General features: G+C 46.4%; 4 protein-coding genes across 8 annotated transcripts; all 4 read left to right on the top strand.

The window, feature by feature from the left end:
- The first annotated feature begins 55,855 nt into the window (after positions 1-55,855).
- Positions 55,856-56,206, top strand: LOC147967232 (uncharacterized). The gene has a single exon (XM_087531074.1). The coding sequence runs from the start codon at positions 55,856-55,858 to the stop codon at positions 56,204-56,206; it is 351 nt and encodes a 116-aa protein (XP_087387200.1).
- A 5,412-nt stretch (positions 56,207-61,618) lies between these two features.
- On the top strand, positions 61,619-67,340 carry LOC125513156 (protein SAWADEE HOMEODOMAIN HOMOLOG 2). Of its 4 annotated transcripts, none has more exons than XM_048678188.2 (8): positions 61,619-61,720; positions 61,802-62,008; positions 62,117-62,225; positions 62,969-63,032; positions 63,214-63,265; positions 65,188-65,316; positions 66,182-66,301; positions 66,864-67,340. In XM_048678188.2, the coding sequence occupies exons 2-8, from the start codon at positions 61,826-61,828 to the stop codon at positions 67,146-67,148; spliced, it is 942 nt and encodes a 313-aa protein (XP_048534145.2). In that variant the 5' UTR covers positions 61,619-61,720; positions 61,802-61,825; the 3' UTR covers positions 67,149-67,340. The 4 variants fall into 4 exon arrangements, with proteins under 4 accessions (XP_048534145.2, XP_048534146.2, XP_087385484.1 ...); XM_048678189.2 differs by having other exon boundaries at positions 61,622-61,720; positions 61,806-62,008; XM_087529358.1 differs by having other exon boundaries at positions 61,663-61,715.
- Positions 67,341-71,172: 3,832 nt separating this feature from the next.
- On the top strand, positions 71,173-75,376 carry LOC125529088 (protein SAWADEE HOMEODOMAIN HOMOLOG 2-like). Of its 2 annotated transcripts, none has more exons than XM_048693501.2 (8): positions 71,173-71,287; positions 71,408-71,604; positions 71,681-71,837; positions 71,995-72,058; positions 72,258-72,309; positions 72,802-72,945; positions 74,151-74,270; positions 74,837-75,376. In XM_048693501.2, the coding sequence occupies exons 2-8, from the start codon at positions 71,437-71,439 to the stop codon at positions 75,155-75,157; spliced, it is 1,026 nt and encodes a 341-aa protein (XP_048549458.2). In that variant the 5' UTR covers positions 71,173-71,287; positions 71,408-71,436; the 3' UTR covers positions 75,158-75,376. The 2 variants fall into 2 exon arrangements, with proteins under 2 accessions (XP_048549458.2, XP_087383654.1); XM_087527528.1 differs by having other exon boundaries at positions 71,173-71,292.
- A 3,071-nt stretch (positions 75,377-78,447) lies between these two features.
- LOC125528296 (protein SAWADEE HOMEODOMAIN HOMOLOG 2-like) lies at positions 78,448-103,467 on the top strand. The gene is made up of 6 exons (XM_087527527.1): positions 78,448-78,520; positions 99,828-99,891; positions 100,058-100,109; positions 101,215-101,343; positions 102,391-102,510; positions 103,111-103,467. Exons 1-6 carry the CDS (start codon positions 78,463-78,465, stop codon positions 103,465-103,467), a joined length of 780 nt encoding a protein of 259 aa, XP_087383653.1. The 5' UTR covers positions 78,448-78,462.
- The last annotated feature ends 32,715 nt before the right edge of the window (positions 103,468-136,182 follow it).

Genomic DNA, 136,182 nt, shown 5'->3' with positions numbered 1-136,182 from the left:
GCCGCTACACTGATCGCCCTGTAACATCGCTGCTTGCAGCTCGCAGGCCAAGTGGCCCTTATTGGCGAAATATTGACATATGTCCGAGTCTTCACTGTTGCTGGTAGCGCATGCTAGCTCGCCATGCCATTGGGCCTATCCTAATTTCTACGCATGGTTTCCGCTGCCTCCGCGCCTGCGTTCATGGCCACCGCCGCCACACGGCTGCCTCTTCTTCGTCGCCCGGTCCTTTTGACTGAGAATGAGACGTCCGCCGCTAGGGCTTTCCCTACTATCGTCCCGTTGGTCCTCGACCACCCAGTGCCCCCCCTCCCCCCAGTAATCTACTTGATGGAGAGCATGCACACATCAAGCAGAGTCTCGATGAAGATAAATTTTTGGACTATGTTGGTCGTCTAGGGAGCTAAGTGAGGTGGAGATGATGGACCCGGTCTCGCGCGTGTGACCGCTGCCAAGGTGCTTGGTTTCTATCGAAGCGCATGCCTCCTTGGCACTAACCTTCCACGCGATCATGTTGCGCGTCTCCGCGGGGAGAGGGGATGGGGATTGCAACCAACCAGCGCTGCCAGTGCCTGCCTGTCATGTCTCTATGCAAGACAGTGTCATCCTTAATGACATCCCATAGGCATGATCCTCCCAGATTCACTTCGATCACTAGCACCCAGTCACTATAGGTGGTGCAGGTGAGCATTGCGAAGGAGAGGTTGGTGCCGCTACCACCACTGGTCTCACACACGACCTCCCTTACCATGATCTCAATGCCTGCCGTGCGATGTGTACTAATGCACCTGTGGCTCTACAAGCAATGTCGCTACTGTCCAGGAGGCATCTCGCTGCCACTAGATGCGAACGTTGCCGTGGTGGCATCTTGGAGCCACCTGAGGCTAATAGCTGGTGTGCTCCTCCGCTCGACATTGTCACCTAAATAAGGCTTTGATGCCAATTGTTAGCTACAACTACTATGCCAATTTTCAGTAGCTGGCTCAACGTGTAGTACCACTACCACTTGAAGCTCTATGGATTGAAGTTGAATGTTTTCTCTCCTGAATTGGCTTGCTTATGATGAAGGAATACAAGTCCTTTAATAGGAAAAATAAACCAACTCAACGAGACTGATGACTTCATTGCTTATGTCATGTTCTAGATGATATCACTAACGACCTCATGTCTTAGAATGACATCACGGCTGACCTCACTATTTTAGACATGGTTTAATCATACACTAATCATTCACCTATCAATGGTCTCCCCTATTAATGGCAAAGACAATAGTCACATGGTCAACAACCGATCCATCCACAAAGCGTACCTTTTCAGAGATAAATCGCTCCAGGTCGACGAACACATCAGCCGATCCAGTCAGGTGCTTGATCGCGCCTGTGTCAAGGAACCAGACCTCGCCTTGGTTACCGCCATCTCCTCGTTATGGCAGACGTGGCCAACTGTTTGCACCGATAGTTGGCCGTGCTCGCTGTTTTGACCCAGCTCAGGATCATGACCTTGGATCTAGTACTAAGAGACATCAAGTTCTTCTAGAAAGACTCGGCGCAGGACAAGATTTTCCACAATAGCAACTGCCCCGTAATGTTGCTTCTTCCAGTACTCGCAGGCTCAATGGCCCTTATTCCAACAATATTGAAATATGTCCTGGTAGTCATTCTTGCTTGGAGAAGGTGCTGGCCTGCGTTGTTGCCGGTTCTGTCCTGGCTTTTGCGAGCGGTTGTTGCTGCCACCACACCTGCGGTCACAGCCACTGCCGCTACCCGAGGCTTCGTCGCCATGCGGCTATCTCTTCTTTGCCAACCACTCACCCCGAGTGACATGAAGACGTTTGCCACCGAGGCTTTCTCGGCTGTCGTCCAACCAGTCATCGACCAGCCGGAGCCGCCCCGTAAGCGCCTAAATGGAGAGCGTGAGTAGGTCAAGTAGAGTCTTTATGGAGATTGCCACTTGTGCAAAACAGGACGGGGCAATGCAAAAAACATTTTAAGCAATCTTGGTCATCGACGATGTCATCGAGGGTGCTGTGCGAGGTTCCGAGGCTGGTGATTCTCATGGAGAAGTCATCGACTAGCTCAGTATCCGTAAAGTCCATGGACTCACAGTCCACCCGCAACAGCTACGCATTTGCTTTGCATACGCAATCGCTGCTAAGGTGTTAGGTTTTGTTCGAACCCCATGCCTCCTTGGTGCTCCCCCTTCCCTATGATCTTGTTGTGCATCTCCGGCGATGGGGGACTGGTGTGTATCAGTGACACCAGTACCTAGTTGTCGTCTGTCCGCAAGATGTTGTCGTCCTTGATGGGGTCCTATAGGCATGCCAACTGAAGGTTCAACTCAATCACTAGCACCCGGTTATTATAGGTGGTGCAGCTGAGCATCAGGAGGTAGATGCTAGTGCCACTATCACCACCGGTCTCGTGCACGACTTCCCTAACCATGATATCATCTCTAGCGCCGCAACGTGTCATAATGCGCCCACGGCTCTGCAAGCGATGTCGTTATTTCCACAATGGCCTCATGGAAATGTCAGAGGCTAACTGTTGCCGTGGTGGCGTCTTAGAGGCCCCAGAGGCTGACCGCTTCTATGCTCCTCTGCCCACACTATGAGTTGTTAGGAGCACTCTCAGTAGCTAGCTCATCGTGTGCCACTACTGAAACTCAACTGATTGAAGCGGGATGAAGAAATACATGTCCTTCAAGACCATCCACATCCGGGCACCCCAAACCATCCCCAAACGCCCGGGTGGATGCCTCGGTCATCGATTGGTTGAAAAAAAGCCGACCCAGACGAGCGCCTTAAGCTAGCCTCAAACGCCCGCGCTGTGTGGCGCCCCTCATATCCAGCCCAAATATAAAGCGTATATGGGGTGGCCCAGGCGCATCCGTCACGCTAGCTTGGCCTAGCCTGGCCCACCCGTGCCCCGCAAATATACCCATCCAAAAAACCCTAGACAGTAGTCAATCCGCAGTTCACTTCACTCCCCTCTTCGTCCACTACACTTACAATCCCCTTTCTATCCAAATTTATGGCCGGCAACGGAAACAATACCGGCTCTGGTCTAAAATTCGATAGCTTCGACGACCGGGCAAGCCTGCTGCGCGAAGCAGGGCCCGACAATGTGGAGGAGGTTACCCTCCGCATCATGTTTGAGGCGGTCACGCCTCAACCAAGGCGGCTGTTATGACCGGCATCACTTATAGCCGGAGGAGGCCCAATAGAGCGTCTAGTTAGGGGCTTAGCCCAACTTATCTTTATTTTTATTAGCACCTCGAGGATTATATAAACACTTGTAAGGCCACGTTTTGGAATTAAGCAATAAGTCATAACTATTGCCCAGCTCCCCTTAGGAGCCAGCACCCTAACCCCAACTGCCTCCTGCGCCATCTCCTCCTCCTCCGCCGCGCCACCACGGTGCCGTCGCTCCGCCGCTCGCGCCCAGCTCCTCGCCACACTCCCTTCCACCCCTAAACCTAAGAGCTAGGCCTGGTAGGATCCAAGCTCCTATCAATCTGGTATCAACTGTCTCGGGATCGGTCATGTCTACACCTCTTCCCACCGCCACCCTTCGCCGCCGACAACCGCCACGCCGCCGGCTACCTCTGCGGCTGGGGCGCCGTCCTTGTCAGGCCCGATGTCCTCCGCCGCCTGGATGCTGCAGATCGCCACTCCCGTCGTCTTCACCCCGGAGGAGATGACGGCTTCCCTCCAGGACCTCACCCAAGAGGTCGCAGGCATCCGCACCTTCCTCGCGAGCCCCTATGGGTCATAGCCGCCTTGGCCCTTCACCACCGTGCCGCCGCCGCAGGTGCCTCTATGGCAGCCGCCCCCTCGGCGACCCCCTTCGCCTCCGCCATGGCAGTCGCCGCCCACGGCGCACATTGGCGCCTCCACCATGCTGTAGGAGCAGCGGCCCTCCGTCGCTCTCACCATGGCCCTGCTGCACCAGCAGCTGCAGCCGCTGCCGCCGGCTACCTCAAGCCAGGGCGCCCCAACGACGGCTCAGGAGGTGCCCATCCACCAGGTCTGGTTCCCTCCATCGGCATCATCGCTACCGGCCTGGCTCGCCGGGTCCCTCGAGTCGGTCTATACGACGGCCTCTGGACAGGCGCACGTGCAGCCCGGATACGTCTCCAACGTATCTACTTTTCCAAACACTTTTGCCCTTGTTTGGAACTCTAACTTGCATGATTTGAATGGAACTAACCCGGACTGACGTTGTTTTCAGCAGAATTGCCATGGTGTTATTTTTGTACAGAAATAAAAGTTCTCGGAATGACCTGAAAATCAACGGAAAATATTTTTGGAATATATAAAAAATACTGGCGAAAAATCAAGGCCAGGGGCCCACACCCTGTCCATGAGGGTGGGGGCGTGCCTACCTCCCCTGGGCACGCCCCCTGCCTCGTGGGCCCCCTGACGCTCCACCGACCTCAACTCCAACTCCATATATTCACGTTCACTAGTAGAAAACAGGGCTTTGGTCTAGGCCGGGTCAGCCCATTAGTCCCGGTTCAGTCTAGAACCGGGACCAATGTGGGCATTGGTCCCGGTTCGTGAGCCCAGGGGGCCGGCCGGGCCACGTGGGCCATTGGTCTCGGTTCATCTGGACCTTTTGGTCCCGGTTGGTGGGATGAACCGGGACCAATGAGCCTCGCTCCTGGCCCACCACCATTGGTCCCGGTTGGTGGCTTGAACCGGGACCAAAGTCTCCGCTTTAGTCCCGGCTCATGTCACCAACCGGGACCAATGAGGTGCCTATATATACCCCCTCGCGCAAGAGCAGAGCATAGTGCTATGTTTTTTCTGGCCGAGGGGGAGAGGGCTTTGTGGTGCTCTAGCTCACCTCCTATGCACATGAGGTGTTCGATGGAATGCCCGAGCCACACTACTTAAGCTTTCTCCTCTCGTAGCTCGACCTCCAAGCTCCATTTTCCTCGAGATTTGTCTAGATTTAGCGGTCCGTCACGTCCCGTCCCCGTCTTCACCGCCGTCGATCACCCGCGCCGATCTCATCACCGACACCACCGTGGTGAGCCTCTTGTTCTTATCTTCTTTCTGAAAGGAAAAATATTCTTACTTGTATGTTTAGATAGATACTTGTATCATTTTCTTACATTTATTATTGCATCTTATATAGTGCGATGGTTTTGGTATCCGCCCCCGTCGGCCCTCGTCCTGTCTATGATTCGGATGTGGTATGTATATTATCTTTATAACTATTGGTTCATTTATTGTTTATGAAAATTATGCCGACCGACGTGACATAGATTTTATTTATCTAGGATGTATGTGAATCGGAAATGCCAACCGACCCTATTGTCGAGAGGTTAAATTTAGTTGAAGAAGAAAACAATTTGTTGAAGGAAAAAATAAAAAAAATTGAGGAGGAGAAGATGATATTGGAGTTGCATGTTGCGGATGTCGTCGATGATCACAAGATCAAGATGGATGCAATGCGCTTGAAGAATAGAGCTCACCCCTATAATATTTGTTATGACTAACTAAAATTACCAAATTGAGTATAATGATAAAACACAGTAATATTAAATAGCAGGAAAAAGATTGACTCAAAAATCAATTTTTATAGTAAAGTTATTCATAAACTAGTGATTCACACAAATTTTAAAAAAATCAAATTTAAACTATTCAAATTTTAAAAGTAATGGCACTAATAGAAAGTTTATAATTTTTGTGACCTAAAATAAAAAAGAAATCACTACAAAACTATAAGTTTTTAGTTCTAAGTAGAAACAAAAAAACAAAAAAATAAAAAAGTGCCACCTACTGGGCCCCCACGGCCTGAATACGACTAGAAACCCTACCATGGGCCAGGATTCAGGCCCGCGGGAGGCCCAGTAGGCCCACAGGCACAGATTGCAGTGTTAGGCCCGAAAGCCTGCTTTAGAGAGTAGCTCGAGAGGGAAGGCGCACCGCACCTTATAAATAGGTGCGCCTCCCTCTCAACTAGCGAGGTGGGACTAAAATATTTGGGTTCGGGGCAGCACAGGCCTTTGGTCCCGGTTGGTGGCACCAACTGGGACTAAAGGGGGGCATTGGTCACGGTTCGTGGCACCAACCGTGACCAATGCCAATGCCCCCCTTTAGTCCCGGTTGGTGCCACCAACCGGGACCAAAGGCCGCCGCTTCCCGCCCTTTGGGCTGCTGAAAATTGGCCTTTGGTCCCGGTTGGTGGCACCAACCGGGACTAAAGGGGGGCATTAGTCCCGGTTTGTGCCACGAACCGGGACCAATGCTGTCAGTATATAAGCTGGACTTGTGAAAATTTCACAACTTCACCGTCAGTTCGTGCCCGACGCCCCAGCGCTGCTCCTCGTCGCCGTCGCCATCATCGCCCCTGCCTCCGACGCCGTCGTCGCGCCGCCCCTGCCCCCGACGCCGTCGCCGTGCCGCCCCTACCTCTGACGCCGTCGCCGTGCCGCCCCTGCCTCCGGTGCCGTCTTCGCGCCGCCCCTGCCGCCGACCACGTCGTCGCCATGCCGGCCCCTGCCCGGCGCCCTAGCCCCTTCCCGCGGCCCGCCCCCGCCCTTGCCTCCCCCGCCGTCGCCATCGCCAGACGCCCCCGCTGTGAGCCGCCGCGCCGGTCCGGCTCTGTTTTGATTTTGTATTAGATTAATTTTTTGTTCATATATATATAATGTATATTTGTATGTATGTGGCTATATGTAAGTTCAGAGCATGTTTTTTATTAGATTAATTTCTTATTAGATTTATTACATTAATATTTTTTTCATAGCATGTTTTTTTCATATATGTATTTTTTTGTTCATATGTTTATTAATGTTTTTGTTGCATATATGTAATTTTTTTCAATGTATATATGTATGTGGTAGCTATATATGCATGATGAGGGGGGTGGGGGTCGATATACCCCCTCCCCAATAATTTCAACATGAGCGGAGGTCGATATACCCCCTCCCCGACAACATGAGAGAGGGACGAGGGGTCGAGAGAACTAAATAAGAAGAAGAAGAGGAGAGGAAGAAGAGGAGAAATAAATAAGAAGAAGAAAAAAGAAGAAAAAGAAGAGGAGAAGAAGAAAGGAATAGTGGAGAAGAAGAGAAAATAGAATATATTCTATTTTCTCTTCTTCTCCACTATTCCTTTCTTCTTCTCCTCTTTTTTTTCTTCTTTTTTTTCTTCGATCTTCTCCTCTAGCTATTCCTTTCTTCTTCTCCTCTTTCTTCTTCTTCTTCTTCTTCTTCTTCTTCTTCTTCTTCTTCTTCTTCTTCTTCTTCTTCTTCTTCTTCTTCTTCTTCTTCTTCTTCTTCTTCTTCTTCTTCTTCTTCTTCTTAATTTTTATCGGGAACGAGGGTGTCGAGGATCGCCGAGGGGTCGAGGGTCGGGAACTAGGGTAGAGGGTCGAGGGTCGTTAAGGGGTCAAGGGTCGAGGGTTTCAGGGTCGAGGGTTCAAGGGTTCTATAGGGTCGAGGGTCGAGGGTTCCAGGGTCGTCTAGGGGTCGAGGGTTCCAGGGTCATCGAGGGTTCGAGGGGTCGAGGATCGCCGAGGGGTCGAGAGAGGTTTCCTAGTGTCAAAGTATTGAAGAAATCCATGCCTTCATCATTAGCTGGAAGTAACCAGGGCATGTTGGTACGAAGTTCTGCAAAGTTGTTCTGGAATGGAGTCCCGGATAGGATAATCGGCCTTTTGGTACGAATTCAGCAAAGGCCTTCCAAATAGCAATATTCGGAAGGCTCTTGCTAAACTTTGTACCAAAAAGCGAATTATCCTATCTGGGACTCCGTTCCAGAACAACTTTGAAGAGCTTCGTACCATCATGCACATGTTACTTTTGCCTAATGATGAAGACATGGTTTTGTTGAATCCTTTGACACTACGCAACCTCCCGACCCCTCGGCGATGCTCTCGAACATGAGAGGAAGAAGAGGATCGCCGAGGGGTCGAGGGTTCCAGGGTCGTCGAGGGTTCAAGGGGTCGAGGATCGCCAAGGGGTCGAGAGAGGTTTCCTAGTGTCAAAGTATTGAAGAAATCCATGCCTTCATCATTAGCCGGAAGTAACCAGGGCATGTTGGTACGAAGTTCTGCAAAGTTGTTCTGGAATGGAGTCCCGGATAGGATAATCGGCCTTTTGGTACGAATTCAGCAAAGGCCTTCCAAATAGCAATATTCGGAAGGCTCTTGCTAAACTTTGTACCATTATGAACCTATTATGTTTTCATGAATATATGTGAGTTCATGATCCTATCTTGCAACTCCACAGTCACCTTGTGTTATGATCCGTTAACCCCGAAGTGACAATAATCGGGATACTTACCGGTGATGACCGCAGTTTAAGGAGTTCATGTATTCACTAAGTGTTAATGCTTTGGTCCGGTAATCAATTAAAAGGAGGCCTTGATATCCCTTAGTTTCCAATAGTACCCCGCTGCCACGGGAGGGTAGGACAAAAGATGTCATGCAAGTTCTTTTCCATAGGCACGTATGACTATATTCGGAATACATGCCTACATTACATTGATGAACTGGAGCTAGTTCCGTGTCACCCTATGTTATAACTATTGCATGAGGGATCGCATTTGACATAATTATCCATCCCTGATCCATTGCCTACGAGATTTTCACATATTGTTCTTCGCTTATTTACTTTTCTATTGCTACTATTAATTATAATCACTATAAAACCAAAACTATTACTTTTTCTACCGTTACCGCTACTATCATATTACGTTGCTACTAAATACTTTGCTGCAGATATTAAGTTTCCAGGTGTGGTTGAATTGACAACTCAGCTGCTAATACTTGAGAATATTCTTTGGCTCCCCTTGTGTCGAATCAATAAATTTGGGTTGAATATTCTACCCTCGAAAACTATTGCGATCCCCTATACTTGTGGGCTATCAGGCCCCTGCTGGTTCCGCCTGATGACCCTCAAGTATAGGGCATCAATTATAGCTCTTTTCGATAAGTAAGAGTGTCGAACCCAACGAGGAGCAGAAGGAAATGACAAGTGGTTTTCAGTAAGGTAATGTCTGCAAGTGCTGGAATTGTAAGTAGTAGAGTAGTTTGATAGCAAGGCAATTTGTAACGGGCAAGAAACGGTAGTAGTAACAAAAGTGCAGCAAGGTAGCCCAATCCTTTTGAGGCAAAGGACATGCCAAAACGGTCTCTTATGATAAGCAAAGCGTTCTTGAGGGTATGATGCGTCTCCAACGTATCTATAATTTTTGATTGCTCCATGCTATTATATTATCTGTTTTGGATGTTAATGGGTTTTATTTTACACTTTTATATCATTTTTCGGACTAACCTGTTAACCGGAGGCCCATCCCATATTGCTGTTTTTTTTGCCTATTTTAGTGTTTCGCAGAAAAGGAATATCAGACGGAGTCCAAACGGAATGAAACCTTTGGGAACGTGATTTTCTCAACAAACGTGATCCAGGAGACTTGGAGTGGGAGTCAAGAAACAATCAAGGAGGCCACGAGGCAGGGGGCGCGCCTACCCCCCTGGCGCGCCCTCCACCCTCGTGGGCCCCTCGTTGCTCCACCGACCTACTTCTTCCTCCTATATATATCCACGTACCCCCCAAACATCCAGGAGCACCACGAAAACCTAATTCCACCACCGCAACCTTCTGTACCCGAGAGATCCCATCTTGGGGCATTTTCCGGAGCTCCGCCGGAAGGGGGCATTGATCACGGAGGCCCTCTACATGAACTCCATGGCCTCTCCGGTGATGTGTGAGTAGTTTACTTCAGACCTACGGGTCCATAGTTATTATCTAGATGGCTTCTTCTCTCTCTTTGGATCTCAGTACAAAGTTCTCCTCGATCTTCTTGGAGATCTATTTGATGTAATCTTCTTTTGCGGTGTGTTTGTCGAGGTCCGATGAATTGTGGGTTTATGATCAAGTTTATCTATGAACATTATTTGAATCTCCTCTGAATTCTTTTATGTATGATTGGTTTATCTTTGCAAGTCTCTTTGAATTATCAGTTTGGTTTGGCCTACTAGATTGACCTTTCTTGCAATGGGAGAAGTGCTTAGCTTTCGGTTCAATCTTGCGGTGTCCTTTACCAGTGACGGCAGGGGCAGCAAGGCACGTATGTATTATTGCCATCGACGATAAAAAGATAGGGTTTATATCATGTTGCATGAGTTTATCCCTCTACATGATGTCATCTTACTTAAAGCATTACTCTGTTGTTATGAACTTAATATGTAGATGCATGCTGGATAGCGGTCGATGTGTGGAGTAATAGTAGTAGATGCAGAATCGTTTCGGTCTACTTGTCACGGACGTGATGCCTATATACATGATCATACCTAGATATTCTCATAATTATGCTCAATTCTATCAATTGCTCGACAGTAATTCGTTTACCCACCGTAATACTTATGATCTTGACAGAAGCCACTAGTGAAACCTATGGCCCCCGGGTCTATCTTCCATCATATTAATCTTCCAACACTTAGTTATTTCTATTGCCGTTTATTTTACTTTGCATCTTTATTTCTCTTTATCATAAAAATACCAAAAATATTATCTTATCATACCAGATCTCACTCTCGTAAGTGACCGTGAAGGGATTGACAACCCCTTTATCGCATTGGTTGCGAGGTTCTTATTTGTTTGTGTAGGTGCATGGGACACGAGCGTGATCTCCTACTGGGTTGATACCTTGGTTCTCAAAAACTGAGGGAAATACTTATGCTACTTTACTGCATCACCCTTTCCTCTTCGAGGGAAAACCAACGCAGTGCTCAAGAGGTAGCAGGGTACACGGGAATTTCATCTAGTCACTTTCATCATGTTGGTTTGATTTGTGTTCGCTACTTTGATAATTTGATATGTGGGTGGACCAGTGCTTAGGTGCTATTCTTACTTGAAAAAACCTCCTACTTATGATTGACCCTCCCGCAAGCATTCACAACTACGAGAAAAGTGTTAAGAATAAATTCTAACCATAGCATTAATTTTTTGGATCCAATCGGTCCCTTACGAAATCGCGCATAAACTGGGGTTTAAGCTTCTGTGACTCTTGCAACCCATAATCTTATTGCTACTCCACAATGCATTCCCTTAGGCCCAAATATGGTGAAGTGTCATGTAGTCGACGTTCACGTGACACCACTGACACCACTGATACGTCTCAACCCATAATCTGTTTTTGATGTTTAATGAGCTTTAATATGCACTTTTATATTATTTTTGGGACTAACCTACTAACCGGAGGCCCAGTGCTAGTTGTTGTTTTTCCCTATTTTAGTGTTTCGCAGAAAAGGAATATCAAATGGAATCCAAACAGAATGAAACCTTCGCGAGGATCTTTTTTTTGGAACAAACGCAATCCAGGAGACTTGGAGTAGAGGTTAAGCAGGCAACGAGGCGACCACGATGTAGGAGGGCGCGCCCAGGTGGGTAGCCGCGCCCCCACCCTCATGGGCCCCTCGCAGCTCCACCGACCAACTTCTTTCGCCTATATATACCCTCGTACCCTGAAAACATCGAGGAGAGGCACAAAACACTTTTTCCACCGCCGCAACCTTTTGTACCCGTGAGATCCCATCTGGGGCCTTTTTTGGCGATCTGCCAGAGGGCGATTCGATCACGGAGGGCTTTTACATCAACACCATAGGCTCTCCGATGATGTGTGAGTAGTTTACCACAGACCTTCAGCTCCATAGTTATTAGCTAGATGGCTTCTTCTCTCTCTTTGGATCTCAATACAAAGTTCTCCTCGATTCTCTTGGAGATCTATTTGATGTAATTCTTTTGCGGTGTGTTTGTCGAGATCCGATGAATTGTGAGTTTATGATCAAGATTATCTATGAACAATATTTGATTCTTCTCGGAATTCTTATATGCATGATTTGATATCTTTGCAAGTCTCTTTGAATTATCAGTTTGGTTTGGCCAACTAGATTGATCTTTCTTGCAATGGGAGAAGTGCTTAGCTTTTGGTTCAATCTTGCGGTATCCTTTCCCAGTGACAGCAGGGGCATCAAGGCACGTATTGTATTTTTGCCATCGAGGATAAAAAGATTGGGTTTATATCATATTGCTTGAGTTTATCCCTCTACATCATGTTATCTTGCCTAATGTGTTACTCTGTTCTTATGAACTTAATACTCTAGATGCATGCTGGATAGCGGTCAATGTGTCGAGTAATATTAGTAGATGTAGAATCGTTTCGGTCTACTTGACACAGATGTGATGCCTATGTTCATGATCGTGCCTAGATATTCTCATAACTAAGCGCTTTTCTATCAATTGCTCGGCAGTAATTTGGTCTACTTTACATCATATTATTTTCCCGTCAACTAGCTATTTCTGTCGCCGTTTATTTTGCAATCTTTACTTTTCAATCTATACAACAAAAATACCAAAAATATTTATCTTATTATCTCTATCAGATGTCACTTTCGTAAGTGATCATGAAGGGATTGACAACCCCTTTATCGCGTTGGTTGTGAGGTTCTTGTTTGTTTATGCAGGTACTAGGTGACTTGCGTGTAGTCTCCTACTGGATTGATACCTTGGTTATCAAAAACTGAGGGAAATACTTAGGCTACTTTGCTGCATCACCCTTTCCTCTTCAAGTGAAAACCAATGCATGCTCAAGAGGTAGCAACCACTAAGGGAATCACAACATACATACTATAAAAATATCGAGCACATATCAAATTCACATGATTACTTCCAACATGATTTCTCCCGTGACCTCAAGAACAGAAGTAACTACTCAAAAATGGTAAACATGCTCATGACCAGAGGAGTATTAAATAGCATAATGGATCTGAACATATAATCTTCCACCAAATAAACCATATAGTAATCAACTACAAGATGTAATCAACACTACAAGTCACCCACAAGTACCAATCTATAGTTCCGGTAACAAGATTGAACACAAGAGATGAACTAGGGTTTGAGAGGAGATGATGCTGTTGAAGATGTTGATGGAGATTGCCCTCCCCAAGATGGGAGAGTTGTTGGTGATGATGATGACGATGATTTCCCCCTCCGGGAGGAAAGTTCCCTTGGTGGAATCGCTCCGCCCGCCAGAGGGCAAAAGTGCTCCTGCCAAAGTTCTGCCTCGAGGCGGCGGCGCTCCGTCCCAAAAGTCCTCTCCTTATTTTTTTCTAGGTCAAAACGACCTATATACCAGAAGGTGGGCCTGGGTGAGCACAACCCACCAGGGCATGCCTGGGCTCCCTGGCGCGCACAGGTGGGTTGTGCCCCCCTGGTGGGCCCCCTCTAGTAGTTCCTCTAGTAGTTATTTGCTCCAATTATTATTATATATTACATAAAAAATCCTTGTGAAGTTTCAGCTCAATTGAAGTTGTGTAGAATAGGTAGCCTGACCTAGCTTTTTCAGGTCCAGATTTCCTGCTGCCGGAATTCTCCCTCTTTGTGTACACCTTGCATATTATGAGAGAAAAGACATTAGAATCACTCCAAAAAGGATTATTATGGATAAAAACATTATAAATAACAGTAAGAAAACATGATGCAAAATGGACGTATCACCGCCCTCGGCCCTCCAGTTCGGCGGGCCCTCGGGCTTCGCAGACCCCTACGCCGCCATCGACAGGCCCCTGTTCCAGGGTGGCCCTCTGATGCCCACCTGCTCGGCGCCATCGTCCTCGCTGCTTCGCACTGATGAGGGCTACCCCTCCGTCGTCCACGACCATACGGCACCATGGACCCCCTGAACTGGCTCAATAAGTGCGACCAATTTTTCAAGGGGCAACGCACCTGCATCGCCTCCTATAACCTCCGAGGCGCCGCACGGACATGGCATTACGCCCTCAAGCAGGACGAGGGTGGCATGCCGCCATGGGAATGTTTCTGCGAGCTTTGTCTCTTACGCTTCGGGCTGCTGATATGCGGGAGCCGGCTGGCGAAGCTTGGGCGCATACCCTTCACCTCTACGGTGCAGGACTTCGCCGACCACTTTCAATCCCTGGCATGCCACGCGCCCGGTGTAACGGCTCGACAGCGGGCCAAGCTCTTCATTGGCGGCCTGCCAAATCATATCCGCGTGGACGTGGAGATGCGGGTACCACAGCACCTCCAGATGGCCATGTACTATGCCCGCGCCTTCGAGCGTCGCGCGATGGCCGTGCAACAGGCTTCACCATCCCGGGGCGCCCGACTACCCGCCCAGCCGCCACCAACACCACAAGTGCCGGGGCGGCTGGCCTAGGCCCCCCGCATCGCCCAACACGCCCCTTCCGTCGGCTCACCCCAGCCGAGCAGCTTGAGCGCCCCCGTCAGGGGATGTGCTACAACTGCGACGAGCCCTACATCCCGGGCCACGTTTGCCCTCGCATGTTCTACTTGGAGGCCATGGACTACATTGAGGAGCACGCCGCCGCTGCCGGGCTGGGCGAACTGGCCCCTCCATTGGCCGATGCGATTCCGCCAAGGCCGGCCCAGGCAAACGCCCTCGTCGTCTCTCTCCATGCACTCACGGGCATCCGGGCAGAGAAGACTATGCTGCTGCCGTTAATGATCAATGGCGAGCAGTTCCTCACACTCCTGGACATGGGCTCCACCCACAACTTACTGGCAGGGGCCACCATGCGACGCCTGGTGCTGCAGCTGACGGAGGGAGAGCAGTTACGCATTACCATGGCCAACGGTGACCGTCTCCAGTGCCAGGGCATTACTAGGCATGTCCCCATCTTCATCGGCGCCGAGCACTTGATAACCCACAAGTATAGGGGATCGTAACAGTTTTCGAGGGTAGAGTATTCAACCCAAATTTATTGATTCGACACAAGGGGAGCCAAAAGAATATTCTCAAGTATTAGCAGCTGGGTTGTCAATTTAACCACACCTGGAAACTTAATATCTGCAGCAAGGTATTTAGTAGCAAAGTAATATGATAGTAGTGGTAACGGTAGTAAACGGTAACGGTAGCAAAAGTAATATTTTTGGTGTTTTGTAGTGATGATAATAATAGCAACGGAAAAGTAAATAAGTGAAGAACAATATATGGAAAGCTCGTAGGCATTGGATCGGTGATGGAGAATTATGCCGGATGCGGTTCATCATGTAACAGTCATAACCTAGGGTGAGACAGAACTAGCTCCAGTTCATCAATGTAATGTAGGCATGTATTCCGAATATAGCCATACATGCTTATGGAAAAGAACTTGCATGGCATCTTTTGTCCTACCCTCCCGTGGCAGCGGGGTCCTATTGGAAACTAAGGTACATTAAGGCCTCCTTTTAATAGAGTACCGTACCAAAGCATTAACACATAGTGAATACGTGACCTCCTAAAACTACGGTCATCACTGGTAAGTATCCCGATTATTGTCACTTCGGGGTTAACGGATCATAACACATAATAGGTGACTATAGACTTGCAATATAGAATCAAGAACTCTCATATATTGATGAAAACATAATAGGTTCAGATCTGAAATCATGGCACTCGAGCCCTAGTGACAAGCATTAAGCATAGCAAAGTCATAGAAACATCAATCTCAGAACATAGTGGATACTAGGGATCAAACCCTAACAAAACAAAGTCGATTACATGATAAATCTCATCCAACCTATCACCGTCCAGCAAGCCTATGATGGAATTACTCACCCACGGAGGTGAGCATCATGAAATTGGTGATGGAGGAAGGTTGATGATGACGATGGTGACGTATTACCATCTCCGGAGCCCCGAACGGATTCCAGATCAGCTCTCCCGAGAGAGTTTAGGGCTTGGCGGCGGTTCCGTGTCGTAAAACGCGATGGATCCTTCTCCTTGGTTTTTTCTCCCCGAAAGTGAATATATGGAGTCCAGATTGAGGTCGGTGGAGCGTCAGGGGGGCCACGAGGCAAGGGGGGCGCCCAGGGGTGTAGGGCGCGCCCCCACCCTCATGGACAGGTGGAGGCCCCCCTGACGTGGATCTTCCTTCCAGTATTTATTATATATTCCAAAATAATGCTCCGTTAATTTTCAGGTCATTCCAAGAACTTTTATTTCTACACAAACATAACACCATGGCAATTCTGCTGAAAACAGCGTCAGTCCGGGTTAGTTCCATTCAAATCATGCAAGTTAGAGTCCAAAACAAGGGCAGAAGTGTTTGGAAAAGTATATATGACGGAGACGTATCAACTCCCCCAAGCTTCAACCTTTGCTTGTCCTCAAGCAATTCAGTTGATAAACTGGAAGTGATAAAGAAAAACTTTTACAAACTCTGTTTGCTCTTGTTGTTGTAAATATGTAAAGCCAGCATTCAAGTTTTCAGCAAAGATTATGAACTAACCATATTCACAATAACATTTAGGTCTCATATTTACTCAATTAATGGCATAATCAACTAGCTAGCAATAATAATAAATCTCGGATGACAACACTTTCTCAAAATAATCATGATATGATATAACAAGATGGTATCTCGCTAGCCCTTTCTGAGACCGCAAAACATAAATGCAGAGCACTTTTAAAGATCAAGGACTGACTAGACATTGTAATTAATTTTAAAAGAGATCCAGTCAAGTCATACTCAACGTAAACTAACAGTAATGGGTGCAAATGACAGCGGTGCTCTCCAACTGTGGCTTTTTAATAAGAGGATGTTGAATCAACATAAATGTAAATAGATAGGCCCTTTGCAGAGGGAAGTAGGGATTTTTAGAGGTGCTAGAGCTCGGTTTTGAAATAGATAAGAATAACATTTTGAGAGGTATACTTTCATTGTCAACATAACAACCAAGAGATGGCGATATCTTCCATGCTACACACATTATAGGCGGTTCCCAAACAGAATGGTAAAGTTTATACTCCCCCTCCACCAACAAGCATCAATCCATGGCTTGCTCGAAACAACGAGTGCCTCCAACTAACAAGAGTCCCGGGGGAGTTTTGTTTGCAGTTATTTTGATTTGATTTGCATAAAGCATGGGACTGGGCATCCCGGTGACCAGCCATTTTCTCGTGAGTGAGGAGCAGAGTCCACTCCTCTTGAGAATAACGCGCCTAACATGGAAGATACGGACAGCCCTAGTTGATACATGAGCTATTCGAGCATACAAAACAGGATATTTATTTGAAGGTTTAGAGTTTGGCACATACAAATTTACTTGGAACGGCAGGTAGATACCGTATATAGGTAGGTATGGTGGACTCATATGGAACAATGATGACCCACAAGTATAGGGGATATATCGTAGTCCTTTCGATAAGTAAGAGTGTCGAACCCACCAAGGAGCAGAAGGAAATTATAAGCGGTTTCCAGCAAGGTATTCTCTGCAAGTACTGAAATAAGTGGTAACTGATAGTTTTTTGATAGGATAATTTGTAACGAGCAACAAGTAACAAAAGTAAATAAATTGCAGCAAGGTGGCCCAATCCTTTTTGTAGCAAAGGACAAGCCTGGACAAACTCTTATGTAGAGAAAAGCGCTCCCGAGGACACATGGGAATATCGTCAAGCTAGTTTTCATCACGTTCGTATGATTCGTGTTCGGTACGTTGATAATTTGGTACGTGGGTGGACCGGTGCTTGGGTACTGTCCTTACTTGGACAAGCATCCCACTTATGATTAACCTCTATTGCAAGCATCCACAACTTCAACAAAAGTATAGAGGTAAACCTAAGCATAGCATGAAACATATGGATCCAAATCAGCCCCTTATGAAGCAACGCATAAACTAGGTGAGGGAGTCCTGGATTAGGGGGTGTCCGGATGGCCGGACTATACCTTCAGCCGGACTCCTGGACTATGAAGATGCAAGATAGAAGACTTCGTCCTGTGTCCGGAAGGGACTTTCCTTGGCGTGAAAGGCAAGCTTGGCGATACGGATATGTAGATCTCCTACCATTGTAACCGACTTTGTGTAACCCTAACCCTCTCCGGTGTCTATATAAACCGGAGGGTTTTAGTCCGTAGGACAACATACAGAACAACAATCATACCATAGGCTAGCTTCTAGGGTTTAGCCTCTCCGATCTCGTGGTAGATCTACTCTTGTACTACCCATATCATCAATATTAATCAAGCAGGACGTAGGGTTTTACCTCCATCAAGAGGGCCCAAACCTGGGTAAAACATCGTGTCGCTTGCCTCCTGTTACCATCCGGCCTAGACGCACAGTTTGGGACACCCTACCCGAGATCCGCCGGTTTTGACACCGACATTGGTGCTTTCATTGAGAGTTCCTCTGTGTCGTCGCCATCAGGAAGGATGCCTCGCCCCGTCTTTAAAGACGGCACCGTTGCTAAGGGAGCTTTGGCTGTCGGCCAAACCCTCCGGCTAGGTGGTTTTCTTATGACCGCCTGTTCGGCTTCTGCGCTGATGATGACCTCTGGAGCCATCGAAAACAATCTTCATGTCAGCTCGGAACTCGCCGAGCAGTTAGATCCAATGGAGCTCTCCTCCATAAACGAGCTCTTGGAGTCGCTACGGATTACGACCAGATTGGGCCTAAACCCGATCTGAGAGAGATTAACTCTCCCCAAGTCACCCATCACATTGCCGTGGTAGAGGGACAGTGCGGCAACCCTTCATCTATCTTAAGGACTAGCTACGTCTGGATTCCCGATCCCTCCAAGCTGGATACCCACGGAGGGGAGGATATCAGTCAAGACCTGAACTTAGAGTCAGGCGACGGGCTGGATTCATTGGACAAAATCCAGGAATCCAATTTTTCGAGTTCGGAAATTCCTCGGCCTCTGAGCCTCAGATTGGGTGAGGCTTCGGCCACGGCCACGGCTGGACTCGACGAAATAAAAGCCATATTGGCAAGAGACCCAGTCCTGGCCGCGCCAAACATTGGCGAACCAATGCTATTGTACATTGCAGCAACACATCAGGTTGTAAGCGCAGTGCTCGTCGTCGAACGAGAAACGGATGGACACAAATTCCCCCTTCAAAAGCCGGTCTATTATGTGTCCACTGTCCTCACTCTGTGCAAATCACGGTACCCGCATTATCAAAAGATTGCTTACACCGTATTCATGGCATCCCGGAAGCTACGACACTACTTTCAAAAGTGTTCAATAACAGTAGCCTCAGAAGTACCACTTAACGATATTATAAACAACCGTGACGCAACGGGCCGGATTGCAAAATGGGCCATTGAGCTCCTCCCGTTCGACATAACTTATAAGCCACGGCGAGCCATCAAGTCGCAAGTTTTGGCCGACTTTGTCGCAGAATGGACGGAGGCCGAACTCCCTAAAGAGTATGGCACATATTCAAATTGGATCATGCATTTCGACGGCTCCAAGATGTTGGCCGGACTAGGGGCTGGCGTCGTTTTGATGTCCCCCACAGGAGACACAGTTCAATACGTACTCCAGATTATGTACACAGACTCCAACAATGCAGCCGAATATGAGGCCCTTTTACATGGTCTCCGGATGGTAGTATCCATGGGCATTCAACGCCTACAGGTGCGCAGGGAATCGAACCTCGCAATATCCCAAATAAATGGAGACTTCGATGCCAAGGATCCAAAAATGGCAGCTTACCGCAATGCCGTCCTAAAAATGTCAGCTCGGTTCGAAGGGCTTGAATTTCACCATATAGCCCGGGAAAATAATCAGGCGGCAGATGTCCTGGCACGCATCGGCGCAAAACGCGATGTAGTCCCCCCCAACATCTTCTTGGAAAGGCTGTTCAAGCCATCCATAGTATGGGAAGGGGAGCCGAACAATAACAGCCCGGACCCAACCGCACTGCCCGACACCGAACATTCTGACACAACCGGAGGCTCTGCCAATGAAATAACACCTTCAGCCCATGTAATAATGGCCGTCATCGCCCCGTGGACAGAACCATTCCTCGCCTACCTTACTAGGCAGGAACTCACCGAGGACCAAAATGAGGCACGCTCCATAGTGCGGCGATCCAAAGCCTACAAAGTCCACGAGGGAGAGCTTTATAAGAAAAGCACTACCGGAGTCCTTCAAAGGTGCATCTCCGAAGAGGAAGGGCGGAACCTCCTTGCTGAAATTCATGCTGGACTCGGCGGTCATCACGCTGCAGCTCGGTCCCTTGTAAGCAAGGCCTTCCGTACAGGATTTTATTGGCCGACGGCCCGGGCAGACGCCCAGGACTTAGTCCAACAATGCGTCGGTTACCAGCTCTTTGCAAACCAAAGCCATATGCCACCCATTGCCCTCCAAACTATCCCCATCACTTGGCCCTTCGCGGTCTGGGGGCTTGACGTGGTTGGACCCCTTAAAGGCGGAACCCACAAGCAAAATGCTTACTGGTCATGGTGGATAAGTTCACCAAATGGATAGAAGCCAAGCCTGTTAAGACGGATGAATCCGGACCGGTGATAGACTTTATATCCGGGGTTGTACACCGTTACGGCGTCCCCCACAGCATCATCACTGATAACGGCACGAACTTTACGACCGACGAGGTAAAACTCTGGTGCAAAAACATGGGCATCAAGCTCGATTATGCTTCCGTCTATCACCCACAAACTAACGGCCAAGTCGAACGTGCAAATGGTCTTATCATGAGCGGCATCAAACCCAAATTAGTGCGGTCCCTCAAGGAATCTAACACGCACTGGGTAGAGGAGCTCGACTCCATACTCTGGGGGCTGCGGACCACGCCGAATCGCACCACCGGGTACACACCATTCTTTATGGTGTACGGCGCAGAGGCAGTTTTGCCTTGCGACATAATTCATGACTCACCCCGAGTGCGCATGTACGAAGAAAGAGAAGCCGAGCTCGATCGGCAGGACAGTTTGGACGCATTGGAGGAGGAGCGTGACGTGGCAAAAGCCCGTTCCGCATTCTATCAACAGCAGGCTCAAAGATAACAAAGCAGAGAAGTACGAGCCAAAAATTACAATGTTGGCGAATTAGTTCTACGCCTGCCGGACAAAAAAAAAGGACAAACTCAAGCCCAACTGGGAAGGTCCCTTCATAATTGACCAAGTCCTGACTGGTGGAGCGTACCGCCTGCGAGATGCATCGGATAACCGACTCGAGCCGAACCCATGGAACGCAGCCCGTCTCCGAAGATTCTATGCCTAGCGCCGGACTTTGTGTTCGTCTCCTTCCTTTGTCCATTTTTTATATACTGTCTGTCTTACATTTCTCTCCTTCTTCCCTTCCTTTCTCTTATAGCCTTTGAAGGCTCATCAAATGACGTGCTATTCGCACTCATTAAACCTGGGGGCTTCTTTTAACAGAAGCTTATTTATACGGGCTTCATGCCCAACACATGTGTTACACTTCCGCATGTACCTTTTATTTCACCATGATATGCATCGATATGACTTAAGTTTTGGCCAAGCTGGGTTGCCTGGCTCCTGTGCTTACCCCTACGTTCCCGATTATTCGGCTAGGCGGTAAAGGGAGCACCTCTACGATTGTTACTGCCGGATCAGCCGGATGTGTACCTCAGACTGGGTGAAGCCGAAAGCTAGCGTTCTTAAGGGAATATTCGGCCGGTGACCTAAAAGATGATCTTTTCACTTATTTATTTATGCGCCCCCAGATGCTTTTTCCCGCGTCTTTTTTCGCAGAATGGGCATGCACTTTAGGGCATGCCTCCCAGGGAAAGGAACCCCTAACGGAACTATTCTCCCTGGAAGATGTTTCTTACTAACCATGTAATATAACATAACTAGTCGGGCACTTGTCTGTTCACGCACTAATGACCCCTACGCCTGGTCTCCATGCATTCCCCGGTTCTTATATAACCGCATGGGAATTCAGACACATTCCGGACCGTCAGGTCCCGAGGCTGAAGCAAAAAGGTCGGCCATGACAAACGATCTACAATCCGGCTAGAAGGCATTATAAATGTCAATTAAATTACATAGTCATTCTGACTGATTGTATTCCTCTTCAATACCATCTAACAGGCTGTCTAATTTACAGTCCTGCTGGGAATACTTTGCGGCCAATTCTACTTGGCCGTATACTAAGCTTACAGGGATCTCCTTCCCATCAGGCCCCACAGGACCGACCTCGGCCATGTGGTTGGGGTCAGCCTTTGTGTACCGCGTCTTCACCATGGCCCAGGCCTCCCTAGCGCCTTGACGGCAGGCAGATATCTTCCACAATCGGAAGCGCCGCCGTGCTCCCTTTAGCTTCTCCACAAGCTCTCCAAGACCATCGGGCATGGAGATGGATGGCCACAAGGCCTGGGCGACGCCTTGCATGGCCTGCCGAACTCGCTCGAGCAGTTGCGAGAGCTCGGGAAGAAGGTCACCCGTAGAACCGGGTATCTCCTCTGCAGGAGGACCTGTTAGCACACCTACAGACATTACTCTGTTAGTCGACTTCCCCGCCGAACTTTTTTTCAAAGGTTCGTTCAAGCACTTACTAAATATGCCACGCCGAAGCCGCTGATTCTCCTTAACGGAGTCTGACAGCTGGGCACGAACATCTTTCAGGTCGACGCCCAGCTTGGTGTTGGCATCTTGGAGATCGTTCTTCTCCCGCCTCACCTTTGTCAACACCTTCTCACCAGCCTTCAGCTGGCGTAGGAGTTGTTGCCTTTCCGGACTCAATCCGGCGCCATCTGCAATTTCATTTGTCAGATTTGCACCCATCCCGTGCTTCACAAAATACTTATCTTTCGAAGTGTATATTACCAGAGGGGGTCTCCTTGGGCTCCCCTGCCGCGGCTAGTGCGGCCTCAAGTTGGGCTTTGCACTCTTCCAGCTCCTGGGATAGTAGGGAATTCTTTTCTGTAAGAACCTGCATAACAAATGATCCTTAAATCAGTTATTCTAACTGTTTCAAGTCTCGGGGGCTACTGGTATATATATATATAAAATTACCAAAATTTTCTTACCCGTATGTCTTTTACATATTGCTCCATGGCTCCGGCTAGACCATTTTGAGCGGCACGGAGGTACGCATCTCCCGAATTGAAGGCATCTAAGGCCTCTCGGGAGAAACGAGCGTCGTGAAGAATTGTCCGGTGACGCCTGTGGTTCATGGCACTCTCCACCTCAGAGTTGGTGGCAGACAACCTGTCCACATCCTCCGTCGGAGGAGCGTCCGATGCGCGCCTTGTGTTCGCCTCCGCCTCCGGACCAGGCTTTGGAGCCTGGCTGGTGGAGGCGCGATTGGCAGCCTCTTCGGATATAGTCCGGCGAGGTCTCTTTGTCCTGAAGAGAGCACGAGTGTTAATATGCCTTGAAGGTATAACACCTGGGATAAGGGTGCGTGCCATACCTTTGCGTTGATGCCTCTGTCCGGACTGCACCTCTTTTCTGCCCACGGGGCCCTGCGGCCCCTCATTGGCTTGTCGCCGCAGGTTCGGCCTCCCGTCTCAAAAACCTCCCCTGCAAAGCTCGGTTGTAATCAGGAAACTGAAAACACGAGAGGGCGGACCCCTATTCGGGGTACCGGGACTTCGATCTCAGTTACCTGGGAGGCCGGGATTAGCCCTGGGTAATCGACCGTAATGGCCACCAAGGCGTTGTCCTTGCTCAATTGATGGAACACTCCATCAATCAGCTCCACAGATAAGTCCCGATCCTCTTGAGAGGCCGGGTCGAGGGACCGTCCTGGGTCCTCGGGTTGTGGAGGAGGGATGTTTATTTCTTTAACAGCCTGGCGCAGTTCCTGCGTTGAAGTCGTTAGACTGAATATTTAACAATGGGAATATAAAACGGATGGGCAAGTAAATGTGACTACTTACCCAGCTTGGGGGATTGTACATAGAAAATCCACCTTGTGGGTTGACACGGAGAAATTCCTCCTCTTCTCCCTTGTACAAAGCGGACAAGGTCTTTGTTAGGGCCGCAGCCGAATCCGGTCCCTTACGGCCATAGCGGGTGGCGTCGTCCTCCCCGTTGAAATCCCACATGGGGTGGCCTCTATACTGTAGCGGCTGCACCCCTCGCATGATGCATGCGGCCATGACCCCTATCATGGTCAGTCCGGAATGAGCTAACAATCTTATCCGGCCCATCAGGTAAAGGACGTCCTTGTCACTTTCCCTCTGAGGGCTCCGTGGACGCCAACTTAGGCGCTTCTTTAGTGGAGCACTGTCGAACTCAGGGAGGCCGATCCGGACAGGATCCGGCAGCGGGACGTCCTCTATGTAAAACCATTCCGAAGGCCAGTCCTCGGACGCCTTCTTTGGGGTTCCGGATAGATATCCGGTCCCGGCGATGCGCCACACTTCGGCTCCGCTCACTTGATATATTGACCCCTTCTGAGAACGGGGCACAAGGCAGAATAGCTCTTTCCATAGCCCGAAATGAGCCTCAACACCCAAAAACAGCTCGCAGAGGGCTACGAAGCCCACGATATGCAATACGGAGGCAGGCGTAAGATTGTGTAGCTGGAGGCCATAGAACTCTAGGAGCCCCCGAAGAAACGGATGGATTGGAAATCCGAGCCCTCTTATTAAATAAGGGACGAGGCATACCTGCTCTCCTTTGGAGGGATTAGGGGCACTCTCCGCTTGCTCTCCGCCATTATAGATGGCAAGACCGGCTCGAACCAGGACCATATAGGCCGGGGGGAGAAATCCCTTGGTCTGGAGCATCACTAGCTCGCTATGCGGGATGGAGCATCTCTCCCAATATCCAGGCTGAGGGCTAGAAGGGCGAAAGGAGGAGTTGCGACGGCTGGCCATGGTGGTATGGACCTTTCTCGGACGCGCTCTGATGAACACTCGCGAGGGGGAGAAGGTGTGGTTTGGATCTAAATCCTCATCCCCTTAAATGGGCGGCTCATTTACGCGGCTAGGGGTGTCGATGTAAAAACACTCAGACTTTTCATATTCGTTTGACACGTGGGAGACAGCCATTATTGGGCGTAGAAGCCAAGGAGCGCAACATTTACAAGAAGCCGGACTTTATTCAACAGGTACATGGAATTTGGAGGAGAACCGGCCTTGCAATGCCGAAGACAATCTGCGCGCCGGACTCATCGTCATTGAAGCCTTGTTCGAGGGCTACTGAGGGAGTCCTGGATTAGGGGGTGTCCGGATGGCCGGACTATACCTTCAGCCGGACTCCTGGACTATGAAGATACAAGATTGAAGACTTCGTCCCGTGTCCGGAAGGGACTTTCCTTGGCGCGGAAGGCAAGCTTGGCGATACGGATATGTAGATCTCCTACCATTGTAACCGACATTGTGTAACCCTAACCCTCTCCGGTGTCTATATAAACCGGAGGGTTTTAGTCCGTAGGACAACATACAGAACAACAATCATACCATAGGCTAGCTTCTAGGGTTTAGCCTCTCCGATCTCGTGGTGGATCTACTCTTGTACTACCCATATCATCAATATTAATCAAGCAGGACGTAGGGTTTTACCTCCATCAAGAGGGCCCGAACTTGGGTAAAACTTTGTGTCCCTTGCCTCCTGTTACCATCCGGCCTAGACGCACAGTTCGGGACCCCCTACCCGAGATCCGCCGGTTTTGACACCGACACTAGGGTTTAAGCTTCTGTCACTCTAGCAACCCATCATAAACTAGAGTTTTCTACTTTTAGTTTTGTGTTGTGAAGTTTTCAAGTTTTGGGTGAATTCTTTTGATGGATTTTGGAACAAGGAGTGGCAAGAGCCTAAGCTTGGGGATGCCCATGGCACCCCCAAGATAATCCAAGGACACCAAAAAGTCAAAGCTTGGGGATGCCCCAGAAGGTATCCCGTCTTTCGTCCACTTCCATCGGTAATTTACTTGGAGCTATATTTTTATTCACCAACATGATATGTGTTTTGCTTGGAGCATCTTGTATTATTTGTGTCTTTGTGTTAGTGTGCCACAATCATCCTTGCTGTACACACCTTTTTGAGAGAGCCATACATGAATTAAAATTTGGTAGAATACTCTATGTGCTTCACTAATATCTTTTGAGCGTTATAATTTTGCTCTATGTGCTTCACTTAGATTATTTAGAGCACGGTGGTGGATTTGTTCTAAAGAAACTATTGATCTCTCATGCTTCACTTAAATTATTTTGAGAGTCTTAATAGCATGGTAATTTTCTTAACAATAACATGCTTGGTAGTCAAGATTTGTGAAACTTTCTTTTGAGTGTGTTGAATACTAAGAAAAGTGGGATGCTTGATAATTATTTTGAGATACGGAGGTAGTAACATCAAATTCATGCTAGTAGAGTAATTGTGAATTTGAGAAGTGCTTGAGTTAAAGTTTGCAAGTCCCGTAGCATGCACGTATGGTAAACGTTATGCAACAAATTTGAAACATGAGGTGTTATTTGATTGTCCTCCTTATGAGTGGCGGTCGGGGACGAGCGATGGTCTTTTCCTACCAATCTATCCCCCTAGGAGCATGCGTATAATACTTTGGTTTTTGATGGCTTGTAGATTTTTGCAATAAGTATATGAGTTCTTTATGACTAATGTTGAGTCCATGGATTATACGCACTCTCAGCCTTCCATCATTGCTAGTCTCTACGGTACCGTGCATTGCCCTTTCTCACATCGAGAGTTGGTGCAAACTTCGCCGGTGCATCCAAACCCCGTGATATGATACGCTCTTTCACACATAAACCTCCTGATATCTTCCTCAAAACAGCCACCATACCTACCTATTATGGCATTTCCATAGCCATTCCGAGATATATTGCCATGCAACTTTCCACCATCCAGTTTATCATGACACATTCATCGTTGTCACATTGCTTAGCATGATCATGTAGTTGACATAGTATTTGTGGCAAAGCCACCGTTCATAATATTTTCATACTTGTCACTCTTGATTCATTGCATATCCCGGTACACCGCCGGAGGCATCCATATAGAGTCATACTTTGTTCCAGTATCGAGTTGTAATCATTGAGTTGTAAATAAATAGAAGTGTGATGATCATCATTCAATAGAGCATTGTCCCAAAAAAAGAAAAAAAAGAAGAGAAAGGCCAAAGAAAAAAAAAGAAGGCCCCCCAAAAAATAAAAAATAAAAATAAAAAGGGGCAATGCTACTATTCCTTTTTCCACACTTGTGCTTCAAAGTAGCACCATGTTCTTCATATAGAGAGTCTCTTGAGTTATCACTTTCATATACTAGTGGGAATTTTCATTATAGAACTTGGCTTGTATATTCCAACAATGGGCCTTCTCAAGTGCCCTAGGTCTTCGTGAGAAAGCAAGTTGGATGCACACCCACTTAGTTTCTTTTGTTGAGCTTTCATACATTTATAGCTCTGGTGCATCCATTGCATGGCAATCCCTACTCCTTGCATTAACATCAATCGATGGGCATCTCCATAGACCATTGATTAGCCTCGTTGATGTGAGACTTTCTCCTTTTTGTCTTCTCCACATAACCCCCATCATTATATTCTATTCCACCCATAGTGCTATGTCCATGGCTCACGCTCATGTATTGCGTGAAAGTTTATGAGTTTGAAATTATGAAGGTATGAAACAATTGCTTGTCTTGTCATCGGGTTGTGCATGATGAGAGCATTCTTCTGTGAAGAAAATGGAGCATGACTAAACTATATGATTTTGTAGGGATGAACTTCCTTTGGCCATGTTACTTTAAGAAAACATAAATGCTTTGTTGGTTTGCTTTAAGTATTATTATTCTCTATGTCAATATGAACTTTTGTCTTGAATCTTCCTAATCTGAATATTCATACCACAATTAAGAAGATTTGCATTGAAATTATGCCAAGTAGCACTCCGCATCAAAAATTCTCTTTTTATCATTTACCTACTCGAGGACGAGCAGGAATTAAGCTTGGGGATGCCTGATACATCTCCAACGTATCTATAATTTTTGATTGCTCCATGCTATATTATCTACTGTTTTGGACTATATTGGGCTTTATTTTCCACTTTTATATTATTTTTGGGACTAACCTATTAACCGGAGGCCCAGCCCAGAATTGCTGTTTTTTGCCTATTTCAGTATTTTGGAGAAACAGAATATCAAACGGAGTCCAAACGGAATAAAACCTTCGGGAACGTGATTTTCTCACCGAACGTGATCCAGGAGACTTGGACCCTACTCCAAGGAGTCAAAGAGGCGGTCGCGAGGGAGGGGGCGCGCCCCCCTGCCTCGTGGGCCCCTCGGTGCTCCAACGACGTACTCCTTCCTCCTATATATACCTACGTACCCCCAAACGATCAGAACAGGAGCCAAAACCTAATTCCACCGCCGCAACTTTCTGTATCCATGAGATCCCATCTTGGGGCCTGTTCCGGAGCTCCGCCAGAGAGGGCCGTCATAACGGAGGGCTTCTACATCATCATAGCCCCTCCGATGAAGTGTGAGTAGTTTACGTCAGACCTTCGGGTCCATAGTTAGTAGCTAGATGGCTTCTTCTCTTTTTGGATCTCAATACAAAGTTCTCCCCCTCTCTCGTGGAGATCTAGTCGATGTAATCTTATTTTTGTGGTGTGTTTGTTGAGATCGATGAATTGTGGGTTTATGATCAAGTCTATCTATGAATAATATTTGAATCTTCTCTCTGAATTCTTTTATGTATGATTAGTTATCTTTGAAAGTCTCTTCGAATTATCAGTTTGGTTTGGCCTACTAGATTGGTTTTTCTTGCCATGGGAGAAGTGCTTAGCTTTGGGTTCGTTCTTGCGGTGTCCTTTCCCAGTGACAGAAGGGGCAGCAAGGAACGTATTGCATCGTTGCCATCGAGGATAACAAGATGGGGTTTATTTCATATTGCATGAATTTATCTCTCTACATCATGTCATCTTGCTTAAAGCGTTACTTTCTTTTTAACTTAATACTCTGGATGCATGCTGGATAGCCGTCGATGAGTGGAGTAATAGTAGTAGATGTAGAATCGTTTCGGTCTACTTGTCACGGACGTGATGCCTATATACATGATCATGCCTAGATATTCTCATAACTATGCTCAATTCTGTCAATTGCTCAACAGTAATTTGTTCACCCACCGTAGAATACTTATGCTCTTGAGAGAAGCCACTAGTGAAACCTATGTCCCCCGGGCCTATTCTCATCATATCAATCTCCATCACTTTAATCTTGCTTTGTTTTTTACATTGCCTTTTACTTTTCACTTTGCATCTCTATACCAAAAATACCAAAAACATTATATTTATCAGATCTCACTCTCGTAAGTGACCGTGAAGGGATTGACAACCCCTAATCGCGTTGGTTGCGAGTAGCTATCGTTTTGTGCAGGTACGAGGGACTTGAGCGTGGCCTCCTACTGGATTGATACCTTGGTTCTCAAAAACTGAGGGAAATACTTACGCTACTCTGCTGCATCATCCTTTCCTCTTCGGGGAAATCCAACGCAAGCTCAAGAGGTAGCAAGACAACATACATCTCATCAAAATATCGAACGAATACCAAATTCACATGACTACTAATAGCAAGACTTCTCCCATGTCCTCAGGAACAAACGCAACTACTCACAAAGCATATTCATGTTCATAATCAGAGGGGTATTAATATGCATATAGGATCTGAACATATGATCTTCCACCAAATAAACCAACTAGCATCAACTACAAGGAGTAATTAACACTACTAGTACCAATCCCGGACTTGGAGACAAGAATTGGATACAAGAGATGAACTACGGTTTTGAGAGGAGATGGTGTTGATGAAGATGTTGATGGAGATTGCCCTCTCCCGATGAGAGGAGCGTTAGTGATGACGATGATTTCCCCCTCCCGGAGGGAAGTTTCCCTGTCAGAACAGCTCCGCCAGAGCCCTAGATTGGTTCCGCCAAGGTTCCGGCTCGTGGTGGCGGAGTTTCATCCGAGAAGATGGTTATGGTTTTTTTCTCATCGAAAGATTTCATATAGCAGAAGATGGCCACTGGAGGGCCACCAGGGGGCCCACAAGGTAGGGGGGCGCGCCCAGGGGGGTAGGGCGCGCCCCCACCCTCATGGGCAGGGTGTGGCCCCCTGGTGAACTTCTTCTACTGAGTATTTTTTATATATTCTGAAAACGTCTTCCGTGAAGTTTCAGGACTTTTGGAGCTGTGCAGAATAGGTCTCTAATATTGGCTCATTTTCCAGCCCAGAATCCCAGCTACCGGCATTCTCCCTCTTTATGTAAACCTTGTAAAATAAGAGAGAACATGCATAAGTATTGTGACATAATGTGTAATAATAGCCCATAATGCAATAAATATCGATATAAAAGCATGATGCAAAATGGAGGTATCAACTCCCCCAAGCTTAGATCTCGCTTGTCCTCAAGCGAAAGCCTAACTTGAAAAATATGTCCACATGTTTAGAGATAGAGGTGTCGATAAAAAATAAAATACGGACATCAGGGCATCATGATCATTCTTAGAACATCAACTTATATAATTCTTGTCATATGATTTCTTATGCTAGAGTAATAATTCAATCACAATTTCAAGTATGAATCGTAAACTTCATTGAAAACTAACAAACTATAATCTCAGACATTGGAGCAATTGCAATTTATCATAACATAGGAAAGAGTCAATGTATAAGAGCTTTTCAGCAAGTCCACATACTCAACTATCATATAGTCCTTCACAATTGCTGACACTCACGCAATACTTATGGGTATGGAGTTTTAATCGGACACAGAGAAAGATAGGGGCTTATAGTTTTGCCTCCCAACGTTTTACCTCAAGGGTAATGTCAACAATAATAGTTCATGAAAACTCACATCGAATTAGCCATATATACCAGGATCGTTCTAACATACTGTGCTTGCCAAAGGATAAAATTTTAAAAGGAAGGGTGAAGATCACCATGACTCTTATGCAAGGTATAGGAGATAAAAGTAAAAGATAGGCCCTTCGCAGAGGGAATCAGAGGTTGTCATGTGCTTTTATGGTTAGATGCACAAAATCTTAATGGAAAAGAACGTCACTTTATATTGCCACTTGTGATATGGACCATTATTATGCAGTCTATCGCTTTTATTTCTTCCATATCACAGATCGTATAAAGCTTATTTTCTCCCACACTAATAAGTCATACATATATAGAGAGCAATTTTTATTGCTTGCACCGATGAAAACTTACTTGGAGGATCTTACTCAATCCATAGGTAGGTATGGTGGACTCTCATGGCAAAACTGGTTTAAGGGTATTTGGAAGCACAAGTAGTATCTCTACATGGTGCGATGAATTTGGCTAGCATGAGGGGGAAAGGCAAGCTCAACCATGTTGGATGATCCATGACAATATAATTTATCTCAGATGTAAGAAAACATAACCCATTATGTTGTCTTCCTAGTCCAACATTAACTCTTTAGCATGTCATATTTTAATGAGTGCTCACAATCATAAAGGATGTCCAAGATAGTATACTTATATGTGAAGACCTCTCTTTCTTTATTACTTCCTATTAATTGCAACGATGACCAAAACTATGTTTGTCAACTCTCAACAACTTTTATTCATCATACTTTTTCTTTGTGAGCTCATTACTCTCCGCAAGATCCACATGATCTCTTTGTTTCTTTTTATTTCTTTCTCTTTTCTTTTATTCCCTTAGGACCATGGCAAAATAATCAAGCCCTTGACTTAACACTAATCTTTATTATATAGCTCATGGACTCGATTACATAGAGGGATTATAAAGCAAAACTCACGACTAGATCATACTAAGAACTTTTATTCTACTAGATCAAAATATTACCAAAAGGATCGAACTAAGAAACATAGTAAAGATAAAAGTGGTGGTGATACGATACCGGGGCACTCCCCCAAGCTTGGCAGTTGCCAAGGGCAGTGCCCATACCAGATACTCAATTCTTCTTTGTTGGTGGAGAAGGTGATGGTTTTGTTGATGGCGTAGGCTTGTCGTCCTTCTTCCACGGCATGGGCTCACCATCATAGAAGGATGATCGAGTCTCCTAAAACCTCAAATCTGCAGCCAAACTCATCCTCTTGAATCTATATTCATACTCATAGTTTTGATTTTGCAGATCATAGATCTGGGCTTGGAGGTGCTTGTTTTTCTCATGAAGCTTGAAGATGGCCTCCCCAATGTCCTTGACGTCCAGCTTGTGGTTGTTGGTGAACTCCGTGATCATAATGTGATTGGAATCGAGTCCACGCTCCACCATCTCCTGACACTTGAAAACTTCTTGCTCCAATGCCTCGAGCCTTGCCTCCGTGCTTCTGGTCTTCCTTGGTCCCTCAGCATCGCGGACGTGCAACAACCCCTCACGCATCTCAATGGTTTGAGGGTGTTGCAGCACTTCTGCGAGGTAGGGGTTGATGACCTTCTCGAAGAACTGGTCCTTGGGGGCGCTTGAAGACGACATGACGACCTGGATCTGTTAGAAAAACAGCTCGAAACAAAAACAGGAGATTTTTGCGCGATACGGGAGTCAAAACCCCCGGGAGATTATATAATGAAATTTGGCCGACCAAAATACGTGTCGTGTATGAAAACGGAGTCCGGAGAGCACACGAGGTGCCCACGAGGTAGGGGGGCGCGCACAGTAGGGTAGGGCACGCCCTCCACCCTCGTGGAGGCCTCGTGTCCTTCCCGGACTGCTTCTTATTTTTCTATTTTTCTAAATATTCCAAAACGGAGAAATATTGCCATAAAAAGTGTTTTGGAGTCGGTTTACTTACCATACCACATACCTATTCCTTTTTGGAGTCTGAAACGTTTCGGAAAGTGTCCCTTATGTATTCCTCCGGGGTTACGGTTTCAATAACATTGGTTTCAATATTTATGGGATTACCTGAGATATAGTTTTTGATTCTTTGATCGTTCACCACCTTCGGATTTGTGCCTTTGAAGTTGTTGATTTTTATGGCACCGGAACGATATACCTCCTCGATAATGTAAGGACCTTCCCATTTAGAGAGAAGTTTTCCTGCAAAAAATCTTAAACGAGAGTTGTATAGCAATACATAATCACCTACATTAAACTCACGTTTTGTATCCTTTTATCATGCCATCTTTTAACTTTTTCTTTAAACAACTTAGCATTTTCGTAGGCTTGGGTTCTCCACTCATCGAGTGAGCTAATATCAAATAACCTCTTCTCACCGCAAGTTTAAAATCATAGTTGAGCTCTTTAATAGCCCAATATGCCTTGTGTTCTATTTCGAGAGGTAAGTGACATGCTTTTCCATAAACCATTTTATACGGAGACATACCCATAGGATTTTTATATGCAGTTCTATAGGCCCATAATGCATCATCAAGTTTCTTGGACCAATTCTTTCTAGATCTATTAACAGTCATTTGCAAAATTAATTTGAGCTCCCTATTACTCAATTCTACTTGACCACTAGATTGAGGGTGATAAGGGGATGCAATTCTATGATTAACATCATACTTAGCAAGCATTTTACGGAAAGCACCATGAATAAAATGTGAACCACCATCAGTCATTAAATATCTAGGGACTCCAAATCTTGGAAAAATAACTTCTTTAAGCATTTTAATAGAAGTGTTATGATCAGCACTACTAGTTGGAATAGCTTCTACCCACTTAGTAATGTAATCAACAACAACTAAAATATGTGTATAACCATTAGAGGAAGGAAACGGTCCCATATAGTCAAAGCCCCAAACATCAAATGGTTCAATAACGAGTGAATAGTTCATAGGCATTTCTTGACGTCTACTAATATTACCAATTATTTGACATTCATCACAAGATAAGACAAACTTACAGGCATCCTTGAAGAGAGTAGGGCCAATAAAAACCAGATTGCAATACCTTATGCGCAGTTCTATCTCCAGCATGGTGTCCTCCACAAGCTTCGGAGTGACACTTGTGTAGGATCTATTCCTGTTCATGCTCAGGCACACAACGTCTAATAACACCATCTACTCCTTCTTTATAAAGATGTGGGTCATCCCAAAAGTAATGCCTCAAATCATAGAAGAATTTTTTTTCTTTTGCTGGTATGTGATACTAGGTGGTATGAATTTGGCAACAATGTAATTAGCATAATCAGCATACCATGGAGCAGTATGAGAAGCATTTATGACATTTAATTGCTCATCAGGAAAGATATCATCAATAGGTAGTGGGTCATCAAGTACATTTTCTAACCTAGACAAGTTGTCTGCAACGGGGTTCTCAGCTCCCTTTCTATCAACAATATGTAAATCAAATTCTTGTAGCAAGAGAACCCATCTAATAAGTCTAGGTTTAGCATCTTTCTTTTCCATAAGATATTTAATAGCAGCATGATCAGTGTGAATAGTTACTTTAGAATCAACAATATAAGGTCTGAACTTATCACAAGAAAATACAACTACTAAGAATTATTTTTCAGTAGTAGCATAATTTCTTTGAGCATTGTCTAGGGTTTTACTAACATATTGAATAACATTTAATTTCTTATCAACTCTTTGCCCTAGAACAGTACCTACAGCATAATCACTAACATCACACATAATTTCAAAGGGTAAATTCCAATCAGATGGCTGAACAATAGGTGCAGAGATTAATGCTTTCTTAAGTATTTCAAATGCTTCTACACAATCATCATCAAATACAAATGGTATTTCTTTTTTTAATAAATTAGTCAAAGGTCGAGAAATTTTTGAGAAGTCCTTAATGAACCTCCTATAAAATACGGCGTGACAAGGAAACTTCTTATACCTTTGATGTCCTTGGGACATGGCATCTTCTCAATAGCATCAACCTTGGCTTTATCAACTTCAATACCTCTTTCGGAAACTTTATGCCCCAAGACAATACCTTCATTAACCATAAAGTGGCACTTTTCCCAATTCAAGACAAGATTAGTTTCTTTTCATCTCTGCAAAACTCGATCAAGATTGCTCAAGCAATCATCAAAAGATGATCCATAGACGGAGAAATCGTCCATGAAAACCTCACAAATATTTTCACAAAAGTCAGAGAATATAGCCATCATGCATCTTTGAAAGGTAGCAGGTGCATTACATAAACCAAAAGGCATACGTCTATAAGCAAAAGTACCAAAAGGGCAAGTAAAAGTAGTCTTTCATTGATCTTTGGCTGACACAGGTATTTGAGAGAAACCAGAATAACCATCTAGAAAGCAAAAATATGTATGTTTGGATAATCTTTCTAGCACTTGATCGATAAAAGCTAAGGGCTAATGATCCTTTTTAGTGGACTTATTTAATTTGCGGAAATCAATTACCATCCTATAACCTGTAATAATTCTTTGAGGAATCCATTCATCTTTATCATTAGGAACAATAGTAATACCTCCCTTCTTAGGGACACAATGGACAGGACTTACCCACTGACTATCAGCAATGGGATAGATTATACCTGCCTCAAGGAGCTTTAGTATTTCCTTTCTTACCACTTCTTTCATTTTAGGATTCAGCCGTCGTTGATGATCACGAACTGGTTTAGCATCTTCTTCCAAATTTATTTTATGTTGACATAGAGTGGGACTAATGCCCTTAAGATCATCAAGAGTATACCCAATAGCAGCACGATGCTTCTTCAGAGTTTTCAATAATCTTTTTCTCATCAAGATAAGCATATTTAAGAGTGTCAGGCAACGGTTTAAGCTCAAACACGGGATCACCCTTGGGTGGGGGAGGATCCCCTAGGATTTCAACAGGAAAATTGTGTTTTAGAATAGGTTCCTGCTTAAAGAATACTTCATCTATTTCCCTTCTTTCATTCATAAACATATCATTTTCATGGTCTAGAAAATATTGTTCTAAAGGATCACTAGGAGGCATGGCAAAAGAAGCAAGACCAATAATTTCATCCTTACTAGGTAATTCTTCTTCACGGTGTTGTCTACTAAATTTAGAGAAATTAAATTCATGAGACATATCATCTAAACCGATAGTAACAACATCCCTTTTGCAATCTATCCTAGCATTAACAGTGTTCAAGATGGGTCTACCAAATATAATGGGACAAAAGCTATCTTGTGGGGAACCAAGAACAAGAAAATCAGCAAGATATTTAGTTTTCCCACACAAGACTTCAACATCTCTAACAATTCCCATTGGTGAAATAGTATCTCTATTGGCAAGTTTAATTATGACATCAATATCTTCTATCTCAGCAGGTGCAATATCATGCATAATTTCTTTGTATAAGGCATAAGGTATTGCACTAGCACTAGCACCCATATCACGTAAGCCATGATAACAATGATCTCCTATTTTAACAAAAATAACAGGCATGCCTACCGCAGGTCTGTTTTTATCTTTAGCACAAGGTTTAGCAATTCTAGCAGTCTCATCAAGGAAATGAATAACATGCCCATAAATATTATCAGACAAGAGATCTTTAACAATAGCAATATCACAGAAGGTGTATAAATTTTAATATTGCTTTTACGAACCACAGTTGAAGCTTTAGCATGATCCTTTATCCTAACAGGGAAAGGTGGTTTCTCAACATAAGATGTAGGAACAATAGGGTCATTATAAGTGATAGTCTTTTCTTCAACTTTAATAGGTGCCGCTACTTTTACTTCTATTGGAGGATGATATTTAAACCACTTCTCCTTGGGGAGGTCAACATAAGTAGCAAAAGATTCACAGAAAGAAGCTACTATTTCAGAGTCAAGTCCATATTTAGTGCTAAACTTACGGAAAACATCGGTATCCATAAAAGATTTAACACAATCAAACCTAGGTGTCATACCTGACTCCTTACCTTTGTCGAGGTCCCAATCCTCAGAGTTGCGTTTAATTCTTTCCAATAAATCCCATTTGAATTCAATAGTCTTCATCATAAAAGAGCCAACACAAGAAGTATCAAGCATGGTGCGATTGCTATCAGAAAGCCGAGCATAAATTTTTTGAATAATCATTTCTCTTGAGAGCTCATGATTGGGGCATCAATATAACACTGATTTAAGCCTCCCCCAAGCTTGAGCGATGCTTTCTCCTTCGTGAGGCCAAAATTTATATATATAATTGCGATCACGATGAACAAGATGCATAGGATAAAACTTCTGATAAAAATCCAATTTCAGTCATTTGTAATTCTACAAAAGGATTAGCCTATACCATGTCGATGCATCTCCCTTCAAAGATAAAGGGAAGACCTTCTTCTTAACAACATCTCCGAGTACACCTGCAAGCTTGAATAATCCACCAACTTCATCCGCATATATTAAATGCTCATCAGGATGCTTTGTTCCATCTCCTACAAAAGGATTAGTTAGCAGTTTTTCTATCATACCCGAAGGAATTTCAAACCAGACATTTTCATTTTTAGTAGGTTCAGTAGGTTGAGGAGCAACTCTTTGCTCTACTGGTCGGGGCGAAGATACCCCAAACAAGCCCCTCAGAGGATTACTTTCCATAGTAATAAGTGACAGTAAATTTCAGCACACTATATAAATTTTTCCTTACCAAATTCCACCTACTAAAGGCGCTTCACTCCCCGGCAATGGTGCCAGAAAAGAGTCTTGATGACCCACAAGTATAGGGGATCTATCGTAGTACTTTCGATAAGTAAGAGTGTCGAACCCAACGAGAAGCAGAAGGAAATGATAAGCAGTTTCCAGCAAGGTATTCTCTACAAGTACTAAAATAAGTGGTAACAGATAGTTTTGTGATAGGATAATTTGTAATGAGAAACAAGTAACAAAAGTAAATAAAGTGCAGCAAGGTGGCCCAAAACTTTTTCTAGTAAAGGACAAGCCTGGACAAACTCTTATATAGATAAAAGCGCTCCCGAGGACACATGGGAATATCGTCAAGCTAGTTTTCATCACGTTCGTATGATTTGTGTTCGGTACTTTGATAATTTGGTATGTGGGTGGACCGGTGCTTGGGTACTGTCCTTACTTGGACAAGCATCCCACTTATGATTAACTTCTATTGCAAGTATCCACAACTACAACAAAAGTATTAAGGTAAACCTAACCATAGCATGAAACATATGGATCCAAATCAGCCCCTTACGAAGCAACACATAAACTAGGGTTTAAGCTTCTGTCACTCTAGCAACCCATCATCTACTTATTACTTCCCAATGCCTTCCTCTAGGCCCAAATAATGGTGAAGTGTTATGTAGTCGACGTTCACATAACACCACTAGAGGAGAGACAACATACATCTCATCAAAATATCGAACGAATACCAAATTCACATGACTACTAATAGCAAGACTTCTCCCATGTCCTCAGGAACAAACGTAACTACTCATAAAGCATATTCATGTTCATAATTAGAGGGGTATTAATATGCATATATGATCTGAACATATGATCTTCCACCAAATAAACCAACTAGCATCAACTACAAGGAGTAATTAACACTACTAGCAACCTACTAGTACCAATCCCGGACATGGAGACAAGAATTGGATACAAGAGATGAACTAGGGTTTTGAGAGGAGATGGTGCTGATGAAGATCTTGATGGAGATTGCCCTCTCCCGATGAGAGGAGCATTGGTGATGACGATGGCGATGATTTCCCCCTCCCGGCAGAACAGCTCCGCCAGATCCCTAGAATGGTTCCACCAAGGTTCCGCCTCGTGGCGGTGGAGTTTCGTCTGAGAAGATGGCTTATGGTTTTTTTCTCATCGAAAGACTTCATATAGCAGAAGATGGCCACCGGAGGGCCACCAGGGGGCCCACGAGGTAGGGGGCGCGCCTAGGGGGTAGGGCGCGCCCCCCTCCCTCATGGGCAGGGTGTGGCGCCCCTGGTGAACTTCTTCCGCTGAGTATTTTTTTATATATTCTAAAAACGTCTTCCATGAAGTTTCATGACTTTTGGAGCTGTGCAGAATAGGTCTCTAATATTTGCTCCTTTTCCATCCTAGAATCCCAGCTGCCGGCATTCTCCCTCTTTATGTAAACCTTGTAAAATAAGAGAGAATAGGCATAAGTATTGTGACATAATGTGTAATAACATCCCATAATGCAATAAATATCGATATAAAAGCATGATGCAAATGGACGTATCAAACAACTTTGGGGTTTATGGAATTGGATGCACAAGCAGTATTCCCGCTTATTACAAGTGAAGGCTAGCAAAAGACTGGGAAGCGACCAGGTAGAGAGCGACAACAGTCATCAACATGCATTAAAATTAATCAACACCAAATGCAAGCATGAGTAGGATATAATACACCATGAACATAAATATAGTAGAGGCTATGTTGATTTTGTTTCAACTACATGCGTGAACATGTGCCAAGTCAAGCCACTCGAAACGTTCAAAAGGGCATACCACCCTGTCATACCACATCACAACCATTTTAATAGCATGTTGGCATGCAAGGTAAACCATTATAAGCTCCTAGCTAATTAAGCATGGCATAAGCAACTATAACCTCTAATTGTCATGGCAAACATGTTTATTCAGAATAGGCTAAATCAGGAACGATGAACTAATCATATTTACAAAAACAAGAGAGGTCGATTTCATACCAGCTTTTCTCATCTCAATAAGTTCATCATATAATCATCATTATTGCCTTTCACTTGCACGACCGAATAGTGTGGATAATAATAACAGTGCACGTGCATTGCACTAAGCTGGAATTTGCAAGCATTCAATTTAAGAGAGAAGACAAGGTAATACGGGCTCTTTGTCAGATCATCGATAATGCATATAAGAGTGACTTAACATTTTCATTATGGTCTTCTCTTATCGACCCCAAAGGAAAGAAAAGAAATAAAACTATTTACACGGGAAAGCTCCCAACAAGCAAAAGTAGAACGAGAAATCTTTTTGGGTTTTCTTTTTAATTACTACTACAAGCATGGAAAGTAAACTAATTAAAAACTACAACTATTTTTTGTTTTTATTAAGGTTTATTAAACACACAAGAAGAAAGCATAAAAAAAGAAAAATAAACTAGCATGGATGATACAATGAAAAAGCATGAGCACCGACAACTAGGAATGAGTGTGTGAACATGAATGTAATGTCGGTGAGAAATACGTACTCCCCCAAGCTTAGGCTTTTGGCCTAAGTTGGTCTATGGCCACGGCTGGCCTGGCGGATATCCAAGGTACTTGCCTGCAGATAAATCAAACAAGGAACGAGCAGGCAGGGTAATAGTCTCAGGATGATTTTTACCAAATATTAATTTGTACTTAAGCGCCTTTTCCCTATTCTTAACAATAAAATCATGTGCTACCATACTCTTATAATCTAGATAAACAAGAGGCAACAACTTCTCTTCCTTCTCATAATGCCTAATAGGTATGTTGAAGTGTGCAGCGAGGCGCGAGGCGAAGATGCATCCAAGGAAGGGGCCCTTAGTACGGTTAAGATTTAACCGCTTTGCAATAATAGCGCCCATACTGAATGTGTCATCATGAAATAAGGCATGGCACAAAATAACAATATCAGGGGCACTCAGGTTTCCACAGTTTCCACGCCCAGTTAAGCATCTACTAGCAATATAGCAAAGTAACATAGAATAGGAAAGTGTATGCTAGTAATTCGTGCGTCGGAAACCTTCCTCGTTTCCCCTACGGTAATGGTATCAATACACCCATCCACATCGTCACGATGTGGTTCCTCTATGCTGCCCTCGAAAGGGATCAAACAAACCCGACAAATAACTTGAAGTGACATCTCCTTATGCTCATCATATAAGTAAAATTCCACTGTAGGTGGTGAGCTCCTAGCATGAAAATGAAAGTTTTGCACAAAGATATTGGTGAGTAAGAGATACTGTTCGCATTGGTTGTGGAGGAAGGTGGTGAGGCCTGCATTCTCAGCCAATTCATAGAAATCATCATAAATCCCGGCTGCTCTCAAGAAATTATCACAAGGCCATTCACAAGGCCGAACTTCCGCGGTACGAGGGAGATTATATTTGGGCCTCTTATCCTCCTCACTTTGCTTATCCTTCGAGCTTCAGCTTGATGAGCCCCTCAAAAATCTCTTCATCTTTTTCTGAAAATTTCTGAAACTTTTAGTAACTTCAAAATAAAAGTGAACCAAACTCAACAAAATTGATAGCTACTACTCCTACAAGTGCCTAGAGGCAATATCATTCATCAAAACTACTTTTGACCATATAAATTTGACATGCAAGCTCAAGAATAGGGTCACCTAAGTAGCAAAAATATGCAATGAATAAAGCACTAGAACAAAAACTAATTGGACCATTGGAGGAGTCACATACCAAGGAGCAATCCCCCAAGGCAGTTTTGTGAGAGGTGCTTTGAGCAAGGAGATCCAAAATGGCTGCAAAATGAGCTTGGGCTCGGGTTTGAGCTTGTTAGTGATGTTTGTGGGAGGAAGGAGTGTGTGGTAGCTGGAATAAGTGGAGGGGAGCCATCGTGGGCCCACGAGGTAGGGGGCGTGCCCTCCACCCTCGTGGCCAGGTGCTTGCTCCCCCTGCTGTGTTCTCAGTGCCAGATATTCTCAAATATTCTAGAAAAAATCATATTTAAATTTCAGAGCATTTGGCGAACTTTTATTTTCGGGGTATTTTTTATTACATGGATAATTCAGAAAACAGACAAAAAACTATTTTTGCTTTATTTAAACTAAATAACACAAAGTAAAAAGAGGGTATAGAGAGTTGTGTTTTCTAAATTCATCCATCTCATGCTCATCAAAAGGAATCCACTAACAAGGTTGATCAGGTCTTGTTAACAAACTCATTCCGAATAACATGAGACCGGAGAATTTTCGAATAACACTAGGTTACCTCAATGGGGATATGCACATCCCCAACAATAAGAATATCATATTTCTTCTTGACAGTAGGAAGAGGAAATTCAAAACCTCCAAAAATAATCAATGGAATTTTTGCAATAGAGTTTATACTATGAACTTGAGGTTGTTTCCTCGGAAAGTGTACTGTATGCTCATTGCCATTAACATGAAAAGTGACATTGCCTTTGGTGCAATCAATAACAGCCCCTGCAGTATTCAAAAAGGTTCTTCCAAGAATAATAGACATACTATCGTCCTCGGGAATATCAAGAATAACAAAGTCCGTTAAAATAGTAACGTTTGCAACCACAACAGGCACATCCTCACAAATACCGACAGGTATAGCAGTTGATTTATCAGCCATTTGCAAAGATATTTCAGTAGGTGTCAACTTATTCAAATCAAGTCTACGATATAAAGTGAGTGGCATAACACTAACACCGGCTCCAAGATCACATAAAGAAGTTTTAACATAGTTTCTTTTAATGGAGCATGGTAGAGTTGGTACTCCAGGATGTCCTAGTTTCTTAGGTATTTCACCTTTAAAAGTATAATTAGCAAGCATGGTGGGAATTTCAGCTTCCGATATCTTTCTTTTATTTGTAACAATTTCTTTCATATACTTACCATCAGGATTCATTTTGAGCATATCAGTCACATGCATACGCAAGAAGATAGGTCTAATCATTTCAGCAAAGCGCTCAAAATCCTCATCATCCTTTTTCTTGGATGGATTAGGGGGAAAGGCATGGGTTTCTGAACCCATGGTTCTCTTTCCTTACCGTGCTTCCTAGCAACAAAGTCTCTCTTATCATAACGTTGATTCTTTGATTATGGGTTATCAAGATCAAGAACATGTTCAATCTCTACATCATTATCATTGCTAGGTTGAGCATCAACAGTAACATCATCATTAACATTATTACTAGGCTCATGTTCATTACCATATTGTGTTTTAGCATCAGAAATAGAAATATCATTGGGATTCTCAGGTGTGTCTACAAATGGTTCACTAGAAGCATGCAAAGTCCTATCATTTTTCTTTTTCTTCCTCTTAGAAGGACTAGGTGCATCAATATTATTTCTCTGAGAATCTTGCTCAATTCTCTTAGGATGGCCCTCAGGATACAAAGGTTCCTGAGTCATTTTACCACCTCTAGTCATAACTCTAACAGCATTATCATTTTTCTTACTATTTAATTCATTGAGCAAATCATTCTGAGCTTTCAGTACTTGTTCTACTTGAGTGGTAACCATAGAAGCATGTTTACTAATAAGTTTAAGTTCACCTTTAACAGTAGCCATATAATCACCCAAGTGTTCAAGCATATCAGCACTGCGTTTTAATTCTCTACCAAAATAAGCATTGAAGTTTTCTTGTTTAACCATAAAGTCATCAAACTCATCCAAGCATGGGCTAGCAAACTTAGTAAATGGGATTTCAGCTTTATCATATCTATAGAGAGAATTTTACTTTACAACCTATGTCGGGTTATCAAGACAATGTATTTCTTCAACAGGCGGTAAATTAAGACCATGTATTTCTTCAATAGGAGGTAAATTCTTAACATCTTCAGCTTTAATACCTTTTTCCTTCATAGATTTCTTTGCCTCTTGCATATCTTCAGGACTGAGAAATAGAATACCCCTTTTCTTAGGAGTTGGTTCAAGAATTGGATCAGGAATTGGATCAGGAAGTGTCCAATTATTTTCATTATTCAACATATTATTCAATAAAATTTCAGCTTCATTTGGTGTTCTTTCCCTGAAAACACAACCAGCACAACTATTCAGGTGGTCTCTGGAAACATCGGTTAGTCCATTATAAAATATATCAAGTATTTCATTTTTCTTAAGAGGATGATTAGGCAAAGCATTAAGTAATTGGAGAAGCCTCCCCCAAGCTTGTGGGAGACTCTCTTCTTAAATTTGCACAAAATTATATATTTCCCTTAAAGCAGCTTGTTTCTTATGAGCGGGCAAATATTTAGAAGAGAAGTAATAAATCATATCCTGGGGACTACGCACACTGCCCGGATCAAGAGAATTAAACCATATCTTAGCATCACCATTTAATGATAACGGAAATATCTTAAGGATATAATAATAGCGATTTTTCTCATCATTAGTGAACAGGGTGGCTATATCATTTAATTTAGTAAGATGTGCCACAACAATTTCAGATTCATAGCCATAGAAAGGATCAGATCCAACTAAAGTAATTATTTCAGGATCAACAGAGAAATCATAATCCTTATTAGTTCCAAAAATAGGTGAATTAGCATAAGCAGGATCATATTTCATTCTAGCATTCAAAGTTTTTTGTTTCAGCTTAGCTAATAATTTCTTAAGATCACTCCTATCATTGCAAGCAGGAAAATCTCTAGCAGTTTCTTCATCCATAACATAGCCCTCAAGCACAACAGGTAATTCATATCTAGGGGGAGAGTCTTCATCATCACTTTCATCAATATTATCAGTTTCAATACTTTCATTCTCCCTAGCCCTAGCAAGTTGTTCATCAAGAAATTCACCAAGTGGCACAGTAGTATCAAGCATAGAAGTAGTTTCATCATAAGTATCATGCATAGCAGAAGTGGCATCATTAATAACATACAACATATCAGAATTAATAGCTGAAGCAGCTTTAGGTGTCGCAAGCTTACTCAAAACAGAAGGTGAATCGAGTGCAGAGCTAGATGGCAGTTCCTTACCTCCCCTCATAGTTAAGGGATAAATTTTTGTTTTTGCGTCTTTCAAGTTCTTCATAATGATAAGCAGATATAAGTCCCAAGTGACTCAAAGAATAGAGGTATGTTCCCCGGCAACGGCGCCAGAAAATAGTCTTGATAACCCACAAGTATAGGGGATCGCAACAGTTTTCGAGGGTAGAGTATTCAACCCAAATTTATTGATTCGACACAAGGGGAGCCAAAGAATATTCTCAAGTATTAGCAGCTGAGTTGTTAATTCAACCACACCTGGAAACTTTATATCTGCAGCAAGGTATTTAGTAGCAAAGTAATATGATAGTAGTGGTAACGGTAGCAAAAGTAATATTTTTGGTGTTTTGTAGTGATGATTAAAATAGCAACGGAAAAGTAAATAAGCGAAGAACAATATATGGAAAGCTCGTAGGCACTAGATCGGTGATGGAGAATTATGCCGGATGCCGTTCATCATGTAACAGTCATAACCTAGGTGACACAGAACTAGCTCCAGTACATCAATGTATTGTAGGCATGTATTCCGAATATAGTCATACGTGCTTATGGAAAAGAACTTGCATGACACCTTTTGTCCCACCCTCCCGTGGCAGCGGGGTCCTATTGGAAAGTAAGGGATATTAAGGCCTCCTTTAATAGAGTACCGGACCAGAGTATTAACACATAGTGAATACATGAACTCCTCAAACTACGGTCATTACCGGTAAGTATCCCGATTATTGTCACTTCGGTGTTAACGGATCATAACACATAATAGGTGACTATAGACTTGCAAGATAGGATCAAGAACTCACATATATTGATGAAAATATAATAGGTTCATATCTGAAATCATGGCACTCGGGCCCTAGTGAGAAGCATTAAGCATAGCAAAGTCATAGCAACATCAATCTCAGAACATAGTGGATACTAGGGATCAAACCCTAACAAAACTAACTCGATTACATGATAAATCTCATCCAACCCATCACCATCCAGCAAGCCTACGATGGAATTACTCACGCACGGAGGTGAGCATCATGAAATTGGTGCTGGAGGAAGGTTGATGATGACAATGGCGACGGATTCCCCTCTCCGGAGCCCCGAACGAACTCTAGATCTGCTCTCCCAAGAGAGTTTAAGGCTTGGCGGCGGCTATGTATCGTAAAATGCGATGAATCCTTCTCCTTGGGTTTTTTCTCCCCGAAAGTGAATATATGGAGTCCAGATTGAGGTCGGTGAAGCGTCAGGGGGCCCACGAGGCAGGGGGCGCGCCCAGGGGGTAGGGCGCACCCCCACCCTCGTGGACAGGTGGAGGCCCCCCTGACGTGGATCTTCCTTCCAGTATTTATTATATATTCCAAAATAATGCTCTGTTGATTTTCAGGTCATTTCGAGAACTTCTATTTCTGCACATAAATAACACCATGGCAATTCTACTGAAAACAGCGCCAGTCCGGGTTAGTTCCATTCAAATCATGCAAGTTAGAGTCCAAAACAAGGGAAAAGTGTTTGGAAAAGTAGATATGGCGGAGACATATCAGCACTCCACCGTCACTTGTGTCGACATCGACTTCAGCTGCTGCGACTTCATCCTCTGCGTCGATTTCTTGCGGACTCTGGATCTCATTCTCTGGGACTTCGACGCCATGACGATTTTTTTTCTGGCGCCCGGGTCACAGCGTTCGGTGGAAGGGCGTCGGTTGCGCCTCGCCGGCAGCCCATCAGCCCTAGTGGATGGCAGCTGCCATCGACGCTAACCATCCCCTGTTGGCTAGCATGTTGCAACAACACAGTGACCTCTTCGACGAGCCGTAGGGCCTGCCACCGGTCCGGCCCTACGACCACCGTATCCACTTGCTGTAGGACACTGCTCCCGTCCTGGTGCAGCTGTACTACTACCTCCAGCTGCAGAAGGACGAGTTAGAGTGGCAGTGTGCGGTCATGCTCGCCCAGGGCATCATCCACATGTTGACGTCATCTTTTTCCACACTGGTGTGTTGGGGAACGTAGCAGAAATTCAAAATTTTCTACGCATCACCAAGATCAATCTATGGAGTAGTCTAGCAACGAGGGGAAGGAGAGTGCATCTACATACCCTTGTAGATCGCTAAGCGGAAGCGTTCAAGTGAACGAGTTTGATGGAGTCGTACTCGTCGTGATCCAAATCACCGATGATCCTAGTGCCGAACGGACGGCACCTCCGCGTTCAACACACGTACAGGCCGGTGACGTCTCCTACGCCTTGATCCAACAAGGGGAGAAGGAGAGGTTGGGGAAGACTCCATCCAGCAGCAGCATGACGGCGTGGTGGTGGTGGAGGAGCGCGGTACTCCAGCAGGGCTTCGCCAAGCACCATGCGAGACGAGGAGGGAGAGAGGTAGGGTTGCGCCAGGGAGAGGTCAAAACTCATGTGTAGGCAGCCCTAAAGACCTCAACTATATATAGGGGAGAGGGAGGGGGGTGCGCCCCCTTTAGGGTTTCCACCCCAAGGGGTGCGGCGGCCCCAAACCCATCTAGGGTGGCGGCCAAGGGGGGGGAGAGGGGGAAACTTGCCCCCCAAGCTAGGTGGAGGCACCCCCTCCCCAAACCCTAGGCGCCTTGGGCCCTTGTGGGGGGGCGCATCAGCCCACCTGGGGCTGGTCCCCTCCCACACTTGGCCCATGCAGCCCTCCAGGGCTGGTGGCCCCACTTGGTGGACCCCCGGGACCCTCCCGGTGGTCCCGGTACATTACCGATAGCAACCGAAACCTATCCGGTGACCAAAACAGGACTTCCCATATATATATCTTTACCTCCGGACCATTCCGGAACTCCTCGTGATGTCCGGGATCTCATCCGGGACTCCGAACAACATTCGGTAACCGCGTACATACTTTCCCTATAACCCTAGCGTCATCGAACCTTAAGTGTGTAGACCCTACGGGTTTGGGAACCATGCAGACATGACCGAGACAACTCTTCGGCCAATAACCAACATCGGGATCTGGATACCCATGTTGGCTCCCACATGTTCCACGATGATCTCATCGGATGAACCACGATGTCAAGGACTTAATCAATTCCGTATACAATTCCCTTTGTCTACCGGTACGATACTTTCCCGAGATTCGATCGTTGGTATCCCGATACCTTGTTCAATCTCGTTACCGGCAAGTCTCTTTACTCGTTCCGTAACACATAATCCCGTGATCAACTCCTTGATCACATTGTGCACATTATGATGATGTCCTACCAAGTGGGCCCAGAGATACCTCTCCGTTTACACGGAGTGACAAATCCCAGTCTCGATTTGTGCCAACCCAACAGACACTTTTGGAGATACCTGTAGTGTACCTTTATAGCCACCCAGTTACGTTGTGATGTTTGGCACACCCAAAGCACTCCTACGGTATCCGGGAGTTGCACAATCTCATGGTCTAAGGAAATGATACTTGACACTAGAAAAGCTTTAGCATACGAACTACATGATCTTGTGCTAGGCTTAGGATTGGGTCTTGTCCATCACATCATTCTCCTAATGATGTGATCCCGTTATCAACGACATCCAATGTCCATGGTCAGGAAACCGTAACCATCTATTGATCAACGAGCTAGTCAACTAGAGGCTTACTAGGGACATGGTGTTGTCTATGTATCCACACATGTATCTGAGTTTCCTATCAATACAATTCTAGCATGGATAATAAACGATTATCATGAACAAGGAAATATAATAATAACCAATTTATTATTGCCTCTAGGGCATATTTCCAACAGTCTCCCACTTGCACTAGAGTCAATAATCCAGTTCACATCGATATGTGATTAACACTCAAGGTCACATCCCCATGTGACTAATACCCAAAGAGTTCTGGGTTTGATCATGTTATGCTTGTGAGAGAGGTTTCAGTCAACGGGTCTGCAACATTCAGATCTGTATGTACTTCGCAAATTTCTATGTCATCTTGTAGATGCAACTACTACGCTACATTTGGAGACATTTCAAATAACTGTTCTACTTGGAGCTATTCTAAATTGTTGCTCCATTATACGTATCCGGTATCTCTACTCAGAGCTATCCGGATAGGTGTTAAGCTTGCATCGACGTAACTCTTTATGTCGAACTATTTATCACCTCCATAACCGAGAAACATATCCTTATTCCTCTAAGGATAATTTAGACCGCCATCTGGTGATCTACTCCTAGAATACCTTTGTACCCTCTTGCCAGATATGTGGCAAGGCACACATCAGGTGCGGTACTCAACATGGCATACCGTATAGAGCTTATGACAAAAGCATAGGGGACGACCTTCGTGCTTCCTCTTTCTTCTGCCGTGGTCGAGCTTTAAGTCTTAACTTCATACCTTAAAAATCAGGCAAGAACTCCTTCTTTGACTGATCCATCTTGAACACCTTCAAGATCATGTCAAGGTATGTGCTCATTTGAAAGTACCATTAAGCGTTTTGATCTATCCTTATAGATCTTGATGCTCAATGTTCAAGTAGCTTAATCGAGGCTTTCCATTGAAAAACACTTTCCAAATAACCCTATATGCTTTCCAGAAATTCTACGTCATTTCTGATCAACAATATTTCAACAACATATACTCATCAGAAATTCTATAGTGCTCCCACTCACTTCTTTGGAAATACAAGTTTCTCATAAACTTTGTATACACCCAAAATCTTTGATCATCTCATCAAAGCATACATTCCAACTCCGAGATGCTTACTCTAGTCCTTAGAAGGATTGTTGGAGCTTTGCATACTTGTTAGCATCTTTCAGGATTGACAAAACCTTCCGGTTGTATCACATACAACCTTTCCTCAAGAAAATCGTCGAGGAAACAATGTTTTGACATCCTATCTGCAAGATTTCATAAATAATGCAGTAATCGCTAATATAATTCCAACAGACTCTTAGCATCGCAACGAGTGAGAAAGTCTCATCGTAGTCAACTCCTTGAACTTGTCGGAAAACATCTTAACGACAAGTCGAGCTTTCTTAATGGTGATACTTACCATCATTGTCCGTCTTCCTTTTAAAATCCATATGTACCTAATAGCCTTACGACCATCAAGTAGTTCTTCCAAAGTCTACACTTTGTTTTCATATATGGATCCTCTCTCGGATTATATGGCCTCGAGCCATTTTGGAAGCCAAGCCCACCATCGCTTCTCCATAGCTCGTAGGTTCATTGTTGGCTAGCAACATGACTTCCAAGACAGGATTACATACCATTCTGAGGTAGTACGCATCCTTCTCATCCCACGAGGTTTGGTAGTGACTTGATCTGAAGTTTCATGATCACTATCATAAGCTTCCACTTCAATTGGTGTAGGTTCCATAGGAACAACTCCCTGTGCCCTGCCACACACTAGTTGAAGAGACAGTTCAATAACCTCATCAAGTCTCCACCATCCTCCCACTCAATTCTTTCAAGAGAAACTTTTCCTCGAGAAAGGACCTGATTCTAGAAACAATCCCTTATTTCTTTCGGATCTGAGACAGGAGGTATACCCAACTGTTTTGGGTGTCCTATGAAGATGCATTTATCCGCTTTGGGTTCGAGCTTATCAGCCTGAAACTTTTTCACATAAGCGTCGCAGCCCCAAACTTTTAAGAAATGACAGCTTAGGTTTCTCTAAACCATAGTTCATACGGTGTCATCTCATCGGAATTACGTGGTGCCCTATTTAAAGTGAATGTGGTTGTCTCTAATGCCTAACCCATAAACTATCGTGGTAATTCGATAAGAGACATCATGGTATGCATCATATCCAATAGGGTGCAGTTATGATGTTCGGACACACAATCACACTATGGTGTTCCAGGCTGTATTAGTTGTGAAACAATTTCCACAATGTCTTAATTCTGTGCCAAACTCGTAATTCAGATATTCATCTCTATGATCATATCATAGATATTTTATCCTCTTGTCACGACGATCTTTCAACTTCACCCTGAAATTACTTGAACCTTTCAATAATTCAGACTCGTGCTTCATCAAGTAAATATACTCAACATCTACTTAAATCATCTGTGAAGTAAGAACATAACGATATCCACTACACGCCTCAGCACTCATTGGACTGCACACATCAAAATGTATTACTTCCAACAAGTTACTTTCTAGTTCCATTTTACTGAAAAACGAGGCTATCAGTCATCTTGCCCATGTGGTATGATTTGCATGTCTCAAGTGATTCAAAATCAAGTGAGTCCAAACGGTCCATTTGCATGGAGTTTCTTCATGCACATACACCAATAGACATGGTTCGCATGTCTCAAACTTTTCAAAAACGAGTGAGCCCAAAGATCCATCAACATGGAGCTTCTTCATGCATTTTGTACCGATATGACTTACGTGGCAGTGCCACAAATAGGTGGTACTATCATTACTATCTTATATCTTTTGGCATGAACATGTGTATCACTATGATCGAGATTCAATAAACCATTCATTTTAGGTGCAAGACCATTGAAGGTATTATTCAAATAAACAGAGTAACCATTATTCTCCTTAAAAGAATAACCGTATTGCGATAGACATAATCCAATCATGTCTATGCTCAACGCAAACACCAATCTCGATGGTAGAGGGAGCGTGCGGTGCTTGATCACATCAAGCTTGGAAAAACTTCCAACACATATCGCCAGCTCACCTTTAGCTAGTCTCTGTTTACTCCGCAGCCTTTTATTTCGAGTTTACTAACACTTAGCAACCGAACCGGTATCTAATACCATGGTGCTACTAGGAGTACTAGTAAAGTACACATTAACACAATGTATATCCAATATGCTTCTATCGACCTTGCCAGCCTTCTCATCTACCAAGTATCTAGGGTAATTCTGCTCCAGTGGCTGTTCCTCTTATTACAGAAGCACTTAGTCTCGGGTTTGGGATTAACCTTGGGTTTCTTCACTAGAGCAGCAGCTGAATTGCCATTTCATGAAGTATCCCTTCTTGCCCTTGCCCTTGCCCTTCTTGAAACTAGTGGTTTCACCAACCATCAACAATTGATGCTCCTTCTTGATTTCTACTTTTGTGGTGTCAAACATCGCGAATATCTCAAGGATCATCATATATGTCCCTGATATATTATAGTTCATCACGAAGCTCTAGCAGCTTGGTGGTAATGACTTCGGAGAAACATCACTATCTCATCTGGAAGATCAACTCCCACTCGATTCAAAGGATTGTTGTACTCAGACAATCTGAGCACAAGCTCAACAATTGAGCTTTTCTCCCTTAGTTTGCAGGCTAAGAAAATCGCCGGAGTTCTTATACCTCTTGAAGTGGGCACGAGCCTGAAATCCCAATTTCAGCCCTCGAAACATCTCATATGTTTCGCGACGTTTCAAAACGTCTTCGGTACCTCAACTCTAAACCGTTTAACTGAACTATCACGTAGTTATCAAAATGTGTATGTCAGATGTTCGCAACATCCACAGACGACATTCGAGGTTCAGCACACTGAGCGGTGCATTAAGGACATAAGCCTTCTATGAAGCGATGAGGACAATCCTCAGTTTACGGACCTAGCCCGCATAATTGCTACTATCAACTTTCAACTAAATTTTCTCTAGGAACATATCTAAACAGTAGAACTGAAGCGCGAGCTACGACATCTTATGAACTCCCACTCAGATAGACATCCCTCTAGTCATCTAAGTGATTACATGATCCGAGTCAACTAGGCCGTGTCCGATCATCACGTGAGACGGACTAGTCATCATCGGTGAACATCTTCATGTTGATTGTATCTTCTATATGACTCATGTTCGACCTTTCGGTCTTCCGTGTTCCGAGGCCATGTCTGTACATGCTAGGCTCGTCAAGTCAACCTAAGTGTTTCACATGTGTCCCGAGGCCATGTCTGTACATGCTAGGCTCGTCAACACCCGTTGTATTCGAATGTTAGAATCTATCACACCCGATCATCACGTGGTGCTTCGAAACAACGAACCTTCGCAACGGTGCACAGTTAGGGGGAACACCTTTCTTGAAATTTTAGTGAGGGATCATCTTATTTAAGCTACCTTCGTTCTAAGCAAATAAGATGTAAAACATGATAAACATCACATGCAATCAAATAGTGACATGATATGGCCAATATCATTTTGCTCCTCTTGATCTCCATCTTCGGGGCTCCATGATCATCGTTGTCACCGGCATGACACCATGATCTCCATCATCGTGTCTTCTTGAAGTTGTCTCGTCATCTATTACTTCTACTACTATGGCTAACGCTTTAGCAATAAAGTAAAGTAATTACATGACGTTTATGTTGACACGCAGGTCATAAATAAATTAAGACAACTCCTATGGCTCCTGCCGGTTGTCATACTCATCGACATGCAAGTCGTGATTCCTATCACAAGAACATGATCAATCTCATACATCACATATATCATTCATCACATCCTTTTGGCCATATCACATCACGAGGCATATGCTGCAAAAACAAGTTAGACGTCCTCTAATTGTTGTTGCAAGTTTTTACGTGGCTGCTATAGGTTGCTAGCAAGAACGTTTCTTACCTATGCCAAAACCACAACGTGAATTGCCAATTTCTATTTACCCTTCATAAGGACCCTGTTCATCGAATCCGATCCGACTAAAGTGGGAGAGACAGACACCCGCCAGCCACCTTATGCAACTAGTGCATGTCAGTCGGTGGAACCGGTCTCGCAAGCGTACGTGTAAGGTCGGTCCGGGCCACTTCATCCCACGATGCCGCCGAATCAAGATAAGACTAGTAACGGCAAGATAATTGACAATATCGACGCCCACAACTACTTTGTGTTCTACTCGTGCATAGTAGCTACCCATAGACCTACCTCTGATGCCACTGTTGGGGAACATAACAGAAATTCAAAATTTTCTACGCATCACCAAGATCAATCTATGGAGTAATCTAGCAACGAGGGGAAGGAGAGTGCATCTACATACCCTTGTAGATCGCTAAGCGGAAGCGTTCAAGTGAACGGGGTTGATGGAGTCGTACTCGTCGTGATCCAAATCACCGATGATCCTAGTGCCGAACGGACGGCACCTCCGCGTTCAACACACGTACACGTACAGCCCGGTGACGTCTCCTACACCTAGATCCAGCAAGGGGAGACGGAGAGGTTGGGGAAGACTCCATCCAGCAGCAGCACGACGGCGTGGTGGTGGTGGAGGAGCGCGGTACTCCAGCAGGGCTTCGCCAAGCACCACGAGAGACGAGGAGGGAGAGAGGTAGGGCTGCGCCAGGGAGAGGTCAAAACTCATGTCTAGGCAGCCCCAAAGACCTCAACTATATATAGGGGAGAGCGAGGGGGTGTGCCCCCTTTAGGGTTTCCACCCCAAGGGGTGCGGCGGCCCCAAACCCATCTAGGGTGGCGGCCAAGGGGGGGGAGAGGGGGAAACTTGCCCCCAAGCTAGGTGGAGGCGCCCCCTCCCCAATCCCTAGGTGCCTTGGGCCCTTGTGGGGGGGGCGCACCAGCCCACCTGGGGCTGGTACCCTCCCACACTTGGCCCATGCAGCCCTCCAGGGCTGGTGGCCCCACTTGGTGGACCCCCGGGACCCTCCCGGTGGTCCCGGTACATTACCGATAGCAACCGAAACCTTTCCGGTGACCAAAACAGGACTTCCCATATATAAATCTTTACCTCCGGACCATTCCGGAACTCCTCCTGATGTCCGGGATCTCATCCGGGACTCCGAACAACATTCGGTAACTGCGTACATACTTTCCCTATAACCCTAGCGTCATCGAACCTTAAGTGTGTAGACCCTACGGGTTTGGGAACCATGCAGACATGACCGAGACAACTCTCCGGCCAATAACCAACATCGGGATCTGGATACCCATGTTGGCTCCCACATGTTCCACGATGATCTCATCGGATGAACCACGATGTCATGGACTTAATCAATTCCGTATACAATTCCCTTTGTCTAGCGGTACGATACTTGCCCGAGATTCGATCGTCGGTATCCCGATACCTTGTTCAATCTCGTTACCGGCAAGTCTCTTTACTCGTTCCGTAACACATCATCCCGTGATCAACTCCTTGATCACATTGTGCACATTATGATGATGTCCTACCGAGTGGGCCCAGAGATACCTCTCCGTTTACACGGAGTGACAAATCCCAGTCTCGATTCGTGCCAACCCAACAAACACTTTCGGAGATACCTGTAGTGTACCTTTATAGCCACCCAGTTACGTTGTGACGTTTGGCACACCTAAAGCACTCCTACGGTATCCGGGAGTTGCACAATCTCATGGTCTAAGGAAATGATACTTGACACTAGAAAAGCTTTAGCATACGAACTACATGATCTTGTGCTAGGCTTAGGATTGGGTCTTGTCCATCACATCATTTTCCTAATGATGTGATCCCGTTATCAACGACATCCAATGTCCATGGTCAGGAAACCATAACCATCTATTGATCAACGAGCTAGTCAACTAGAGGCTTACTAGGGACTTGGTGTTGTCTATGTATCCACACATGTATCTGAGTTTCCTATCAATATAATTCTAGCATGGATAATAAACGATTATCATGAACAAGGAAATATAATAATAACCAATTTATTATTGCCTCTAGGGCATATTTCCAACACGGTGCTCCTCGTGTGCAAGGCGGACGGTTCATGGAGTTTCTGCATCGACTACCGTCCTCTCAACGCCAAGACGTCCTAGGACAAATTTCCTATCCCCGTCGTGGATGAACTACTGGACAAGCTACATGGGGCACGCTTCTTCACCAAGCTCGACCTCCGTTCGGGATATCGCCAGGTATGGATGCACTCGGACGATGTCGCGAAGACGACCTTCCACACTCATCATGGTCACTTCGAGTTCTTGGTGATGCCCTATGGCCTCTCCAATGCCCCGATGACATTCCAGGCGTTGATGAACGACGTGCTCCGCCCCTACTTGCGCCGGTTTGTGCTTGTTTTCTTTGATAACATTCTTATCTACAGCTCATCATGGGTGGAGCACCTGCAGCACGTGGCCATCGTCTTCAACGAGCTTGGAGCACATCATCTGCACCTCAAGTGCTCGAAGTTTTCATTCGGCACGACATCATTGGCCTATATCGGCCACTTCTTTTTGGTGGAGGTCGTCGCTATGGATGCCGACAAGGTCGCGTCGGTCGCGGCTTGGCCAACGCCGCACTCGCGGCGGGCCCTCCACTGCTTATTGGGCCTCGCTGGATATTACCGAAAATTCATCCAGGAATTCAGCCTCATCACGGCCCCACTTACGCACCTGCTGCGCCGAGGTGGTGAAGTAAATCGCCTCGGCAAATGCTTCCGGAACCAAGGAAAACCCGCCAGAGGTCGAGAAAAGGAAACCTGTGATGATGAGAACAATGGAGGGGATGAAGAGGAAACTAGTGAGTAGGAGTTTCAGAAGGCCACTCACGCCCTGTGCATTGACAGGGGTGCATCTTTGCACACCTCTCATCGCCAGCTCAAACGGTGTGCACGGGAAGTCAATGCTATGGAACCAGTACCAAAGGCCCGAAAGCTGCTCAAATGGTCACGCACGCCGATCATCTTTGACGAAGAGGATCATCCTAACCGTACCACTGCGGTAGGGTGTTTGCCATTGTTGGTCTCTCCAACATTTCACAACCTCAAGGTCACAAAAATGTTGGTGGATGGAGAGGCCGGGTTGAATCTGATCTCCCCGGCAGTCATCAGCAAACTTCAGATAGCAGAGGATGAGTTGAAGGTCACTGACACGTTTCAAGGACTTAATCCCGGCAGGAGTCATCCTAAGGGAAAGATCATGCTGCCGGCATTTGGGGGAGAGCTAAACTACCGGACTGAGAAGGTTGTGGTTGATGTGGTTGAGCTCCCCCTGCCGTACAATGGGATTCTTGGATGCCCAGCCCTGGCTAAATTCATGGCATCCCACTATGCCTACAACACCTTGAAGATGCCTGGGCCAATGGGAGTCCTTACCATCCCATCCGATGAGAAGGATGCAATAGTGTAGACAAGATGTACCGGGACGCAGTCGCAGCAGAGGCCGCAACAGCAGCAGTTCCCGCCAAGGAGGACAGAGGGGAGAAGAAGGGTAGCAAGGACGCTAGCAAGGAATCCGGGAAGTGTACCTCCTCGAAGCGTGCTACGCCTATTGATGACTTGCCAGAGTGCTCCAACAATAAGAAATCCAAGGTCGCTGCACCCCAAGTGAAGAAGGTTCTGGCAGGGCTGGCTGGTGTTGATGGTACTTTCACTATTAGCGCCACCCTCGATGACAAATAGGAAAGCTCACTCATTGCCTTCCTACGGGCGGATATCGATGTGTTTGCTTGGAAATCATCTGAAATCCCCGGTGTTCCCAGGGAGGTAATCAAGCACCACCTTGCTGCCTCCCCACACGCCTGACCCATCAAGCAAAAAGTTCGGAAGCCGGCCTTGAAGAAGTAGCAGTTTATTGCGGAAGAGATCAAGAAACTTGAAGCAGTTGGTTTGGTCAGAGGAGTGTTACAACCCACATGGTTGGAAAATCCAGTGGTAGTCCGGAAGGCTAACGGGAAGTGGAGGCTTTGCATAGATTTCGTAGATCTCAACAAAGCTTGCCCGAAGGACCCGTTCCCCTTGTCGCGTATCGGTCAGATTGTGGATTCCACTTCAGGCTGTGATTTGCTCTCCTTTCTGGACGCATATTTTGGGTATCACAAAATCTTCATGTCCAAGGAAGACGGAGAGAAGACGTCGTTCATCACTCCATGTGGTGCGTACTGTTTTGTTCGCATGCCGTTCGGATTAAAGATTTTTGGGTCCACTTTCGCAAGGGAAGTCCAGATTGGTTTCGAGCCACAGTTGCATAGAAACATTGAAGCTTATATGGATGATATTGTGGTCAAGACCAAGGATAGAGCCACCCTTATTATGGATTTGGAGGAAACCTTTGCTAATTTGTCCAAGATCAACCTGAAGCTCAACCCAGAGAAGTGTGTGTTTGGCGTTCCCTCCGACAAGCTGCTTGGGTTCTTTGTATCCCATTGGGGGATCGAAGCCAACCCTGACAAGATTAAAGCTATCGAACAGATCCAATCACCAAGGACAGTCAAGGAAGTCAGGCGTCTGACGGGGTGCGTTGCCACGCTAAGTAGATTCAATGCCAAGACGTCCAAGGACAAATTTCCTATCCCCGTCGTGGATGAACTCATGGACAAGCTACATGGGGCATGCTTGTTCACCAAGCTCGACCTCCGTTCAGGATATCAACAGGTGCGGATGCACCCAGACGATGTCGCGAAGACGACCTTCCGCACTCATCATGGCCACTTCGAGTTCTTGGTGATGCCCTTTGGCCTCTCCAATGCCCAGACGACATTCCAGGCGTTGATGAATGACATGCTCCGCCCCTACTTGCGCCGGTTTGTGCTTGTTTGATTTGATAACATTCTTATCTACAACTCATCATGGGTGGAGCACCTGCAGCACGTGGCCATCGTCTTCAACGAGCTTCGAGCACACCATCTGCACCTCAAGTGCTCGAAGTGCTCATTCGACACGACATCAGTGGCCTATCTCGACCACTTCATCTTGGCGGATGTCATCGCTATGGATGCCGGCAAGGTCGCGGTGGTCGCGGCTTGGCCAACGCCGCACTCGCCGCGGGCCCTCCACGGCTTCTTGGACCTCGCTGGATATTACAGAAATTCATCCGGGAATTTAGCCTCATCATGGCCCCACTTACGCACCTGCTACGCCTTGACGCCTTCCCCTGGGATACGGAGGCGACTGAGGCATTTCGGACCCTCAAGTAGGCTCTCACGACGGGGCCGGTCCTCCAGATGCCTGACTTCGACAAGTTGTTCATGGTGGATTGCGACGCCTTGGGCATGGGGTTTGGCGCCATCCACCATCAGGGCGATGAGCCACTTGCATTCTTCAATAGTCCCTTCACCGCGCACCATCACTAACTTGCAGCCTACGAGAGGGAGCTTATCGGCTTGGTGCAGGTTGTGCGTCAATGGCGGCCGTATCTTTGGGGGCAGCCGTTCTGTATTCTCACGGATCACTACACCCTCAAGTTCTTGTTGGACCAGCACCTCTCCACCGTGCCGCAGCATCAGTGGATCAGCAAGCTCTTTGGCTTCGACTTCACTGTCGAGTACCGTCCGGGACGCCTCAACACCGTTGCCGTCGAACTATCCCGCAGCGATGATGACAACGACACCGACACCATCGACCCCGCGGGGGCGGCCCTCTGCATCCGCTCGGGGCCCTCCTTCGCCCTCATCGACGACATCCGCCGGGCCACCACGAGCGCTCTAGATGCACAGCTCCTTCGGCAACGCCTCGACGCTGGCGACCTGGAGGAGCGATGGCGCATGGTTGATGGCCTGCTCCTGCATGGGCGCCGACTCTTCGTTCTGGATCACGACGACATCTGTCACCAGGCCCAGCAGCCTGCCCACTCGGCCTGTCACGAGGTCGTGTAGAAGACCCTCCACCATCTTCGAGCAGATTTCTACATCCCCGGCGACTGGTCGCTGGTGCAAGACTGGGTGCGGTCTTGCATGGCGTGCCGGTGCAACAAGACAGAGACACTGCGGCCGACATGGCTGTTATAGCCCCTTGAGGTGCCCTCTCAGGTCTGGGGCGACATCTCCACAGACTTCATCAAGGGACTCCCCAAGGTGGGTGGCAAGTCCTTCATCCTTACGGCGGTCGACCACTTCTCCAAGTATGCACACTTCATTGCACTCGGCCACCCCTACACCGCCGCCTCCGTGGCGCATGCCTTCTTCGACGGCATCGTCCGCCTCCACGGGTTCCCCTCTTCCATCGTCAGCAACCGTGACTCGGTGTTCACTGGTCATGTCTGGCGTGATCTCTTCTGGATGGCGGGCATGAAACTGCGCCTGAGTACGGCATTCCACCCGCAGACGGACGGCCAATTTGAGGGTGTCAACAAGGTGATTGCTATATATTTGCGTTGTGTTACAGGTGATCGTCCCCGGGTTTGGGTGGACTGGCTCGCTTGGGCGGAGTACTGCTACAACACCTACCACTCCGCCCTGCGCGCCACACCTTTTGAGGTGGTCTATGGCCATCCTCCACCACCCATCCTGCTGGTAGACCCCGGAACGGCCCGAACGAAGGTGGCTGGCGACCTTCTCCGCAACAGGGATGAGATCCTTGCCGAGGTGCGCCAGTGTCTTCTCCAGGCCCAGCAGCTATCCAAGAAGCACTACGACGGCCACCACCATGAGGCGGAGTTTGTGGTGGGCGACTAGGTGTGTGGTTGCGGCTCCTTCACCGCTCCACGCAGTCACTGGATCCGTGTGCTAAGCGCAAGCTGGGCCCTCGCTACGTGGGACCATTTTTCGTGGTGGAACGCATCGGCAAGGTCGCATACCGCCTTTAGCTTCTGCTCGACGCTCGCATCCAGGACGTCTTCCATGTGGGCTTGCTGAAGCCTTTCCGCGGTGATTCGCCGGCGGCCGCGCCGACGCTTCCTCCAATCTCCGATGGACGTCTTCTTCTGGGCCCAGCGAAGGTGTTGAAGGCCCAGCAACGCCGCGGCGTGTGGCATTTGTTGATCCTGTGGCAAGGCCTTTTAGAGGACGACGCCACTTGGGAACCGCTCCAGGAGTTCCGCCAACATTTTCTAGACTTCCATCTCGAGAATGAGAAGTTTGCGTAGGCGGGGAGAGATGTTATGATCGGCGTCACTTATAGCCGGAGGAGGCCCAATGGCGCGCCTAGTTAGGGACTTAGCCCAACTTATATTTATTTTTATTAGCACCTCGAGGATGATATAAACACTTGTAAGGAGTAACCCTAGCCACCTCCTGCGCCATCTCCTCCTCCTCTACTGCGCGACCACGGTGCTGTCGCGCCGCCGCTCGCGCCCAGCTCCTCGCCACCCTCTCTTCCACCCCTATAACCTAAGAGCTAGGCCTGGTAGGATCCTAGATCCTATCAGTGGCACTAGAAGCGATGGCTCATCTTCCTCAGTGCCCCGCGCCCGTTAACGCAGCGCCGCCGACTCCACCGGCCCATCCCGCGGTTCCGGCCACTCCGCTCCCGACATCCATCATGTACGCAGCCCACCACCACCAAATGCGGGTTTCCTCTGCTCCGAATGTGGTACCCATGCACCGCTGGGTCCTCGTACCCACACCGGCACTCGCCAGCGGGCGAGGATGAGGGCGGGCAGGGGGGGCTGACCACATGCCGGTCACGTGCGAGCACGAAGGTAATCCTGAGGCCATGCTCGTCGTGTCGGCCCTCCGCCACTCTCTCACGACGGCGAAAACAGATGCGAGGCACCTCGACCGCAAGAATGCCAAGGTGCTTTGTCTCGGCATCTAGTTGTCGGAGTGCGAGGCGAACAAGGAGGCGGCGCCCAAGGCAAAGGCGGCTCGCCATGCGAAGGAGAATGACCGCCTCATCCGGAGGCTCTTGGGGCAAGTGTGCTCCAAGGACCGCGACATGACGGACGGCTCCACCTCCACCTCCAATGACGACGCACCGCCGCACGCCAACACCTAAATGGAGGGTAGGCACAGCCGCGCCGACAACCGGAAGGGAAGGGTTCGTCGAGGAAATAGTGATTTCCTCCACCCTTCCCCGGATTATTTATGGTTTACCTATGTTTTATGTAGTTGTATATTATGTATTCGCACTGTCCGCTGAGCTACTCTGATGAACTATGGTCATTTGGTCCGGCGATAAAATGGTGATCCGATGAACTACATGTTGATCGTGTTTATATGTAGTTTTGCATTGGTTGCATGGGTTTGGGGTTTCGCATATGAGGGACATGGCTGTGGAAGCTAACATATGAGGCGTGACCGGTCGAGCGCATCCGCCGGCGTTTGAAGGCCAGAATTAGCTGTCCATGGCTGTAAGTGCTTATGTCAATTACTAGATGACATCACTGCTGATCACATGTCCTAGGATGACATCATGGCTGACCTCACTATTTTAGACATGGTTTAATCCTACACTAACTATACATCTAACAATGGCGAAGGGATGGGACGTCTATCAGCGAGGTTCATGCACATGGAGGAGGGGCGGGTCGATTACTGTTCGCGCATGGCTCATGGTTGGGCATAACAGCAACCTAGTGTCTCGGCTCTACACAACCAGGCACACTGAACCTACCCGACCCTACCACATTGGACCCCAAAACACCTGGCAGGAACTTGCACAAATTCTGGCCGGAATTGGCACCCCTTGTTTTATCCGGGAGAATTAATGGAGTGAATTGCACTACATTAATTGAAAAAGTAGGTTGCGTGTGTGTGAGGACTGAGGAGTGCCAAAAGAGGGTGCGTCGGCCGCATGATCGAGCTTGTACACACTACCGCAGATCGAGCGGCTGGTTGCGTATTTGTATTTATCCGGAGGAATTAATGGAATGAATTGCACTACATTGATTGCAAAAGTAGGTCGCGTGCGTGTGAGTAGAAGTGCCGAAACTCCATCTCCATCTCCACAAATTGTACACAGCCGCTGGTGACACACAACTGGTAACGTAAGCTTCTCCTCCCTCCCACCCCTCTCCATCTCCATCTCCATCTCCATCTCCAACGACTCTGCTCATCTCATCGCGTAGGCAGGTACGGCAGCCAGAGGAACTATGACGGGGCAGCCGCCGAGGCTCGTGTTCCGGTTCACCCAGGCGGAGGTCGCCAAGATGGAGGAGGTCCTCCGTGAGCTCGACGCCATGCCCAAGCGTCCTGTCATCCACGGCCTAATCGATCACTTCAACGCCTCCCCGGACCGCTCAGGCGACGGCAAGGTCCCCGTCCAGTACAATCAGGTACTACTAGGTTTTCCCTCCCCGTACGTTGCCCAAGATCCGCCGCGTCCGCCCTAGCTATTTCCGTACTTGGATCTATACGTGTGGATTTGTATTGGGTGGTCGCAGGTGAGGAATTGGTTCCATAACCAGAGGTCCGCGCAATCCCAGCGGTCCAGGAAGATGATGCTACCCCCTGTTAACGAGGAACACCACCCAGTGGCCGGATCCTACTCAGGTGCTGCTGAAATATATCCCCATCTTAACTCTCTTTATTTCCTTATTATCATGTACTTAATTGCTACGATGACTGATCTTAAGTTGCTACGATGATACATGATGGTCTATTGGTAAAGCTTTCGTGGTGCAGAAGTTATGCATAGCCTCCCCGTTGGCATGTTGTTACAAGGTTTTGCATGTCATGAAGCTTGTCGCCGTGCTGTCTCACCTATTGACACCTAACTCGGCAATTGCACGACACGTGGTTCGTGTGCCCATTACATTTATGCACAACTGCAGGCAAAAATGGCAACCAAGTTAATTTTGGCGAGTTAGCCTATCCTGTACATTTTGTGGGCACATCAAAATATGCCGGCCATTGCCTCTGTCCTTGAAGCCCCTTAATTTGGGATTTTCCAGGACACGCGGTTGTTTCTGCGCCCATTACTTTTATTCACAACAGCAGGCAAAATTTTCGACTAAAGTTCTCGTTGGCAGGTTCTGGGACTTTATAGCCTAGAATGTAATCCTTTGTATTTGTGGGCCCTTGAAAGTTTGTTGTCGCGCTGTCTCAGCTGTTGACACTCAGTTTGGCAATTGCAGGACACGTGGTTTGTGCGCCCTTTACTTTTATTCATAACTCTAGGTCACATGGCACAATTTTCATGTTTGTTGTTTAGAAGATTTTAGTTTTGTAACTGACCAAACACATATAGTGTATCATGTTGATTATGGTTTATTGATACTGCCATTACCAATCAGGGAATATTTCTTCGGATGGTGGTCATGTCCAGTTTGAAGCAAAGTCGGCTAGAAATGGAGCATGGTATGAAGATATATACATATTTCATCATTTCCTCTTTCATGTCATTTCATGTCACATGTGATCTGTTTTTGTGTATGTGATTTAATATTCCACGTGAGTGTGGGTGGGACTGTCTGATGTGGGAGGGATAGTTGAATGAACCTTTCAGTTTTACATGCTTGACCAATTCTTGTTGTTACAGGTACGATGTTGCTGCCTTTCTGTCCCACAGGTTCATTGACACGAGGGACCCGGTAATGACCATAGAACTTTTTGTTAAATAGGATTGATGTTAGTAAATTCATTTCTGCCATTCTTTATTCAAGCACTTAGCTAGCACTAAAGGTAGAGATGATTCCGGTTCTTGTCTTTTTATAGTTGGTGACAGTATTGATGTTAGAACATTTTGAACACCTGACTCATCTAACTTTGTGTTGGGGAGTCTTTAACAACACAAGATAGTACTAATAAAGTACTGAACAGTTAAGAAGACATTAACAACCTTGTGTATTTGTACTTTAGGCTTATATGGAAAGCTAATTGGTGGTATAGAAATTGCTTTCACAATCTCTCTGTTTTCTCATGTAAAACAAAATATAAATTGAATGTTTCTTTCAATGATTATATAGCTCGATCTGCAAAATGTCTGAGTTTCAAAAAGGAAAAAGTTAGTTCACCCCCTTCAATTATCGTCCTTGAGCTGTAGAAATTGAAGCGAATCAAACTGCAATGATGGTTTCATGCCAGCTTGGAAATGTACCGAGCGCATTCAACTGCATTGCCACCATGGAACCCCACTTACCCATTCTACCAATCTCATGATCTAGTTAGCATAGGAAAAAATATTTAATTTTTTATATGGCGTGAACGTGCAATAACATGCAACGCGTGACACAATCTGCACCACCCGACCATGCATTGCTTGTCATAATCATGATGTCATCGCACAGTCATCGCACAGTAGTCTCCTCCAAAATGGATTATTAAGTTAACTTCTGGTCTTCCCAGCGCCGCAGGACTTTGTGATCATAATCACTCCTGGCTGCTCCTCTTCCGCACAGCCAGCCACGAGGAGGGGAATCTCTGAGACAAAGTGCCTATCTAGGTTCTTGTATAGTACATTTCCTTAATGAAAGGAAGAGGCAAGAGAAATAGTACAGCTCATTTGCTAGGTCACAGTTTGGGTATTTTAATCTATGCGTTTTGATACAGTAGATTGCTGGATTTCTGTTTTATTTTCTACTGATATTTCATCCTAGATGAAGAAGGGCGTTTATTGTTAGAGATGTCGTGACATTACTATTCAGTTAATATTATGGATATATGGTCATTTTCAAAAACATAATATCACTAGTGAGGGTTGCTTGTATTTACTCTTCTATGGGGAAAATGAAACCCAAAGAAGTGAATGGGTATCTTGTTTCATCGACCCTTTCTTCATAAGGGAAGAAAGGGTTTTCAAAATTTGCAGCAAAGCTAGCAACATCATATGTAGTACAACAATTGTGCAGCAAGCTAGCAATAACATTCAGTACCAATATAATTGCATAAGAGTTTCTTTTTCAATGAATAGCCAGGCGCAAATTGCAGAGCCGGACTTGTACATATTCAAACTGTAAAGCATATGCATCTGTGCTGTGTTAGTTTGCAAATTAACTAACATCCATGCTGTGTTAATTTCCAAATTAACAAACTGATCATTCTAACTCTGTGCTTACTAGCTGTCATTCACATGATGCCAAAACTTTGTTTCGTGATGTGTCTGCCTAAGTTGGATGATTTGCCATAATTCAAGTATTTCTTTCTTCCAGTTATCTATGGAGAATCGCAACAGCAGTAGTAGTCCTATTTTAGACTCTTAGTTGCCTCCACACACACAAAAGGAAGAAGTCACAGCCATAGTACGGAAAGAACTTTGCATCATGTAGCAAAAGCGGAAGGCAAACGTGTTTGACGGACACCAATGGGCTGGTGCGGAGTTACACAAACCTTCCAGTCCTAAGTGATACATGTGGTTAGGAGTGATTTGCGCTTCTTTTCATAGTCAAGGGTGAAAACTAGCCTCGATCATTTTCGAGAAATATTCAATACCCATGTTCCTCTAGTGTTTAATCACTCTCCACAGCGGGTTCATTATACCAACTGTGCTTGCACTTATTTATTTATTTTGTTTCAGGAAGTACTAGTTCGATTTTGTTGGCTTGGACCTGAGGAGGATGAATGGATTGATGTTTGTAAAGGTGTGAGACTGCGTTCTCTTCAATGTGTTGCTGTGCTTCCTGGGGATCTCATTCTTTGTTTTAAGGTAGCCATCTTAAACGACTTCTTTTCACCTGACTTGGCAAGCTAGCATCTCACAACTTGATAATTCATGTCTTCATGAAACATTAAGTTACCCTTCGGAATACTAAGCCAGTTTATTTTAGCCACACAATATGTATCCAATGCCTGACAGCTCTCCATTTTCCTTTTGTTATGCACTTGAAAATTCCACAGTTACTTTCTATGGCGTATGATAGAGTAGTGATGGGTATGTCTTTTGGATTTCACCTGCCAAGAGTCATTAAAAGTTTCTGCTTTGACGTTTGACTGTTCCTTGTTGATACTCAACTTGTATAGGCTCTATTTCTTGTTTTTATATACTTATAAAAGATGTGATTCCAGTTTGAGAGTTTTCAAACTATTGTGGTTGACAACACTTACTAAACGACCATAAAAGCAGTGCATTTTATTATGTCATACTTTTGAGTACTAAAACTGTTTTTATTCTAAAATTGGGTGTAAATTTATCCAATAAATTTTATTATTACTTTATTATTAAATTGAGCACTGAAAGATTTTTTTTCAAAATGAATGCTGTAGCCTATCTCTGGTCATTTATAATGTGGATAAACCAACTTTCATCAAATAAGCTTTTCCAATAAATCCTCATGTTGGTAATTGCGCACAAACACCGGTATGCCGATAAATTAGAGCATTGAGAGGAAATGTGCATGACTTTACTGCTCTTTCAAGAAGTATTATATACTCAAAGTAGGGTATGGTTGAGGGTCTGACTAAGGATTTCTTGTCGCTGGATGTAAATAACACAGTAAGGGAATGTTGTTTTAGCTGTCTCATCATGTAGTATTATCATTTACTCAAGTTGATTTCTGTGCCGAATTGAACAGGAAGGCAAAGAGCAGGCCTGCTATTTTGATGCGCATGTTCTTCAAGTTCAAAGACGCAGGCATGACATAAGGGGGTGCTGCTGCAGGTTTCTTGTTTGTTATGATCATGATCACTCTGAGGTAATTCTGCTTCTGTCTACAGTGTTGAGTGTTCACGCATTTACTCTGGTTCCATTGTTACGCCATGGTAGGATATCAGAATTAATTGACGCTTGGGTCCTGGAGCTTCAGTTCTGTTATAGGGCTGTTGGCCTGACAATAGAAATGGATTTTCGACTTCATCCACGAAAGTTATTATTACAACTACGACCCGAATTGCCAAATCAGACATTCATCCCTATGATTTATAACGTACCTGGACATTTATAAATGAGTAGCTCGCCATGATCGTTTCTCTAACCATTAAAACCCATCCTAGTTTCTGTAGGCAACCAAACTTACTTCAAAGTTTCCATGTGATTTCATTTCCAATCTGCAAATTTTTTTTATCACAGAACAAAAGAAATCTGAATGTTCAAGTAAAATTGATGGGGAAGAATAGTGTAAGACACTATTTTTTTTTTGTTCTAGGCTAGTTATATTACTATATGTAGTCAAATAAAACGGAAAGCATAATGAGTTTAGTTTGTTTTATGATGTTTATACCAAATAATTTATTTTGGCATTTCTTTTCACATGACAGGAGTTTGTTCCACTGAGCAAGGTATGCCGTCGACCAATGCACCAGACAACCCAAAAGCCACACAAAATGATGAGTATCAACACTGACAAGGTGACCGGGGGCGCGGTTCCCATTCCACCAGATCAAGGAGGGCCATCTGACAAGGCGGTTGCTCCCTTACTAGACACACCTACTAGCACCCGCAGCTATTCAGTGGCAGATGTTGAGATGGGGGATGCGGAGGCTGCCCCAAACAGTGAAGCTGCAAATGAAGCACATGACGACAAGATGAATCTGGGAGTGTAGTTCTTTGGCTTCCCAGTGCATTTCGTTGTGAATTTTCTAATCGAATAATGTTTGCCTCAGAACTTCCAAAAGAGGAAGGATGGTTACCCAGTAACTGTAATGTGCCCATGTTGACTGGATTGCTTGTGTGGTGCAAAAATTGTTGGATTGGTTATCTATATCTATGTAGCTATGTCGTCGGAGAAGATATTATTTTGTGGTGGTATTGTCTTTTGGGGTTAGGGTTCAGGGTTATCCTTCAGTACACCCCCTTAGATGAAAATATTGGCAGTAGTGTCATTTCCTGTAACTGGAATTACCAAGGGGTAATATTATCACACGGAAGGCCCTCCAATTAGAGGATCTGTCTATACATCTCGTGGAATAAGGGATCTATATATAGATCGCCCTTTGTCCTCTTCTTCTACCTGGACATCTAACTCTCTCCTTTCATCTGCCAATTAACGGCTCCTTGTTTTCCTTCTTTTTATCTGTTCTCATTTGATCGATTTGCCACCAGCGGCTGACTCCTCGCATTTCCGAAGCTGATGGAGAAGCTAATATTGCCCTTCCAATTGACAACTAACGACATATTTGAATGCATCACCATGCACAGGCACCATCGAGGAAGCAGATCCATAGAGGAAGCAGATGGTATATTGAGGATGTTCTCCAAAACCTAAATTCTATGATATTGCAACATTGCTAGATTAGATGGGCGTTCCTTCATCGGGATAATGGTGGCGTTGGAATGTATGACCGCTTTTTATGAATCAGATTTGCCATTGTTGCACACAAACACGTTTTTTTGTGGATAAAAGACAAACACAAGAAAAACTTATTTAGTATAACCTGATTTTGATTTTCTTTAACAAGGTGATTTTCATTAGCATTCCCCACCTAATTTCAGAAAAGAAGAGATACAGAAATCGGAAGTACAATCATATGTGCAACTGTGTTTAGTATATTAGAACTAAGTTTTGCTCACCCGGAAAAAAAGTACTAAGTTTCTGCTCAAGTCTCATGGGTCGCTCCTGTGACTCTAGGCGGCCCGTGGTGGCGGCGAGGCACCTCATCCACCTCCTTCACTTCCCCTGCTACCCAGGCATGCTCACTCTCTCTTACGCGGCAACAAGGTACTGATCTCACCCTGGTGGACTCCTCATGTCTGGCCAGTCGTGGCCTGCTTGGTGGAGGTGCGGCCCATGTCGTGCGTGTTTGTGAGGCGGGCTACTATCACAGCGTCATGTTGGCGCTGCTACCCGTGGGTGGGTGGTGGTCGTGGAGTGGGCTCCCGACCACCACTGTAGGCTAGATCCACCCGATCCAATAGGCTCCTGATCTGATTTGATAGCTTCCTTGGGCATGGCCTCCCCTTTTTGGTGGCACTTGTGGCTACTTTTGGGCACTAGGGTTCATCTTCTGTGCAGGTGCAAGCTGCTATGTTTGGGGTGCAGTGGGTGGCGAGGTTGCTCTAGTGCGGCTGTAGGGGCGGCGGATGCGTGCTTGCAATCCACCACACAGTGGTTGGTGGCTGAAGATGGATCCCCTTGGTCGCCGGAGTGACGGATCCAAACGATGGGCACGGCGACACCATTTTGGCGGGTCTTGTGTTCCAATTTTTTGGTCACAAAGATGGGATCTTCTGTTCCAATCTTTTAATGTACCTTTAGGTGTTCTGGCGAAAGTAATATAAAAAATCAAACACACAAATCTTTGGATTTTTGTTTTGGACATAGAAAATGTTATTGCATTGGTAGTTAGCAGCATGCACCCTATATGTCGCACTGCTATATCATCCACTAGCCATGTTCCCTCCTTGGCTTCACGTCTCTACTAGTAAATTGCCATTCTAGGATTTTAAGCACAATTTTAAAATGATGTAAACGATGTATAAAAAATTGAAAGTTTGCATGGTGTCATCATGTGATTATTCAAATATGTGGTTAAAAATTCAAAGTGTTACACAAAAGTTATGTGATATGTTGCTTACAAACCGAATAGATTGAGATATCCATTGGGAGATTTGTATTTTGAAGGGGGGAAGTGTCCGGTTTGAGAGGGAAATTTTGGGTTCTTGTGTTCTATTTTTTCTCAATGTACTTTTAGGTTTTCTTTATCAAAGTAATATAAATAATGAAATACACCAGCTCGTTGAAGTTTTGTTTTGAATTTTAAAATGTTTAAATCATTGTTTATTAGCAGCATCCAGTCCGCATGGAATGCTGCTAGTATACTTTTGGCATTGCAGGATTTAAAACAAAATTTTGGGGCACTGTGTTCCAATTTCTTCAACCCCCTTCTCTTTTGCTTATTCGCCTTGACCTGCCATCGCTTGTTTGGAGGGTTGCTCTCCGTACCTTGCTGGAAGAGTATCTTAAAATATGTGTACACAATCAAGGCCTACAATGTCCGGAATGTTGGAATGGGGATCAAGATCTGCAAAGGTCCAATCATCGTGAGCAGCTGAGGCAAGCTAATAATCATCATGCGTCAGCGATAGCAGGCGTGTTGACGCTCAAAAGTGGCATGATCCTATGAGTGGCTTGAATCTATAGAAAGATGAAGTCAAATTTATGGCATTGGATGGCCCCTCACTGTGAAGATCAATATAAATATGGGGATGGTCGAAAATGGAGTCTAAATATGAAATTTATGACCATTTCAGATATGCATGTGTTGACACGAGATTATGGCATGGAAGAAAACAGAATTAATATGACTTCAAATGGAAAATGTTTTGAAGATATTTTTTTTCTTATGAACAACTTTCAAGTTTGGATCATCTCAATCCGATGTCGTATACGAATTGTACCGCCAAAATTGTACATTGCTAAAGGAAAATCTCGAGATGGTCGGAAATTCCAGAAGTTTTGACCAGACGGTTCGTTCCAGGCCACAAAATTTGGACGTCAAGTCTACATTTCTCAATGGAGATCCAGAGGAGGAGGTGTATGTTAAGCAGCCTACTGGGTTTGGACAAACGGCGAAGCCAGCAACAATACACGACGAGGAAACAGCATGCGCTGAGACCAACGACGGACCACGCTTTAGGGTAGGAGCACTACCGACACAAGTTATACCCGGTAAATGGCTCACATCGGCTTGACAAGATGGACAGGTGCAATGTTCATGCACAACGGTCCCAGACTTAAATTGGTTATCCATTGTATCCGGCTATCTGCACTATTGGCAAGTTCACCATTTTGACTCGTAGGCGACGCTAAAACTGCTGGCATGAAGGCCACGAGAGCGACTGGCGGCTTGAGCCTTGGCCGCAGGAGGGACCCCTTCCTAGGAGGGGCCCGCATAGCGTCTCCCGCAGGTTGGCCAGCAAAGGCCCGGCATCGACACGCTCTGGCGATCAAGTGCGTCCTCAACATGATCTGTCATAGTCAACTGAACCTTAACTTACCCTACTGGAAGATGACATCGGAGGCACCGTAACACGAAGGCACCAAAGGGAGGCCAATGTCCTCCCATAATTCTTGCACTAGTTCCTCGTTAGTCTTCATCTTTCTCGGCTGCACCGTAGATGAGGGGCCATCATCCTCAGCATGCTCGTCGCCGGAGAGGACTACATTTGCGGCGTGCACAACTGCTCTGTCCTGAACAACATGCACCTTATCCCCATCACAGACGGCCAACGTTTTGAACCTGGAATTAGATCCTCGTAATCTCGTGGCTGGTGCGGTGGCCTACACGCACATTGCAATCCACGAGCACTATCGTGTCGCCGGCCATGATCCTCTCTCCGTGCCGCAGATGGTGACCATCCTCGATCTTGCGGTCGCCATTCCAAGGGAAGAAAAAGTGAAAGGGAGATCGTGGTACAGGGTGCCGGGACGACATGGCAAACTGCCATCACCACTTCAGCGGCGGGGAGAGTGGGAGAGCGTCCGAGCCTTGTGGTCACAGCAGTGTTTCTTGTCTTTGTCTTTGGCAATATTTGTCCTGAAACATGCGCAACTACACCAGTAGGACGTAGTACATCCAAAAGGTGGGCCTACCGTCCACGTTGGCCACGATTGCGCGTGAGGAGCACCAAAAGGGGGGGTGTCGGCCGCGTGAGTTTGGATCTCAACAAGGAAGAAAAGGCCGACAGAGATCGATTCGAGAGGCATACTGTCACAGACACAGGAGTAGCACACACAGATCTGGTAAGGTACTCCTCCCTTCCTCCGGTCCAATCTGTTCTCCATCTCCAGTCTTGTAATGCTTCCTCAAATCGAATCTGCTGTGGTGTGCTGATCTCACCTCACCGGCGGGGGTACACGCAGGCGCGGCAGCGAGGGGCGGAGAAGTTAGGATGATGGGGAGAATCCGGTTCACCCACGCGGAGGTCGCCAAGATGTTGGAGGTCCTCCGTGACCTCAACGCCATGCCCAAGCGTCCCATCATCCAGGGACTCACCGACGACTTCAACGCCTCCCCGGACCGCTCCGGCGACGGCCAGGTCCCCGTCCAGTACAGTCAGGTACGTTGCCCAAGATACAGTACAAGCAAGTCAGCCCTATTTTCAAATTCTGATCTGATGATCTGCGTCGGCGCAGGTGCACACCTGGTTCCAGAACCGGAGGTACACGCAGAAACGGAGGGGTGAGCGGCCGCCGGCACAAGGGAAGATGCTGCCCACGGGGGCTGAGGCACAGCACCCAGCTTCCTACAGGGTTCAGTCCTCTTGCCCTTCCAACTCCGAATCACAGTCAGGTGCTGCACTGTTCATTCCCTTTTATTGAGAATTGCAGGCTACATGGCACAATTTTATTGTTTCTTGTTTCCAAGACTTCTAACTTGTTGTAACCGACCGAACACATACCATGTATCATGTCGATTATGGATTATTGATACTGTCGTTGCCAATCAGGGAATGCCTCTTCGGATTGTGGCCTGGTCCAGCTTGAAGCAAAGTCACCAACAAATGGTGCATGGTATGCAGCAGATATACATATTTCTTGCTTTCTTTCTTCTTTTGTGCCGATCGATGTCACATTTGGTCCATTTTTGGGTAGGTCATTTAATTTTTATCATGAGTGTGGGTGGGTCTGTTAGGTGTGTCGGTGTGCGGTGGGCGGTTTACTTGCATCAACCATTCTATTTTACATGCATGACCAATCTTTGTTGTTACAGGTTCGATGTTGCTGCCATCCTGTCCTACAGATTTTCTGAAACCGGGGACCAGGTAAATTCATTTCCTAGATCTGAATTCTAGAAACAGGGGAACTTTTTTATAAAACAAGTAATAGTAGCATTGTTTCAGAAATCACTTTGCATCCTTGTAGATGTAGTCTTTAGTGTATGTAGCAACCATGGAAGGCAAACATGTTTGACGGGCACAAACCCGTCGGTTCCTAAGTGAACATGTGATTCTTGTTGTGCAAGTGGACGTGGCCTTGTGATTCGACTTGAGTATGGGTTGACAAGAGATGTACGTAGAGAAATAAAGAGAAGCAGATAGGTTGATCTTGCTGCCGACATGCCAAAGATTACTGCCAAGACAAGTTTAGGGTGATTTGCGCCTCTTTTCGCAGTTGAGAGTGAAAACTAGGCTCGCTCATTTTCTGAGAATTATATAATGCTCATGTGCTGTATTGTTTAATCTCTCTCCACCGCGGGTTCACTACCTGTGCATTATGCCAACTGTGCTTACACTAATTTATTTTTTCTGTTTCAGGAAATACAAGTTTGGTTTTCTGGATTTGGGGCTGAGGAGGAAGAATGGATTAATGTTTGTAAATCTGTGAGACTGCGTTCTCTCCCATGTATAGACACAGAATGTGTTGGTGTGCTTCCTGGGGATCTTATTCTTTGTTATCAGGTAGTCATCTTAAACGACTTCTCTTAACCTGACTTAGCAAGTTTGCATGGCACAACTGATAATTCATGTCTTCATGAAACTTTAATTTATCCTTCTGGATTACTAAGCCGGTGTATTTTAGCCACAGAATATTTATGTAATTCCTGGCAGGCGGTTACAGTCGGGCTTTTTATGCGCTTGAAAAATATGTACATAAACTTACGATTCAACCATTATTTTATTTTTGTTACTTGTTCGCCTGTGAAAGCGTGTTGGGTATGTTGGTCGGTTCTCACCTGCGAAAAGTGCGGAGCCTTCTGAACTGTGGTGCACATGACCAACAGAATTTTGTTGCTTACTTAGCCAAATCATTTATTTGGTCCGTTTTGAAGAGATGTAATTGAATTTATATTTCAACTCTGTTGACACTCAAGGTTCTTCAATTCATAGGCTCTATTCCTTGTTTGTCTAGACTTTAAAAGTAGTGCTTAAGAATTGTGCTTGCCAATAATTATTAAATCCCGTTTTTAATCCTCATGAATTGTATATTCCGCTTCAGCATGCATCTTATATGCTATATACAGCATGGTAGTTGAAGTAAATAGGACATTTAATTAAGTACAACATATGTTTCCTGTCACTATCCATATCTTGGTAATCATATTTCATATAATAGAATTTTACTGTGATGCCACTTGGTCAAACTGGCAGCACTGATTTGACCATTTATTAGTCGTGTCCATGACCAAATGACTGTAAAATCACCACATTTTATTAAAATATCATACTTTTGAGTACTAGAATTAATTTTTAATCTAAAATTGGGTGTGAATTTATTCTATGAATATTATTGTTACTTTATCATTAAAGTGAGCGCTGAAAAGCTTTTTTTTCCTTTTTATTGATAAAATGGATAGTCCAACTTTCATCAAATAAGGCTGCCTAATAAATACTAATGTTGGAGTGTAGAGATTAATTTTGCATGAATTTACTTCTAGTTCAAGACAATATCATACTCAAATTGGAGGATTATACAGAGCCGGAGTAAGGAGTTTTGGTCACTGGGTGTAAGTAACATTGTGAACTAAAGTCCCGTAAAAGAAAATTGTGAAGGAAAGTTGAACAAAGGGCCAAACTATGTGAGTTAGTTGTCTTGTAATGTGATGTTATTACTTATTTTAGTTGATTTCTCACAAGAATAAACATTTCTGTGCTGAATTGAACAGGAAAGAAAAGAGCAGGCCCTCTATTTTGATGCTCATGTTCTTGAAGTAGAAAGGCGCACACATGATTTAAGGGGTTGCCGCTGCAGTTTTCTTGTTCGTTATGATCATGATCACTCCGAGGTAACTCTCCTTGTCTCTAACACTGTTGAGTGTGCATGCATTTATTCTGGTTACCGTGTTACACCATTGTTGGATGTCATAATTGGGGCTAGGGTTGTTTGCCTGCACATAGAGTTATATTTTGGGACTTCATCCTGGACTCGAGAAAGAACTTGATGACAACTACTACCCGAGCTGCCAAATCAGAGCTGGTTTTCTTCTTCATAACATGCATGGACATCCATACATGAGTAGCTCACCATGGTCCTTTGTAGACCCATTAAACCCATCCTAGTTTTTGAAGGAAACCAAACTTACTTTGGCATTTCCTTGAGATTTCATTTCCAATCTGCAATTTCTTTGGAAACCATACAATATAAATCTGAATGTTCAAGGAAGATAGATGGGGAAGAATAACAGTGCAGAATACTACGATTTTTTGTTCTCAGCCAATTATCTTACCATGTAGTCAAGTAAAATGGAAAGCGCAGAGTGATGAGTTTAGCTTGTTTCTATGATGTTTACCATGATTAAATATATTTTTGGAAAAGTCGTCCCTTGATTTTTCATTTATTTTCACGTGACAGGAGATGGTTCCACTGAGGAAAGTATGTCGTCGACCATCTGCTGATGTTAAGATTGATATTGTAATTGATGATAGCCTAGCTGAGCCGAAAGCTCAAAAGTCGCACAAGAGGATGGATACGAACCCTGATGAGGTCACCGTGGTTCCTGGCCCACCAAATCAAGGAGGGCGATCCGACAAGCTGGCTGCTCCCTTACTTATCACGCCTGATAGCACCCACAGAGATTCAGTAGGAGATGAGCAGATGGGGGATATCGAGGCTGCTTCAAAAGGTGAAGCTACAAGCAAAGCACATGGTGACAAGATGAACGTCGGAGCATAGTTGTTTCGCTTCCCTGTGCATTTCTTTCTGAACTTTTAGTACAAAAATGTTGGTCTATGAACCTCCAATGAGGAAGGATGGTTGCCCGGTAACTACAGTGTGCTGATGTTGACTTGATTGGTGTTGTGGTGTACTTCCAAAATCTGTTGGCTTTGGTATCTATATCTATATAACTATGTCATGTGACAACATGTTGTTTTGTGGTCGTGGTGTATTTTATCTGTCCGTTAAGGTCTAGACAGGCACAATTTGTAAAACAAAGAACGCGCACACACACCAGAAGATTTCTTGCAGATTGTGTTCACGCATCTTCATTTATGGTACATAACTCTTTTTTCAGAACATTTACAGTACATAAATTAAACACCAAAGGTTGACCTACATAAAGCGATATGTTGCGTTGACCTTATGACCAATACATGACATCTAGGGAAAGACAAGTCATGGTCGCTCGGGCTAGGCTGTTGAGACTATTCGTGGGCTAGGTGCAGTTAAGTCGACCATGATGTGACCCCTTTCGGTAAATCGTCAATCCCAATATGGTAAATCACTTGCTACAAACAGGGTGAATCGGTGCAAGTAAGCTCGGCACCATAGTATACGCCACAACCACCTAATGACTCGGCTGGTGAATGACCCAGTGATGAGGCACACTTGATGGCCTGAGTGAAATGAAAGTGTGTATAGGTGAATTCGGTGCATGTGTTACTTTGAAGAGGAGTTGTTTGAGCTGATGGCGCACAGTGAGCACGTCACGGTGATTGGTAATATCATACCAATTCTCGTCTAGCTGGCTGAGCCCGAGAACGCTGATCTGTAGAACCACGATGAAGAATGCATCCATGTGTCGGGTTTTCTCCCCTATCGATGGCAAAGACGACAGTCCCACGGCTGTGGATCTCGACAAGTGATCCGTCTGTGAACCGTAGCTTGAAGAACGCGTCGGCCGATCTAGTCATGTGGTTTGTCGCGCTTTTGTCGAGGAAGTACACCTCGCATCGGTTTTCGCCATTATGTGTGGGCATGATCATCACCTTCTCCAGATTGAGGAAAACGTGGCCACCCGTGTGCGTCAGTGGTCGGACCGTGCTCACGGTTTCGACTGAGCTCGAGTTCGCGACCTAGGAGCTAGTACAAAAAGACGTTGAGTCCTCCTTGACTAACTCGATGCTGGCCATCACCAAACCTAGTCCCTCATCTTCCTCGGTCTTTATGAGACCGCCTCGTAACGTTGCTTCTTGCAACACTCACAGGCCTAGTGGTCCTTATTGTCGAAATACTAACATATGTTCCGGTCTTCACTGTTTTCGGGAGCGGTGCTAGTCCACCCTATTGTTGGGTTTGTCCTAGCTTTTGCACACGGTTTCCACTGTCTCGGCGCCTGCGGCCACGACCACCACCTTTGCTTGAGGCTCGGCCGCCATGCAACTGCCTCTTCTTCGCCTTCCACTCCTTCTGAGTGCGAATTAGACATCCGCCACTAGGGCTTTCCCTACTGTCATCCATACGGTCCTCAACTACCCGGAGCTTCCCGTAAGCTCCTCGGTGGAGATCAAGCACAAATCAACCAGAGTCTCAATGAAGATTGCCACTTGCACAAAACTAGAAGAGACAATGTAAAGAAATTTTTGGACTATCTTGGTCGTCGACGTCGTTGTCGAGGGAGCCGAGCGAGGTGGCGAGGCTGGTGATCCTCATAACGATAGCCATCGACTCGCTCGGCGTCCTTGATCTCCGCCCACAACATACACGCAATCGCTGCCAAGGCGCTGGGTTTTTAAGAAAGTGCATGCCTCCTTGATGTTGACCATCCACGCGAGCATGTTGTGCATCTCCGCGGGAAGCACGGGGGCGAGGGGCGAGGGGTGAGGGGGAGGGGGCGAGGCGGCGAGGGGGGTGGAGCGGAACAGCACGGCCCATGCATGTCTATCTTTTCTCTATGGAAGACGGTGTTATTCTTAATGGGGTTCCGTAGACATGGCCCCTGCAGGTTCACTTTGATCACCAGTGCCCAACCACAATAGTTGGTGCGGGTGAGCATCGGGAAGGAGAGGTTGGTGCCGCTACCAGCACCGGTCTCGTGCACGATCTCCCTTACTATGATCTGAGCACCCGAAGCGCGGCATGTCCTAATGCGCCCGCGGCTCCGAGAGCAATGTTGCTCGTACCCTGGCGGCATCTTGGAAACGCCAAATATTAACGCTTCCGTGGTGGTATCTTGGAGCCACCGGAGGCTAACCGTTGTTGTCCTCCTCCGCTCGACATGGTCGCTTGAATAAGGCTTTGATGCCAATTGTTAAACGCAACTACTACTCTCAGGTCCCAAACTATGAGGGCTCAGGAGCACTTTCAATAGTTGGCTCGGCGTGTGCTACTACTCGAAGCTCAACTGATCGAAGCCGAATGCTTTCTCTCATGTATTTGTTTGGGTAAGATGAATAAATATTAGTCCTTTACAAGCACAAATAAACCGCTCAATGAGGCCGATGACCACATTGCTTATGTGATGTTCTATATGATATCATAGCTGACCTCATGCCCTAGGATAACATCATGGATGACCTCACTATTTTAGACATGGTTTAATCCTACACTAACCATATGCCTAACAATGGAGAAGGGATGGGACATCAATCGGCAAGGTTCACGAGGAAGGGCGGTTCGATTTGAGTCGGTGCATTGCCCATGGTCGCTGGGGCTGGGCAGCTCCAACTACCCGCGGGCTAGGTGCGGTGATGGCGACCATGATGTGACCCCTTTCGCCAAATAGTAAATCCCAATATGCTGAATCGCTTGGCAGGGACGGGGTGAACCGATGCAAGTAAGCTCAGCGCACCTAGTGACTCGGCTTCACACCACCTGGCGTTCAATGTGCACACTGAACCTACCTGTACGTACCACGTTGGACGGCCAAAACACCTAGCACAAATTCTGACCGGAGTTAGCACCCCTTAATTAATTGCTTCGTTTACCCCAGGTAATTAATAATAAGATTAATTGCAGAACATTAATTGCAGAAGATTGCCTTCTCTTACATCAGAGGCTGGTAACACAACCTGCTCAACTAGTAACATATGCTTCTCCCTCCCACCCCTCTCCATCTCCATATCCATCTCCGACGAATCTGCTCAGTCATCTCACTGCTCCGGCGACGACAACGTCCCCATCCAGTACAATCAGGTACTAGTACATTTTCCAACCCCGTTGCCCAAGATCAGCTCCGTCTTATATATTCGGATCTATACATATTGATTTGTGTTGGGTGGTCGCAGGTGAGGAATTGGTTCCAGAACCGTAGTTCCAGGATGATGATGATGCCTCCGGTGGCCGAGGAACACCACCTAGTGGCCATATCCTACTCAGGTGCTGCTGAAATCCCCATCTTAACTTAATAAGCTGGGTTTTTTTCACATACTCAGATGTAGTAATTCGTGTGATAGTTCAGTTGCTAGGATGTCTATTTCTAAAGCTCTGGCGGTGGAGAATTTATGCATATCACACTACTAGAAAAAAGGCTATAGATGGGATTGACACTAATGACGCACCAGACAAGCGGTGCGCCATTAGTATATACTAATGGCGCACCATCTTCTGATACGCCATTAGAGCTGAAACTACTAATGGCGCACCTGGCCCAGGGTGCGCCATTAGTATCAATTTTTTTTTTGAACTAGTGCACCTGTTCAAACATACTAATGGCGCATCCAGACACAGTGCGCCATTACTAGTTGTAACTAGTAATGGCGCACCTGTCAGAAAGTGCGCCACTAATGTTGTTTTTTTTATTATATTTTTATTCCTTTTTTTGCAAAACTACTAATGGCGCACTGTTCGACCGTGCGCCATTAGTATATTTTTTTTTTGCAAAACTACTAATGGCGCACCACCAGAAGGTGCGCCATTAGTAATCTGGATTACTAATGGCGCATTTAGTGTTGGTGCGCTATTAGTAAGTGAGCAGCAACAAGATATTTTGGACAGCCTCTCCTACCCACACTCACTTTCTCCCCACTTCATTCTCTCCACCTCCTCCTTGTCTCGGGTGCCTCCTCTTTTTCACCTCATTTCCACCATAGATTCATTCAATTTAAGTGGTTAAATTACCTTGTTTTGATAGGTAAGTAAGGGGGAAGCTATATTTATGTTGTTCTCCCTACAACAATGTGCACATGCACTTTTTATGGCCTAGCTAGATCTATGTATGTTTGTGGTGTTGCATATGTTTGTGGTGATGCATATGTGTTTGTGTTTGGAGGTATACCGGTATTTGAAATGCGATAGTTGCCAATATTTTGCCGGAATGTTGATTCATTTCCGTTTCGGCGAGAATTTTGGCATTAAGCATTCTTTTTGGTCCTATTTTTAGGGAAAGTCATGCCAAATTTTTTTCTTGGTTCTAAAATATCGTTTTGCTCTACCCCGCAGGCGACCATGGTCCGCACGATGACCGAAGGCATCGTGAATAGGTTTTTGAGGTCCGCGAAGGCCGAGATGCTTCAAAAGAACGAGACGGAGATAAGATGTCCGTGTCGAAGATGCAAGCTGAAGAGCCTTATTGCGGACCCGGAATCCGGGTAGGTGCGGGACCACCTGCTCTTGCGTGGTTTCATGGATGGCTATCGGTGGCAAGGTGATGAAGATGACTACGAAGTCGTCCATGGGGGCCGGGCAAGAAATGAGGAAGGGCAGCAGGACAACCACCGCGGCTCGGGCGGGCGAGAAGACGAAGAATCCCCAGGAGATGATCACGACGGTGATGCTGTACACAGTCATCATGTAGAAGATGCAGGACATGATGATGAGGAAGATGCCGGAGCAGACGACGGGCATGGTCATGAAGATGATGATGCCGGCGGAGCAGACGACGCTGGACCATCGATGGGCTGGGTGCAGGACCCTCATATTCAAGAGCTGCTTCTCAAGTAGATGGATAACGCAAGAGATGCCGCCCGAGAGAAAGCCAAGATGGATCAACTTGAGTTAGACGCGGTTACTCCATTGTATGAAGGATGCAGGCCCGAGGATACCCGCCTGAAAGTAACGCTCATGGCTCTGGAGATGAAGGTAAAACACAAAATGACCGACGCATGCTTCGACGGGAACATGTCATTCTGGCACGGACGTCTTCCCAAGGGGAACAAGTGCCCGACCAGTTTGGAGGAGGCGAAGAAAATCGTGTGTCCTCTGGATTTACCGCACGTGAAATACCATGTGTGCATGAACAATTGCATCATTTATCGGGACGAGCACGCGGAGTCTACCATATGTCCGGTGTGCGGCGTCACTCGATACAAGAAGAGGAAGAAAGCTCCTCGAAAAGTGGTGTGGTACTTTCCGATCACTCCTCGTCTACAGCGGTATTTCGCGTACCCTAAGGTAGCAAAGCTCCTGCGTTGGCACGCGGATAGGGAGGAGAAGAAGCGAGAAGATGACGCAAATGATCCGGAGATAGATAAAAAAGACAAGATGCTGAGTCACCCTAAGGATGCGAGCCAGTGGCAAGCGTTGAACTTCGAAGACCCAGAATTTGGGAACGATCCAAGGAACATCGTGCTGGGCGCGAGCACCGATGGAGTCAATCCGTTTGGCAGCCAGAGAAGCACACATAGCACCTGGCCTGTGTTTGTGTGGATGTACAACCTTCCCCCCTGGTTGTGCATGAAGAGGAAGTACATTCACATGAGTATGCTAATTGAAGGACCAAAACAACCAGGGAACGACATCAATCTGTATCTGGGGCTGCTGAAAGAGGAGCTTGACACGCTGTGGAAAACGCCAGCCAATACGTGGGACGCCGCAGAGAAAGAATATTTCCCTATGAGAGACGCGCTGCTCACGACGGTGCACGACTATCTCGGTTACGGATATGTCGCGGGGCAGGTGGTCCACGGATGTTCTGGATGCGTCAGGTGCATGGATGACACAACGTATCGCCAACTAGATAGAGATCCCGGGTCTTCGAAAACCATGTTCATGGGACATCGAAGGTGGCTTCGCGACGATGACCCGTGGAGAAAACGCAAGGATCTGTTCGACGGTGAAACCGAACCCCGAGGATGCCCGCGTACGAGGAGCGGCGAGGAAATAGACGAGCTGTTGAAAAATTGGAAAGACTGCCCACTGCCGGGAAAGAAGCAAAAGGCGCCAGAGCCGGGAAAGAAGCGAAAGGCGCCAGAGCCGCTGCTGAAGGTATGGAAAACGAGGTCTGTTTTCTGGGACTTGCCGTACTGGAAGATCCACCGTGTGCCTCACAGCCTTGATGTCATGCATATCACGAAGAATGTGTGCGAGAGTCTGCTTGGTACCCTGCTCAACATGCCAGAGAGGACCAAAGATGGGCCGAAAGCAAGGGCAGACTTGAAATCAATGGGCATCAGGCAGGAGCTTCACGCTATATATGATGATGATGATGATGATGAGGCGAAGCAGGACACGGAAAGTCGTCGCAAAGGCAAAAAGGCCAAGAAGACCGGAAATGACTACCCTCCCGCGTGCTTCACTCTAAGTCAGGAGGAGATCGAGCAGTTTTTCACCTGCCTCGTAGGAGTAAAACTTCCTTACGGTTACGCGGGGAAGATAAGCAGATACCTAGACCCAGCGAAGCTGAAGTTCAGCAGGATGAAGTCTCACGACTGTCACGTGCTGATGACGCAGATACTTCCAGTTGAAATCCGTGGGATCATGGACGCGCACGTCCGTGAAACCCTATTTAGCCTATGCAACTTTTTCGACGTCATCTCTCGGAAGTCTGTTGGCGTGAGGCAACTCAGAAGGCTACAGGAAGAGATCGTGGTGATACTATGCGAGCTTGAGATGTACTTCCCGCCCGCATTCTTCGACGTTATGGTGCATCTGCTGGTCCATATCGTGGACGATATCATCCAACTCGGGCCGACGTTCCTGCACAGCATGATGCCGTTCGAAAGGATGAATGGTGTCATCAAAGGATACGTTCGCAACATGTCACGTCCAGAGGGAAGCATAGCCTGGGGCTTTTTGACCGAAGAGTGCATCTCCTACTGCACGAATTATTTAGGCATCGAGAACCCCGTTGGTCTGCCCGTCAACAGGCACCTCGGCAGGCTCGCTGGATGGGGTCACCGTGAGGGTCGCCGCGAAATGCATGTCGACTTCGAGGGTCGACTCGCCGACTTTGAAAGAGCAAACCTAGTCGCGCTACAACACATAGACGTGGTCGATCCTTGGGTGGTAGAGCACAAAACCTTTATTAAGAAGACGTACAATGACCGAGGCCAACAGAGGACGGACGGAGATATACTCAAAGAGCACAACTCATGTTTCACACGTTGGTTCAAGCAGAAGCTTCTGTCGTACCCTTTACATGAGGATTCTTTCGCGGAAGAACAACTCATATTCGCCTTGTCACAGGGCGCCGAGCACAACCTGATGACCTATGAGGCGTACGATATCAACGGCTACACATTCTACACCGAGGCCAAGGACATGAAGAGTGATGGTTATCAGAACTCCGGGGTAACGATGGAATCCTACACCGGCAACGACAAGCACAGATACTACGGAAGGATCGAGGAGATCTGGGAGCTGAGCTACGCTGGAGAGAAGGTCCCGATGTTCCGTGTCAGATGGGCCAAGAGCGTCCTAAAAGAAGACCGGTATTTCACCACCATGGTTATACCCGAAGCCAAATCCAAGACCGCGGGCGCAAACGTCACCGCGAAAAATGAGCCATGGGTACTGGCTTCCCAAGTGGACCAATGCTTCTTCATTACCGACCCATCAAAGCCCAGTCGTGTTGTCGTGAGGAGAGGCAAAAGGAAGATCATCGGAATGGATGGAGTAGCCAATGAGCAAGACTTCGACAAGTACGGCGACCTGAGGATCGAACATGACGACGATGATGAAGTAGCAGCATACACCACAAGAAGAAGCAGGACCACCCTACCTAAAGGACGTCCGTTCCACAGAAAAACTCCATTTGCGAAAAAGAAGGGCAAGAAGATTGTGAACAGATAGCTAGCTAAGATCGATTGTATTTAAATCGTAGCCTTCATTTCTCGATTGTATTTCATGGGCACTTTTTGAACTATCATGAATATTTTTAAATTTCATGGACACTCGATCTCGATCCCCCTCCATCTCGATCGCTATCCCACCTCGCCAGATCCGGTCCCCCTCGCCGCCGAGCACCCCCCGGTCCACCGGCCGCCGCCGCCGACCCCCCGCACCCTTGATTCCCCTACTCAACCGCCGCCGCCGACCCCCCGCACCCTCCCCTACTCAACCGCCGCCGCCGACCCCCCGCACCCCGCGCACCCTCCCCCGCTCCACCGGCATTACTGTTTGATAATATTTTTTAAAAAATTATTACTGTCTTATAAAAAAATATTACTGTTATGATTTAAACAAGTTTGAACATATTTAAACACAAATAAGTATCAAACAGCATTTTAAATGCATAAAAAAAATTTGTGGAGCCTGGGAATCGAACCCAGGACCTCCTGGTGTGAGAACTGGCTGCTGACCAGTCAAGCTAGTAGAGGGAACTTCATGTTGATTAGGTCAGGTGGAAGATAACCTGTCGGCTCGAGCAGAAATCAAAAAAAATACTAATGGCGCACCAGGGTGAGGTGCGCCATTAGTATGGATGTACTTATGGCGCACCAAGGGGTGGTGCGCCATTAGTATTGTGCCGCCCCCATCCATATTTCCATCCCGGCCCAAACCTATCCCCTCTCTCTCCCTCGCCCTCGCCCTCGATCCCCTTCCCCTCTCCTCTCCCGACGCTGCTGCCCCGCCGCCTCGACGATTCCCCACCGCCTCGACGCTGCCCCGACGCCCCCTCGACCCTGCCGCGACGTCTCCAACCACCGCCGCCTCAGGCCCCGACGTCGGCGCCGCTCTCCCCGTCGCCCCACCTCGTTGGACGCCATCGCCCCGCCGCCCTCGTCGCCGGCGGCCCGGACGCCACCCCGTCCACACCACTGTGGCCGGAGCACCACCACCACCCGGACCTCGTCGCCTCCTCCCCTGCGTCGTCGTCGTCCCCGACATCCTCCCCGCGCCCCACTGCCCTATCCCTATGCCCCCCGTGAGCTCCCCCTCCTCCTCTCCCCCTCTCCCCCTCCCGCGCACGCGCTTATGTCGTTTAGCACATTCTCGGTCATGTCCCGGATTCATGAGTGGTTGCTCGGCTGTGTCCGTTGACGCGGTGTAGCTCTTATGTTCGTCTAGATTTGGGGGGATCTTTGCGCACTGGACCTACTTTCATGCGTTCATCAAACTGGATGGTTGCTCCGGTGTGAATTTTTAGGCGGTTTGCTATTTGGGGGTTGATTTGAGCAAGTGCAAGTTATACTAGTATGCACTGGCAACAATCGCTGAATGCTGGCCTTTTGTGATTATTATGTGAATCTTCTGATGCAGGTAGTTGCTTAGTTATGCCCATTGACATGATAGCTGTTCTGCTTGTGTAGTGGGGGAATTGGGGATGTCTGCAAACCTGCCTCTCAACTGATTATATTTGCTCATCATGCTTCTATTTTTTTTCTTTCTATTGGAGCTTTGGTTGGATGGTTGCTGTGATATGGGGCTTTTAGTTTGTGTGGAATTGGGCATTGGTTTTGGGTCATACATATAGGATTGCAAATAATATCAGTAGGCACTGGAAAAAATGTGTCAGTGTTGGCCTTCTGTGATCATGTGAACCTTCTGATGTAGGTTGTTTCCTAAGTTATGCCTACCGACACAATAGTTGTTCTAATGGCGTAGTGGGTGATTTGGGGATCTTTGCAAACCTGCCTCTGAACTGATTTTATTTGTTCATCATGCTTTTGTACTATATGTTGGCATGAATGTTTTTATTAGGCAGGATAGTGCAGTAGTTGATGTATCTTGGGTTAATATTAACCTAACTATTCTTTTTTCCTTAGGTTAATATTAAAATGTTGAGTGTATATATATTTGAAAATGATTGCTGCTAGATGTTAATTTGCTGGTACTAGCTAGAATTTGGCACTGAAAAGCAAAAGCAAAAGCTAATTAACTGCTGGGTAATAGCACTGGTACTAGGTAGCTAAAATATGTGTTCTGAAACACTGAGAGCAGAAACACTTACTACATACATATGCTCAAGAAACACTTACGTACTAACCAGAAAAGGTTTTGACTTGAAATGTTAATAGCACAGAGAGCACCACAAGTTAAACACCTCAATCTGTTAGTATTTGTCTGCATTTTCTCACATTCTTCTTGTATCTGATCCAGTATTGCTTGTAGTGGTTTGTCCAAAATGTTAAATGATACTGCTTGGAGATGCATATATTGTTTCACCTCTTCACATGCCAATGTATTTTCCATGTTGTGATGGAGGCCTTTTTTGCCTTGTCCACCCGAGAGGCCCTTGAGTTTGCTGGAATGTCGATTAACTTCCGTTCCGGTAAATTCGGGTACTCCATATGTCCTATTTTCAGCAAAGGTCATGCTGAAATTTTCCTTGAATTTTAGCATGACTTTGCTAAAAATAGGACATATGGGGTACTTGTGACTAATGCATGGGCCAGGGTATCTTAGTAGTTAATTAAGTAGGATCAAGTGCCCCGGCGTACTTGTGACTAATGCATGGCTTTTAGGGTGCCTCGGTGTCGATAAAAACCAAAATGATGAAAGCTTAGGCTTTTAGGGTGCCTCGGCGTCGAAAAACCCTCAATGATAAAAGCTTAGCTTTTAGGATGCCTCGGTGTCGACAAACCCTAAATGATGAGACCATGATCTTGTTCCTTGACAATAACCAACTTTTTGACCAAACTTTGTTCCTATTTAGAGAGAAACATGGCCAACAACGATGAGGCCGGGGGTTCGGGCGGCAAGGCATTCTGGAAGTTGTCCCAGGAGATGGAGGAACAACCTCACTTGTATGAGGACGCCGCCTTCCCCACCGATCCTGAGACCACTGATGGTACCGCCGAGGATGACCCCACTGATGCCACCACTGATGGTGCCGCCGAGGATGCCACCACTGATGATGGCGGCGCACGCACAGATGGCAGCCAACCGAAGAGGCAACGGAAGGACCGGCGCCCGATCGTGCTCCGCACCCTCAAGGAGGAAGTTACTGAAGTGGACTCCGATGGGAATCCAACGGCGCCCGAATGAATAGTCAAGGGGTACTCGCTTCAGCTCGGGTGCATTCTCCGGACCACCGTCTCGATCAACACCGAGAACCTGAGGCATCCTGACCGAGGGAATTTGCGCAACCTCCTCTTCACGAAGCTGCACGAACGATACAAGTTCCCTGCTGAATTTGAAAACACAAGCCTCAAAGGGAATAAAGTGAACAATGCTGCCCTCACGAAGATGAGCAAGGCCCTGTCTACTTGGAAAAGCAATGTGAAGAGAATGATCGAGAAAGGTGAGAGTTATGAGAAGATCAAGGAGAAAAATCCTTTGATCACCGAAGATGACTACAACGACTTCAAGATCAATTGCTCGAGCACCGCAAACTCTGAATCAAGTAAGTGGGGGAAAGAAATGCGGGAGATGAACTTAGGGGAACACACACTCGGTCCCGGCGGTTACAGAGTGGCGGAGCCTATATGGGACAAGGAGGAGGCGGACCGTGCCGAGCAAGGCTTACCGCCCCTCTTCGATAAATATGGTGACAAGCAGACCAGGAACTTTGTCAGGGCCCGGTACAAGAAGGACCCGAAAACAAAGGAGCTTACCACGGATCCGAAGACCAGGGCGCTTGAGCTTGTTCTGGTAAGGAATACACCCCCGTGTAATTAGCTCCATATGGTTGCATTCTAATTAATGAAGCCAAATTTCTAAATGGTTCACATTCCTTCCACAGGCGACTGAAAGCAGTAGCGCGGGGTCGACTAAGAACAACCCTTGGGACACCACTCTAAATAGGGCATTGAATGTAATGAAGAACAAGGATAAGCTCAGTAAGCCGACGTGAGCTGGTCGTGTGGCCGGCAAAGGCTTGTCGACAAAATGGTCGTCATACTATAACACTAGTGGGCGAAAGGAGAAAAAGACCAGCTCGGAAAGCCAGGCGCGCGAGGTTCAAGAACTCAGGGCAGAGGTGGCGCGGATTCCGGAGATTGTCCAAGAGCAAGTGGAACAACAACTCGGAAGGACGATCACCGCCATTGTGCCTACCTTGATCCAGGGGATTAGTGCGTGGATTGCGGGCGGCCAACAGGGGCCGCCCTCGATTCCTAGCTTCACGGCCAGCAACTCACAGAACGCGATGGCGGGGCCATTGGTGTCTCCGACGCCGGCACGGGAGCTTAATGCACCCGGGCGCCGGCCGGCACCTCTGCAGCAAGCGGCCCCTCTGTCAACTGCACGCCCGCCGTTGGCGGTGCCTCGACATTAGCCGAGCTCGACGCCATCATCACGGTAACTAATTAAGCCTCTCTCGGCCGAGGACTTCATCTCCTTGCCTTTGACTGGGCATCCCTGACGCCCTACATCGCAGGGCGCCGCCGACGTTCCGTGCACTCTCCTGCACTTCGTGAACAACCAGTTGGTCGATGTCGCCAAGGGCAAAATCGTTCAACCGGGCAACCCCTTGTTCCACGGTACCCAGATGCCACCCAACTTGTTTAGGGTTCAACTGGTTCGGGTGCTGCCATGCTGCGACGAGTTGTTACCTCCAATTCGACCCGTCGGGGCCGACGATGATGACGTGATGACCCTCAGCGCCTGCCTGAGCTGGCCCCTGCTTTGGCCGAAGAGCCAGATTCGTTTGGGGGCGGGGGACACCACCCCAAAGACAACACCGCCAGTCGTGTTGGCGCCAAGTCGGCCCCATGGCAAGACCGCCGCAACGGTGCCGGACATCCCTATGCCACTGGATCCAAACATGCATATGGCACAGGATCAGAACGACAACGACGACGATACATTTGCCAACGTTGATCAGTACTTTGCCGATCATGGGTACGGTGGCGACTTCATGGGGCCTCCTTCTCAAGAACCCAACCCAACAAAAGACGTGCGCGATCTAGCTGGTACCACGGAGAAGCCAAGTTGCAACAAGCGTCGTCTGCAGTTCAGCTCTCAGGAGACGCCTCCAGCTGCCGACTTCACCGAGCCTCAGATAGGCGAGGTGCGAAATATTATCAGCCCCAACACACTCAAGAAGGTGGTCTGTGAGCAGAACTCGGTCCCATTACAGGAGAAGAAGGCACGCAAAAGAAAGACTAACAAGGGTGCGGGCCAGCCGGCACCGAGTACGATCCGTGCTCAGGACGGGCCACCTTCACCTGAGGATTTAATGAGGAGGCTGCATGTGGCGGGTAGGCCGATGCTACCGAGAAATATTCTCGATGCTGCAACCGGTGCTATGCGGAGTCTGCATGACAGTGTTCTTTCTTCGGAGAAGCGGCGTCTCAAAGAGAAGGATGTGGCATACCCGGTTTTCCGGCCAAGGTGCCAGAGGGCAAGGGCTTTGTGGATAACTCCATCGGGGGTACGATCGTCCTGCGGTTTGATGACATCCACACTATGTTGAACCTTCATCCGCTGCACTACACCTTCGTTCGGCTATTTTCGCTGAGTATGGAGATGCGGATCATTCACGACAAGACTGTTGGAAATATGCCCTAGAGGCAATAATAAAAGCATTATTATTATATTTCTTTGTTCATGATAATTGTCTTTATTCATGCTATAACTGTATCATCCGGAAATCGTAATACACGTGTGAATACATAGACCATAATATGTCCCTAGTAAGCCTCTAGTTGACTAGCTCGTTGATCAACAGATAGTCATGGTTTCCTGGCTATGGACATTGGATGTCATTGATAACGGGATCACATCATTAGGAGAATGATGTGATGGACAAGACCTAATCCTAAGCATAGCACAAGATCGTGTAGTTCGTTTGCTAGAGCTTTTCCAATGTCAAGTATCTTTTCCTTTGACCATGAGATCGTGTAACTCCCGGATACCGTAGGAGTGCTTTGGGTGTATCAAACGTCACAACGTAACTGGGTGACTATAAAGGTGCATTACAGGTATCTCCGAAAGTGTCTGTTGGGTTGACACAGATCGAGACTGGGATTTGTCACTCTGGATAACGGAGAGGTATCACTGGGCCCACTCGGTAATGCATCATCATTATGAACTCAAGGTGACCAAGTGGTTGATCACGGTATCATGCATTACGGTACGAGTAAAGTGACTTGCCGGTAACGAGATTGAACAAGGTATTGGGATACCAACGATCGAGTCTCGGGCAAGTAACATACCGATTGACAAAGGGAATTGTATACGGGGTTGATTAATCCTCGACATCGTGGTTCATCCGATGAGATCATCGTGGAGCATGTGGGAGCCATCATGGGTATCCAGATCCCGCTGTTGGTTATTGACCGGAGAGTCGTCTCGGTCATGTCTGCTTGTCTCCCGAACCCGTAGGGTCTACACACTTAAGGTTCGGTGACGCTAGGGTTATGAAGATATGTGTATGCAGTAACCCGAATGTTGTTCGGAGTCCCGGATGAGATCCCGGACGTCACGAGGAGTTCCGGAATGGTCCGGAGGTAAAGAATTATATATAGGAAGTGCTGTTTCGGCCATCGGGACAAGTTTCGGGGTTATCGGTATTGTACCGGGACCACCGGAGGGGTCTCGGGGGCCCACCGGGTGGGGCCACCTATCCCGGGGGGCCACATGGGCTGTAGGGGGTGCGCCTTGGCCTATATGGGCCAAGGGCACCAGCCCCTATAGGCCCATGCGCCGAGGGTTTCCATGGGGGAGGAGTCCCACTAGTGGAAGGCACCCCTGAGTGCCTTGGGGGGGAGGGAAACCTCCCCTGGCCGCCGCACCTAGGAGATTGGATCTCCTAGGCTGGTGCACCCCCCCCTTGGCCCTCCTATATATAGTTGAGGAGAGGGAGGACTTCATACCTCAGCCTTTGGTGCTTCCCTCTCTCCCCGTTACGTCTCTCTCTCGTAGTATAGGCGAAGCCCTGCTACTGTGACGCCCTGCATCCACCACCACGCCGTCGTGCTGCTGGATCTTCATCAACCTCTCCTTCCCCCTTGCTGGATCAAGAAAGGAGGAGACGTCATCCGTTCCGTACGTGTGTTGAGCGCGGAGGCACCATCCGTTCGGTGCTTGATCATCGGTGATTTGAATCACGTCGTGTTCGACTACATCATCCCCGTTCTTTGAACACTTCCGCTCGCCATCTACAAGGTACGTAGATGCATCTAATCACTCGTTGCTAGATGAACTCCTAGATGGATCTTGGTGAAACCGTAGGAAAATTTTTGTTTTCTGCTACGTTCCCCAACAGTGGCATCATGAGCTAGGTCTATGCGTAGTTCTCTTGCACGAGTAGAACACAAAGTAGTTGTGGGCGTTGTTGTTCAATATGCTTGCCGTTACTACTCCTATCTTGATTCGGCGGCATCGTGGGATGAAGCGGCCCGGACCGACCTTACACGTACTCTTACGTGAGACAGGTTCCACCGACTGACATGCACTAGTTGCATAAGGTGGCTAGCGGGTGTCTGTCTCTCCTACTTTAGTCGGATCAGATTCGATGAAAAGGGTCCTTATGAAGGGTAAATAGCAATTGGCATATCACGTTGTGGTCTTTGCGTAGGTAAGAAACGTTCTTGCTAGAAACCCATAGCAGCCACGTAAAACATGCAAACAACAATTAGAGGACGTCTAACTTGTTTTTGCAGGGTATGCTATGTGATGTGATATGGCCAAAGTTGTGATGAATGATGAATGATCCATATGTGATGTATGAGATGTTCATACTATTGTAATAGGAATCACAACTTACATGTCGATGAGTATGACGGTGACAGGATGATCATGGAGCCCCAAGATGGAGATCAAAGGAGCTATGTGATATTGGCCATATCATGTCACTATTATTATTTGATTACATGTGATGTTTATCATGTTTTGCATCTTGTTTACTTAGAACGACGGTAGTGAATAAGATGATCCCTTACAACAATTTCAAGAAGTGTTCTCCCCTAACTGTGCACCGTTGCTACAGTTCGTCGTTTCAAAGCACCACGTGTTAATCGGGTGCGATAGATCCTTACGTTCACATACAACGGGTGTAAGAAGTTTTACACATGCAAAAACACTTAGGGTTAACTTGACGAGCCTAGCATGTGAAGACATGGCCTCGGAACACAGAGACCGAAAGGTCGAACACGAGTCGTATGGAAGATACGATCAACATGAAGATGTTCACCGGCGATGACTAGTCCGTCTCACGTGTTAATCGGACACGGCCTAGTCGACTCGGATCGTGTAACACTTAGATGACTAGAGAGATGTCTAATCTGAGTGGGAGTTCATTGATAATTTGATTAGATGAACTTAATTATCATGAACTTAGTCTAAAATCTTTACAATATGTCCTGTAGATCAAATGGCCAACGTTGTATTCAATTTCAACGCGTTCCTAGAGAAAACCAAGCTGAAAGACGATGGCAGCAACTATACGGACTGGGTCCGGAACCTGAGGATCATCCTCATAGCTGCCAAGAAAGATTATGTCCTACAAGCACCGCTAGGTGATCCACCCGTCCCACAGAACCAAGACGCTATGAACGCTTGGCAGACACGTACTGATGACTACTCCCTCGTTCAGTGCGGCATGCTTTACAGCTTAGAGCCGGGGCTCCAAAAGCGTTTTGAGAGACATGGAGCATATGAGATGTTCGAAGAGCTAAAAATGGTTTTTCAAGCTCATGCCCGGATCGAGAGATATGAAGTCTCCGATAAGTTCTTCAGCTGTAAGATGGAGGAAAATAGTTCTGTCAGTGAGCACATACTCACTATGTCTGGGTTACATAACCGCTTGACTCAGCTGGGAGTTAATCTCCCGGATGACGCGGTCATTGACAGAATCCTCCAGTCGCTTCCACCAACCTACAAGAGCTTTGTGATGAACTTTAATATGCAGGGGATGGTAAAGACCATTCCTGAAGTATTTGCTATGCTGAAATCAGCAGAGGTAGAAGTCAAGAAGGAACATCAAGTGTTGATGATGAATAAAACCACTAAGTTCAAGAAGGGCAAGGGTAAAAAGAACTTCAAGAAAGACGACAAGGAAGTTGCTGCGCCCGGCAAGCAAGCTGTCGGGAAGAAGTCAAAGCATGGACCCAAGCCTAAGATAGAGTGCAAAGGGAAGGGCCACTGGAAGCGGAACTGCCCCAAATACTTAGCGGATAAGAAGGCCGGCAACACCAAAGGTATATTTGATATACATGTAATTGATGTGTACCTTACCAGTACTCGTAGTAACTCCTGGGTATTTGATACCGGTGCCGTTGCTCATATTTGTAACTCACCACAGGAGCTGCGGAATAAACGGAAACTGGAGAAGGACGAGGTGACGATGCGCGTCGGGAATGGTTCCAAGGTCGATGTGATCGCCGTCGGCACGCTACCTCTACATTTACCTACGAGATTAGTTATAAACCTCAATAATTGTTATTTAGTGCCATGTTTGAGCATGAACATTGTATTGGGATCTCGTTTAATACGAGATGGCTACTCATTTAAATCCGAGAATAATGGGTGTTCTATTTATATGAGAGATATGTTTTATGGTCATGCTCCGATAGTCAATGGTTTATTCTTAATGAATCTCGAGCGTATTACTACACATGTTCATAGTGTGAGTACCAAAAGATGTAAGGTTGATAATGATAGTCCCACATACTTGTGGCACTGCCGCCTTGGTCACATAGGTGTCAAACGCATGAAGAAGCTCCATGCAGATGGACTTTTAGAGTCTCTTGATTATGAATCATTTGACACGTGCGAACCATGCCTCATGGGAAAAATGACCAAGACTCCGTTCTCAGGAACAATGGAGCGAGCAACCAACTTATTGGAAATCATACATACTGATCTGTGCGATCCAATGAGTGTTGAGGCTCGCGGTGGCTATCGTTATGTTCTCACCCTCACTGATGACTTGAGTAGATATGGATATGTCTACTTAATGAAACACAAGTCTGAAACCTTTGAAAAGTTCAAGGAATTTCAGAGTGAGGTTGAAAATCAACGTGACAGGAAAATCAAGTTTCTACGATCAGATCGTGGAGGAGAATACTTGAGTCACGAATTTGGCACACACTTAAGAAAATGTGGAATAGTTTCACAACTCACGCCGCCTGGAACACCTCAGCGTAATGGTGTGTCCGAACGTCGTAATCGCACTCTATTAGATATGGTGCGATCTATGATGTCTCTTACCGATTTACCGTTATCTTTTTGGGGCTATGCTTTAGAGACTGCCGCATTCACTTTAAATAGGGCTTCGTCGAAATCCGTTGAGACGACACCGTATGAATTATGGTTTGGGAAGAAACCTAAGCTGTCGTTTCTAAAAGTTTGGGGATGCGATGCTTATGTCAAGAAACTTCAACCTGAAAAGCTCGAACCCAAGTCGGAAAAATGCGTCTTCATAGGATACCCTAAAGAAACTTATGGGTATACCTTCTACCTCAGATCCGAAGGCAAGATCTTTGTTGCCAGGAATGGATCCTTTCTAGAGAAAGAGTTTCTCTCGAAAGAAGTAAGTGGGAGGAAAGTAGAACTTGATGAAGTATTGCCTCTTGAACCGGTAAATGGCGCAACTCAAGAAAATGTTCCTGAGGTGCCTGCACCGACTAGAGAGGAAGTTATTCATGATGATCAAGATACTTCTGATCAAGCTCCTACTGAAATTCGAAGGTCCACAAGGACACGTTCCGCACTAGAATGGTACGGCAACCCTTTCTTGGAAATCATGTTGTTAGACAACGGTGAACCTTCGAACTATGAAGAAGCGATGGCGGGACTGGATTCCAACAAATGGCTAGAAGCCATGAAATCCGAGATAGGATCCATGTATGAAAACGAAGTATGGACTTTGACTGACTTGCCCGTTGAACGGCGAGCCATAGAAAATAAATGGATCTTTAAGAAGAAGACAGACGCGGATGGTAATGTGACCATCTATAAAGCTCGGCTTGTCGCTAAGGGTTATCGACAAGTTCAAGGGGTTGACTACGATGAGACTTTCTCACCGGTAGCGAAGCTAAAGTCCGTCCGAATCATGTTAGCAATTGCCGCATTCTACGATTATGAAATATGGCAAATGGACGTCAAAACGGCATTCCTTAATGGTTTCCTTAAGGAAGAATTGTATATGATGCAGCCGGAAGGTTTTGTCGATCCTAAGAATGCTAACAAAGTGTGCAAGCTCCAACGCTCGATTTATGGGCTGGTGCAAGCATCTCGGAGTTGGAACATTCGCTTTGATGAAATGATCAAAGCGTTTGGGTTTACGCAGACTTATGGAGAAGCCTGCGTTTACAAGAAAGTGAGTGGGAGCTCTGTAGCATTTCTCATATTATATGTAGATGACATACTTTTGATGGGAAATGATATAGAACTCTTGGACAGCATCAAGGCCTACTTGAATAAGAGTTTTTCAATGAAGGACCTTGGAGAAGCTGCTTATATATTAGGCATCAAGATATATAGAGATAGATCAAGACGCCTCATAGGTCTTTCACAAAGCACATACCTTGATAAGATTTTGAAGAAGTTCAAAATGGATCAGTCCAAGAAAGGGTTCTTGCCTGTTTTGCAAGGTGTGAGATTGAGCTCGGCTCAATGCCCGACCACGGCAGAAGATATAGAAGAGATGAGTGTCATCCCCTATGCCTCAGCCATAGGTTCTATTATGTATGCCATGCTGTGTACCAGACCTGATGTAAACCTTGCCGTAAGTTTGGTAGGAAGGTACCAAAGTAATCCCGGCAAGGAACACTGGACAGCGGTCAAGAATATCCTGAAGTACCTGAAAAGGACTAAGGAAATGTTTCTCGTTTATGGAGGTGACGAAGAGCTTGTCGTAAAGGGTTACGTCGACGCTAGCTTCGACACAGATCTGGATGACTCTAAGTCACAAACCGGATACGTGTATATGTTGAATGGAGGAGCAGTGAGCTGGTGCAGCTGCAAGCAGAGCGTCGTGGCGGGATCTACATGTGAAGCGGAGTACATGGCAGCCTCGGAGGCAGCACATGAAGCAATATGGGTGAAGGAGTTCATCACCGACCTAGGAGTCATACCCAATGCGTCGGGGCCAATCAAACTCTTTTGTGAGAACACTGGAGCTATTGCACTTGCCAAGGAGCCCAGGTTTCACAAGAAGACAAGGCACATCAAGCGTCGCTTCAACTCCATTCGTGAAAATGTTCAAGATGGAGACATAGAGATTTGTAAAGTACATACGGACCTGAATATAGCAGATCCGTTGACTAAACCTCTTCCTAGGGAAAAACATGATCAACACCAGAATTCCATGGGTGTTCGATTCATCACAATGTAACTAGATTATTGACTCTAGTGCAAGTGGGAGACTGTTGGAAATATGCCCTAGAGGCAATAATAAAAGCATTATTATTATATTTCTTTGTTCATGATAATTGTCTTTATTCATGCTATAACTGTATTATCCGGAAATCGTAATACACGTGTGAATACATAGACCATAATATGTCCCTAGTAAGCCTCTAGTTGACTAGCTCGTTGATCAACAGATAGTCATGGTTTCCTGGCTATGGACATTGGATGTCATTGATAACGGGATCACATCATTAGGAGAATGATGTGATGGACAAGACCTAATCCTAAGCATAGCACAAGATCGTGTAGTTCGTTTGCTAGAGCTTTTCCAATGTCAAGTATCTTTTCCTTTGACCATGAGATCGTGTAACTCCCGGATACCGTAGGAGTGCTTTGGGTGTATCAAACGTCACAACGTAACTGGGTGACTATAAAGGTGCATTACAGGTATCTCCGAAAGTGTCTGTTGGGTTGACACGGATCGAGACTGGGATTTGTCACTCTGGATAACAGAGAGGTATCACTGGGCCCACTCGGTAATGCATCATCATTATGAGCTCAAGGTGACCAAGTGGTTGATCACGGGATCATGCATTACGGTACGAGTAAAGTGACTTGCCGGTAACGAGATTGAACAAGGTATTGGGATACCAACGATCGAGTCTCGGGCAAGTAACATACCGATTGACAAAGGGAATTGTATACGGGGTTGATTAATCCTCGACATCGTGGTTCATCCGATGAGATCATCATGGAGCATGTGGGAGCCATCATGGGTATCCAGATCCCGCTGTTGGTTATTGACCGGAGAGTCGTCTCGGTCATGTCTGCTTGTCTCCCGAACCCGTAGGGTCTACACACTTAAGGTTTGGTGACGCTAGGGTTATGAAGATATGTGTATGCAGTAACCCGAATGTTGTTCGGAGTCCCGGATGAGATCCCGGACGTCACGAGGAGTTCCGGAATGGTCCGGAGGTAAAGAATTATATATAGGAAGTGCTGTTTCGGCCATCGGGACAAGTTTCGGGGTTATCGGTATTGTACCGGGACCACCGGAGGGGTCCCGGGGGCCCACCGGGTGGGGCCACCTATCCCGGGGGGCCACATGGGCTGTAGGGGGTGCGACTTGGCCTATATGGGCCAAGGGCACCAGCCCCTATAGGCCCATGCGCCTAGGGTTTCCATGCGGGAGGAGTCCCACTAGTGGAAGGCACCCCTGAGTGCCTTGGGGGGGAGGGAAACCTCCCCTGGCCGCCGCACCTAGGAGATTGGATCTCCTAGGCAGGCGCACCCCCCCCCCTTGGCCCTCCTATATATAGTTGAGGAGAGGGAGGACTTCATACCTCAGCCTTTGGTGCTTCCCTCTCTCCCCGTTACGTCTCTCTCTCGTAGTATAGGCGAAGCCCTGCTACTGTGACGCCCTGCATCCACCACCACGCCGTCGTGCTGCTGGATCTTCATCAACCTCTCCTTCCCCCTTGCTGGATCAAGAAAGGAGGAGACGTCATCCGTTCCGTACGTGTGTTGAACGCGGAGGCACCGTCCGTTCGGTGCTTGATCATCGGTGATTTGAATCACGTCGTGTTCGACTACATCATCCCCGTTCTTTGAACGCTTCCGCTCGCCATCTACAAGGTACGTAGATGCATCTAATCACTCGTTGCTAGATGAACTCCTAGATGGATCTTGGTGAAACCGTAGGAAAATTTTTGTTTTCTGCTACGTTCCCCAACAAAGACCCCGGACATCGTGATAGTCGACCCCTTCTACATGCGTGCCAAGATCTTGGGCAGCGCTGGGGACCGGAAAGTCGCGAGTTCTTACCTCGAAGGTGTCATTCTGGCAAACCAAGATAAGGATAACTTCCTCGTGCCTTACTTTCCCGAGTAAGTCTTCCCCTCAACCGCCCCGTAACATATGAATTCTTAGATTTCGATCGTTTTTCTTTTAACATTCCGTGTTTTCTGCAGTGACACACATTGCACGCTCATCCTCCTAAGCTCCAAATATTCCATGGCCACGTATTTCGACCCGGACCGTCATTCGAACATAGACTACACAAATGTCAAGAAGGTTCCTGATGATGTTCTCCCCGGCTACGCCAAATCTGGAGGCACCTTCACCAGGCCTATTCGTAAGTACGGCAAGCACGTGTTCTCCCACAATACGACGTTCTGCTGCGTCAAGCAGCCGCCTGGCGGTCAGAAGGGTGCCTACTACGCCATCCATCACATGCGGGCGATCGTACGGGACCATCATCAACTTCTGCTACCGAGTAAACTCAAAGATTGGGCCGCGAGCGTGTCGGCAATCCAGGATGCGGACATCAGACAAGAATTCTTTCGCATCCAGTCGGAGTTTGCGGAAATCATCTATCAAGATGTCCTTCGTACCTCGGGGCAGTTCTACCTCAGAAATCAACCATCCAACAGTGACATCGACACAATGCTACAAATGCAGGCTGACAACGACCGTTATTTCATGACTCCCACGATAGACGGTGGCTTCATCCACGCTCCGGTCCCTTGAGTCGAGTCAAAAGCAGTGATGCTGTGTCTAGTTCTGAAACATCGATTGGCTCATGTTGTAATTAAACTTTAATGAACTTGTAGTATGTCTCTTTGGTTTCGAGAGTCGTTCAACTTAGATGTAATCTATGCTATTAATGTCTTTCTGTTGCATACTTATATATTGCTTATGTATTGTCTGTGAATTGGTACTAACGTTTCGTTTGGCTAGTGCATAGCGATGCCGTCGTATGTCGTGTACAAGGGTAAGGTTCCCGGAGTCTACAACGACTGGGAGGAGTGTCGGAGACAGGTTCACCGATTTAGCGGTAACAGTTACAAAGGGTACACCACTAGGGCCGAGGCCGAATCTAGATACGCCCGCTATCTAGCGGGAGAGGGGAGGGAGCGTTGGAGGAACCGGATGAAGACGAGTTTCATCGTGATGATGCTCATCGTGATGACCGCAACTCTCTTCTATGTGATGGTAGTTTAAATGATCGATATCGACTTGTAATGTGAAGACAAACTCGCTACTCGCGGTCTCGAGACTTGTAATATAATGTTCTATCTTTGTTCGGTCTTTTCAATTCGGAGACTAATATGATGAATTGTATTCGGAGACTAATATGATGAATTGTATTCAGAGACTAATCTTCTATTGTATTCGATGAATCTGTTGTTGATGTGTGCTGTCTATATTTTGTCCAATTATACATTTTGTAACCTGTGCAAAAAACAGAAAATAAAAAAAATAAAAAAACCTAATATTCATACTAATGGCGCATCACATCACAGTGCGCCATTAGTATGCCAAAGGATACTAATGGCGCATCATTAAACAGTGCACCATTAGTATGCCGAAGTTACTAATGGCGCATCTTGTTGTTGTGCGCCATTAGTATGCCAAAGCACCTGGGTATACATGGCCCCCTGGGAGGCATACTAATGGCGCACTGTTGTATATACTAATGGCGCATCTGAGGTGCGCCATTAGTATACCAGATACTAATGGCGTACTTGTGGTGCACCATTTGTAAAATATACTAATGGCGCACCACTAATGCGCCATTAATGGCCAAATTAGGTGCGTCATTAGTAGGCCTTTTCCTAGTAGTGTCAGTGTTGTACTCCTTAAATATGTTGTCGGCAGGGGTACCTCTCCCGGTGTCTAGGGCTCCTTAAATGTTCTGCATGGCGTGAACCCTGTTGTCATGCTGTATCGATTAGTCGTTGTCGCCATTTGGGAAATTGCACGACACGTGGTTCGTGTGCCCGTTACATGTATGCACAACTGCAGGGAAAAAATGTCAATCAAGTTAATTTTGGCGTGTTTTTGATTTCGTATAGCCTAGTCTGTACTCTTTTGTGGGCACTTCAAAACATGCTGGCCCATTGCCTCGGTCGATGAAGCTCCTCTTGGATACTCCAGAACACATGGTTGTTTGTGGGCCCTTTACTTTTATTCAGAACAGCAGACAATTTTTTTTAACTCAATTTAATGTTAGCGGGTTATGCGACTTTACAGCCTAGCATGTAGTTCTTCGTATTTCTGGGCCCTTCAAAGCACGTCGTCGCGCTATCTCAACCGTTGAGGCTTATTTCGGCAATTGCAGGACACGTGGTTCATGGTCCCTTTATATTTATTCATAACTCTTGGCCACATGGCACAATTTTCGTTTTGTCGTTTAGAACATTTTAATTTTGTAAACCGACCAAACACATACAATGAATCTTGACGATTATGGATTATTGATACTGTTGTTACCAATCAGGGAATATTCCTTCAGATGGTGGCCAGGTCCAGTTTGAAGCAAAATCGGCTAGAAATGTCGTATGGTATGATCATATATACGTCTTTTGTGTCCTTTGATACCACATGTGGTCTGTTTTTGTGCATGTGAGTTAATTTTCCGTGCGAGCGTGTGTGGGTTTGTGTGGGGTGGGAGGGTTACTTGCGTGAACCATTCAGTTCTACATGCTTGAACAATTCTTGTTGTCACAGGTACGATGTTGCTGCCTTTCCGTCCCACAGGTTCAAGAAAACAAAGGACCCAGTAATGACCATAGAACTTTTTGTCAAATAGGATTGATGTTACTAAATTCATTGCTGGCATTCTTTATTCAACCATTTTGCTAGCAGTAAAGCTAGAGATGATTCCAGTTCTTGTCTATTTATTGTTCGATGACAGTATTGATGTTATAACATTTTGAACACCTGTCTTATCTAACTTTATGTTGTACGAGTCCTGTGTGTTGGGGAATTATCACTACAAGATAGTACTAATAAAATGGTGAACAGTTAAGAAGACGTAAAGAACCTTGAGTATTTGCTACTTTAGGCTCATATGGAAAGCTGATACTAGGTGGTATAAAACTTACTTTCACAATCTCTGTGTTTTGTCATGTAAAACAAAATATGAACTGAATGTTTCTTTCAAAGATTATATAGCTGTGTAGACGTGTCAGAGTTTTAAAATGGAAAAAGTTAGTTCACGCCCTTCAGTTATCATGAGAAGCAATTTTAAGCCTTTGACCACAGTGCTATTACACCCTTGAGTTGTAGAAACTGAACGAATCAAACAACAATGGTGGTTTTCAACTGCATTGCCACCATGGAACACCACTGAACCATTCTGACACTCCCATGATCTATTGTCAACATAGGGAAATATTTGATTATGTATATGGTGCGAACATGCAATATAGCATCCTAACGCGCGACACAAACTGCACCACCTGATCGCACATTCCTTGTCGTGATCATGATGTCATGATCCGATCGTCAATGATGGCATGATGTTGCCCTGATGATAGCCATCACACAGTAGTCTCCTCGAAAATGGGTTATTAAGTTAAATTCTGGTCTGCTCTGCATCACTTTGTCATCGTCCCTGCAAGGTCAATTCATAATCAAGTCCTGGGCTCCTGGCTGCTCCTCTTCTGCATAATCTAATCCCTTTTTCTACTACTGAAGTGATACGTGAGGTTAGGATTGATTCGCGCTTCCTATCACAGTCAAGGGTGAAAACTACACTCGATCATTTTCTAAGAATTATACAATACCCATGTTTATCTAGTGTTTAATCACGCTCCACAGCAGGTTCAATACGTGTGCATTGCACCAACTGTGCTTGCACTTATTTATTTATTTTGTTTCAGGAAGTACTAGTTCGATTTACTTGGCTTGGACCCGAGGATGATGAATGGGTTGATGTTCAGAAATGTGTGAGACTGCGTTCTCTTCAATGTGTTGCAGTGCTGCCTGGGGATCTCATTCTTTGTTTTAAGGTAGCCATTTTAAACGACTTCTCTTCACCTGACTTGGCAAGTTAGCATCTCACAACTTGATAATTCATGTCTTAATGAAACTTTAAATTATGCTTTGGAATACTGAGCCAGTTTATTTTAGCCACAGAATATGTATCCAATCCATGATTGCCTCCATTTCGCTTTTGTTATGCACTTGAAATTCTGCTTGTTAACTTATTATTCCACGTTTACTTTCTTTCTCTTACTTGTTGGTGGATGATAGAGTAGTGATGGGTATGTCGTCTGGGTTTCACCTGCCAAGAGTATTTCGAAGTTTCTGTTTTGACTGTTTGCACATGACCAAGATGTTCCTTGCCGACACTTAATGTTATGCAGTTTATATGGGCTCTATTTTTTGTTTGTATATACTTCTAAAAGTTGTTATTCCAGTTTGTGAGTTTTCAAACAATTGTGGTTGAGAACACTTATTAAACGGCTTTACTATAATAATCTTTAAGAATTGGAAGTTTCAGTATTGCATGTATTTTATATGCTATAATGGATTAAATAAGACATTTAACTACAACGTGTGTTTCCTGTGTCTATCCATATTCTTGGTAATCATATTACATAGTAGATCACTGTGATGCCACTTGGTCCAACCAGCACAATTGATTTCGCTATTTATTTGTCGATGCGCGAATGGCCAAACGACCGTAAAATCAATGCATTTCATTATGTCGTACTTTGAGTACTAAAACTGATTTTTAATCTAAAATTGGGTGTGAATTTATCCAAGAAATGTTGTCTAATAAATCCTCATGTTGGTAGCTGCGCACAAACACTGGGATGCCGATAAATTAGAGCATTGAGAGGAAATGTGCACAAACACCGGTATTTCAAGACAGTATTATATACTCAAATTAGAGTATTGTTGAGGGTCAGATTAAGGAGTTTTGATCGCTGGGTGTAAATACCACAGTGCAGGAAAGTTGAATGAAGACAAAACCTATTTTCATGTGATTAGGTATCTCATAATGTAGTGTTATCATTTACTCAAGTTCATTTCTCTGCTGAATTGAACAGGAAGGCAAAGAGCAGGCCCAGTATTTTGATGCGCATGTTCTTCAAGTTCAAAGGCGCAGGCATGACGTAAGGGGGTGCCGCTGTAGGTTTCTTGTTTGTTATGATCATGATCACTCTGAGGTAATTCTCCTTCTGTCTACACTGTTGAATGTTCACGCATTTACTCTGCTTCAATTGTTATACCATGGTTGGTTGTCAGAATTATATAACTGAGGCTTGGGTCCTGGAGTTGTAATTCTGTTTATAGGGCTGTTTGCCTGATAATAGAAATAGATTTTTGACTTTTTCCTGGACTCCACGAAAATTATTTTTACAAGTACAACCCGAGTTGCCAAATCAGACCTCCAGCCCTATGATTTATATGTAGTAGGCTATGGTTTTCTTCTTCATAATGTGCCTGGGCATCAATAAATGATTATCTCGCCACGGTCTTTCCTCTACACATTAGAATCCATCCTAGTTGCTAACGGAAACCAAACTTACTTCAAAATTTTCATGTGCTTTCATTTCCAATCTGCACTTCTGTTGGCGACCAAACAAAAGAAAACTAGTTTCTGTAATATTGACGGGGAAGAATAGTGTAAAATACTATGTTTTTTGTTCTAGGCTTGTTATCTTACTATGTAGTCAAATAAAACAGAAGGGGGAGTAAGGAGTTTAGTTTGTTCTTATGATGCTTATACCCAATAATTTAATTTTGCATTTATTTTCACGTGACAGGAGTTTGTTCCACTGAGCAAGGTATGCCGTCGACCAGAAACTGATCACTTTCACCAGAAAGCCCAAAAGCAACACAAGATGATGGTTGTCAACACTGAAAAGGTGACCAGGGGTGGGGTTCCCATTCCACCAGATCAAGGAGGGCCATCTGACAAGCCTATTTCTCCCTTACTAGACGCACCTACTAGCACCCGCAGGAAATCAGTGGCACATGTTGAGATGGGGGATGCAGAGGCTGCCCGAAACGACGAAGCTGCAAATGAAGCACATGGCGACAAGATGAATGTGGGAGTGTCATTCTTTCGCTCCCCTGTGCATTTGCTTGTGAACTTTTTAGTTAAAAAAATGTTTGCCTAAAAACTTCCAATCAAGGAAGGATGATTGGTTGCCCAATCTTTACCTAATAATAAAGCAAATTGGGTTTCTTTCGTCCGTCATGGCATGTTTCAGAAAAATCCCTCTATTTTAGAGAATTCAACCCGCAGTCCTGTTTTAAGTTAAAACGAATCGTTATTTTCATATTTTACACAAAAGTCCCTGTCTTTTCTTGAAATCAACCCGCCGTCCGGATTTAAGTCACACCTGAACCGTTATTTAACATTTTTTGAAAAAAAACCTGATGTTTTAGATAATTCATCCGCGGATCATATTTAAGTCAAACAAATGATTTTTAAAATTATCCATATCTTTTAAACCGTAACTCCAATCTGAACATGTTATATATGAAATTTGATTAGAAAAATATGTACAATATGAATATGCGATTATTTTTACCTGTTAATACATTTGAGTCAAACCAAATGATTTTCTAAATTATCTGTATCTTTTAAACCATAACTTCGATTTAACATACTATATATAAAATTTTATTAGAAAAATGTGTGGAGTCTAAATATGATGTTAATTTTACCTGTTACATATCTTTAAAATATTGTTATGGAGGCAAACTTATAATTTATAGCGCAAGATTCTTTTTTTCATACCGACGGCGATTCGGATTGCAAATAAACATCCCACTATAACCATATACGGAAAAGAAAACATCGATAACTACACATGCATACCTTTGAAAAATACAGGAGAAAACAACATATTTCTCATTGCGAGAGTGAGAGAAAGCGAGCGAGAGAGAGAGAGAGGAAGGAGAGAGAGAGACGCCTTAGGATTAACCATATTCAACACACGTTTTTTGTTGTTTTGTGTGAACACCGAGACCATCGCCGGCGAGGGTGAGAAGGAGGATAAGCGGCAACACAAATATGATGCCTCGCAAAAATAAAGGAGATGGACCTATTGTGATCTTGAGTGATGGTTGTTGAGTTAAGAGCGTGTGTTATGTTTTCTCTCTCCCATTGCAACGCAAAGGCTCTTTTGCTAGTAACTATAATGTGCCCATGTTGACTGGATTGCTTGTGTGGTGCACAAAGTGTTGGATTGGGTATCTATATCTATATAGCTATGTCGCCAGAGAAGATATTGTTTTGTGGTGGTATTGTCTTTTGGGGTGTGGGGTGTGCTTCAGTACAGCCCCCCCACCCCCACCCTCCCTAATGTAAAAAATTGGTGAATCTCAAAAAAAATTTGGCAGTTGTGTGATTTCCTATAATTAGCAGGGGTAATTTTATCCCAGGGAAGGCCCTCCAAATAAATGATCCGTCTATACATCTCGTGAAATAATGGATCTATATATAGATCGCCCCTTGTCCTCTTCCTCTGCTTGGACACCTGGCGCTCTCCTTCATTAGGATAATGGCGTCCAAAACCTAAACCCTATGACATCACAACATTGCTAGATGGGATGGGCGCTCCTTCATCAGGATAATGGCGGCGTTCGAATGTATGATCCCTTTTTATGAATCAGATTTGCCAGTGTTGCAAACAAACATGGGTTTTTTGGGATAAAGGACAAAGACAAGAAAACCTATTCAGTATAACATGATTTTATATTGCTTTAAGATGGTGATTGTCATCACCATTCCCCACCTAATTTCAGAAAAGAAGAGATACATAAATTGGAAGTACAATCGTATTTGCAATTGAGTTTAGTATAGCAGAACTAAGTTTCTGCTCAGATTTCCTGGGTAGCTCCTCTGACTCACAGGGTGAATGTCGTCGCCGCCCCAACCAAATTCTCCTTCGCTCTCCCGTCCCTCGTTGCCGACAGCCTCTGGCTAGCCTGCGGCGGCGGCGAGGCACCTCTTCCAACTTCTCTTCCTCCTACTACCTGGGTGTGCTCCCTCTCTCTCACACGTCAACTAGGTACGAATCTCACCCCTACAGATTCCCTCCGTCTCGGCCAGCCGTGGCCTGCTTGGTGGCGACACTGCCCTGGTCGGGCATGCGTGTGAGGCGGACAACTACCATCAGTCATCACTACTAGGGAAAAGCTTATTGGCAGATGCTTACTAGTAGCGAGGGTTTATAACCCTCGCTACTGCTACTTACTAGTAGCGCAGGTTTTTACGCTTTGCTATTACTAAGTTGGTACTAGTAGCGCGGTTATTTAACCTGCGCTACTACTAAGTGATCTCTACCGTGCCCTCCCGGAACATGCCATAGTAGTAACAAGGGGTACAAACCCGCGCTACTACTAAGTTGATAGTAGTAGTGTGGTTTTATACCCCTCGCTACTACTAAGTACGGGGTAGGTGAAATCCCCGTATCCTCGGCCGAATCCCTCCTCTCTCCCTCACTTTCCCCCTCTCTCACTTTCCTCGCCTCTCCCTCATACTCCAGCGGTGGCCGCTGCTGGTACACTCTGCTTTCTTCCCCCCTCCCTTCACCGTCTTCTTCTCGCTCTAGGTGAGCCCTCCTCCTCCCCCCCCTCCCCGATTTGATCCAGAACCCTAACTGACCCATCCCCATCCTCCTCCGGCAGCACGAGGGTGACTTCTCGTTTCGGGTGGCGTGGTACCACCTGTCGGACGACGGGTTCCCGATCAAGCACAACGTGGACCACCTCCCACCGCCGCTCATCGCCGACCTCAACGGCGACGGCCGCTGACGGTGTCCTGGACTAGGGGGTACTCAACACGTCATCTCCCGATCTGATAGATTGGGCCGAGGACCCCCGTGGCCGTATACTCATGGGCCAGTTCGGACAGCAGCCGCATACAAGGAAGATTCCACAAGACTTGGCGATCAAGACAAGGACTCGTCCCCACCGGCGTATTCGGCTAGGACTCTTGTTATCCTAGGCCTCTGGTGCATTATATAAACCAAGGCCAGGCTAGTCGATAGAATATATACATACAATCATACCATAAGCTAGCTTCTAGGGTTTAGCCTCTCTGATCTCGTGGTAGATCTACTCTTGTACTACCCATATCATCAATATTAATCCAGCAGGACGTAGGGTTTTACCTCCATCAAGAGGGCCCGAACCTGGGTAAGACATCGTGTCCCCTGCCTCCTGTTACCATCCGCCTAGACGCACAGTTCGGGACCCCCTATCCGAGATCCGCCGGTTTTGACACCGACATTGGTGCTTTCATTGAGAGTTTCGCTGTGTGATCGACAAAAGGATCGATGGCTCGCCTGCAGATCAACTGCGACTTCGGCATTTTCGTCACCAGCTCGACTGGTCACCTTGGATCACCATGTTCGGACGAGGGCCTTCATCAAACATCAACTCCGATCTCTATCAAGATCATGGAGGAATCATCCATGGAGCTCGGGGGCTCATCGTCAACATTGCCCTCAAGCGACCGTGCTGTTTTTCTGGCCAGCGAACTCGTATCTGCCGCCACCACCTCCTCGAGTATCGCTTTGACGATCACTTTGGTGGAATTGTGCGGAATTGAGTCTATAACAACCCTGGAAAATTCCGTCGAGTTCCGACGGAGGAATGTCTGGCAATCCACGATATACCGGAGCCCTGTCAAATCTGGACGGGAATCTGGATGAGTTTAGGGCGTGGTGTCCAGCTTCTAGCTCGGACGTCCTTTGGAAGATCCAACTGTTGATCAGCTGCGGAATTCCTATATCTACCACCTCTCAAAATTTCAGCTCGATCCGACCGTCCAAACTCCGGGAAACTTCCGATTAGTGCATCACTTTTCGGATCTGTTTTCTGCGCGAAAACGAATCTGACCCGAGTTCGTCTTTTTTATGAACGGGATTTCGGACATCCCTTTTGAAGGAAGTTTTGTATGGGGTATTGTGTTTTGTTCCCGAACACATCCCACAAACTTTAAGATCTTTTGAACATGATCTTCAACATCATGCTGGTGTCAAACCAGTCCGGCAATATTGCTCCACGGCTGCCGACCTGCGCTAGACACGTCGTCACTTTGTTGAGCCGAGCTCAACTTTTTCGGATCATCATCTCGGCAAGCCGAACAAGAGTCAGGCATCGCGAAGGATAAATCATCACCAACATCGCCGCCCCACAGATTACACGGAGCGGGCATACCGGCATCGCCGCACGGTCGCTTCATCAAGCCGGCATCGACCACGTCACGACCTGCATCGGCAGGACCGCACTATTGCTTCTTCAAGCTGGTGTCCATCACGCCGACCTACTTCGACTCATCGGCTGACATCGAGGCTTCGACATCTCGGCTGGACCAAGGGCTTCGCCATCTCTTCATCAACCTACTCTGGACACTTCGGCGTCACTAGCCGACCAGCTCCGTCACGTTAGCTGGGTCGAGGGCTTTGACTCGGCGAGCCAACCTTTGCCAGCATTGCCATGCCGTCGTTTTATCGCCCATCAGGCAATGGGTGTGCGGATCGAGTCCCAATTTTGGGAATCACCTTCCTTCGGATTGCTACAACAAATAAACCAGGTGCTATTAATCCCAGTATTTTTTACTTGTTTGGGTTCATTTTTCCCAAGGAATTATTACTCCGGTTTGTCCATCATATGTACATAGGTCTATCAAATGGTGGCCGCATTAACGACAGTCGCATGGTGGTTTGGTCAGTTTCCGTACATAGTCCGGCGAACGCCGCATCCGGAGCTCGGACCGACCTGCTTTGCCACGCCTTTACCGCATCACGCCGACGCCCTACATCGACATTGACTTTGGCGTCAGGCCATATTTCTTTTAGTACTCACTTTGCATAAATTATTTATTATGCAATGATTTTTTTAATTATCATTATTACTATTATCTCCGGTTTGCACTATTTTTTGTGCACAGGAAAATGATCCGGGGACTTCGGCGTCACTCTGCCGGTCTGCATTGACCGTGCTATGTCACCACTTCGGCGTGTCGAGCTCTCCGCTCTGCCACCTCAGGACCGGCTTGGGGGATGGAACCTTGCCCCGCATCAAGCTCGGACCGTGTCATCAATACCGAACACATTAACCAGCTAAGTCGCTTTCATGCTCAAAGCTTTAATTTCTAACTTGTGTTCGGTTCGACCAAGCATTATACTTTTTTGGAAGAAAGTTGCTTGTAAAAAATTTCCTTGTCCAAACTTTGTTTGTGACGCATAAACTCAAATACCCAATTCATTTGGGGGCTTCCTTCACGAAGCTTTTCCTCTTGCATATGATTATACTTGTACGGCTTCGTTCCTTGTTCGTGTATTACGCCACAATATGCACCATATTGACTTAAGCGATTTGCAAGTTGGGTTGCCTCGCTCCCGTGTTTACCCCTACGTTCCCGATTGTTCGGCTAGGGAGTAAAGGGAGCACCTCTGGGATTGTCATGATCGGGTCATCCGAGTCGGACCTCAGACTGGGTGAAGCCGAAAGCTAGCGCTCTTATAGTTTTCAATGATGGTCGGCACACAATGGAACTCATGAGTATAAAAAATCTATTGCACAAGTCTCATAATAACAGTGAGCACCGAAGAAAGGTATCGGTGGGGTTACTATTTTCTTCGAAGATGCTTCTTACACTTCGCAGTAATATAGCATAAGTTCCCTGAGCGCGCTTTGTCTGTTACAGCCTTATGGCCTGATTGCCTGGTTATTGGAAACACCGTCGATATTCTCGATAGATGGAGTACATAACACTTTTCGGTCCTTGACCGAAGAGGGAGAAGCTGACGGTCGGTTAAGACGCGTTTAAAGTCAGTTGAACATAGATATGATATAAGTACTTCGGTACATGCAATCATTCTTTTACCCAAGTCACTTGGGGGATCTTAAATTTATATGAGCTGTTTTATGATAAGTGTTCTTCTTCTTAGTCGTTGCAAAGTTTTATTATTATTATTATCTATCACTCCTTTTTTCGACACGAGCGTGTGGTTACTAGCTGGGGAGCCTAATTTCTCTCTCAAAGCCGCTAGAGTTTAGTTTGCTAAACTGGCCTAATGAGAAGTACTCCGCCCTCGGGATAGGAGGTTGAAGCCGTAGGCTGACCCGCTTGAAGTCTTGAGATAGGATGTATCATGTTAAAGCACGACAGAAGCACTTCTTTTGCTAAGGCCAATTTTCGATTGGCACCGAACACTTGATCTTGTTCGGACGTCAGGTTTTTACTGACGTTTTTTGGTTTTCCAAGCTTATGGCACTTTTAAACTATTTGTGTGTTTTCAGCACAAGTCTCGCAGTGCAACGCCGGACACCTTTAGAGATTCGGCAAAAAACATTCTCGGATATTGCTATATATGCATCGGTTTCGAATTGTGTCTTCGGTCAATAGTTGGGTTGCCCGGCTCCTGCGCTTGCCTCCTACGTTCCGCTTTGTTCGGCTAGGTGTGCAAAGGGAGAACCACTGCGATTGTGCTTCCAGCTCACATGGTTAAGCACCTCAGTGGAGAAAGCCGAAAACTGACTGTCACAATAAGCGTAAACTGGTCAGCGATCCGATGACGGTGTTAAATGACGGGCCATTCATAACAATGGCCGAAGTGTTTACGGCTTGACCTTGACTATCGCCGAACACTACCGGGGGCTATTAACTGGCCTCCAAAACTAAATCCTCGATATTTTGCTCTTACATTGGAGCTGAGGTTTCATGATCATGCTTAGCATGATAACCCAAAGAAAGGAACCGATAGCGGGACTATTTTCTTTGGAAGACATTTCTGTTAAACAGTAATATAACATATCTCTCTGCGTACCTTTGTGTATAAAACCGTGTGGCCAGATTTCCTTGTTTATCGTAAATCTTTGCCCTCATAAAGGCTTTATAAAGTAGGACAAATACTCCTCGGCTACTGGCCGAGGAGGTGGAAGCCGATGGTCGGTCAACAAAGTTTTGTACAATGCGGATCCGAGCATTAATGACGTAAAGTACTTGGATACATAGAGTCATTACACATAATTTGTGATTTTACTATGGATATTGATCCTTAATTCGGCCACCCGTGCCGGCATTAAGGCTCGGGGGCTACTGGGCTTCGGGCTTATTATTTACAAATATTAAAGGGGCACATCGATCCCCTGATCTGGTGTTGCCACCCGACCAGTGTCTCGGGGGCTACTGCATTGCGTGTCCAATGCAGAAAATTTTATGTGCAATATAGTTTCCGAGGAGATTTTGATCCTCAGGATGGTCGGCCGCACCCAACCTGAGTCTCGAGGACTAAGCGCCGCTTTTAGTGTCCCGAAGTATTCTGCCGAGCTAGGACTTGATCCTCAGGCTGATTTTGCAAATCAACCTGAGTCTCATCGGCTATTGGGATCAGCGGTCTTACGTCATCCTTCAGGTGCATCTCGGGTTTTAAACCGATACACACCTTGAGGGCTACTGGCTATATATCTCGGCAGAGAATAAATTGCACCAATAAAAAATATTGACAAAAAACGGCCCACAGTTGGGGTGGTGCACCACCTCGGAAGCAGTCCGGCATAAAGCTCGGGCGCTAGTGGCTGGCTCCATAGAGGGCATTTCCAGCATTAAGCTCGGCTAAACTCCTTCATCTTTTTTGAACCAAGGTGATATGACACCTCGGATATATTCCGCCGTTGGAGCCCGGAAACAGTCCGGCTTTGGAGTTTGGATATAGTCCGGCGTTGGAGCTCGGATACATTCCGGCGTTGGAGCTCGGAAAGCAGTCCGACATTGGTGCTCGGCTGCAAAAGATACCTCTAATGCAGTCCAGCGTTGGAGCTCGGACGCAAGAGGACACTGCCTCCCGGGAACAACTTCAAACCCGAGGTGCGACATAAAAATAATAAGGCATAGGTAAAGGCCGGAAACTTAAAGGGGCTCCTCGGATACCCGACGTGTAAACCCGTCGAATGCATTTCGGTGATCCTCAAGATGGAAGATAAAGAAGATTTGTTGAACCAGTTTTGAAGACCGACGACCGAAGATGAAGAACAGTTCGGAAGAATCGAGGAGCGTCCCTAACTTGAAAACCGGTTCAGGGGGCTACTGACGGTGTCCTAGACTAGGGGGTACTCAACACGTCATCTCCCGATCTGATAGATTGGGCCGAGGCCCCCGTGGCCGTATACTCATGGGCCAGTTCGGACAGCAGCCGCATACAATGAAGATTCCACAAGACTTGGCGATCAAGACAAGGACTCGTCCCCACCGGCGTATTCGGCTAGGACTCTTGTTATCCAAGGCCTCTGGTGCATTATATAAACCGAGGCTAGGCTAGTCGATAGAATATATACATACAATCATACCATAGGCTAGCTTCTAGGGTTTAGCCTCTCTGATCTCGTGGTAGATCTACTCTTGTACTACCCATATCATCAATATTAATCAAGCAGGACGTAGGGTTTTACCTCCATCAAGAGGGCCCGAACCTGGGTAAGACATCGTGTCCCCTGCCTCCTCTTACCATTCGCCTAGACGCACAGTTCGGGACCCCCTATCCGAGATTCGCCGGTTTGGACACCGACAGCCGCCGCGAGGTGCTACTCCCCACGCACGATGCCAAGATCCAGGTGCTCTTGCTCCCGGCCCATGCCGGGCTAGCCTCTGCAGCCACCCTCGACGACTTCCACGAGGCACGTGCCATGGCCGAGATCTCCCTGCTCCCGGCCAACGTGTGCGTCGCCGCCGGCCGCCGCCCCATCGGCGCCATCGACCGCTCCTACAAGCACGCCGAGGTCCGCAAGCAGGTGCTCGTTCGCACCTACGGCGACCCTTGTCATCGCTGGATCGAACCATTGACACCATTGACAGCACGCATGGGGTCGATATTTTTTTGGTATTTCAAATTAATAGTAGTAGCGCGGGTCACAGACACGCGCTACAGATAGTTAGTAGTAGCGCGTGTCGAACCCGTGCTACTACTAACACACGAACTAGTAGCGCGGGATGCACCACGCTACTACTACTAGTTAGCAGTAGCGCCATAGTAGTAGCGCAGGCAACCACGCTACTACTAGCTTTTAACCCGCGCTACTACTAGGCTTTGTCCTAGTAGTGCATGTTGGCACAGCTACTCACGGGTTGGCAGCGGTCATTGATGGGGTTCCTGGCTGCCGCTGGAGGCTGGATCCGTCTAATCCAATAGGCTCTTGATCCGAGCCAATAGCTTCCTTTGGCATGGCCCGCACCTAGTAGGTGCCCTTGTTGCTACTTCTGGGAACTAGGTAACCCAGAACTAGGGTTCATTTTCGTGCGGATGCAAGCTGAAAGCTGTGGGTATAGTGGGTAGTGGAGTTGAGCTAGTACGATAGCTAGGGCAGACGGATGCATGCTCGTGGCCCACCGCAAGGTGGGTGGTAGGTGAAGGTGGATCCCCTTAGTAGCCGGACTGGAGATTCCGGACGATGGGCACAATGACACCATTTTGGCAGGTCTTGTGTTCTAACTTTTCGATCACAAAGATGGGATCCTCTATTCTAATCTTTTAATGTACCTTTAGGTGTTTCAGTGAAAGTAATATAAAATTTAGCAGGGTAAACCCGACACGTTGCACTGATAGATCATCCACTAGCCGTGTTCCCTACATGGCTTCACGCTTCTACTAGTAAATTACCATTTTAGGATTTTCAGCATAATTTTAAAATGAGGTAAATGCTGTCTAAAAAAACTGAAACTTACATGCTGCCATCATGTGATAATTTAAAATGTGGTTCAAATTTAAAAGTGTTACAGAAATCTATGTGTATGTTTCTTACAAACTGAATGGATCAAGATTTCCAGGGGAGATATGTAGTTTCGAAGGGGGGGGGAGGTGTCTGGTTTGAGAGAGACATTTTGGGTTCTTGTGTTCCATTTATTTTCTTAATGTACTTTTAGGTGTTTTTGGTAAAAGTGATATAAATAATCAAATACACCAGCTCGCTGATTTATTGGATATTAAAATATTTAAATCATTGTTTATTAGCAGCTAACTGAGAACATGACTGCAACACGCAACATGTGCACATGATACTAATCTGTATGCGTTGCAAGTTGTTTGAAGCCACAAAGGTGGGCCTGCAAATGCGGTATGCAAGTATCGTCAGTGGCATTTTCTGCGGCCCGCACACTGCTAAATTTTAGGGCACTAGCGGCGCTCTCCCTGCGGGTAGTTCAGGCCGTGAAGGGCTCCCTTTGGGTACCCTAGTAGAGGTATGTGATTTACCGCAGGCCTCTAGTCTTGACGCAGCAGTAGTGCCCCTTTTCTTTCTGCACGCGGCTGGTATTTCGCCAATTTAGTGGCATCGTCTGGCTTTACTTGTACGCTGGTAGTAGTAGAATCCTATAAGGGTTCCTGCACTATTGTTGTAAAGACCTAGTGGATGTCGTTGCACAGACAAGTGAACAAAACAATGTGATATGGACCCATGAAGTTCGGTATATGTGCAAGCATGAAGCATAAAATTACTAAAATGAGACGGTAGGGCAGAAGTATGTTGCCTTCTCCTTATATGCAAGCGTTCCATTCCAAAGGTAGTCTATCATGATTTCCTTGCTTTGTTGCTCTCGTGCATGTGATAAGGATCCAGTATGACAACGATGTTACAACTCAAACGTGTGGTCTTCATGGCACTATAAACTACCCGATGCTTTGAGACGCATACATCAATCATGAAAAGGCTGACCATTTTGAAAACCCCTACAAAGTGCAGGCTTATTTTATCCGTGGGGTACTTCCATGAATTTGATATCCTATTGCACCTTGACTGTGTAAAATGTGGCTTGTTGTTTTGCTTCCAAGATTCGAACGACCTCATGGAGAGGCTTTAGTTGCCTTGCGAGTTCGTTGTACTCATCCACCGGAACTGTTGGTTGACAAACGATATGATAGTATCGACACTGGAAGCATATCATAAAATATAAGTCCACAATCAAGGTCTGCAACATCCGCAAGGGTGGAAAGGGGATCAAGCTCATATGTCCGATCAGCACGAGCAGCTGAGGCAAGCTAGTCATCATCATGACCCAAAGAGTGGGTGTTGACGGACAAAAATGGCATGGCCCAAAGAGTGGCTTGAAGCTATAGCAAGATGAAGTCAAATTTATGGCATTGGATGTCCCCTCAATGTGAAGATCAGAATAAATATGAGGATGGTCGAAAATGGTGCCTAAATACGAAAGGTGTGACCATTTCAGATATGCATGTGTTGACGCGAGATTATGGCATGGAAAAAACACAATTAATCTGGCTTCAATTGGAAAAAGTTTTCAACATAATACGTCTTCTGATGATTGAAATGAACAATTTCGATTTTTTGGATTATCTCAATCCGAGGTTGTATACGAATTCTACGGCCAAAATAGTACATCACCATAGGAAAATCGGAGATGGTCGTAAAATCCGGAAGTTTGGACCAGACTGTTCGTTCCAGGCTGCAAAATTTGGACGTCAAGTCTGCATTTGTCGATGGAGATATAGAGGGGGGGTGTATGTGAAGCAACCTGCTTGGTTTGGACAAATGATGAAGCCAACAACAATACACGACGAAGGAACCACATGTGCTGAGTCCAACGACGAACCATGAGCTATGTTGGGAACGGTGGCCACTATCATTGCAGCGGCGTTCCCCGTAACCGGAGTTGCCACAACTTTAACGTGTGACTTCTTGTTATTGGAGCTCTTCAGCAGAGCCTAGGAGGCTAATGGCGGTGCGGACCATGGAGCAGCGGCGGGGGGGCCTAGGCCTCCATGGGAACCCGCCGAATTGCCTCGCATCCTGCAGCTCAGATGCATCGGGAGCTTGGCGTGTGGGAACATCGAAGACCATTGGCCCTTCACTTGGGCCGAATCCGGGGAAGGATGCGGTCATCGTTGGTTGGCCTCCTAGCTAGGTCGTGGAGGAGTTAGCCATGGCAGAGGCAGGAGAACGAAGCACCACACAATACAATCAAGACAGAGGCGGCCAAGGAAGACATGCATTAGGGTAGGAACACCACCAACACAAGTCAACCGGTAAATGAATCACATCGGCTGGACAAAATGAACGGGTGCAATGTTCATGCAGAACGGTCCTAGACTTAAATTTGTGATCCACCGTATAGGGCTATCTGTTGAGGAACGCGGTAATTTCAAAAAAATTCCTACGCACACGCAAGATCATGGTGATGCATAGCAACGAGAGGGGAGAGTGCCATCCACGTACCCTCGTAGACCGTAAGCGGAAGCGTTATGACAACACGGTTGATGTAGTCGTACGTCTTCATGATCGACTGATCCTAGTCCCGAACGTGCGGCACCTCCGCGATCTGCACACGTTCAGCTTGATGATGTCCCACGAACTCACGATCCAGTAGAGCTTCGAGCGAGAGTTCCGTCAGCACAACAGCGTGATGACGGTGTTGATGAAGCTACCGACGCAGGGCTTCGCCTAAGCACCGCTAAGATATGACCGAGGTGGATTATGGTGGAGGGGGCACCGCACACGGCTAAAAGATCAATGATCAACCTGTGTGTCTATGGGGTGCCCCCCTCCCCCGTATATAAAGAAGTGGAGGAGGGGGAGGGGCCGGCCCTCCTAGGCGCGCCCCAAGGGGAGTCCTACTCCCATCGGGAGTAGGACTCCTACCCTTCCAAGAGTAGGAGTAGGAGAGAGGGAAGGAGGAGAGAGGGGGAAGGAAAGAGGGGCGCTGCCCCCCTCCTTGTCCAGTGCGGACTATAGGGGGAGGGGGTGCGCGGCCTGCCCTGGCCGCCCCTCATCTTCAACACTAAGGCCCAATAGGCCCATTACACTCTCCAGGGGGTTCCGATAACCCCCAGGTACTCCATTATTTGTCCGGACTTTCCCGGAACCCTTCCGAAGTCCAAACATAGTCATCCAATATATCGATCTTTATGTCTCGACCATTTCGAGACTCCTCGTCATGTTCGTGATCATATCCGGGACACCGAACTACCTTTGGTACATCAAAACACATAAACTCATATTACCGATCGTCACCGAACGTTAAGCGTGCGGACCCTACGGGTTCGAGAACTATGTAGACATGACCGAGACTCATCTCCGGTGAGTAACCAATAGCGGAGCCTGGATGCTCATATTGGTTCCTACATATTCTACGAAGATCTTTATCGGTCCAACCGCATAACAACATACGTTGTTCCCTTTGTCATCGGTATGTTACTTGCCCGAGATTCGATCGTCGGTATCTCAATACCTAGTTCAATCTCGTTACCGGCAAGTCTCTTTACTCGTTCCGTAATACTGCTGGGGAACATAGTAATTTCAAAAAAAATTCCTACGCACACGCAGGATTATGGTGATGCATAGCAACGAGAGGGAGAGTGTACTGTCTATGTACCCTCGTAGACCGTAAGTGGAAGCGTTTATCAACGCGGTTGATGTAGTCGTACACCTTCACAATCCGTCCTGATCAAGTACCGAACGTACGGCACCTCCGCGTTCAGCACACGTTCAGCTCGATGACGTCCTCGCCTTCTCGATCCAGCAAGAGGGGCGAAGTAGTAGATGAGTTCCGGCAGCACGACGGCGTGGTGACGGTGTTGGTGAAGAACAATCTCCGCAGGGCTTCGCCTAAGCACTACAAAAACTATGACGGAGGATAAACTAGAGGGGATGGGGTTGCCGGCACACGTCTTGGTGTTCCTTGATGTGTCTTGGGTGCTAGCCCTACTGTCGGTTTCAAAACCGGCAGATCTGGGGTAGGGGGTCCCGAACTGTGCGTCTAGGCGGATGGTAACAGGAGACAAGGGACACGATGTTTTTACCCAGGTTCGGGCCCTCTCAATGGAGGTAGAACCCTACGTCCTGCTTGATTAATATTGATGATATGGGTAGTACAAGAGTAGATCTACCACGAGATCAGAGAGGCTAAACCCTAGAAGCTAGCCTATGGTATGATTGTCGTTAGTCCTACGGACTAAAACCCTCCGGTTTATATAGACACCGGATAGGGCTAGGGTTAGACAGAGTCGGTTACAATGGTAGGAGATCTACATATCCGTATCGCCAAGCTTGCCTTCCACGCCAAGGACAGTCCCTTCCGGACACGGGACGAAGTCTTCAATCTTGTATCTTCATAGTCCAGGAGTCCGGCCGAAGGTATAGTCCGGCTATCCGGACACCCCCTAATCTAGGACTCCCTCAGTAGCCCCTGAACCAGGCTCAATGACGACGAGTCCGGCGCGCAGATTGTCTTCGGCATTGCAAGGCGGGTTCCTCCTCCAAGTACTTCATAGAAGATTTTGAACACAAACGTAGTGTCCGGCTCAGCAAAATAAGTTTCCACATATTGCCATAGAGAGAATAATATTTACACAAATCTAATCTGCTGACGTATTCCGTAGCATGACATCACACCACGGCCAAGTCCTTATTTGAATCGTTTTACTGTCCCACCTCAGCGCATTTAGCGAGGCGGTTTCCTTGGCACGTCTTGTCAAAGCAGAGATCGTGTCCCCTTATTCCGGGATTCTCATCAATACGACGTGGGCAACCCAACCGCGTCATTGATTACGGCACTGGGGAGATAAGCGAGTTTTACCAGGCTGGTGGGGACGCATAGTCGCGTCCGCCCATATAAGGGGATAAGGATCCACCTTTTCATCCACGCCTTCTTCCTTCTCTGCCTATCCATTTCCGCACACTTGAGCTCCAGCGCCCAAGTCCGCACACCCCACCTCAACCTTCTCCAGCCATCTCCGGAGCGGGAGGCAAGTGGATGGTCTCCTTCGTCACGGAGGGACACATCAAAAAACTGAGGAAGGCCGGATACTTGTCTAACGACATTGCGCACCGGCTTCCCGAAGAGGGGCAGCTCATCCCCACCCCTAGGCCCCAAGAGAGTGTAACACCCCGGATGTAACTTTCCCGATTTGTACTCCAACTCTTGCCGTTTTCGGCGTTAAGTTATATTTATTTCCTCGGGTTCGGGTTTTGTCTCCGTGTGTTGTTGTCATTGTCATGCATCTCATATCATGTCATCATGTGCATTGCATTTGCATACGTGTTCATCTCATGCATTCGAGCATTTTCCCCGTTGTCCGTTTTTCATTCCGGCGCTTCGTTCTCCTCCAGGGGTCAATTCTAGCTTTCTTTTGTGTGTGGGGATTAAACATTTCCGGATGGGACCGAGACTTTTCATGCGGCCTTGGTTTACTACCGGTAGACCGCCTGTCAAGTTTCATATCATTTGGACTTCGTTTGATACTCCAACGGTTAACCGAGGGACCGAAAAGGCCTCGTGTGTGTTGCAGCCCAACACCCCTCCAATTTGGCCCAAAACCCACCAAAATCTGCTCCATGTCCTAGAGTGTTCGATCACGATCGCGTGGCCGAAAACCGCACCTCATTTGGACTCTCCTAGCTCCACTTATGCCTATAAATAGCCCCCCCCTGTTTTCGGATCTCTCTCCCTCTCCGAAACCCTAAAAAAAAGATCCCCGCGTGCCGGACACGTCCGTCGGCGACCGCGGCCAACCGGGAGGCGCCACGTGTCCCCGCCGACCTCCTCCTCCGCGCGGCCCGGCGAGCCCGCGGGAGGCCCGCCCCTCGCCGCCACCGGGCCAGATCCGCGCCGCCCGCCGCCTCTCTCTTCCCCAACGCCGTCCGCCGGCCCCGCCGCCTTGCCGCCGCCCCTCGCCGCCACCGGCCGCCGCCGCCCCGCATCTCCGCCGCCCCGCTCCACTCCGTCCTCGCCGCCGTCCGGCCCCGCCGCCGCACCGCCCGGCCTCGCCGCCCCCGGCCTCTCCCTCCTCGACTTCCGTGCTCCGGTGAACAGTGCGTGCCGGCGAGCCTCGGGAAGCGTGCAGATCTGAGATCCGAAATTTGATGGTTGACTTTTCTCCTCCGAACCCTAATTTTTATGCAATCTTTGACCTGTGATATCTCCGCATCCGTAGCTCTGATTTGGACATATAGCATATCAAAATGTTCATCTCAGAGAGTACATCATTTCATTCCATTGCATGATTTTCATTTGAGTTCATCTTGATGCCCGAAAGGCTGCTATAAGGAGGCTTCGTGAGTTATTTTTCAGATCTGCTAGTTCATCTTAGACTTTTGTCATTTTTGCCATGATTGTTGTGTGCATGATATGCCTGTGAGTCCTTCATATGTTTTGTTAAGCATCTTGTTATCTTTCCAGAGGTGCAACCCATGCATTTTTAGGATGTGTGTGGTGACTTGTGCAAGCTTGCAAAGTGAGGCACCCGGTAAATCTGTTTTCAGGGACTTAGTAGTTTTCACTAAGTCTGGGATTATTTAGTTCATGATGCCATATGTTCTTGCTGTTTCCTAGTGATCCGTGCCTCTTTTGAGGATGATCAGTAAAGGAGTTGGTTAATCTTGTTATGCTCTATCCATCCATGTCTTTACTTGCAATTATGGAGCACCCTAGCTTGAGTCAATCGAGCTCTACTTTTGCTTCGTTGTGAATCTGGGAAGATCGTCAACTTGTTTGCGATTTTGCCGATGTTATTGTAGTTGATCCGTGCATGCTATGCCATTGTTCTTGACATGTCTAGCTTGTATTTTGTGCCTTCTTTAGGGATGTATGATTGTATTGCCATGACTTGCACCGTAGTGAGTGCATCGAGCTCGTAAACACCTTCGTGAGTTATGTTTCAGCATGTCCCAGTTTTCACCAAGTCTGAAAACTGGTTATGTTTTTGCTATGTTCGTGTGCTTGTTAGTATATTTTGTGATACCTTTTGGATCAAGGTCACTAAGGGGCTTTTGTTAATCTTGTTGAGTAGCTCAATTCCATGTCTTTCTTTGTCATGTTCAGGTCCTGTAGCATGTTGTTTTGTTGCTCCGAAGAGGGCTATATGATCTGAAATTCCAGACAAGTGTTAATTTCACTAAGTCTGAGATCTGTTTTACCTTTTGCGTTTTTGCCATGCTTGTTTGAACATCCTAATGGATGAATTGGCCGTAGCTCAGTGCTAGGCTTTTGTTAAGCATCTTGTGTGCATCCCTGCCATGTATTTTGTTGTCATGTTTGGGTGCTGTAGCATGTTCATCTCATTGCATTTAGATGCCTACTTGCTGTAAATCGCAGACCGGTGTCATTTTTGAATCGCTTGCCATTTCCAAACCGTAACTCCGATTCCGGCGTTCTTTATATCGTTTTCAAGCGATTTCATCTCATCTTTCCAGTGGAACCCTTGGAATTCCAAGTTGAGGCCAGGTTCATGCATTTCCCGTCATATCTTGCATTTTGCATCCCGCATCGCATTCCGCATAGCATATCTTCATTTCATCATATTGCTTGGTCTTGCACGTGGTTGATTGTATCCATGTTGCTTGTTTGTCTTGTTTGGGTAGAGCCGGGAGACGAGTTCGCTAACAGGAGCCCGTTGAGTTTGCTTTCGAGGACCCAGTCAACTCTGACAACTGTGCAGGCAAGATGATAATACCCTCGAAATCACTACTATCTTTGCTATGCTAGTTTGCTCGCTCTTTTGCTATGCCATTGCTATGATGCCTACCACTTTCTTGAAAGCCTCCTAAATTTCCATGTCAAACCTCTAACCCACCATTGTCCTAGCAAACCGTTGATTGGCTATGTTACCGCTTTGCTCAGCCCCTCTTATAGCGTTACTAGTTGCAGGGGAAGATTGGAGGCCGCTCCTTGTTGGAATATTTATTTACTTGTTGGGATATCATCATATTGCTATGTTATCTTAATTCATCTATATACTTGGTTAAGGGTGGAAGGCTCGGCCTCTCGCCTAGTGTTTTGTTCCACTCTTGCCGCCCTAGTGTCCGTCATATCGGTGTTATGTTCCCGGATTTTTGCGTTCCTTACGCGGTTGGGTTATAATGGGAACCCCTTGACATTCCGCCTTGAATAAAACTTCTCCAGCAATGCCCAACCTTGGTTTTACCATTTGCCACCTAGCCTTTTCCCTTGGGTTTCGCGGACTCAAGGGTCATCTTATTTTAACCCCCCCCGGGCCAGTGCTCCTCTGAGTGTTGGTCCAACCTAGATTACCGTGTGGGGCAGTCCCTTGGCAACTTGGGTTACGTTGGCTCCCGTACGCTTAGCTTATCCGGTGTGCCCTGAGAACGAGATATGTGCAGCTCCTATCGGGATTTGTCGGCACAGCGGGCGGTGTTGCTGGACTTGTTTTACCATTGTCGGAGTTGTCTTGAATTACCGAGATACCGAGTCTGATTGGAACGTCTTGGGAGGAGGTCTATTCCTTCGTTGACCGTGAGAGCTTGTCATGGGCTAAGTTGGGACTCCCCTGCAGGGATTGAACTTTCGAAAGCCGTGCCCGCGGTTATAGGCAGATGGGAATTTGTTAATGACCGGTTGTAGATAACTTGAACCTTAATTAATTAAAATGAATCAACTGAGTGTGTTACCGTGATGGCCTCTTCTCGGCGAAGTCCGGGAAGTGGACACGGTGTTGGAGTAATGTTTGCGCAGGTTGTTCTCTAGTTTCTCGCTCGTGCTTTGCCTCCTCTTCTCGCTCTCCTTTGCGAATAAGTTAGCCACCATACTTGCTAGTCGCTTGCCGCAACTCCACTCATATTTTACCTTGCCTCACCTATAAGCTTAAATAGTCTTGATCGCGAGGGTGCGAGATTGCTGAGTCCCTGTGGCTCACAGATTTCTATTACACCAGATGCAGGGCCTGATGATTCCGCTCCAGGTGACGCGTATGAGCTCAAGTGGGAGTTCGACGAAGACTCTCAACGATACTACGTTTCCTTTCCCGATGATCAGTAGTGGTGCCCAGTTGGGGGTGAACGGGACCGTGTCGCGTGTTGGGTTCTCTTTTATTTTGGCGCCGTAGTCGGGCCTTGAGTGTATGGATGATGTAATTTTATTTATGTACTTGATTGACGTGGCGAGTGTAAGCCAACTATGTTATCTCCCTTTTTATTATCATATTACATGGGATGTTGTGAAGATTGCCTAACTTGCGACATATGCCTTCAATGCGATTATGTCTCTAAGTCGTGCCTCGACACGTGGGAGCTATAGTCGCATCGAGGGTGTGACAGAGAGGGTGGTGTTCCTCCCCCATTTCGTCCGCGGACTGGGTTTCCCTCTCCACCCATTTGTCCGGGGGCTCATGTTCTACTATGGCCTGGATTTCCACGATCTGGCCCCGAACTTTGTCCTCAACATCTCGGCTTTTATCGTCGTGTGCGAGGCTTTCCTCTGCATCCGTCCCCATTTCGGCCTATGGCTCAAGACTTTCAATGTCAAGCCAAAGGTGGTGCGCGGCAACCAGGCGGAGTGCGGAGGCGCCATGGTGGGCAAGATGCCCAACGTCCTATGGCTCGAGGGCTCCTTCGTGGAGACCCTAAAGGGGTGGCAATCGGGGTGGTTTTACATCACCGAGCCGCGCGACCCTGAATGGGTCGCAGCCCCCGAGTTCCGAACCGGACCCCCTACGCGGCTCACCTCCTGGAAAGAGACGGGCCTGTCGTGGGGTAAAAAAGGAGAGCTGAACGGACTCCAAACATGCGTCCAAACCCTGGTGGACAAGAAGCTCAAACTTGTCAACGTAGTTCAGGTTATGCTCATCCGCCAGATCCTCCCGTGTCAACAACGGGCTTTCAACCTGTGGGAGTTCGACCCGGCGCAGCACCGAACTCTGAGCAGGCTCTTTGACACGACGTACGAAGATGCCTGGAAGGTGCTTTTCAAGGGTGCCGAGGCCCCCGCATCCGCTACCGAGGATCGCGGATTCAGCACGCAGCGTCATGCTAGTGTGGTAAGCTGTTTTTACCTTTTACAGGGTATTAGTTTTTCATAGTTTGACTCCATGCGGGATCTAAGCTCCCTTACCTTTGACATGATTGGCAGGAGACGTCCGGACAGATCAACTGTTCGGCTCCTTTGCCCGAAGGCCCAGCGGACGCTCGCTTGGCGAAGCTGCTGGTTCCGGCACCCTATGTGGTGCTGGAGAAGAAGGCCAAGAAGGCGGCCACGGGGACTCGAAAGAGTGCCCGACGCCTGGAGGTGTCGGATTCATCATCCGACGACTCCGAGGCGCACTCCTCCGGTGAGGACGAGGAGGAAGAAGAAACCTCTCCCCCTCCAGCGGGGGGAGGGAAGAAAAGGAAGGCCGCCCCAACTAGGGAGGCCGAAGGGTCCAAGAAGGGGAAAACCCTTCCTCCGAACTACTCCACCAACGCCGACGACGGCGAAGAGGAGTGGTCGCTCAGGGCCAAGCCATGGCGAAAACGTAAGTATCCGGATACTAGAGTGATTCATGGTATTCCTCCATTGCACAGCTTTTCCTTACGTCGAACATGTTTATGCAGTCCACCCAAAGGCCGGCTCGACGTGTCGTAGAGCGGTTCCCTGGATTCGTCGGATGTGAATTCGCTTCCGACGGCTACCTCCCCCACCCTACGGACGACGCCGAGGTGGCGTCCCAACAGGTTCCAAGCCAGGAGGAGGTGGTCCTGGAGGCGCCGCAAGGCGACCTCCCGGACTCCAGGCGTAAAGGGGATAGAACCCCCCAAGGGCTCCAAGTCCGGCCTTGAGCGAGACACCGCGCCGGAACCTTCAACGGTTCCGGACTCCGGTAGGCAACCTCCTTCCAAGAGGAGCTAGCCTACCAAGCTGGCGACCTCCATCCAACCGGAGGCACCGGACAATTTGCTGGAGGTGCTTAACGACACCTCCATCGACGAGGAGCACCGCAGTATTATGAGTGCGATGATCCAGAAGGTTCAGTCCGCCAAGAGCGAACTGACTGAAACCTGTGCCAGCCTTCTAACAGGCTTTGAGGTAAGTAAAGAATATGTAAAAATATTACCGCATAGACAGTAGCCCCTGATGCTCTGTTCGGCGTTCGAAAAGAAAAGCCGAATAGAGGATCTAATAACATTCGCAGGAGTCTTAACATATTCATGTCAATATGCATATGCAGGCTTCGTTGTTGGCCTCCGCCACACTGACTGCGGAGGTGGATACGCTGAAGCAAAACCTCGCGCGGTCCAAGAACGAGCTCGACCATGCCAAGAGGCAACTCGAGGAGAAGGAAGGTAAGTAATACCTTGCGAAAGTATATGGAGAAGATGTGGTTGCAAAAAATGACAGGATCAACGTGCTATTATAGGGGCCACGACCGAGGTGGCAACCCTTAAGAAAGCGCTGTCCGAGGCCAAAAACAGAGCGGCCGCGGAGCGCATGGAAAGAGGGAAGCAGGAGGCGCGGGTGGAGGAGGTGCAGAAAGAGCTCCAGGCTCTCGTGAAAAAACACGAGAGTTTGGAGCTTGACTCAAAGATGCAAGCGTCCGAGCTTGCGGCAGCCCTCGAAAGTGCAAAGTCTGCCAAGGCCGAAGCCCAGAAAGCCCTCCAAGAAATTGAAGCGATGAAGAAGATAGCGACGGTTAAGGCATTCATTATGCAAAGCAAGCACGTGAAAGTGAATTACTTGTTACTTACCCGAGTCCGGAGCTCTCCAGGAGCATTCGCAGATTTGCCACGCAGTGCATCTGATGCCGCCGCCTACTACCGAGCCGAGGAGGGGAGCTCGACGGAGAAGGTGTTCTGGTCTCAGTATGCTGAGGCCGGATAGCTGGTGCCTTTGAGCGACCAGCTGAAGCAAATGGTCGAGCTCCACAAGGTGGCCGAACAGGCCATAAAGGGCCTCATAGCTCGGCTTTGGCCTGGAGAGGCTCTGCCTGGGAGCTACTTCGGGCTGGTGAGGCGGCTGGTGGATGCCTGTCCACGGCTTGAAGTAATCAAGCGCTCCGTCTGCATCGAAGGTGCCCGTAGGGCGCTTGCCCGTGCTAAAGTGCATTGGGGCAAGATGGATGCGGAGAAGCTGGTGAAGGACGGGCCGCCGCCGGGCAAGGAGCATCCCGTCCCGGAAGCATATTATGAGGGCGTCCTGAAGGGTGCCCGCCTTATAGTGGATGAATGCTCCAAAGATGTAATTTTTGAGTAAACTCGCATTTGTGATCCTGTACGTTGAAAACTTGTTCATATGCGCTAAGCAACGCTTTTGAATTTAAAATATTACCTTTTGTGCGGCCGTTTATCAAATTTGAGAGATGGCGAGTCGTCGGCTTCTGCCCCCATGCCACGAGTGCTGGGGTGTTCGGGATAAACATGAGCGCTCTTTTTCCCATTCTTGGGTCCTTCGAGGGAGGCGCTCAACACAACGAACAAGGCAATCGGACTATAATGCTTGAACACTCTCACTTAGCCATAGAATTCTATAATTTTAAATTTCGGCGAAGCCCCTAGTGTTCGAAAGACTGAGTTCGGGGCGCTATCCACGCCTAGGCCGGACAAAGCCGACTCCTCGCTCTAAGCGGCATAAGTCTTTAGGGACTCGAAAACCTCTTGAACAGCGACCACCTCTCGCCTCATCATGACGGTCAGTTTTAGGTTTCTCTACTGAGGTGCTTAGCCCAGCTCAACTGGGGCACAATCGCAGTAGTTCTGCTAGTCTTACCTTAGCCGATATAACGGAACGTAAGGTACCAAAACATAGGAGCCGGGCAAACCCAACTATTGACCCAAGACATGATTCGGAGCCGATGCATATAATGCTATAAGTTCGGGGTGCCGCACTTGTGAAAGTGTTCGGACTTCTCACACCGTATTGTGGGGTACTTAAGCCCCTGGCGTATTGGTCGTACCAAAGTGTACGTGTGCAACATGTCATTAATGAACATATATTCGTAAAAAAAGAGTAATGCAATAATAGACGGAAGCTATGCATTGTTTATTTAAAAAAGGTGCGATCAAAGGAGAACGATACAAATAGTGCAATAAGCAAAAGATGGGACTATTTAACATGTCCTTTCCAGGGGCGAGCTGTGGAATGGTATGTGAAACAGGTATACTGCTCGTTATAGAGACCTTAGAGTTCCATAGTGCGGCGTAGCTTTCTGCTCCCCTGGTTGTTGTATCGTTTGTGCGGCTATTGTACTGCCGGACAGGCCTTCCGAAGAGTGGAGTCCTGAAAGTAAGAGAAAATGAAGAAGTCGGCAGCCCCTAGTGCGGTTTAAGCCATGTTTTGGGCGTGCCGTGATGGTGCCCCTCCCCCTTTGCCCATGGTATTTCCAGAGCGTAGTTATGTACGCGCAACACAGGTTTTGCAAGTTCGCGAGGGCTGTGGTTGGGGCCGCATTGCTACGCTTGCTCGGAACATGCCAGGCGGTCTTGTTGTAGGTTACTCCGGGCGCGCTTGACGATGTCCAGACGTTTAATGGCCGGACTGGAGAATTGCCTTGAGAGGCTGCTTTGTACTTCCGCTGCGATAGCCGTCGTATGCTCCTCCGTTCGGAGAGAGCGTTCGGTGTTTCCATTGACCGTGATGACTCCTCGAGGGCCTGGCATCTTGAGCTTGAGGTATGCGTAGTGCGGCACCGCATTGAACTTGGCAAATGCGGTTCGCCCGAGCAGTGCGTGATAGCCACTGCGGAACGGGACTATGTCGAAGATTAACTCCTCGCTTCGGAAATTATCCGGAGATCCGAAGACCACTTCAAGTGTAACTGAGCCTGTACAGTTGGCCTCTACACCTAGTATGACGCCTTTAAAGGTCGTTTAGTGGGTTTAATCCTCATGGGATCGATGCCCATTTTCCGCACTGTATCCTGGTAAAGCAGGTTCAGGCTGCTGCCGCCGTCCATAAGGACTCTAGTGAGGTGAAATCCGTCAATAATTGGGTCTAGAACTAATGCGGCGAATCCGCCATGACGGATGCTAGTGGGGTGGTCCCTTCGATCAAAAGTGACCGGGCAGGAAGATCATGGGTTGAACTTTGGGGCGACTGGCTCCATCGCGTATACGTCCCTTAGCGCATGCTTCCGCTCCCTCTTGGGGACGTGGGTTGCGTATATCATGTTCACCGTCCGCACTTGTGGGGGAAAACCTTTCTGTCCACTGTTGTTCGGCGGCCGGGGCTCCTCCTCGTCATCGCTATGCAGCCCCTTGTTTTTGCTTTCGGCATTTAACTTGCCTGCCTGCTTGAATAACCAACAATCCATGTTGGTGTGATTGGCTGGTTTTTCGGGGGTGCCATGTATCTGGCATGAGCGGTTGAGTATTCGGTCTAGACTGGACGGGCCCGGAGTATTTCTTTTGAATGGCTTTTTCCGCTGACCGGGTTTAGAGCCTCTGAATCCGGCATTAACTGTCGTATCCTCAACATTGTCGTTGTTAATGCGGCGCTTTTGCTTGTTGCGACGCGACCTGCCACTACTGTCCTTGGTATCCGAATTACCAGGGATCTTGGTCATGTTATTGCTGCGAGCTAGCCAGCTGTCTGCTCCCGCGTAAAAGCGGGTCATAAGTGTCGTGAGGGCTGCCATAGATTTCGGCTTTTCCTGTCCTAGGTGCCGTGCAAGCCACTCGTCGCGGATGTTATGCTTGAAGGCTGCTAGGGCCTCTGCGTCCGGACAGTCGACGATTTGATTTTTCTTGGTTAGGAACCGTGTCCAGAATTGTCTGGCCGATTCCTCTGGCTGCTGAATTATGTGGCTAAGGTCATCGGCGTCTGGTGGTCGCACATAAGTGCCCTGGAAATTGTCGAGGACTGCGGTTTCCAGGTCCTCCCAACAACCAATTGATTCTGCTGGCAAGCTGTTAAGCCAATGCCGAGCTGGTCCTTTAAGCTTGAGTGGTAGGTATTTGATGGCGTGTAGATCATCACCGCGGGCCATGTGGATATGAAGGAGATAGTCCTCGATCCATACCGCAGGATCTGTTGTGCCATCGTATGATTCAATGTTCACGGGTTTGAAACCCTCGGGGATTTGATGATGCATTACTTCATCTGTGAAGCATAGTGGGTGTGTGGCGCCTCTGTATTGGGCTATATCATGACACAGCTCAAACGAGCTTTGTCTACTGTGTTCGGCCCGGCCGGATTTACTGTATCCGGAGTGACGATTATTGTCTCGTGCCGTGGGGCGCCCACGCGATCTGTAGATCGATCTTGTTTGCCTTGCCTTGTCCTCCAATATATCTCGCAGGTCTGGCGCATTTTCTCGTGCCTTGGTATTTTTTGAGCGGCGCCGGGGTGTGGCTTGAGTGGAGGGCCAAGAGGCCTCCCTGTCGCGGCCACGGGGTGGCCGGTCGGTCGCATCATGCGCTGGTGATGTAGGTTTAGGTGCTTCCTCCTCCAATCAGGGTAGCAACCTGCGCTTTGGGTAGCTCTTGGAGGGGCGTTCGAGTTCATACTCTTCGGCCGCAAGGACTTCAGTCCATCTGTCGGCTAGCAAATGTTGATCAGCTCTAAGCTGTTGTTGTTTTTTCTTGAGGCTGCTCGCCATGGCCATAAGCCTGCGTTTGAAACGCTCTTGTTCGACGAGATCCTCTAGCACGACAAATTCGTCGTCATCGAGGCTTGCCTCGTCTTCGGAGGGAGGCATATAATTATCCTCCTCGACCTCTCGGTCTGCCGCTCTCTCATGAGGGCTGGCTTCTCCATCCTCCTGCGCTGAATCTTGCTGGAGGTGGTTGTCTTCGGCACTGTCCGGGGTGTTATTATCTCCCGTGCCAGAATCACCATTTTTGCTTTGGCGGGATTTAGAGCGGCGCCGCTGACACCGGCGCTTAGGCTGCTTCTTGGAGGGGTCATCCTCCACTGTTCCATCGCCATTGCCTTCTTTTGGGGTATCCACCATGTATATATCATACGACGAGGTGGCTTTCCAGTGCCCTATAGGCGCTGGTTCTTGATCGTCTCCTGCATCGGCGTCCATATCGTCGATGTCTTCGGAGTCGAAGTCGAGCATGTCGGTTAAATCATCGACAGTGGCTACAAAGTGGGTGGTTGGTGGGCTTTGAATTTCTTCATCGTCCGTATCCCAACCTTGCTGACCATAGTCCGGCCAGGGCTCTCCTGATAAAGAGAGATACTTTAGTGAATTCAGAATATCGCCGAAGGGCGAGTGCTGAAAGATGTCCGTGGCGATGAACTCCATGATCGGCACCCAATCGGGTTCGATCGGTAGGGGCGTGGAGGGCTCGGAGTCTGGAGAGGAGTCCGGCTCCTTGGAGTCACGGGCTTCGCAGAGAATAGGGCTGGTGTTCGGCTCGATCGCCGTAGAGATTGCAGCCCCCGAGGTGGTGTCCAACCACCCATCCTCGATTGGCGTAGTTGGCTCCGAATTAAGGGTCGGAGCTGATGCGGGTGCGGCCTCCAGGGCACTGTTCGGCGGCATAGCTAGATCATGCCCATCGTGACAGTGCAGCGCGCTTGGCTGCGGCTCGAATCCGTCGAAGATCAAGTCTCTGCGAAGGTCGGCCGTGTAGCTCAAACTTCCAAATCTGACCTGATGGCCAGGGGCGTAGCTTTCAATCTGCTCCAGATGACTAAGCGAATTGGCCCGCAGTGCAAAGCCACCGAATACGAAGATCTATCCGGGGAGAAAGGTCTCACCCTGGATCGCATCGCTGTTGATGATCGGAGAAGCCATCGGGCCTAAAAGTGACGACACAGAGGAACTCTCAATGAAAGCACTAATGTCGGTGTCAAAACCGGCGGATCTCGGGTAGGGGGTCCCGAACTGAGCGTCTAGGCAGATGGTAACAGGAGACATGGGACACGATGTTTTTACCCAGGTTCGGGCCCTCTCGATGGAGGTAAAACCCTACGTCCTGCTTGATTAATATTGATGATATGGGTAGTACAAGAGTAGATCTACCACGAGATCAGAGAGGCTAAACCCTAGAAGCTAGCCTATGGTATGATTGTCGTTCGTCCTACGGACTAAAACCATCCGGTTTATATAGACACCGGAGAGGGCTAGGGTTACACAGAGTCAGTTACAATGGTAGGAGATCTACATATCCGTATAGCCAAGCTTGCCGTCCACGCCAAGGAAAGTCCCTTCTGGACACGGGGCGAAGTCTTCAATCTTGTATCTTCATAGTCCAGGAGTCCGGCCGAAGGTATAGTCCGGCTATCCGGACACCCCCTAATCCAGGACTCCCTCACATACCCCTCTATTTATATGTTGAGCCTTGGGGTCGAAACTTGGAGTAAAAGCCTCCACAAAGTCGGTTTCACCCGAAAGGCAAGAGTCCTTCTCAGACACCAGGGCCAGGCGCTAGGGTTCCCGGCGTTTGGACCCAGACGCCAGGGACCCTGGCGTCTGGCCCCTGGACTACGCAATACTTCCTTTTGCGCTTTCGAAAAACCTTGTGGGCTTTCCCCTTTGGCCCAAATAAAGTGTTCTCGTACCCAAACATTTCAGGAAACATCCAGAACCCCTTCCGGTGAATTCGGAAACCCTTCCGGAGACCAAACACTATTATCCCATATATCAAACTTTATCTCTGGACCATTCCGGAGTTCCTCGTCATGTCCGTGATCTCATCCGAAACTCCGAACAACATTCGGTTACCAACATACATAACTCGTAAATACTATATCGTCAATGAACGTTAAGCGTGTGGCCCCTACGGGTTCGAGAACTATGTAGACATGACCGAGACACTTCTCTGGTCAATAACCAATAGCGGAACCTGGATGCACATATTGGCTCCTACATATTCTACAAAGATCTTTATCGGTCGAACCGCATAACAACATACGTTGTTCCCTTTGTCTTCGGTATGTTACTTGCCCAAGATTCGATCGTCGGTATATCAATACCTAGTTCAATCTCGTTACCGGCAAGTCTCTTTACTCGTTCCGTAATACATCATCCCGCAACTAACTCATTAGTTACAATGCTTGCAAGGCTTATAGTGATGTGCATTACCGAGTGGGCCCAGAGATACCTCTCCGACAATCAGAGTGACAAATCCTAATCTCAAAATACGCCAAATCAACAAGTACCTTCAGAGACACCTGTAGAGCACCTTTATAATCACCCAGTTACGTTGTGACGTTTGGTAGCACACAAACTGTTCCTTCGGTAAACGGGAGTTGCATAATCTCATAGTCATAGGAACATGTATAAGTCATGAAGAAAGCAATAGCAACATACTAAACGATCAAGTGCCGGAATGGGTCAAGTCAATCACATCATTCTCCTAATGATGTGATCCCGTTAATCAAATGACAACTCATGTCTATGGTTAGGAAACTAAACCATCTTTGATTAACGAGCTAGTCAAGTAGAGGCATACTAGTGACATTATGTTTGTCTATGTATTCACACATGTATTATGTTTCCGGTTAATACAATTATAGCATGAATAATAAAAATTTATCATGAAATAAGGAAATAAATAATAAATTCATTATTGCCTCTAGGGCATATTTCCTTCAGTCTCCCACTTGCACTAGAGTCAATAATCTAGTTCACATCGCCATGTGATTTAACACCAATAGTTCACATCACCATGTGATTACCACCCATAGTTCACATCGCCATGTGACCAACACCCAAAGGGTTTACTAGAGTCAATAATCTAGTTCACATCGATATGTGATTAACACCCAACGAGTACTAAGGTGTGATCATGTTTTGCTTGTGAGAGAAGTTTAGTATACGGGTCTGTCACGTTCAGATCCGTATGTATTTTGCAAATTTCTATGTCAACAATCACTAGTAGAAAAAGGGTCAAACGTAAAGCACATTAGTGCCGGTTTGATTTTGGCCCGGTACTAATGGTACCATTAGTGCCGGTTTGAACGGATTTGCATTAATGCCGGTTCGTGTTGTACCTTTAGTACCGGTTCGTGCCACGAACCGGTACTAAAGGGGTGGTGGCAGGCTGGCGTCAGGCCGGGGCCCCACGAGCCTCTTTAGTCCCGGTTTGTGGCACAAACCGGTACTAAAGGGCCAACCTTTAGTACCGGTTCGTGCGACGAACCGGCACTAAAGGGGTCTAAGCTATAGTCCCGGTTGGAGACACAAACCGGGACTATAGGGCAATTTTCAAACTTGAAAAAATCATAACTAAATCATCGTAATTCAGAAAAATACATATAATATATCAAAATTTGCAGAACAAAAAGATTTAAAATCATAAAATTCCAAAGGGAAAATAGAGTTTTTGGGCGTTTTAGACGTTTTTTAGACGTTTTTAGCGTTTAGTGCTAGGGTTTAGATTTCAGAGTTTAGGGTTAGGTTTTATGGTTTATACCCTTAGTTTTTACTGTTTAGCATAGAGTTTCCGATGTTTTAAGTCCCGGGTTTAGGGTTTAGGACAATTTTTGAAATGACAAAATTGTAAAAGGAAAAAAAGATATGCTCTAATTTATGTTTTTTTGAATTTTGGTTAAATCTTGTCAAACCGGTCAAACAACTGATTCAAGAAATATAGAGTGTTACTAAATAATTACGCAATACTATTAGTGTTACGAAATAAGTATCTCAGTTTTTTTGAATTTTGGCCAAATCTGGTCAAACTGTGGTCAAACTATGGTCAAACTACTTATTCAAGAAATATTAGTGTTAATACGTAATTACTGTTTTTTAGAATAATAGTTTCAAACTCAAACGGTGAAACGTGTGACTTCATGCTCAAGCTAAACTACTGAGGGTTAATAGGATTGACAGCTTACATTTGTCAGGAAAACAACAAGTGCAGACTTGGAATGTAGGGGGAATAGAACTCCAAAGTTAAGCGTGCTCAGGCTGGGGGAGTGAGAGGATGGGTGACCGGCCAGGAAGTCAGGCGATTTGGAATGAGTGATCCACACTTGAGCAGTTATGAGAGGTGATTAGAGACTAAATCATCAAATAATTTAGAAAAATAAAAAATCGAAAAAAAATCAAATTTTTTTTCCAAAATTTTCAAAAAAAAAATTCAAAAACAAAAAACCTTTAGTACCGGTTGGTAACACCAACCGGTACTAAAGGTCCCCCATACCAGGGCGCGAGCTCACGCCACGTGGTGGCACTTTAGCGTCGGTTCGTGCCGAACCGGTGCTAAAGGGGGGGGGGCTTTAGTGACCACCCTTTAGTGCCGGTTATGGAACCGGCACTAAAGGCCCTTACGAACCGGCGCTAAAGCTCCGTTTTCTACTAGTGAATGCTCTGCACGGAGCTACTCTAGCTAATTGCTCCCACTTTCAAAATGTATCCAGATTGAGACTTAGAGTCATCTGGATCAGTGTCAAAATTTGCATCGACGTAACCCTTTACGACGAACCTTTTGTCACCTCCATAATCGAGAAACATATCCTTATTCTACTAAGGATAATTTTGACCGCTGTAAAGTGTTCTACTCCTAGATCATTATTGTACTCCCTTGCTAAACTCAATGTAGGGTATACAATAGATCTGGTACACAGCATGGCATACTTTATAGAAACTATGGCTGAGGCATAGGGAATGACTTTCATTCTCTTTCTATCTTCTGCCGTGGTCGGGCTTTGAGTCTTACTCAATTTCACACCTTGTAACACAGGTAAGATCTCTTTCTTTGACTATTCCATTTTGAACTATTTCAAAATCTTGTCAAGGTATGTACTCATTGAAAAAAACTTATCAAGCGTCTTGATCTATCTCTATAGATCTTGATGCTCAATATGTAAGTAGCTTCATCGAGGTATTTATTTGAAAAACTCCTTTCAAATACTCCTTTATGCTTTCCAGAAAATTCTACATTATTTCCGATCAACAATATGTCATTCACACATTCTTATCAGAAATGTTGTAGTGCCACCACTCACTTTCTTGTAAATACAGGCTTCACCGCAAGTCTGTATAAAACCATATGGTTTGATCACAATATCAAAACGTTTATTCCAACTCCGAGATGCTTGCACTAGTCCATTGATGGATCGCTGGAGCTTGCTCACTTTGTTAGCACCTTTAGGATCGACAAAACCTTCAGGTTGCATCATATACAACTCTTCTTCCAGAAATCCATTCAGGAATGCAGTCTTTACATCCATTTGCCAAATTTCATAATCATAAAATGCGTCAATTGCTAACATGATTCAGACGGACTTAAGCACCGATACGAGTGAGAAAATCTCATTGTAGTCAACACCTTGAACTTGTCGAAAACATTTTGCGACAATTCGAGCTTTGTAGATAGCAACACTACTATCAGCGTACGTCTTCCTCTTGAAGATCCATTTATTTTATATGGCTTGTCGATCATCGGGCAAGTCAACCAAAGTCCATACTTTGTTCTTATACATGGATCCCATCTCAGATTTCATGGCCTCAAGCCATTTCGCGGAATCTGGCCTCATCATCGCTTCCTCATAGTTCGTAGGTTCGTCATGGTCAATAAACATGACCTCCAGAACAGGATTACCGTACCACTCTGGTGCAGATCTCACTCTGGTTGACCTACGAGGTTCGTTAGTAACTTTATCTGAAGTTACATGATCATCATCATTAGCTTCCTCACTAATTGGTGTAGGAGTCACAGAAACAGATTTCTGTGATGAACTACTTTCCGATAAGGGAGCAGGTACAGTTACCTCATCAAGTTCTACTTTCCTCCCACTCACTTCTTTCGAGAGAAACTCCTTCTCTAGAAAAGATCCATTTTCAGCAACAAATATCTTGCCGTCGGATCTGTGATAGAAGGTGTACCCAACAGTTACTTCTGGGTATCCTATGAAGACGCACTTCTCCGACTTGGGTTTGAGCTTATCAAGATGAAAGTTTTTCACATAAGCATCGCAACCCCAAACTTTAAGAAACGACAGCTTAGGCTTCTTGCTAAACCACAGTTCATACGGTGTCGTCTCAACGGATTTAGATGGTGCCCTTTTTAATGTGAATGCAGCTGTCTCTAATGCATAACCCCAAAATGATAGTGGTAAATCGGTAAGAGACATCATAGATTGCACTATATCAAATAAAGTACGGTTATGATGTTTGGACACACCATTACGCTGTGGTGTTCTAGGTGGCATGAGTTTGTGAAACTATTCTACATTTTTTTAATTGAAGACCAAACTCGTAACTCAAATATTCGCCTCTGTGATCAGATCGTAGAAACTTTATTTTCTTGTTACGATGATTTTCCACTTCACTCTGCAATTCTTTGAACTTTTCAAACGTTTCAGACTTATGTTTCTTCAAGTAGATATACCCATATCTGCTCAAATCTTCTATGAAGGTCAGAAAATAACAATACCCGCCGCGAGCCTCAACACTCATCGGACTGCATACATTAGTATGTATTATTTCCAACAAGTTTGTTGCTCGCTCCATTGTTCCGGAGAATGGAGTCTTAGTCATCTTGCCCATGAGGAGTGGTTTGCAAGCATCAACTGATTCATAATCAAGTGATTCCAAAAGCCCATCAGCATGGAGTTTCTTCATGCGCATTACACCAATATGACCCAAACGGCAATGCCACAAATAAGTTGCACTAGCATTATTAACTTTGCATCTTTTGGCTTCAATATTATGAATATGTGTATCACTACGATTGAAATCCGACAAACCAATTTTATTGGGTGTATAAACATAGAAGATTTTATTCATGTAAACAGAACAACAATTATTCTCTAACTTAAATGAATAATAGTATTGCAATAAACATGATCAAACCATATTCATGCTCAACACAAACACCAAATAACATTTATTTAGGTTCAACACTAATCCCGAAAGTACAAGGAGTGTGCGATGATGATCATATCATTCATGGAACTACTTCCAACACACACCGTCACTTCACCCTTAACTAGTTTCTGTTCATTCTGCAACTGAACCAGTATCAAATACCGAGGGGTTTGCTATAAACACTAGTAAAGTACACATCAATAACATGTATATCAAATATACCTTTGTTCACTATGCCATCCTTCTTATCCGCCAAGTATCTAGGGCAGTTCCACTTCCAGTGGCCATTTCCTTTGCAGTAGTAGCACTCAGTTCCAGGCTTGGGTCTAGCTTTGGGCTTCTTCATGGGAGCAGCAACTTGTTTGCTATTCTTCTTTGAAGTTCCCTTTCTTT

Source organism: Triticum urartu, chromosome 6A (assembly GCF_056163025.1).
Source record: "Triticum urartu cultivar PI428250 chromosome 6A, HENAU_Tu73, whole genome shotgun sequence".
Taxonomy (NCBI): domain Eukaryota; kingdom Viridiplantae; phylum Streptophyta; class Magnoliopsida; order Poales; family Poaceae; genus Triticum; species Triticum urartu.
Note: the sequence above shows the minus strand (reverse complement) of the source record. Positions and strands in the feature narration are given on the sequence as shown.

Coding starts and splice junctions, on each gene's coding strand:
- LOC147967232 (XM_087531074.1), top strand. CDS start 55,856: ATGTTGGTGGATGGAGAGGCCGGGTTGAATCTGATCTCCCCGGCAGTC.
- LOC125513156 (XM_048678188.2), top strand. CDS start 61,826: ATGACGGGGCAGCCGCCGAGGCTCGTGTTCCGGTTCACCCAGGCGGAG. Junction 63,266..65,187: donor TCATTGACACGAGGGACCCG/GTAATGACCATA, acceptor ATTTTGTTTCAG/GAAGTACTAGTTCGATTTTG. Junction 66,302..66,863: donor ATGATCATGATCACTCTGAG/GTAATTCTGCTT, acceptor TTCACATGACAG/GAGTTTGTTCCACTGAGCAA.
- LOC125529088 (XM_048693501.2), top strand. CDS start 71,437: ATGATGGGGAGAATCCGGTTCACCCACGCGGAGGTCGCCAAGATGTTG. Junction 72,310..72,801: donor TTTCTGAAACCGGGGACCAG/GTAAATTCATTT, acceptor TTTCTGTTTCAG/GAAATACAAGTTTGGTTTTC. Junction 74,271..74,836: donor ATGATCATGATCACTCCGAG/GTAACTCTCCTT, acceptor TTCACGTGACAG/GAGATGGTTCCACTGAGGAA.
- LOC125528296 (XM_087527527.1), top strand. CDS start 78,463: ATGATGATGATGCCTCCGGTGGCCGAGGAACACCACCTAGTGGCCATA. Junction 78,521..99,827: donor AGTGGCCATATCCTACTCAG/GTGCTGCTGAAA, acceptor GTTACCAATCAG/GGAATATTCCTTCAGATGGT. Junction 101,344..102,390: donor ATCTCATTCTTTGTTTTAAG/GTAGCCATTTTA, acceptor TGAATTGAACAG/GAAGGCAAAGAGCAGGCCCA.